The 110,437-nt window shown below is 38.6% G+C and overlaps 5 protein-coding genes across 9 annotated transcripts; 4 read left to right on the top strand and 1 right to left on the bottom strand.

The window, feature by feature from the left end:
• Positions 1 to 3,495: 3,495 nt before the first annotated feature.
• Positions 3,496 to 60,560, top strand: adcy6a (adenylate cyclase 6a). Of its 2 annotated transcripts, XM_084097943.1 has the most exons (24): positions 3,496 to 3,748; positions 9,182 to 9,395; positions 10,058 to 10,991; positions 42,449 to 42,598; positions 44,336 to 44,457; positions 45,432 to 45,543; positions 47,087 to 47,214; positions 48,613 to 48,771; positions 48,875 to 49,016; positions 49,860 to 49,988; positions 50,160 to 50,188; positions 50,285 to 50,432; positions 51,371 to 51,468; positions 52,791 to 52,878; positions 52,961 to 53,077; positions 53,406 to 53,567; positions 53,664 to 53,839; positions 54,996 to 55,019; positions 55,121 to 55,150; positions 55,313 to 55,445; positions 55,595 to 55,858; positions 56,307 to 56,511; positions 58,013 to 58,137; positions 58,222 to 60,560. In XM_084097943.1, exons 3-24 carry the CDS (start codon positions 10,059 to 10,061, stop codon positions 58,348 to 58,350), a joined length of 3,603 nt encoding a protein of 1,200 aa, XP_083954069.1. In that variant the 5' UTR covers positions 3,496 to 3,748; positions 9,182 to 9,395; position 10,058; the 3' UTR covers positions 58,351 to 60,560. The 2 variants fall into 2 exon arrangements, with proteins under 2 accessions (XP_083954069.1, XP_083954070.1); XM_084097944.1 differs by lacking the exons at positions 3,496 to 3,748; positions 9,182 to 9,395; positions 10,058 to 10,991 and adding an exon at positions 38,143 to 38,286.
• A 1,210-nt stretch (positions 60,561 to 61,770) lies between these two features.
• spmip11 (sperm microtubule inner protein 11) lies at positions 61,771 to 73,277 on the bottom strand. The gene is made up of 3 exons (XM_084099227.1): positions 73,111 to 73,277; positions 63,661 to 63,796; positions 61,771 to 63,560 (listed from the first exon to the last, which is right to left on the bottom strand). The coding sequence occupies exons 1-3, from the start codon at positions 73,199 to 73,201 to the stop codon at positions 63,512 to 63,514; spliced, it is 276 nt and encodes a 91-aa protein (XP_083955353.1). The 5' UTR covers positions 73,202 to 73,277; the 3' UTR covers positions 61,771 to 63,511.
• A 1,644-nt stretch (positions 73,278 to 74,921) lies between these two features.
• Positions 74,922 to 79,821, top strand: LOC311073161 (polypeptide N-acetylgalactosaminyltransferase 6-like; the record flags this gene model as incomplete). Its single annotated transcript, XM_084098643.1, has 10 exons — positions 74,922 to 75,127; positions 75,237 to 75,409; positions 76,356 to 76,505; positions 76,722 to 76,956; positions 77,406 to 77,523; positions 78,233 to 78,433; positions 78,534 to 78,665; positions 78,777 to 78,878; positions 79,040 to 79,210; positions 79,397 to 79,821. 10 exons carry the CDS (start codon positions 74,922 to 74,924, stop codon positions 79,508 to 79,510), a joined length of 1,602 nt encoding a protein of 533 aa, XP_083954769.1. The 3' UTR covers positions 79,511 to 79,821.
• Positions 79,822 to 80,535: 714 nt separating this feature from the next.
• Positions 80,536 to 97,793, top strand: g6pd (glucose-6-phosphate dehydrogenase). Of its 4 annotated transcripts, none has more exons than XM_084099348.1 (14): positions 80,546 to 80,592; positions 81,118 to 81,150; positions 82,964 to 83,094; positions 88,578 to 88,615; positions 89,159 to 89,267; positions 89,376 to 89,593; positions 92,730 to 92,888; positions 93,058 to 93,183; positions 93,511 to 93,604; positions 94,446 to 94,632; positions 95,101 to 95,336; positions 95,496 to 95,572; positions 96,517 to 96,609; positions 96,691 to 97,793. In XM_084099348.1, exons 1-14 carry the CDS (start codon positions 80,568 to 80,570, stop codon positions 96,779 to 96,781), a joined length of 1,617 nt encoding a protein of 538 aa, XP_083955474.1. In that variant the 5' UTR covers positions 80,546 to 80,567; the 3' UTR covers positions 96,782 to 97,793. The 4 variants fall into 4 exon arrangements, with proteins under 4 accessions (XP_083955475.1, XP_083955474.1, XP_083955476.1 ...); XM_084099351.1 differs by having other exon boundaries at positions 80,577 to 80,792; XM_084099349.1 differs by lacking the exon at positions 81,118 to 81,150 and having other exon boundaries at positions 80,536 to 80,592.
• Positions 97,794 to 98,596: 803 nt separating this feature from the next.
• naa10 (N-alpha-acetyltransferase 10, NatA catalytic subuni) lies at positions 98,597 to 107,541 on the top strand. Its single transcript, XM_084099352.1, has 8 exons — positions 98,597 to 98,783; positions 99,218 to 99,316; positions 99,483 to 99,541; positions 104,804 to 104,849; positions 104,959 to 105,074; positions 105,162 to 105,206; positions 106,421 to 106,505; positions 107,176 to 107,541. Exons 1-8 carry the CDS (start codon positions 98,763 to 98,765, stop codon positions 107,365 to 107,367), a joined length of 663 nt encoding a protein of 220 aa, XP_083955478.1. The 5' UTR covers positions 98,597 to 98,762; the 3' UTR covers positions 107,368 to 107,541.
• The last annotated feature ends 2,896 nt before the right edge of the window (positions 107,542 to 110,437 follow it).

Here is a 110,437-nt window from a genome sequence, read left to right as displayed (position 1 = left end):
AACTTCCTAATTTTTACAAACAGTATAAATTAGTTTTTGAAGATATGGCTGAAATAATAATATTATAGTACTCCACTTGTGATTGTTGTAACTTGTGATTCAAAGTGTCTTGTGTTGTGTGCATGTCCAAAGGCTCTTCCTCCCTGTTTACGCCGTCACGCTGAAGCAATCAGGCTGTCAATCACGTGGATGTAAACTCCTTTGGCAGCCACTAATCTTCAGACACTAAAATCATGCAGCCAATGAGTTGATGTGACAAGTGATGCACTGCTGACAGCTGGACCCTGATTTCACTATGAAACAGCAGGGTGCTGCCTCTGTGTAATTACAGGTGATAAAGAGCTGTATTTGTGTTTTTTTGTTTGTTTTGTTTGTTTTAATTGCAATGGTTTCTATTGCACTTAAATATAAATCTATCTATCTATCTATCTATCTATCTATCTATCTATCTATCTATCTATCTATCTATCTATCTATCTATCTATCTATCTATCTATCTATCTATCTATCTATCTATCTATCTATATAAAACAGTTTGCAATATGTGTTGTTTTGGGTCAGGCTTTTGTGGATAATATAGTATGATATAGTGAGAATATGGAGCTCTGATTCGAACCAATTTTATTTAGAGGCCCAAACTGAGCAAAAATATGCAGTTTGGTGCAGTTTCTGATATATATATATATATAATGGAAGTGAAATCTTCCATACTTATACTTTCATTGCAAATAAAAAGACTTACAGAATATATATATATATATATATATATATATATATATATATATATATATATATATATATATATATATATATATATACTGTAAGTCTTTTTACTTGCAATGAAAGTATAAGTATGGAAGGCATGTAGGTTATCAAATATGATACAGTAGGCTTTATGGGTTAATTAGTGCACGTTTATCCTCCCTAATAACAGAATTACTATTAAAGGTACATTATGTTAAAGTTTCACCATTACAGTACTAGAATACACAAGTTCCCCTCTGAGGTTGAATCAAACAAACGCCAGCGCTGGTTCAAATAGCAAAGAAAATAGCCCTACCTTAAGGCAATGAGGAACCTATGAAGGGCAAAGATCTGGCAGTCTATCCAAACCTATTTGTCAGCTGAGCATTAGACAAATAGTCTTGTATTTACTCTACCTTTTTCATGTCTACTACCATCACTACAGAACAGCAAAGCAACAACCAGTGTACAGCGGCACTGAATTACAATTGTGTGAACCCAACAGACAGAAATCATCCCAAGCTTTTGTTTAAATGAAAAGCATGCTGCTTATATTTGTGTCCTAATGTGTGTTTAGATGTTTAAATCATCATAATTGAATGCTCGCAAGACATATATCCTCCTGCACTTCAAGTGGTGGGTGTGCTGTGTTTAAATGAAACAGGTTTGTCTTCACTGGTAGTCTTTATAGCTGCATTTGTCTTGGCTTGTTCTCTGTATTCAAATGTGCATGGAATAGTGTGCATGGAATCAAACATTTACACAATAACCATTCATAGTTTCATATTTGGCTCTTTTTTTAATTTTTTTATAACTACACAGGGCCCTTCCACAGGTCCGTTAGCGAAGGAAACATGCAATATTCACTTTAAGGAAGTAATTTAATGATTTATGGTCATGTTCTGCCGTTGGGATTGAGTAGGGCATAGTGCATTGTGTTTCATTTCTTCTCCTTCATCCTGTTCTTCGGCAATCCAGAGTGGCAGCACAGCTAAAGGGTTTGTTGGAGCTGCACCCTCTACTGTACAGGTGAATTTGCATTTAAATTTGCCAAAATATAACTGTTATTAAACAAGCAAGCCCAGCCCAGGTGTGAAAAAAGAATGCAAAAGTAACGAAACTCATTACTTTCCATAAAAAGTAACCAATGCAATTAGTTACTTTTTTAGGGAGTGGTGCAATACTGTAAAGCATTACTTTTAAAATGAACTTTCCCCAACACTGTATTTTGAAGTGAGTGCTCCATTAGAGTTTATTTGTATTTTATAAACTGGGAATTCCCACTTGAAATGTCTTTATTCACTGAGACAAACACTAACCACACATTTGCAAGTTATCATGTGAATGACATCTGATAACTCACAAAACATACCCGTACTGCCGCAGTTGCCTCATGTTTCATTTCATGGAAAGCACCATCAATCTGGGTACAGCGGACAATAGTGAGTTTTTAGTTTTTATCTTTGTAATCTGAGATGTTATAAGAACTCTGGCTAATATGTTATAAAAGATGTCACCACTGTTAGACAGGAAATCTTACAGTTTTGTTGACGATTTATATTAATGTATTAAATAAAGGAGACATTTTGTTTTTAGACTTAAGATGATAGAAATTATGTACAAATCAATTACTTTTTCAATATGCCTGAGTGGGCATGTCATGAGTATTATGTAAGACAGAAAATATTATAAGACCGAAGCTTATTATCACACTGTACAGTATACTAACCAGAGTCTGTGAGATGTTTTTGAACTAAAAATAAGTTAAAATATAGAAAGAGGGATTTCACCAAATTTAAATTACAAAATGTTTTTATGCAGTAAAAGTGTCACAATCCCCAGTCACCTCGCACTACATTTCCCATAATCCCGCCTGGCTCACACTCATCTAATCTTCACACCTGTTCATATTCATTTCATTATCTCTGTGTATTTCGTTCCTCTGTTTTGTTGTTCATACGTGTTAGTGTTATGTTTATGCTTTTGTGCGCTCTGTTACTCCTGCCTGCCTTCTAGTTAATAAAACCTTGTTGATATATATTTTATGATCTTGCCTTCTGTCCATCTCCATTATCTTCAGTCCTGTGGCAAAAAGTGACAACGTGAAAATTATAATTTTATTACATTAACTATTATTATTATTATTCTTTCTGTCAGGAAATATTTATTTAAAATAAACATATTTATATTATTTATATTTATATTTATCGAAACTTTGATAGAGTATATTTTTAGAAAATACTGTAGGCTAATAGACGTTATGGTCTTGAGGACTTCACCCAAAAATTAAAAATATGTCATCATTTATTCACCCTAATGTCGTTCCAAACCTGTATAACTTTTTTATTCAGCAGAAAATAAAAGAAGATATTTTGAAAGTTGGGAACCAAATAACATTTTGAGAACATTGGCTTTCGTTGTATGCAAAAACACTTCTCAAATATCTGTGTCATTTAATATTTGTTTTTAAATATTTTGCTTGAAATGAGAGCTTGTGGCATGTGGCTTTCAAATGTCAGCGGTTTGACATTTTGTTATGCAATATAATGGCGGTGGGTTAAGTGTACAAATATGATAGATAGATAGATAGATAGATAGATAGATAGATAGATAGATAGATAGATAGATAGATAGATAGATAGATAGATAGATAGATGAGTCTGATGGGGTTTCCTCACATCAGAGGAGGAGAGGAGGAGGAGGACAGGTGATATCAGCTGGCAGTGAGGAGCTGCTTGTTCGCAGGCCTTTAGGGGGAGTGTTGAGACGCGTGGAGACTGAGACTGGCACCGCGTCTGTGTGAAGGGGGAGAGGCTGGGAAACGACGGGAGCACGAGCGAGGCAGAGCTCCACAGTCTGTGGCCCTCTGTCCTCGATGCCTGCAAAAAACACATCGCCCTGCCGACAACACGGACACTGAGCGAGCGACCGACCGACCGACTGCCCGCGCGCGCGCTCGAGACGCCACCGCCGCTGCTGCGCCCGAGACCGAGAGATGTGCACGGTGAGTCAGAGCTTTTTCCAGGGTGATCAGTCATGTTTTATGCAGGGCTGCTTTCTAGCATGGTTTCAGATGGACACGCGTTAAACAAGCGTTTGCCTTTTATAGAGGACATTTGGAAGAGTCAGATGCGCGCGTGTAGAAGGCTTTAATGCAGCATTAGCCCTGAGTTTTGACATGACGAATATGCAATAGCCAAATGCAACACCCCTCTTCATTCACACCAGCGATATATTCAGGATTAAACGTCCCGATGTAATGCCTGTCTTAGCTCGCACTGCTGATGTTGCCCTAAAGGTCGAACGGTCCCGCAAAAAAAGAAAGAAAAAAAGAAAAAAAGAAAAGTGAAATAAAGAGCAAAACAGCAGCTGCCGGTCTAAATAGATGTCATGCGCGAGGCTTAAGGCATAAGGCTTGATGTCCAAATGATGGTTGAGTTGTGCGTGTTTGCCTCTGTGAAACAAGGCGATGATGACTGATGCGTTGGAATGTTTCGCACGCTATGATCCACCGCAGATATGGAGCGAGTGGACGCGCGTTCACGGCCTGTAGCGCGCTATAATTCAGCTCGTTTAGGTGAAGGACGGGTCTGTATAGAGTAGACCACACTTGGCGGTCGGGTGTGACATGCTGTGTTGCACAAGTATCCGCACACTGTTACTGTAACAGCCTCTTCGGTCGCTGCTGCGAATATGGTACACCAAACACACACATACACACTGAACACACACTCGGTGTTATGTAACGAAACATCTCCAAACGGCCTATGCTATGGGAGAAATGCTGCATAGTTCTTCTGGCAACATGAGCCATCGATGAAGCGCTGAAATTATGCAGCATGCTTATGTTATGGCGATGGCGAACAGTCGTTTATGTTTATGTACACACGTCGATGCTCGCGTAAATATGTTTTTTTTTCTTCTTTTCTTCTTTTTTAAAGGAGATTATATTTTATATATTGAGCTCCTTTCCTTAAGATGAAACGGAGATTAAGATTAATAGCAATTAGTGTTGTGACTGATGCGACATTGCGATCTCTACAATTTTGCATTATGTAACACCAGCGCGCGGCTGTTGAAATGTCGTGCAAATGTCCCGGAGGAATACAGCACGATTCGAGGGTGCACGTTACAGACACAAGCACATTTGTGCAGTACTCCTCGTTTGTATGGCCTCTAATAAAATAATGACTCAGAATATATTGGCTGTGGGTGTTAATACGTACTGTACTGTGTCATTAGTGCGTTCTAATGAGCGATGTTCGGTTCGTGAACGAATCCCTCTTTGATTTGGATCTTGTTCACAGAACCGATTTGAATGACTCATATGATGATGATTGATGATGATTCTTGAGTATACTTAACATGCTGAAGCACTACTTTCTCTTTTTATTACATATTCTTATCTAGTCCACAACTGATATGGCCAAAAGTAAGTTACGTTAATAGGCACAAATGCTCCTATAAAAAGTTTTAAAGCCCCCATGAAATCTAAATTGAAGTTTATTGGCTTTAATATAAATATGTTAGCTTTACTGTTATCTCTAAGCTAGTGTTCTCCAAAACAATGACAAAATTCGCATTTAGAAGATATAAGTGTTCAAAACTTAGTGTCTCACTTCCGCCGATATGGGTCAATGATTTTGATGACATCACTCTGCACTTCCGCTTCTCATCAGATTTTCTGTCCAATCAAATGCTCTATAGAATCTGAAGTGTCCCACCCCCTACATTATAATGGCCCTTTCAGACAGGACGCGGAATGTGCTGCGCTGGTCGCTGAGTTCAGCGTAGCCCTTCAGATACAGAGCGATTTGCGCTACGCTGGCCAGAGCAAAAGTAGGCGGAGTTTTCATTCTGATTTCCACGCTTGTTTGGATGCCCCGTTTCTACAGAGCGCAGCTGCAAAAGTTTAACTATTTTGAACTTGAGCTCGCCAATGCTGCGCTCCACTTTGGTCGACGCAGCAACAAAACGTCCTTGCGCAGTGCAAGCCATTGAAATAAATGGGCATTCCACGTCCTGTCTGAAAGGGTCCTGTCTGATCGGACCCATTTAAATTCTGCACAGAATTCTATATTTTAAAGTGATATGGAGGAGATCAGGAGTAGAAACGGTTAGAGATTAGGAGGAAACTGCAGCTTTACCGAGCTCAACGGCTGTGATGTAAACTAAGCGTTTAAACTAAACGCTATTGGCTATTTTAAAAAGGGGAGGAGCTGTTCGATATGCCCCGCCCTGTCTTCCTGTTTCAGTGGAAATTACATCAACACATTGAAAATGCTTTGCGTTTCAAAGGACTTCAATGGGCCTTTAAGACTTGGTTGACAGTTTATTGCAAAACATTAAAATAGTTGATTTTATTAGGAATTATTATTACTACTAAAATGTGTAAAATTAGTAATTAGTTAATATTTAGCATGTTTAATGTTAATTTAGTGACTGATTAATCAGTTGCCTGAATCATAGCTGAAACAAACTGAACTAGCACACATGACATTATAATAAACACACTTATTAATGAAACTCAAAATGAAAACCATAATAAACCTCAATATGTGCCTATATGTCTTTACTGAAATGTTTTAGACTAAATAATTTGGCACGTTGGGATGTCAGGGACCACGTCATTACGCAAAGAACCACTGAATCCTTTTTTGAAATGAACTTTTAAATGAACTTTTAAATGTTTTAAAAAAAACCGTTTGGAAGAACCGATTCACTGAGTGAGACTTCCCAAGTTTCCCTTCACTAGTCAAAATGCCCTATACAAGTGAATATGTGCCAGTAAAATGCTGAAGACAGACAGTAACAAATTCCTTTTTGTCCATTAATACCTTTAAACATCACCAGCTGGTCCATATCCAGATATGTGAGACAGATATGTGCTATGTGTTCATTTGTATAAGAATATTGTTAAGTTATACGTTCATTCTGCTGGTTTAAGCCTGCTAGGACTGAGTGATTGAGAGCCGGAGGATCCGTTTAAGTTGATCACGTCTTACCTCTGATTATCTGTCATTTTCTGATTAGGCAGGATATACCAGGACTGTTACTCTCAGATTAAAGAAACAATTATCATTGATAGGAAGTGCCATGTGATGCTACATTATATGATTGTCTTCTAAAATATAATGCACTATACTATAGAAATGTAAGATAGAATAGTTAGGCAATGAGAATTAATGCGAAGTTATAAATTAATGATGAGCAGTCAGTTATACACCGTTGCCCAGGGAACTGTCATTATTCAGATATATTTGACTGGATGCCACAACTGGCCAATGCAAATCAAGTATTCTAGAGAACAGTGTAATATATCTTCTTCTTATCCAGTGATACTTTTCATATGCAGTTTTGCAGTCACCAAAGCTTTATTTGCATGATTGTTAACATAATTCAATATGGCTAAACTGTATAAAATGTGCATAGTACATAAAAATACAAAGAATGGACTCTAGAATCTTCAATGAACCTGTGTTATGAAAATGTACAGTGCTGCATAATGTATATGGTGATTTAGGATTAAAGGGGTCATGACATGATAAATCAAATTTGCCTTGATCTTTTGACATGAGGTCTTTGCACCATTAAAACATCCTGTAAGTTTCAGAGCTTAAAATGTCATCCTCATTGAAAACAAAACATTTATTTAATCAAGCTCCAAAAACAGATTGTTTTGATATTAAAGGCACACTATGCAAGATTTGTACCTTAATATAACAGCTTCGAAAACATTTCGATTGTAAACGAACTTGTAGTAGGGCGAATCATCCCGATAGCAAAGCAGTGCAAAACCAGAAATGCTGGTTTGAGAGGTGGCGCTCCGCCAAATCTCGCGAGAATCATGACTTGCTTTACAGCACGACGTCACATTCATCAACAACATATGAAGCAGCCTCTATGGAAGACACTAGCACGCATTTCAGACGTGAATGATGGCAGAGTCGACGAAGAAAACGAAGAAAGCGCGGTCGGAAGAGTGCAGAGACGGCTCTGTGAGAGTGGTATTTACGACAGTAATGTTAAATACAAGTACTCCACAGCGACTCTAGGGGTCGCTGTTTGAGAAAAACGTAAAACTGCATAGTGTGCCTTTAAAGGATTTGTGTTGTTATACAGGCAAAATATATTTGCATATGACCGCCTCCAGAGCAAGACATCGATGAATAGTTTTACATTATCGCACAATAGGCTCCGCCCACTTGTATTTAGTCGCTTAACGGCTGATATTTGCTTACACTGGATGTGGACGTCATGTCGTGACAAAAGCATATTAGAGCCCATTATAATCACTGACGCTGTCTACACTGGATACAGTATACAGATGCGCATTCAGTTTCTGACATACTTCACGTGCTTTAGTTTGTCGACAACAGTTCGAACTTTTCGCTTTGACTCGTCCAGTATAAACAGCTTGCTTGTGTCTCTGTACAGACTTCAGAAGGATCCCAGTGTCAGAAAGAAGTGGATGGTTTATTTTAATGGCCTCATGGATCATGTCGATGGATTTTGTTTTTTTGAGAATTTGACTGCTGATTGTTTTGCAAACTAGGCTCAGTGTAATGGAGAGTTTGCAAAGAAACTTTTGTTGATAGTTGAAGCAGTCAGCGGTATTGGATCTGACAGCAGTTACATCACAAACCTTAAGTAAGTGTTTTCAAACACTTACTCGCGTCCAGTGGGCATTGATACTGTTGTCAATGCAATGACGTTAGCCAATCATAACAGTGGGCGTTTACTGACAAGTCTTAAAGGAGCCGCCCCTTAAAAACTGATCATTTCAGACAGAGGGTCAGAATGAAGGTTGAAAATAATCATTTTCCCACATATATTTGTTTGTTTGTGTGCAAAAAACTTTATTAACATTACAAGCGAACCTAAAGGAAAATCCATGTCATGATCCCTTTAAAAAATATGTTCTTTTAGCATAATTCCTCATCCTTCCTCACAGCCATGCTAGAATAACATTTAAAGCTCAAAATATCTTAAATGTGAAACTTACATCTAATGTTACAGTTTCTGAGCCTTCTTAACTGGTTTACTTAGGCAAATTGTTGTTAATCATTGGTGATAAGGAAGTGAAGTGTATATAGATTTATATATAGATATATAGAGCTGCCAGTCATTGATTAGAAGAACAGTGACAGTTTAGGGAAATGAACCTGGTGCTTTCCATATTTGTTGCGATTGTTTTATTGCTTAGTTTAGGTGCAGTGTAATTTCAACCTGTTAAATAGTGTTCCTGTCAGAGAAAGGGAATTTTAGACAATGTGAAAGCATGTGTTGTGATAACCATCTAATAGTAATTAAACATTTGCATCCTTAAGTAAGAAAATGCATTTGGATGTCTTAATTCAACAGTGAAATTGTCCAGATTCTGTAAATGTATTTTATTGATCTCACATTGTTTCTATTGATGGTTTATCCTCAACAGATCTAGATGTTATGAAGATACAGTTGAACAGAGTATCAGTAAAAGATCTCCAGATCCATCAGGCCAGTCTACAGTAACTAAACGCTACTGGATTCCCTGATAGCCATCACTCCCTTGTCTGAACTCCACATTTTTGCTTTCACTCATCCACTGCTCTCAATGAGTGTCTCGGACAGCAAGATCAGGGCTGGGTCGCACACCAGAACCCACACAGGTAAAGAGATCCACAAAACCTCAATAAAAACACACAAATTCTAATTCTTCTCTGAGCATGTTTTTAATAACTCGATTAAAATTCATTTTGATATTTTTTCCTGAAATCATGATAAAGAAGAAAAGCCTCATTACAATATAGAAATTCAGGAAAAGATTTGGTAGTTTGACATAATATTTTAATGGTAACACTTTACAATAAGGTCTCATTTGTTAACATTAATTAATGCATTAACTAACATGAATTAACAATGAGTAAATATATATATAAAAATGTATTAGTAAATGATATTAACATTATCTAAGATTAATAATGTGCTGTAGAAGTATTGCACATTGTTAGTCTGTGTTAAGCTAATGTTAACAAATGAAACCTTATTGTAAAGTGTTACCTGTTTTATTATTTTTATATAATAATATTGAAAACATTATAAGCTTATTTTGAAAACAATGATCAAGATTCATTGTAAAGGATGGGAAGTATATTATTTATTTTTACTTATTGGCTAAGCCACTTGACATTTCTCGTAAATTGTAAAAACGCTTTGGCGCATGTCTTTTAAAAGTTTTTATTTTTTTTGTCTGACCCACATAAGCACGGTACAAAGCCATCATACTCTGTCTCTGACTTCTGACTCTGATTTTCCTCATGCCTCCCTACAGAATGTCCTGGATCAACGGCTTCCTAGTGGCCAGAGTGGATGACCGTAAGACCGTGTGGGGCGAGCGCAATGGCAAGAAGTCCAAGCGCAAGGTTGGCTCCTCTCTCTGCAACCCACGCTACATGAGCTGCCTGCGGGACGTGGAAGCCATGGAGCCTCCTCCCCAGCCGCCCCACTCTCAGGCCACCCGCTCTGGAGGAGGAGGAGGAGTAGGGACGGGCGGGGGCAACTTCGGCATGCGCTGTGGATGGCAGGAAGACCACTACGGGAAAGTTGGGGGTGGGGGGGAGGGGATGGGGCTGAAATCTGTGGACCTGGGTTTCGAGGACGGCGAGGTCAAGGGGCGGAAAGGTGGCGGCTTGGGTTGCGACGGCTCCAGCGACGACACGGCCAGCGGGACGGGGTCAGTGACGGCGGCCGACTGCTGGCAGCGGGTGGTGCGCGTGTTCCAATCCAAGAAGTTCCAGTCGCGCAAACTGGAGCGTCTCTACCAGCGCTACTTCTTTAGGCTTAATCAGAGCTCCCTCACAATGCTGATGGGCGTCCTGGTGATCGTCTGTGGGGTCATGCTCACCTTCCACTGCATCCACGGGCCGCCCGACGTGGTCTACGCCTCCGTGCTCTCCGTGGCGATGGCCCTCTTCTTGGCGCTGATGGTGGTGTGCAACCGAAACGGGTTCCACCAGGACTACATGTGGATGGTCAGCTACCTTGTGATTGGAGTGTTAATTGTGGTGCAGGTGTTCGGGGTGCTGATGGTCGCCCCCCGCAGCGCCTCGGAGGGGATCTGGTGGTCCGTCTTCTTCATCTACATCATCTACACACTGCTGCCCGTGCGGATGAGGGCGGCAGTGCTCAGCGGAGGAGTGCTGTCTTCCATACACCTCCTCACCACGTGGAGGATCAATCAGGAGGATGAGTTCCTCTGGAAACAGGTGGGTCCTGCGCTGTAGTCATCCATTTCAATTCCAACTAAGCTTCAGATTTGATTTTGATCTATTCCTTCGTTATATTTGAGTATATTTGACTAGAGTTACGAATTGAGAATGGTCCCATTTAAAAAAAAATACCACCTTTAAATTAATCCCATTTAAAACCAATGCTAGAGCTATAAAAATTCAGATGCTTTTTTGAGCTCCCCATCGATGTGCCTTTTCAGGTGAAAAATATTTTAAAGATGCTGCATTCTGTTCCATTTTTTTGCTTTCTAGAAAACATAATATGAAAAAGCCCCATAAGAAATGTTAATTGTTTAGGGCTTGCAGTTAAGGGGTCAATGACATAATCTTTTTTGTAATTTATTTAAAAATGCATGAAAATGCAATTCATAGATGGAGTGAATTTCTGAAATTTCTGAATTATCTGATATCAGGAAGAAGCTTCGTTAAAAGAATGAAAGGAAAAGGTTCAAAGTCATGTGCAACATGCAGAATCTTGCAGACAAAAAACAAAACAGGAAATTATATCATAGAGACCCCTGTAGACCGTCGTGACCCTGTGTATCAAGTTCAGCAAGTCTCAAATCAGATAAATGGAGGATGATCTTTATGTGACAAGGCTCAGGTTTAGAAAAAATGCAGTGCAGTGCACATCCCCAAAACCCTAATGATATTTATGAATGATTCATTCTTGATAGTTGTGGAAAAAAATACATTTTGAACTAGAATAATATTTAAAGTAAATATATTTGATATATATATATATATATATATATATATATATAATAATGGTATATAAAAAAAAAAAATCTTGACAATTGTATAAAAACAAAAAGAACTTGGATTTGGCATGTGTGTTTTAATCTAGATTTTTTTCTCTTTTCTTAATCATGGAAATTCTTACTTGTCATTGACCCTAAGACTGATTAGTTGACAACTAGTTCAGGCAGCTAGTAGCTTTTGAAAATATGTAGTTATGCAATATGTAGGGATATGCATATCCTTAATCAGAATCAGAACTATTACGTTTTGGCTGCGTCTGAAATCGCATACTCTCTTGAGTAGGTACTTATTTTGAATAAGTAATTACTACATGACCACTAAAAAAATACGTTCTATAAAGTATGAATATGTAGTATGAATGTAATATTGACGTACTACATTCACCATGTTGTCATTATCATGTGAACTACCAGCGTCAGTTACCAGGCAGCAACATAGTGTCGGCCCACATCTGGGACGCGTTGAATCCAGATGTGGCCCGGATCTGGGCCGACACTATGTTGCTGTCTGGATTGCGTCGCTTCACCTCCATTCACAAATCCTCTCCCGTGGCCTCATCCCTAATGATGCCTGTACTAATCCCCAGAGGAAAATAGTTTTGCGGCAGTGTGTTGTTAATTTGAGAGATTTTGATGCAGGCCAAATATACAGTATATTTCATTATAAACAATATATGTTTACACACACACACAGCACTTCCACTTTATCTATGTTTAATGAGGTTTGACTACTTCCACCTGTCCATAATTATACTTGTTCTCATATCTGCATTTACTGCCCTTGTCCTGGAAGTGTTTAACATTAAAGCCATGCTATATTGTACAGTGTAAATAATGCAAACACTCAGAATTGAATTCCACCATGGTAATCACTCAGTCACCTGATCATATGTGCACTTCCACCCACAGCGCTGACATTAGCATGATTGCAGGCACCTCTAGTATGGACATTTCTCTTCCTTTAGAGTTGGTGGCACTGAATCCCAGAATCTGTTAGTCACAGTTACTATTTGGGTTTTCATGCATGCATATTACATGCAATCTACAACAGAAAATAAAAGTTGCAGACAGTGCTGTTTTGAATACCCTATTGTTTTTGTCTGTTAATAATGATTTCTTGTCAGTGTGTTGTGATAATTATGTTAATAGGTAACCTGTTGGTGAGGTAGCCATTCTTTTAGAGAATCGATTCTGTCAAACGTCATGTTAACACACTTTCCTAGTAAATGTTTTCTGCTTTCACAGTATTTACCCAACTTAGTTAATCTGTGTATGATTGATGTATGTACAGACCAGGGATGTTTCCCAAAAGCATTGTAAGCCTAAGTAGATCATAGAGACTTTTGGTGCCAATGGTTTCTACAATCTATTTGGCTTTTGATGCTTCTGGGAAACGTAGCCCAGTATGGCTGATGACCCATATAACGTGGGTGATAGCACATGAGATGTACGTAAAATTGCTGAAATTAAACTCTATCTCCCTACAATCTGTACTCATAATGTACTAAAATATTAATATTTGGCAAAAACACATGCTTATCAACAGATTCTGGTCTCAAAATTGATCATCTTGGCCATTATATTAGCCTGTCATTTGATTAAACCATTAATGTATTCACATTTTTTTCCTAATAAAAAAAAACAATTCTTTTTTTTCCACATTCTCACGGTGTAGCAAATGTTCCTATAGCTCAGAAATTGTGCTCTGCAAACACCAAGCTCATGGGTTACAGTAGTTTACATAATGGAAAAGTAGCATGGTGGAAATGTTAGCATTTTACCCCTTGAAGTACCTTTTTAGGGTCTCCTACTGTATTAAACAGTCAGAAAAGCTCTTTGCTTATGATTCATGTTGCATGAATCACATTTTTTGAATTGCTGGCATCTGGTTGGCTGAGGTCTCTTTGGAGGTGGGCTTTTAGAGAGAGGGCGTGTTGTTGAAATAAGCAAAATGGTGGAAATTAGCAAACCGGTTCACAGCTAAACTTATAATAAATTTGATCTGAATAGGCATTTGGTGCTTTTGTGTGTGATGTATTTGTTGATATTAGCATGTTAGCATCATCTGTATCGCGTGTGTGTTGGTAGCATGTTTGAAAGCGCTGTTCCAGCCTTTGGCTGTGCTATCTGTGGCCGCAGTGTGTTGTTGTGAGTCAAGCCAAGGACCTCTGGGGTAGGATGAAGGTCAGGCAGTGTGGTTGAACGAGCCGCCCCGGCAGAGCAGATCCTTTTCTCTCCTCGCGCTCCTCCCATGAAAATATCAGCATCATGTTAAGCACTGTCACCCAGGCCTCTGTGCTCCTACACAAGGGACGCTTTGTACTTTTCTCCTGGGTGTTTCGGTGTCTGTGTGTGTGTGTGTGTGTGTGTGTGTGAGGAGTTTCTGGGGACATGAGGAGGTCGTGGGTGTGTATAAAAGGAGAGAGCGTGAGGTCTTGACCTTAGGGTCACTGTACGACCATAGCGCACTGTGAAACTGTTTACTTCTACTGTACAAAGTAGTGGGAGAGAATGCGAACAGGAGGTCATTTCATTATAAACAATCAGGAAGACAAAGCAGAATGCTTGGCCCCATTAATGCAGGAAGGAACGCTTGCTTAGAAACACATTTCCATCCTTTAATTAAAGGACTGTTTTGCCAGTTAGCAGATCTCTGTGAGGATTCCTTTGCATAGTGGAAGACTGTATACTTTATCTAGCTGGATTATTTGCGTTAGTCCCCAATGTTTGCAGTACACCTGTGCTTTTTATCGTAAGCCTTAACATTTGATTAAGTCAACACATTAAAATGACTCTCCTTCCTTTTCCAGAGATAAAACTATGTATATCTGGTCAAGCTGGCCTTGGGATATTAGTATTGAGACATTGAGCAGAGACCTCTGTTGTTAAGAGAGAATCATTGAATGTTAAAAGAATATTCTTGGTTCACTCAATTGATTTACACAGAAAATAACTTAAACTCGTCCCTGCATTTCTAAAAACAAACGAACCGTGTTGACAGTCAAGAAATTACAATATAAGTCTATGGGGTGGTAATAATGGAGTGAGTCATTCCTGTACACAAGCTCTTTTGTTTGTTTTTCTGAGTCTGAATTATTTTCTGTGCTAGTCGATAGAGCTTAAATTTGTTTTGACCTACTACATTCCTTCAAGGTTTTGATATGCATTGCCCTTATCAAAGTCGCTGTTGGTTATGTTCTTTTTTTTTTTTTAAGCCATCAAGATTTTGATTAGTTGTCCGTGCAATGTTTAGACAATCAAAAGAATGATTTTATTTTTATTTTTCACAGAGGACAAACACATGAAAATACAAGCTGAACTTTGGTAGGGAGATTAGTTGAGGAGTTTCTCTCTCTTATCATTTTCAAAGACATAGTTCGCCCAATGAAAATTCTGTCATCATTTATTCCCATTGATATTGTTCGTTCTGTGGAACACAAATTGAGATATTTTACTGAAAGTCCAGGATGCTCTTTTTCATTTAACAAAAATATGGCTGTCAAGCTTTAAAAAAGCACAAATATAGGTCCATAAAATTGTAGTTAATCTTCCGAGCCTTACTAGATTTCCAAAGCTATATACAATAGTTTTGTGCGATGAACAAGCCAAAACTGTTATTATGAGGATTATGCTTAGTGGTGCATGTAAATTCTTAGATGTTTTATTATTATTGCAAATCGTATATTTTCCTACACACCATCGTACAAATTCATACGAAATTGCAACTTTTGTGAAATGCTTGCGTTTTCTTGGGTTGGATCGGGTTGGATGTTTAGCTGATTTATATTTGCATATTATGATGAATAAAGAGGTTCTTGTGAAACTGGCCTATAAAATAATAGTCAGATAATTGTTTGAGTTTATGGAACATTGTATCATATCAGGCTTTTATGGCTCATATTGAATAATTTAGAGAGAACATGAAGCTCACACTCAATGACGAAAAATGCCTAATGTGTATTCAGAGGCCCAAACTGAGAAGAATTTGCTATTTGGTGCAGTTGTTGTTATTTATAGGGTCAAAAAGTAAGCTTTTATAACAGTATAATACTTTCATAAAATCCATACAAATATCAGTTGTTACTCAAAATCTCCCAATAATATGTCTTCGTAAGATGATATTTAAATGCTTAGTTTTGTGATCTCTGTAGTTTTTATTGTGGTTGGCAAAACATGATTGAGAGATGAACAATAAACATTCCTTAAAACCTGATGGATCATATTTAATACTCACATTTTAACATGATTTTCATGATTTCATGCTTCAGTCCGGTAAGTGTTCATCTTGAAATAATAAAAATATAAAAGATATTCTTACATTTACTCTATAAAAACCAGTAAAGATTAACCATCAAAAAGACACATGCATCACGACCTGAAGGGGGATGTTTTTACATTTATACTAAAATGCCCTTTACATGCTAAAAAGTATGAACTATTAATCAGTAGTAGAAAAGTAGATTCTGTAAAAGTTTTTTTTTTAGCAAAGTTTTGATCATGTTGATCATTTAGAGCCCTTAGAAACTCATAAATGAAATGTGATACAGTAGGCTTTATAGGGTTAATAAAAATGAAATTTCTATTTGTTAAAGGCACAATATGTAACTTTTTTGCTTAAAAAATAGCTAAAATCACTATATCTATGTTATATATATTTTTTTAGTTGTGTACTTACATTATCCCGACTGTTTCCAACAACTTTCAAACCAGGAGAAATTTGTAATTTAATTCGAGAAACGTCCCGTTTCTTTATTTCCGTTTTGTCGCCGCCAATGCCGTCATATCCGCGTTGTCCCTGGTTTCCGCTCGTGCTGCCATGGCAACCAGAGCTATGAACCAGAGCCGTCTGATAGTAACCAAAGCGACTGACGCGGACAACTTTGTAGTTCGCAATGTCTATTTGCACGCTGTTGTTGTTTCGTTCAAACATTATGGACCATGGCAAGCAGACTTTGGATAAAAAAAAGGAGAACTAAAACAAGAGTCAATATCAGCGCGGTGTTTTCGAGATGCCGAGAGCTCCCATAGACAGTATATTAACGAGAGTTCCACGTCCGAGACTTCGACCGCTCCTACATGTACTTTATTAAACAGGTGAGCACATTTACATAAAACTAATCAATGTTTTATAGTTCAACAATGATAAAATGTCAGAATATGATCTGTATGTTATTCTAATGTTGATCTAGTTTACTGCTAGTCTCATACAAACTAACACATAAATTTCAACACATTTAAATGCAGTTTAGTGTGCTAGTGTAATGTTAGACCAGGTGAAACAGCGCTGCGTTACCTTACAAGTTTAATTTGTCTAATAAACTGACCTGTGAGTAGTAATTCTGTGTGTAGTTCGGTAACGTTAGAATGAAATGTCCATATTCCTTTTATATCCGCGGGACTCGCGTCGCGTGTGGAGCTGATAGCTGTCTCTTAGCAATCCCGAACTGCTTCATATCACAGTCATGATAAAAACATTGATGTATTCACTCATCCATAAACATTATTAGATCGGTCGGCTTGACGTTGACGACAAGATCCATAATTCTTAGCAAATGTTGCGTCATCAAACTACGCCTTTGTTATTGTAAATAGGTTAGCTACCCCTAGTGGCGAAAAATGCCATACTGTACCTTTAAATAGACAAAACAGCAATATTTCCAATTATAACAATACAGTGAAAATCAATCAAAATGACTTGTGTGTGATAAGTCCTAATGCTAAATTAGGAAAGAAAATGACCCACTTAGATCTCAAAATTCTTTATTTAAAAACCTGTAAATGGTTTTACCTTCTTTTAATTTTTTTTCATTTTTTTTTTTTACCAGAATGGCTACAAGGAAGTATTAAAATAGACAATGATAACTTCCCAATAAAAAAATCTGTCATTTACATCTGAAACTACCACCTTGTTTTTTCATAAATCTTTTCAACGTGACCTTTGTTGTCAGTCAATTGATGACACGTGCACTTATCTCTAATAGGCTGAGGCGGATCTGAGTGTAGATTTCTCAGAAAGCTGCAGTGTTATACAGGCCAATTTATCCTGCAGTGTGGACACTGCATCCAGGCATTTCCCCTTTCCTCTGTGACTCATTAAACCAGCACACCATCCCTGCTGGTTCTGCTGCTGGAGCATTTGTGTGTTTCTGCCTTCAATAATCTGTGTGATTGAGACATACCGTCTGTTTGCAGCTGTCCCAGCGGTTAAAACTGACCACAAGAATTACAACTGTGTGTTGTTAATACCATACCATAGATAGGTCTTATTTATAGAACAATTCATACAGTCGTAAATCTATTTTTAAGCTGTGCACGTGCATGCACTCTTTCTCTCTCTTACAGATCAATTGTAGTACATTGATGTGGAAGGGGTGTTTGGACTCTCTTGGCTGATGAAGTCTTATATTAGCGTCTATGTTTCAGACAATCACACACAATTTTCATGCCTTGTTTTTTCTTTTGTTTTGTCTATACGTATTTGTGTATTTGCATGCATGCATGTTGATGCCAGCAACACAATGCTTTGGAGGGTGTGTGTATGAGCTTGAGTGCATTAGCTTTATTGTTTAAAGGGATAGTTCACCCCAAAATAAAAATCCTGTCATTATTTATGCATTCATAAGTAAAAGTTCATGAGAAAAGTCACATGATTCATGAACAAATCATTCTTTTCAATTAATCATTTGATCTGGTTCACGTTTCAATTTGCATGATTCACTGATGAATTGGACTGATCCAGTTTTTCAGTTCTGCAACATGAATGACACGAGAATGAGTAAATAATGACAGAACTCATTTTTTTCAGTTAAGTCATGACTCATGGGTGAGTCTGAGTCATGACTTTCTAAATATTGGTCCAGTGCCGATTTTATTATTAGCCTGTTTTATCCTGAGATATCATCTACCCAACTAACAGGGAACTTTGGCTAAAAATGCCTTCCCGGGAACTGAGAGGAGATACATCACTAGTTTGGGATCTTGGGATCTTGACTATCGCTCCTCTTCACCAGTCTTCTGCGGCTTCTCCGTCTTGCCAGCACTCGCTGAATAGCATTGACAGAGTTTCTGCTATTATTTGGCCACCGTGTTTAAGGATCTCTGCTGGTTTGTCGTCCAATCCTGCCGTCTTGTTGTTCTTAAGACTTTTGATCGTGATTTTTACCTCTTCTATGGTGATCTCGCCAGTGTTCACTGGAAGCTCCTCTTGAGCCATGTCTGCATCAAAGTCATAGGTGGTAGTCGGGTTTGGTTGATTGAGTGTGTCCCGGAAGTGCTCGATCCATTTTGTGTTCTGTTCTTCTTGTACTGTTAGAAGTCTCCCAGTTTTATCTTTAATTGGAACGTTGGTGTTTATCCTTGTTCCAGTCAACTCAATGACAATGCGATAGAGGGTCTTCGTGTCATTTCGGTGTCACTTCATCGCCTTTCAGTTCGAACCATTCTTTCTTATCCATCCGGCATCTTATTCCAGAGCTCTTCCACATTTTTTGCCTCTTCTAGTATGCAGAAAATGGTCACGTATTTCCAAACTAAAATTGCTTGTGATGGTTGGGTGCTTGAGTTTCTCCATGAAGAAGCAGTCAAGCAACAGTAGTCGTGTTTGTTCACAATGGTAAACAGTTTCAGTAGTGAGTACTAAGCCAGCTCGCGCTATATATACAGTGTGTTTTGTAGCATTTATTAGAGAGAAGCAGTCAAGCAACAAGAGGTGACAGTAACTGTAAGTGTTTTTGTATCTTTTTCTCATTTGATTTTAAGGCAGTTGTAGTCACTAGGAAACATTGTTTGTTTACTGTGCTCACATGCTAGAATTGCGTTAGTAAAATCTTGTTTGTTCAGGTTGGTAAACAGTTTCGGTAATGAGGCGTGGCCTAAGCCAGCTCGCGCTATATATACAGTGTGTTTTGTAGCATTCATTAGAAAGAAACAGTCAAGCAACAGGAGGTGAAAGTAACTGTATCAAAACTGTATCAACTGCACTCGATTTTAAAGCTGTAATCCACTGATCCGGTGCAATTAAAAAAGTCACAGCGCAAAATTTTGCACACTAAAGAAAAAGGTTTAGCAGCAGATATAGCCTGTTGAGGCATCTGTGCCTTTGTTCATACGGACATCTGAATGCTAAGTAGGGTTTGTGCTTTTCAGCAATAGTGTGCATCCTTACTTTACTGAGAAAAGAAGGACAGGGAAAAATCTGTAAATTGAAAAAGGTTTAATCTATGAAAAGATCAAAGAAAAACATTTGCAAGTGTGTATTTTTCTACTTGTTACTTTGCACAAATAATTTACTATTATTTATTTCTATGATCTTGAATGAAAGTGTGTAGGCCTACTTGCATTATTATGCTGTTATATATTATGATTATATATTCAGTGGCATAAAATGGTTTTAAAATGACAATAATATTGTTCATTGCAATTATTTCTGGGACAATATGTTGTACAACAAAACACGGTTATCGTGCCAGGCCTAGATCTCGTTGAAATATAATACAAATTCTGCCATTTGTCCTGGTTCCATCAACTTCAGCCAGAAGAATTCCCTTTTAATTTGAGCTGGTGTACTTGGGGAACTTCCTTTCTCTTCCTGTCTAGTATTTCATTGTGACAGAGTTTCCTTTAGGACTATGTCATGAATACACTCTGGCTGGAGACTAGTGAGATGGATCTTAAATCTAAATCTGATCAGTGTGACATTATGATATAGGGCACATTTTCAGCAATAAAATGGGTGAAAATTTCCCATACTTACATTGGAAGCGTGATGCAAGCCAAATCTTTAGACCAGAATATCATCTTTCTTTAGAAAATGTTAAGAATAATCTTCTATTTCCGATTGAAGTTGAGCGGTTGACTTTTGTCAAATGTGTTGTTGTAAAGAACAGTGGCATTACTGCAGTGCCACAGTGGTCATGATCCTGTTAGATCTGAATTTTATTATATTTTAATATATTTTTTAGAGATTGTGCTTACTGTATTTGTTTATTTTATTTTTTCGGTTTGTTATCTGGGGTGTATTCCAGAGCTAAATCATGTACTGTACATGGTGTGCGCAAAAGAACATTCGGCTTGTCTGAGGAGGTCCTACATTTGGATTTACTTTGCGACCGTTAAAAATTATGTTCTACTGTATAAAGTATGAAAATGGGTAATAAGAATGAAATTCAGATGTACTACATTCGGCATGTTGTTAGTGTCATGTGACCTCCCAGCATAAATTCTGTTGCTTCACCTCCATTCATAAATCCTCTCCCGTGCCCTCCTGGGATAGTAAAGTGTCCATCGAATGCATTTTATATTTATATTTTATAATTTATATATACAGAAAAGGTAAAGTAACAAAAAAGACAACCTTTTAATTGCATATCAGTGTTGTGTGACATTGATTTTAAGATTTGTGAGGTAAAATAAAAGAAACATTGGTTTATGTTATATAGACCTTATTCATAGCAGCGTCATGATGACGGGTATGAAAGCGAGGCTGTGAGGGATAGACTCACCGTGTTTTTAATGGCATCCGCTATAAAAAGCTGTATAAAGCTCCTAGATCACGTATCATTTTCCACAGCTCATGTTGTCTGGAGTTTTTCCTCTACTGACATTTCTTGGAAAGATATTTTGCAGTGTTTCGTCAGCAGAACAATCCATAAACACATTAAGTAACAGTACAACCCACTGAAGAGATGTAAGTCTATCCCTCACAGCCTCGCTTTCATTCCCGCTAAAAATCAAGATGGCGCTGCTTTGAATTAGGCCTATTAATGCTTTATAATATAAATTAAATACATTTATAAAGTAATATTATGCATGATCTGTGCCATCACGCCCACAGGAGCGCCTCATCAAAAGGATATGTGGCCGGTGGTGAATATCTCTCACACTTAGAGGGGCGTATCTACAGTAAACTATCCCAGGAACATGAGCTCCGGAGCAGGTTATGTTCAGAGAGGAAGTTGCTATGGCTACTTACATACCCTGAAAGTTACTTCCGTTTTTGGAAGGGAAAGCTGAGGTTATCCGTTTACTTATCCATAAACTTACCTGGGTATGTTGCATAACCTGCTTTCAGGAATAACCCCTGGGTATAAATCATATTTGCATACTTTGCACAGGCTCTGTACTATGTAGTGCAGAAATTGTTGTATTGCAGTAGCTATGCAGTACTAGTGTTTTCCAGAGAAGGGGATGCTGGAAGATGTTTTAATTTTGATTTAATTTAATTTTTTTATTATTAATTTATATATATATTTTTAAAGACAAGTTAGAACAAGGAAACGGCGAAAATGGAAATAGAGGATATAAAAAAACAAAGAAAGACCAAACTGAAGAGTGAGTGAGATTATGCTAGATCACCTGCCACTATTTTACTTCCTGTGGGAATACAGTCATACTTCTCTTTCTCGCTCTCACTTTCATTGTCTTTCATTATTTTTGCTCTTTCCATCCATCTTCTGAACCTATGAGCTGGTGTCTTCTCTCTGAAAGCAATTAGCATACACAAGGCCCAAACAAACATGCTCACACTTACACAATAGAATCTCCTGTTTCCTCCAGCCAACACCCTCCCTGAGGGCTCTTCGAAACACAACAGGCATCAGCTGTTGCGTGTGAGCTTGTGTGTGTGTGTGTGTGTGTGTGTGTGAGTTTGTGTGTGTGTGTGTGTGTGCGGGCTAGCGAGTCAGCGAGCTGGCAAAACTGAATTACATTTCTCAGTTCAGACCTTTTATTAATTACAATCATGTTAGAAGTTTAAATGAATTATGTGGAAATGTTTTCCACAATGCACTGACCACAGCGCTCAAAAATGCCTTCTTGTATTCTCTGGGGAACAATTGCTAGTTTGTTGCCTTTTCTCAGTCTTTCTGTTTTCAATTTGCTTTTTTTGAGTTCATATTTGCTAGATGGTGTCATGTTTGGTTGGTGTGGATTATATATAAAAAGTAAAAATGTTGTTTTTATTAACTAAAACTATTTAAAAAAAGAAAATTTGTTAATTGAAATGAAGATAATTTTATATATATATATATATATATATATATATATATATATATATATATATATATATATAAAATTAAATGTATAAAATAAACTATAAAACTAAATAAACTATAACATATATATATATATATATATATATATATATATGTATATATGTATATATATAAAATTAAATGTATAAAATAAACTTAAAAAATATTATAACATTATAAATGTTTTTAATTAGAAATAACTGAAATAAGTTTATGTTGAAGTAACTAAAACTAAAGTTAAGTAAAAATATTATTAAAAGATAACTAACAAAATGACAAAAGCTCAAAACAATATTACTGAAACTTAAAATAAATTGGAAATAAATGTAAAAATAAAAGCTAATTCAAACTATCAATACTATAATATCACTAAAAACATTATTTATATTATTTACATAATTATTTATATGTATACAAGTAATACAAACTAAATAACACTGCAAAATACATGCTGTTTTTTGCTTTTGTTTGGTCACCTGATTTATTGTTTTGATGTGCTATAGAATATTTGATTCTATGATAAATTACTGCTTAATATTTCTAAATACTCCAGAGTGTAATGTTTACTATTTAAAAAAGAAAATCTATTATGAGAAACAACACCGTAATAAATGATAACCATTTCAAACAGTAGTACGCAACATCTGGTCATGTGACCTAATCAAATGATCAACTGCACCAAATGTAGCTGGTCATCTAGGCTTCATAATTCATACAGTATTTGCATACTCTGCACAGTCTCCATACTATAGCGTAGAAATAGTAGTATTGCAGTAAGTATGCAGCACTAGAAGGGGATGCTGGGAAGTGTAGTCTGCACTAGCGTGCTTTCAGTCTGAGGTGAACGTGATACTCTCTTCAGTGTTTCTGTAATGAATAATTGCTGTCTCCAGCACCACTGCATGCTAACAGAATCCACTGCGGATATGAGGAATGTCTCAGCTGTTGATCTAGATGATTTACATCTAGTTTCATCCAAAAGTTGTTGTGTTTTTAGACACTCTTATTTTCCTTTGTATAGACAGAGTCAGAGGGGGATTATGGGATGGGTGTGGTGCCATGGCAACTGTACACATTTTGACACACTTAATTTTGAGACCGTAAGGAAATACTTCAGATGTGAACAAACAAACTTAACTGATAAGAAATCACTTATGAATTGTCTATTGTGTTTTTTAAAAGCATTACAATCGACCTATGGCAGAACATGAAGAAATAAACTCAACTTCTGAGTAAAATTACTGTGATGGTGTCAAGGTGAAACTCTCCCTCTGTCCTCTTTTAGTTGTTTTGATCAACATTTTCACCACACAGGCTTATCTGTTGACCAGCAGGCCGGGGTTTCTCTGACTGTGCACTTTGCTATCATGGAAGTTGTTTTATTTTGTGCCATATGCAGGATAAGAGATTCCAGAGATCCTGCTGGACAGACCATAGCTTGTATTAAGTAAAGTTAAAAAGACTTTTTAACTACAATTTTTAACTACAACACAGCACTTAGTTTGGCTGTAAGCTCTACATAAACTAATGTATGTCATGTTTATTCTAAAGTTATTTCTAATTTCAGAATATTTGATTGTGTTTTATCCTAATTATTTTAGACTAAGTAGTATAGATTTTAATATAAGCCAATTATCATATATTGGTCATAACATGAAAATAATTATTGGCTTATCAGGACCTTCATTTTTTTTTTTTGACCAATATTTTTTTTGGGTTGGTTATTGGCCGTAACATTAAAATCATTAGCAGCTTATTGAATATTTATGCGGATACTTGCATATAAAAAAAATATCAGCTGCAGTGTTTGAGGGTTCAAGTTTTCCCTGGTGTCTGCGCGGGCAATATGCTAATGTTTCATCTTGACATCACAACGAAACGGCTTATGACTCGTTTGAAAAACGATTCATTTAATTTACTCAGAGCCGACTCTTACTTTTGAAAGACAATAACATTTTCATTCACTTAGAGCTATGTTACACACCTCATTAAAGGTCATTTTCAAAAATCCATAATGGGGTACTTTAAGTTACGATAGTCTTTTCTTCCCTGTTGTGGCGTATATCCAAGTCAATCGGCTTCTCGAACAAGAAAAAAATATTTTGTCCATGTTGATTGGATGGATGGTTGTGGTTTGCTATTGGTGGATCTCATGTGAGTGACAGGTTGCCCCGCCCTCACATCATCAGAGAAGAGAAGAGATGCCGCTACAAGAGGGAGGGGGAAGTTATTTTGATTAAAGATTATTCATTTTTAAAAAATAATGATGTGCACGGATAAATCACTTATAATTTAAATGTAAACTATGCTTTGTTTCGTCCCTTGTGAAAGAAAGCCTCAAACAGTAATAAGTATAATGCTGGCTTTAGTGTGTCTGTTTAATTGTGTACAAAGGTTTAATCATTGTGGCCGAGCTCGTTAGGCTGAAATATGAAATATGAGGGTGGCACAGTGGGAATCGTTCTCTCACACGCTCTCGCAGAAGAAGAAAGAATATGAATGGTGCACATTGTTGTTGTTGCTCATGTTTTTGAGGGGGTGGAGGTTTGGGTGAGTGAGTTGGGAATTTAGTTTGAATGAAGACAAAGCATGTGGTTCACTGAAACTGCATTATCCATGAGGGATTAAAGATGGCATCCTGAATCCATCTGACCATCATTTATATGTGTTAGTCTCAGAAGAAGATGGCAGTAACAGTAGATACCAAAGGTGGACAAAGGAAAAATATTACTGAACTTAAAGCAATGTTCTGGTTGCAATGAAATTAAATCCCTATCAATAAAATGTCAACTCATTCACATTGCTCTTTTCCATATGTAAGCAGTATGAGTCCAATTCGATTTCAGATTCCGAAACTTAATACAATTCTTAATACAAATACAATTCACATATTCGTGTACATGTGTTTCAAGCAAAACTTCTTTCACTTCATTTTTTGTACTTCGATAACATCAGAAGAGCTTTTTAGCAAATATTTAGTAAATATTCAGTATTCTGCAATGAACAGTTTGTAATATGAAAGACAAAAATAAAACGGGAAAATTCGTAAGACGTAAAACGTATGCAAATATATGCATCACGACAATGTGCATGACCATAGAAGTACCATAAAAGCCCCCAAAGTTTTAGAAAAATAGTCCATATGACCATAAGGCTTATAAAGGCATGATAGCATTGTCAGTAAGGCTGCAACCATGTTTTGAACAAAGGGCAATTTTTGGTATTAGAAAATAAATAAGAACAGTAAAAGAACTATAATGTATTGTAAAGTAATCAATTTGAGCTATTTGCAAATAAAATTGTAATTTTAAAATATATAGACAGCTTAATCACATGCCTAAAGTGTTGAGAATGTTTCTTGTCTAGTCACTTATTGTTATGAATTACATGAATTACGTAAATTATAGCCTAATATTGTGCCAAAATTTGACAAAAGCAAAGTTTGCATCACTAGATCTTATTGTCATTTAACATTTCTATCAGAAAACAGTTGTCAGATATTAAATATTTTTCTCAACCTGCTCTTTCACTGTTAAAAAAGAAGTGTCGCTCTGAAATTCATGATCGTCTTCTGTGAACAGTAAAGCCTTTTCCTTGATTTGATAGGTCATCTCAATCATTTTGACAGGCAGATCAGCCTAAAAATGTAACTTTAAAAACTTCAGTGGAGTGCATCAAAACAGCATCGAAAATATCAAAAACCTGAGGGACAATTTGGCTATTTCTAATTATTGACCTGTCTGTCCCTCTCAGGGCCCTATCATACAGTCGGTGCAATGCAGCGCCAGGCGCGACGCAAATGTTCTTTCCTAGTTTCAGCCTGACGCAACTATCATTTTCACATCCTGTGCCACGTTGTTTAAATAGCAAATGCATTTGCGCCAATCTGTTCGCCCATGGGCGTGCTGGTCTGAAAAGCGGAAAAACTGAATGCTTCTCTAGCGAGGAAACGGATCTGCTCGTGCCCAGAGCGCAACTGGCTTTTAAAGGGAATGGGAAATTACACTCTGATTGGTTTATTGCATGTTATGCCCAAAACACACCCATTTGTCCTGTTCACCTCTAGTCCCTTTTTAATGCTAGTAGTGAGTGTATTTTCTGTTGAAGTTACAACCTGAAAGGCCTTTTTTTAGTTAACTTGGTTAGCTAAAGGCTATCATACAATGTTTTTTTGTGTATCAATGTACATGTCTAATATGTACACTTATTGTTACCTCCCATAAGAGTGTGTGCTGGATGTGTTTACCCCATGAAGACTTGACTTGGATGTGAGTGTCAGTTATTTGCCTAATCTTGCTCAACATTTAGATGATAAGAGACTAGTTGTGGTGGAGTGTCATTGCTTACTTCTGTATGACTCTGACAGATAAGATGAAATACAGGGACATGCCTTACTCTCATACTGCAACAAAGCTCCGGCCCAGGGTACGACAATAGACACAAGTTCATACATTAAACTTCCAGATGCTTCTTCAGAGTCATTGCCCGAAACAGGAAGCAGCTCAGACACAGTGTCCTCAGTCATTGCCCTAAGAGGAAATTACTTAAAAATGTATTTGCAACTTTCCCATCTTCCATGTTTCTTTTTTTTTTTTTAATGGTACAATTACATTTTCTTTGAGAATGTTTTTATATGCACTACCGTTCAAAGCTTTGGGGTCAGTGAGAATTTTTGAAATTAATGTTTAATGGTTTTGAAAGAAGTATCTTTTGCTCACCAAGTCTGCATTGATTTTATCAAAAAGTAAAATTATATAATATAGGCGCCTTTCAAGGACACCTTACAAGCAAATGAACAGATAAAACATAAAATAACAGAAGGCCGTCGGTTTGGCCTAAAAACACAAGCTTAAAAACATAACAAACAAAAAATTACATTGACACAGTCACCGGAAGGCCTGTCTAAAATATGCTATTTGACACAAGACTTAAAAAAAAGAAAGAGTGTCACAATTTTGGAAATCCTGCAGAAGATGAGGGGCAACATAGCTGAAAGCTTGAGATCACATAGTGCCAACATACTGTCGGCCTAGATCCGGGCCACATCTGGTACATGTGGATTCAACGCATACCAGATGTGGCCCGGATCTGTCATACGCATGCGTGGAAGAACTTAAGTGAATGCAGAAGATGATCTAAGAGTGTGGGTGGGAGTGGTAAGAAGGTAAGACAAATAAAAAGGAGCCAAGTTGTGAAGTGCCTTCTAAGTATAAAGCAAAATCTTAAATTCAATATGTTGTTTAACAGGAGCCAGTGCATGTGTTCTATGGAAGGAGTTCTGGAATAACTGAAGTTTATGTAAAAGCTTGAGAGAAAGACCATAAAGAAGAGCATTACAGTAAGCAATGCGTAATGTGACTGGGCTGGACAAAGACGGTTAATGCTACGTAAATGGCCTTGAATTTCGGTGTAGGATTGCGCAAGTTTTGTGATCACACCCAAAGCCGTCTCTAAATACTAAATTGAGTTCTTTTTCACTACTTATTGCGCTTTAACAGTCAAATACACACAAAATAATGTAAAAATGCCGTTCTTGGTGAGGATTCATCTAAACACAGTCAGTCGTTTTAAGTTAAAGTGATAGTTCACCCAAAGATTTAAATTAGCCCATGATTTACTCACCCTCAAGTCATCCTAGGTGTATATGACATTCTTCTTTCAGACGAATACAATCGGAGTTATTTAAAAAAATGTCCCGGCTCTTCCAAGCTTTATAATGGCAGTGAATGGCTGTTTCTGATTTGAAGTCCATCAAAGCGCATCCACCCATGATAAAAGTGCTCCACACAGCTCTGGGGGGTTAATAAAGGCCTTCTGAAGCGATGCGTTGGAAAAATATCCATATTTAAAACTTTATAAAGTAAAATGACTAGCTTACAACAGAATGAATTTACAGTATTAGGCAGTGTGTTGGTTTATGGGTCAATGAAAAATAACATTCTGCAATAAAGGAAATGAAAATTTAGTTTAAAGTGGCACGTTTTTAGAAATGTGTTTTTTTTTTTATTCATGTTAGTTTTGAAAAACTTTTATACCATTTTCAATAAATGTCACAATGTCATGTGGTGTAAAGCAGAAAGTATACATCTTTTTTTACTTTTTGGTACTTTCTAACCTCTTCGCAGAATCTCTCGTCTATGTAGGCCTCCATTGTTGCTGTAGCTTGCATGCGTTCACGTAAGGGTTAATGCCCGACGAGGTGTCCATTATCAGGTTTTAATGGACGACGGCGAGGCGTGAACCGTCCGACGCGCAGCGGAGTCCGCCGAAGTCCATTAATACCTGACAATGGACACCTCGAAGGGCATTAACCCGCTTATACCATGGTCACTTACGAAAGAAAGAAATATTTAATCAATTAATAATACTTTAATGTGTTTTAGAGTAAAAATCGTGAGGGTTTTTATTTATTAAGTCGAGCGCACTATTTAATATCTCCCGTATACAGGCGTTGCCAAGCAACGTGGCCACAGCGACCCGACCGCAGCAGTTGATCAGTGAGTTTGAGCCAGCGCAATCATTTAGAACTGTCATCAGGCAAATTGACGGGACGTCTTTCCTAGGTGTACATTATCACTTTTTAATGGACACCCTGCAGCCAATCAGAATCGAGTATTCACCCAGACCATGGTATAATATGATATAATTAACTGTTTTATGGATTTCATGCATGCATCGCTTGACTTAGATTCTGCGAACAAATATATTTTAATTTAGAAATAAAAAATGTATGTACTAATCGCATTTTTTAATAATTCAATAGATCCAGACACAACCTGAGCATCATGTCACTGGCCTTTATGGTCTCAGATCATGGCCTCATGCACTCCAGCAAATAAAATTTCAGATGAATTCATGAAGCATGTATTTTGTATCATGACAGAATAGCAGTAGACTTGGTTAAGACTGTTGGTTTGAACACGTCTCTCGATTGAGAAGAAATTATTATGTTATTATCTGTGACACTGATACTCTGATGAAAACAGCGAGCCGTTGCCAGTTAGCAAACTGCATTTCCATTCAATGCTTGTTCCATAACAATATTCTCAGCATTGCACATGTGCTTCATTTTACAGCTTTTTTCTGTCCAAGAACTGCCCACTTAAACAGGAAGAGACCATCTGACCAGCATGTACAGTGACCAGCCACAATTTGTTTTCTCTTTTATGTGCAATTTAGTGGCAGGTAAATCTGAAATGGATGAATCCACAATACTATCCCTTTAAAAGTGCAGGTACAAACCTGCCAATCAGATCGGAGCTTGATATTTTGGCAAGTGCTTGATATTTTTGTTTGCAATAATCATCAGTTGGTCACTGAATAGACTGTGGGCTGCTACTAGTTCATATCCAACTTGACAATGGGCTCTTATGACGCGAGTCTTTGGAAGGACGTTGTGGAATTTGGGCTAGAGTCGCTGAAGGAAAGTCAAAGTCGTGACGGCTCGTGGACAGCTTGCCATCCTCACGCCCTTATTAGAAGATCAGTTTAGCAGTTTTTAGGAAAAGTTGGGTTTCTCAGTATCCCTCAGCCAGCTTTGAAGGTTGAATTACTGCAGCAGAAGGTCTCGAAGGCATTAGCTCAGTGTTAAATATTCTCGCTGCTCGACTGCTAATGCCACAGAGGTAGCACATAGTCACTAACCTCTCATGTGTGTAGAAGATCACATTGACAATAGCTTGGTTAAAACCCAGTCTGTTGCCTTACATCAGTACACTGTTAAAGAGACATTGTTGAGAAAACCTTACAAATTTGTAAGTACCAAACCTGATGTATTCAGATTAACATCACTACTATTATCTTATGAATTGACCTATATTTTGTTTGGTCAGTTTGAATTTGTTCATTTACTAAATGCTTCGTTCAGCAAATAAATCCATCAAGGCAACTACAGATTTTCTTGTTCAACACATTTTCATTTAGTAACACAATAAATTGATCTAACATTTTGGTAGCCGGAATTTTTTATAGAACACTTAATATGTGATGTGAACTATGCTTTATGAAGGCACAATCACCTTACAAAGCAAAGAATCTTGTACATATACGTCAACACTATCAATGTTAGGGGTAAAGCATTACAAGTAACTTGGGTTATGTAATCAGATTACTTTTTTCAAGGAACTAGTGTAAGGTAACATGTTACTTTTAATTTACAACAAAATATCTGAGTTACTTTTTCAAATAAGTAACAAAAGTTTTCCCATTCATTGACTGACAGCTCTCCTGTCCTCATCACAATCATAAGTGCAGAGGCATTGTGTGTGAACATGACGTTATTGTAGTTCTAGACTAAATGTGAGCATTCACTTCTCACTTGCTCAAAAAGAGATTCAGTATTCCTCGAAATGAATAAAAAAATTCTAACTCAGAATAGTACACAAACCTGCAACCATTAAATGTTAACTCTTTCCCTGCCAGCGTTTTTGAAAAAAGGTGCCAGCCAGCGCCAGCACTTTTGATCATTTTTAAAAAAGTTTCAGAATATATTGTTGTATGATATAACATGCAAAAATAACTTTTTGAAAGACTACGTCTGGATCAGATTTAGAGCGATGATCAAAACACAGGTGGAGTAGATCGAGTGAGTCCATCAACACCCCCAAAGCTTCACAGTCCTATAGCTCGTCCTGGGTCTACATTTTTTTATTCAGTAACATTAGGCAGTTTTGATGTATATGCTTTTTAATATTGATGATCGTGTTATTTTATATATCTGCTATCGCTTGTTTCTGCTTCTTCTTCACCTGTCTTTTGATCAGGAGATTCAGTACTCTTTCAGAAGATGTGTCATATAGCGCCCCCTACCGTATAACAATGAAAACACAGAAAATCGCCATCAGTGGCGGGGAAAGAGTTAAATAACACAAATATACTTTATGTATTAATCTCACTTTATTAACCAATGTCTTTGCTGCTCTCCTTCAATGATCCAATTCATCCATACTAATAAGCTAAAATGACTAGATAAACATCACATTTGCTTCATTTTGTTGTTTTTATTGCTAAAGTAAGTGTTGCACTTTCTTCTCCGTGTTCTTCTGTGATCGAGAATGTTCAGCTGAAAGGTTTGTTAGAAATGCGCCCTCTACTATACATGAATTTGCACTTGTGGTGTGAAAGGGCCTTTGCATTTGCCAAAAATAGAAATTTTGTTTTGTTTTGTTTTTAAAAAAACAAAACCGCAAGCTCAGCCCAGGTGAGGAAAAAAAGTAATGGAAAAGACACATAACAATGAACTAAGTAATTTGTTTCTTTTTAGGGACTAACATATTAGTTTTAAAAGTAACTTTCCTAAACTGAACACTCATCTCACTCAACTCATCTTAAAGCAATATATACTATATATATCAAACATTGGCTACCTGATTGTTTATATTGTAACTGTTTTATTGCACAGCTCAACAGTATATTTATTATATCCAACTTTATTTGCATACATACAGTACATTCACATTTATTTATAACAAATCTCTACTGCCTGATTTTATATTTTGTCGCAAAATGTAGTAATATTGCCCTATTCTTAATCTAAAGTTGGATATAAATGTATGTAGTGTTTTATGTAGTGTCAAGTAATTCACTTTAAATGTAGATGCTTTTTTTACTCATTATAGCAAGTATTAGTAAGCAGATGTCGACCAATTTATCTTTTTTGATAATGCTGTATGTAAATTGATCTAACGCTTGTTCAAAGTCATACATCATCAACGGTACAGTTATGTTCCTTTTTTAGATGCCATCTGTCTTTTAAGGTTGTCATCATGGAACATGTTTCCATCACTTTCCCATCATTCTCTCGCTATCTATTTCCATCCCTCTCACTTCATTCTCATAAGTCCCATCCAGATATTCAAGGCTACCGTTTTCTGCACGAGGGAACATACTGATTGTCTAAGTCCAGTAGTTTCATGTTTCCACAGGTTTCATGGCAGAAGCGAGGCGTATAGTCCCACCCCACCCCCTTTAGTGGCATCACAGAGACTGGACATAATCTCCAATGATCATAATGGCTTTATATAATATCTGGAGCAGCCACAGGTACATAAACACAGACCAGCACAAAAGAGGATGAATGGGCCTACAAACATAAATGATCCGAAAAAATCACAAATACCTGGAAGTGGTGAATTGACAAATGAACAGAAGTAAAAAAAAAAAAAAAAAAAGACACACACTAAACAAAATCATACTTTTATACACCTTATTTGTATGGGATCTGCCTGGTTTGTGTCTTGAAATTGCCAAGCAGAAAAAATACAACCCTCAGGTTGTATGATACAAGTTATGATAATCTTTTTTTCCCTATTGTGATGTGCATCCGCATGAAACTGCTTCTTGAACAAGGAAAAATGTAGGGTGAGACTTGATTTTGTCCATGGAAAAATGTATTGGATGGTTGTGGTTTGCTGTTGGTGGATCTCATGTGAGTGACAGGTTGTCCCGCCCTCACACCACTAAACACGTCATCAGAGAAGAGAAGTTATTTTGAGGAAAGAGGGCACGTGAATTTAACAAAACAAATTGTGCACAGATAAATTAGTTATAATAAACTGCAATATTCCATAAAAAAAATAAGAATAGTCCATTTGATTTGCATGCTGACTTTAAAGGTGTCCTATTATGCTTTTTCACTTTTTCAACTGTAGTTAGTGTGTAATGTTGCTGTTTGAGCATAAATAAAGATCTGCAAGGTTACAAAGCTCAAAGTATTTTATTTCACAGAATCCACTTTCCAAGAACTACAACAAACGACTTGTTTGGACTACAACACGATTTTTCTGGATCTTATGAAGTCACAATGTTACTCATTTAAATAATCCCCGCCCACAGAATACACACAAAAAAAAGGGAATGAGGCCTTGCTAAGCTGCATTAGAGAAGACAGTGTTGTCGCTATGTCAAGAGACACTGTTTTTCTCACAACATTTCCAAAACTTATTTGTTTGACCTTCCTAAAGCTGACGAGAGTGATTTTAAACACTGTTTCTGAACAGTATTACCCTAACGTTTTTCTGTGCGCTGCACATTTTATGGAGAACAGCTTCCAAACCAGAACCACAATGCAGAAGCACAAAAGCTTTTCCTGAAATGGAGCAGTTCCCACTTTGTCGGGACAATCTGTTGTCTATAGATCACAACTTGCAAGTATGTATTATTATTTGTAGTTGTGTTTTCTATGAACAGTTCCAATTATAAGCTTTATGTAGTTGCCATGATATAAACAAAGGTCAAAGCTTTACCTCCGCTCGTCTGCTAACTAACATTACAGTGTTGATGTAGTGTTTACTGTAGCTTTTGTAAGCTCTTGCTTTTGTACGACTGTTCACCGCCCCTTAGGAAAATTAGCCATGGTTTTGTGATGGATTACTGTTTGTATTACCATAGTTTTTTATTAAATGGTGTAAAACATCGTATCTAAAATGTATAAAAAAATAAAAAAACATACCACTCTGAAACATCCTGTGAAATCCATGCTTGCAAAGTCTGATCAAAGTGCAAATCACGACACGCTGAGCCAGCTAACCAATCACAGCACATTTCGTATTTCAGAAAGAGGCGCTTTATCGAAACAGGAACTAACGACATGTTCAAGCCAGGTAGGGGAAAGAGCTGCTGTAATAATGTAAAATATGTGAAAAATAATGCGTTTTCTGAAGCATGCATGCATGAAAGCATATTCTATTACACCCCAAAAAACCAAATCAAGACTTCATAAAAGAGCATAATAGGACCCCTTTAAAGGAACATTCTGGGATAAATACAATTTAAAGCAATAGTTCTGCCATTTTCATCTCTGAAATTGATTTGGGATAGGAACTGTCAAACTCCAAAAAAGAAGAAAAAGCACCTTAAAATTGACAGCTCAAATAAGAAACCTTGTACTAAACAATATAGGCTGCACATTTTTGCTTTTGTTGCGTTGGCCCATATACTTCCATTGTAAGAGCTCAACTGTAAACTGTTTTTTTAAAGCTCTTATATTACGTTCCTTGGTAACCGTCATCATGCCGCAGATTAGAGGGTGACACGGGAGTGGATTTTCAAACCTCTCCCGTCCCACTCCCACAAAAAAAATCCTGTCCCGTCCCAATCCCACGAAAAAACATCCAATCCCGTCCCAATCCCAGAAGAATGACTCCTATTCCCTCCCACTCCCGTGTTGTGTTTTTTTGACCGGAATCTGTCAGTTACAGTAAAAAAAATTGCATCACAATAAGTGTATTGTGATTGTCACTAACATTTTAGTAACTAAACTGATTTTTATTAGGTTTAGTGACAACATGTTACAATGTTTACATGGTACAATTTCTGGTAAGCTACGCTTTTTTATTATTTCAATTCAATTAAATTATTGTGATTTGATATAATATTGACTCATTTGGATAAATATTAGGTAGGCTACACAAGATAGGCGTTATTTTTTCTCAAGAAAAAAACAACAACTCACCTAATGCTGTAAACATACAGAGAGCCCTATCAGCTGGTAGTATTATTTAAGGTTAAAAATAACTCAAATTAAATATAATGCGTTTTTTTATTATTATAATAACAACTTTATTTAATGATACAAGTAAAAATATAATAAATATGTAATATAGAACACATATTTAGCAAAATACTCTCTATAGCTATTTTTTTTTCTTGCCAACTACGTGCTATAGCCTATATTATGTTCATTAAATGGCTTTCCTGAGGTAAATGTGACATAATTGTTCTCCAGCTATGTTATTGACCTCTTCACGCTGATGAAAAACACTGATTGATCGATATTATGTATGAGGAATATACATTTCGGTAAGTTGTACTGTATCTTTCAACAGTGTTCATTCGTCTTTATTAACTATTAGCTAGTAGAGATGATCGGTTCACGTGCGCTATATGGAATTCCAAAGCTGCCAATATTAAAAATAAATAAATCCATAAATAAATATACAAATAAATGTAAAAAATAAAAAATGAAAAAAATAAATATATAAATAAATATACATAGAAAAGCAAAAAAACGAAAATAAATAATTATTTATACATTTATTTCCTTATTTATGTATATATTTATTTTTTTCCATATTTATTTATTTATTCTTTTATTTATTTCTACATTTATTAATTTCTACATTTATTTATTTCTACATTTATTTATTTTAATGAGGAGGGCGTGGTTTACCTCAGACATAGCAATCGAGCTCAGAGTAAGCGAAGGCGAAGGGTTGAGGCCACAGTGACACCCTGTGCGAAATACAATAAGTGTAGCTCACTAACTTTGATACGGTCTGTGACTGCGAGGTATATGGTCAAAATCCTAAATCTTACTGTGTGACATGGATAGGCTTACTCTTTATTCCGGACATGGCCGTAGAACATCGTTTGGTCTGAATTTTCCATTTTTGGTCAGAACTCACGGAAAGGAAGCAGGGCACATACAGTATAGGCTACAGTGAAGTCGAAGCAAGCATATTGACCAATGCTTTTGAAACGAGACCATTGCATTTTAATGTAGCCTAATTTCCAAAAATAATACTGACAGCAACAGAAACATTTTTTTTATTCTATTAAGCGGTGGTAGTCTTTAGCCTACCTCCATAAACTCATGTCCAGGGGCAACCTTATTAAATGTATGAACGTCACGTTAATCCACATCGATAAATTCAGTTAGAGGATAAGACTGTAGAGCAGTTAGCCTACCACTAAAATCCAACCAGAGCTTCATCAGAGCCATCAATACAGAAGAGATCTTAATGCATTTACACAGCAATTAGCCTACAAGTGCATAAAAATATTATGAAGTGTTTTACATTTTGAAGACAAATATGACATGATGGAATCAATGAAGTGATAGGCCTACGTTTAATATGAAACTAAAACAGACACCAGGTGGCAGAAAGTCACTGTCTTAATGAGTGAGTTCAATCCACTCGTTTGATTCCTTAAAATACACTGAATCAAAAACAACTCGACGTTGAAGCGGTTCAGCTGTGGATTTGTTTCTGATCATTTCTATTTAGGCCTATGTGTTATTTAAATAATAATTTAATAATTTAAATTATAATAATTCATATTAAACGTAGGCCTATCACTTCATTGATTTCATCATGTCATATTTATGTCTTCAAAATGTAAAACACTTCATAATTCATAACAACACTTCACTGTAGCCTATATGTGCCCTGCTTCCTTTCCCTGAGTTCTGACCGAAAAAATGGAAAATATCAAGCGCTTCCGTTTCAGAGTCCCTGTTTCATGTTTGTTAGCCCAGGACATTTTACAAATTCAGACCAAACGATTTTCTACAGCCATGTCCGGAATAAAGAGAAGCCTATCCATGTCACACAGTAAGATTTAGGATTTTGACCATATACCTCGCAGTCACAGACCGTATCAACGTCGGTGAGCTATACTTATTGTATTTCGCCACAGGGTGTCACTGTGGCCTCAACCCTTCGCCTTCGCTTACTCTGAGCTCGATTGCTATGTCTGAGGTAAACCACGCCCTCCTCATTACCCTACTCAGGAAGAAATGTAGGAAGAAATAAATGAAGAAATAAATAAATGTAGAAATACATAAATGTAGAAATAAATAAATCTAAAAATAAATAAATGTAGAAATAAATAAATGTAGAAATGAATAAATGTAGAAATAAATAAAAGAATAAATAAATAAATATGGAAAAAATAAATATATACATAAATAAGGAAATAAATGTATAAATAATTATTTATTTTCGTTTTTTTGCTTTTCTATGTATATTTATTTATATATTTTTTTTTTTTTTTTTTTTTTTTTTACATTTATTTGTATATTTATTTATGTATTTATTTATTTTTAATATTGGCAGCTTTGGAATTCCATAGTGCGCTAGGGATCTGTCACGTAACATTTACAAGCGCCAAAACGGTATTTATTGTTTGAATTTCGTAATAAAATTGACAGAATCTGAGAGCTGAGATTTTTTTATATCATAAAGTAACCTGCTCTGTCTAGTCTGTCGGTCTCCGTGTCCTCTTTGCTTTGCGATTTTTCTGTGCGTGAGAAAATGGATGTAACGTTAATGTGTGGCGTGAGAGCGTGTGAAAAGCGTGTGTCTCATGTGTGTGTGGAGCACGTCATTCACTTTACCAGCCACACCAAAGCAAACAGGAGAGCATAAAGAGAAAGGGCAAATATAATTTAGTTCAAAATTTAAATATAGAGTTTATTTATAGAAACTGTATATTTGTGTATAAAGTTGGGTATCATAGTTTTATTACGATTCCCGGTCCCGCCCACTCCCGCTGATATTTTTTCCTGTCCCGTCCCAATCCCGTGATTAATAGTGATTTTGTTTCCCATCCCGCGAGATTCCCGAAAAAATGTCAGCCTCTACCGCAGATGCTGTTCATATTACGCCCGGATTCCTTAAATGTTTTTTGTCTTGAGTAATATAAAGACTGCAGTGGACATTCGGACTTCGCTGGAAACATATTTTGATTTTTATGAAGGTTTGTTGACTTTTACTAGAAAAATTTGGCAGACACATGAAGGATCTCTAGACATTGGCTTTTAAGGAAAGAGATGTTCTCAGTGTCAGCGAATATGTCACTTTGAAGCCAGTGTGTGAGAACATGCTGCGAGGGAGTCAGGAAAATGTATTCATCTGATGATTTGTGAGTGAAAGGCAAAGAAAAAGAGACGAAGGAGAAGATTGACAGAGCGTAAAGGGGTGAAGGTGTCTCTCTCTCTCTGTGTTTCAGCGCTTGTGATGGTTATTGCGTGTAAATCTTTAGCGTGAAGGAGAGAGGTGTCAAGTTGCGCAAACAGAACGGCCAAATGTGTGTGTGTGTGTGTGTGTGTGTAAACCCACTGACCTCGCCCTCTGGTGAAGAGTGAGCAATTAGGACCTGCTTGTGATACACACACACACACACACACACACCGATCATAACCATTTCTTGAGTGCTAGCAAATGAGAATGTTTTGCATGTTATGTCATTTTTCATGTCAAACAAACATATGATTAGATTAGAGCCGCTAATCGGTTTTAAAATGTAATCAAATTAAATATAATCTGCTGATTATAAAGATAATAGAATCATTACTAATTATAATTGTTATATTTTGTATAATTTATTATTATTCAGATAATAATTGTGGTGACAAGTATTTTTTATTATATTTAAAAGTCAATATAGAGATGCACTAGTATTTAAATTCTTTAATAAAATAATAATATTTAAAAATAAAGTAATTATTTTGCTGTTCTGATTGATCAAATATAAATAGACAATATTAAAATACTGTACTATTTTACAGAATAAATAAAAAATGGAACACTAAAAACTGAAATTGAATTTTGGTAATGAACGTGAATTTATTATAATATTATAATGTACAGTATGAGAAATGGATGTTCATTTGAGACTTGCTAAAGATTACATTTAGCAGTGTTATTAAATTATTAGTGTTTTTAAAGATCAACAGTGAGTGCTTGATGACAGCAAAGGAATATATATATATATATATATATATATATATATATATATATATATATATATATATATATATATATTAGTTTTTTATATCAATAAACATGTCTACAATTCACAATTGAGTCTGTCTGAGGTAGACTTTGAGGTGAATGTGTTGTGTCTTGAAATACATATACACTGATGAGCCAAATCATTATGACCAGTCACAGGAATATTGTTGATCATCTCCTAACACAGCCACATACTAAGGTCTGGGTAGATTAGATGGTAAGCAAACAATTAGTTCTCATAATCAACGGGTGCAGGAGAATTGGGCAGGAATAAAGATCTGAGCGACATTGACAAAGAGCCAAATTGTTATGGCAAGCCGACCGTGTCAGTGTGTCTCTGAAATGGCAAGTCTTGTGTGTTTCTCCTGGTCAGCATTGGTGAGAATTTACCAACAGTGATCCTGAGGAGAGACAAACCAGCGGCAGGGTGTTGGGAACCCAAGGCTCATCGATGCACGAGGGACACGAAGGCTATCCCGTCTGGTGGTTATGGGAGGAATGTGTCACAACACTCAGTTTGTCGCACTCTGCTGCGTAACCGCAGACCTATCAGAGTGCCAATCATGACCCCTGTCCACCGCCGAAAAGCCTACAATGGGCACGCAGGCGTCAGAACTGGACCTCGGAGCAGTGGAAGAAGCTCCCCTGGTCCGATCAGTCCCATTTTCTTTTACATCTCGTGGACGGCCATGTATGTGTGTGCCGTTTACCTGGGGAAGTGATGGCGCCAGGATGGGAGAGTGTGATGCTCTGGACAATGTTCTGCTGGGAAACCCTGGGTTCAGCCATTCATGTGGATGTCAGTTTGACACATGCCACCTACCTACACATTGTTGCAGGCCAGGTACACTCCTTCACTACAATGGTGTTCCCTGGTGGAAGTGGCCTCTTTCGGCAGGATAACGCGTCCTGACACACTGCACACATTGTTCAGTGAGGAACATATGAAGAGTTCTTGAAGAGTCTTGCTGTTCTTGGCAAATTGCACCTATTTTAAGATCCCTTATCAAATTAAAAGTAGTTCAAATGCTTTAAAATTTGTGTCCCAATTTATTTAAGTACAATAATATATTTTATGTGGACGGCAAAAATATTCTTTACCTTTAGGTGTTATTTCAAGGTTGAATTGCTATGTACGGGTCAGAGGGCATGATTAATGCGTTTTTAAACATTTTTTTCTGTCATGAATTCTACTAATTGAACACCTCAAACTGACAGCTTTAACTTGGATATAACACTATTGTTGATGTCTATTGTTGAAGCGTCCATTTGCACGTGCACACTGACTCACACATGCAGACACACAAACCAGGCCTGGTTTTGCTTGAACAGAAACTCTAATGTAAACAGAGCTCACAGCCATCTGCCTAATGTCAGTGTGGCACACACACACACACACACACTGCTCTACAGCATTGCCTCTTGCCTGTCCTTTTGGTTTTCTCATTTTGTATGCTGTGTGCCGGAGCAAACCATTGTTCGTCAAATCTATTGTTTTATCCTATGTAGAGCAGCATATAGTACAACATGTTCTCTGCTATCACTTCAGATAAATCCTCTGTAGTTTTCAAAACAGCACAGATATAAACAATCCAGTCAGTTATAAGAGGTTATTAGATTAAAATGGCTGCTATAAACCTGCCTGTTTGACACAGTAAAGTGGCACTGAGAAATTATTTCAGTTTATGGCTTACTCTTGTATCAAATGGTCACGCTTGGTCAGTGTATTGATTAGTGGATTATAGTGGAAGAAGTGTTATCGACTGATTGCTGTTCCACCATTAACAACGCTTAATTTAGTGTCGACTGACCTCTGACTGTGTTCATGCTCCAAAAATACAGAGAGAAGGCTCGTTCACACCAAGAGCGATAACTATAAAGAAAACTACAATGATAAAATGTCCTTCTCAGTGAATTGGTTCAAAACACTGATTCACTCAATTTTCAATTGAGGTCCTTGTATTTGCTTTTATTTTTATGAAATCTCTTGTATTTTTTAATTCTTATATTTTAGTTCTTAAAAAATATATACAGTGCTAAATATTGCTTTTTATTAGTGTTTTTTTTTTGGTGGTGCAATTAAAGTTCGGGGTCAGTAAGATTTTTTTTTAGAAATAGAAATGAATAGCCTAGTTATATTCAGCACGGATACATTCAATTGTGCAATTTTACATTGTTACACAAGATTAAAGTCAAATCTATTAATAAAAGAATAAATGTCTAAATTTCAACAACAAAATATGAAGCAGCACAACTGTTTTCAACATTGATAATAATAAGAAATGTTTCTTGAACATCAAATCAGCATAGATATTATATATGTACAGTATATGTGTTTTGTTGTTGTTGTTGATTCTTGTTAAACATTTTAACAGTTAAACATAAAATCTACTCACCAACAATGGTGGTTAAGTCAAAATAATTGTTCCTCCAACAAAAAAAAAAAAAAAAAACTTTCAGAGAAGTATTTATATATTCAGATTTTTTAAAAGTAAAATATTGTTACATTGCTTAAGAAATAACAAGATAACTTTTTATATATATATATATATATATATTGGCCAGCATTACCTACAATAAAATATCTGAATTGTATGGAATCTGCTGTGGCAACATCAGTGTTACTTATTCACTAGTTTAGTTATAAGTATTTTCTCAATGAAATGTTTTAATGACTCGTTTTCCCACAGCCACGTAATGTGTCCACTGGTGTGACACGGAAGTAATTATTTAGCATATATTGATAGTCCGACAAGTGGTTCATAGTGATTCTGCAGTGCTTTCAGCAGAGTGTAATGGTGTGAACCATGTGACCTGGAGTAACCCCCATAATTCTCCCATTACCCTCTCCCTTCATTTACCCAAAGGAAGTAACAGTGTTGGCTCTGCTTCAGGCCCCATTTTTAGCTCCGTTCTGGCTCCCTTAGTGTAAACTTCTCTACAGGAAGAAGCCTCTGGGTCAGAGGTTGGCTTTTTTTCCCATGCTACAGTTGAGTAAAGCCTCCAAGGACGACAGATGTCCCGGGATTCCAGAGTGCTGAGCTAAAGCTGGTTTGGTTGAAAGGTTCAACTGATCACTAGAGAGACATTGAATGTCTTTTTTTTTTCTCTTTTTCTCCCCTCAGCTGAGTGCAAACGTGCTGATCTTCCTGTGCACCAACATCATTGGGATCTGCACCCACTACCCAGCAGAGGTCTCTCAGAGACAAGCCTTTCAGGAGACGCGAGGCTACATCCAGGCCCGACTGCACCTGCAAAGAGAAAACCAGCAGCAGGTCAGTTCTCACAACAGGCTCTTAGTGCCTAACAATCAACCAGTTCAACTTCAGTGTGGAGGTCATGACCACTGGCTGGCACAGTTCAAAAGCATTCACTACCGTTTAAAAGAAGTTTTTGGGGTTTTTTTTGCAAAAGATGACGTATATCTGAGTGAAATGGCTTCTGGAATAGGGATGTTCAGTTCTTGAACGAATCGTTCTTGTGAGCCGGTTCACTGATCGAACTGAATCTAACTGTAGTTCCGGGTTGATTACGCAAGACACACATCCGAATGAGCTGGTTCAACCAGCTGTCGGAGTTTGCCGAGGATTACCGAGGACTCTGATGAGTGGGTTGACGATACAAGTCGGGAAATATGCTTATTATGAGTACTTTTATTAAATAACATTTTATTAAAACCTGCAAGAACCTTTCCGTCGAGAGTAAATTTTACTGTAGTTTATTGTGCTGGCAGATTATATTTTAAGTTGTTAAATGAAATCAGGACGTTTCAAGAAGTTTAATTCTTTCTATATACTTTAGAGATGTAGAACATATCCGCGTTTGTGCATCAATGTCTGTAGATGCGGAAACCTTTAGCAGTCTTATCCAAGGCTACTCAATATTTGTCAGTCATATCCGACATAAAGGATCCGTGAATGAAACTGTGAGTAAATCACCATTAACTTGAGTAAATGAAAGGCGATAACCATTTGCGTTCACACAAATAACTTTTTATTTGAATGTTTCAATATGCATGGACACAAATGACTTTATTTGAATGCTTCATTGATATTAAATGAGTTGTAAGAAAAGAAATGTGGACTGACATCATTGCGTGATGATGTAAGGAACCGATGTATCGTTTTTTTATTTATTAAAAAAATAATAATGTGCATGGATAAAACCTTAATAAGCACGGCAACATTCTGTAAAAAAGAAAAAGAAAAAAAAGAAGAATTGTCCATTTTGATTTCATAGGGGCTTTACAATTTCTAGGCTCTTTCCTCAAGCCTATCTGTCTTAATATGGATATTTTTTATGCAAGTCTCCCTTTTTAAAAATATACTTTAATCAAAAATACAGTAAAAACAGTAATAGTATAAAATATTATTACAATTTAAATGAACTGTTTTCTATTGTTATATAGTTTAAAATGTAATTTATTCCTGTGATCAAAGCTGAATTTTCAACATCATTGATCCTTCAGAAATCATTCTAATATGATGATTTGATAATCAAGAAACATTTATTATAGAAGGCTGTTACCGTTATCGTCTCTGTGTAAACTACAAAAAGGCAAATTTATGAAAATGATGACGTCATTCGAATGCCGTCATCATTAACTACTGGCCTGGCATTAATACTGCGTTTTCACTCGTTTCACGGATCCATGTGAACGGGGATCATTTTACAATGTTGTCGTCAGTACGCGAAAAATGCAAAGGAAAAACTTTTTCGTTTTTTGTATCGTTGTCGTGTAAATGTACCCTGAATCTGTTGAAAGTTCTACTCATTTATTACTTCTACCCTGTTAATTGCCCTTATATTCTACTTCTAACAGAGATACAATAATAAAAGTCTAAACACTGTAGTCAGTGGACAAGCCACCAGTATATATGCACTGGGATGCAAATGTTTGACATGTAAAGATCAACTTCATAAAGAAAGGATGGTTGAACTGCACAGTAATCTTTCATTCTCTTTCACACACACACACATTCCCTCTCTTCTCTCCTCTCTACAATTTTCAGGAACGCCTGTTGCTGTCTGTTTTGCCAAGGCATGTCGCCATGGAAATGAAGGCTGACATCAATGCAAAAAAAGAAGACATGATGTTTCACAAGATCTACATCCAGAAACACGACAATGTCAGGTGAGCATTTCTGTCATGTGTCAAACTGTGCCACATTAACTATCAATGGATTTGATCTGAATGTGAACAGCAAAGCATGCTAGTATATAACGTGCAAATAATTTTTCCCGTCCTTATGGCCTTAATTACATCAGCACAAAAGAAAAGCTATTTCAGAGGTGGAGAAACTCAGTTTCATTTGGAATTATGTAAAGGCTAACATTAATTCAATTCTTAAGTGAATGTTATTTTATTTAGAAAGAAATAGGCTCAGTTTTGTTTTCTGTAAACATGCAGATCCTTTGACTATTAGCGTTAGCATTTAGCTAAGGTAGTTCATATGTTGTTTATCATCTCCTGTTAGCCATTTGTCCCTTTCTTTGTTTATCGTCACTCAATTCCATTCATCTCTCCTATCTTTTACTCTTTTCTCCTTTCCTTCAGCTCTGGGAGCTGGTAATAGGGAGCACTGGGGCTTTTATTTTGAAAGGTGGTCAGCTAATTACGGTGAAAGAGAGAATAGTTAATTACCAGTCACTAAGCTAGCGCTAACCCCAGAAGATACTGAAATGAAGCCGCGATTCAATTAAAGAGCTCCACAGCGTCTGCCACTACACAGAGCTCAAGGGATTCACACACACATGTACTTCTCTACCTAGTTGTTTAAAAAGATGATGTTATCGACCCATGTACATTCAAACATTAAAATTAAAGCTTTTTTTAATCTCTATCTTAATTCATTGTTTGATTGGCATGACTGTTTGCCGATCAATATTACCAAAGCATTTAATCAATACAGGAACATTGTTATGAATGTTGTGTTATGAAAAAAGAAACAATGCATAGTTTAAATATCTCTCTCTCTCTCTCTCTCTCTCTCTCTCTCTCTCTCTCTCTCTCTCTCTCTCTCTCTCTCTCTCTCTCTCTCTCTCTTTCTCTTTCTCTTTCTCTCTCTCTCTCTCTCTCTCTCTCTCTCTTTTTTCTGTGTCTGTCAGTATTCTGTTTGCAGACATTGAGGGTTTCACTAGTCTGGCGTCGCAGTGCACGGCTCAGGAGCTGGTCATGACTTTAAACGAGCTGTTTGCCCGCTTTGACAAGCTGGCCTCGGTGAGCACGACTACTAACACATGATCTAAAGATGTTTTTAACTGGATCATTAATTGTTGCAGAATTATATGTTTATAATGGTGACAAGATGAAGTCTACAGTATATTTAATAAAATGTTGAGACTGCAAGATATTAGTATCATTTGAATGTTAATCTATGTTTAAATTGTAAAAAAATATAAAATACACTACCGTTCAAAAGTTTGGGGTCAGTAAGATTTCTTTTAGACGTTTATATAAAACACTTCTGTTTCAAAGATTTCTGTTTTTGGAACTATCTATCCGTCAAAGAATCCTGAAATGATAATGTGTCTCAGTTTTCTAAAAAATATGAATCAGCAAAACTGTTTTCAACATTTATAATAATCAGAACTGTTTCTTGAGCAGCAAAACCTCATATTAGATTGATTTCTGATTAAGGATAATGTGACACTGAAGACTAGAGTAATGATGCTGAAAATGATCACATCACAGAAATAAATTACATTTTATACTATATTACAATAGTTAGTTGAATTTTAACAATATATCACAATATTACTACAGTATATTACTGCTTTTACTGCATTTTTGATCAAATGAATGGAGCCTTGGTGAGCATAAGAGACTTCTTACAAAAAAAAACACATTCATTTTTAAACGGTAGTGTGTATGTCTAACTATAAAGGCAAAAAAAGACAAAAACTACAGTATGACTAAAGCAAAATAATTAAAACGCTGTTTAATTATAAAGGTCAGTAAGCGGATGATGCATGAAATGTCTATGCATGAAAAACTTGTTTCTGTTTTTGGTGAAAAAGCCTGACTAACATCATAAGTGGTAAAAATGTGTAATGTTGCAGTCAGTGGTGTTTTTTTGTGGATCTGCCAGGGGTGCACCAATGTTTGAACAAATGTGGGCGAACCACTGGTGAATGTGGCACATGGTCCCTCAGGGTTGGGAGTCTGAGCTCCAGGCTGTGGGAATGAGGCTTCCCAGTGGGCATTCTCAGCACGGGCTCCACCACAGCGCACAGGGGTTTTTAAAAGCCCAGCGTGGTGCATAAAAACAGACTCCGTGTCCTTCAGTTGAGCTGAGGTTGGAGCCCTGGTGGGTGCTAGACAAAATGTTAGAAGGACAGCAGCATTTCTAATGTAGTGTTCCTCCAGCCCGAGTCACTTGAGCAGCCTGGCCTCGCTCCTTTTTCTTTATGAGGGAGTCATTGAATTGTTCACTCAAATGATTTGTTCAAAAACTCTTATTCATTCCGGAGCAACAAACACTACTGTGTTGCTCTGCTTGAACTTCACTTATTTATTACCTGTTTCTCGCTGTAACACTTGTGACGCATTTGGCCTTCGAATGCAGCTTTTGAAGGATGCAGTGTATGAATTGGGACGCAGCTAATATGTCACAAGCACACACAAAAATCACACACACTCTCTGTATCACACACTAAGCAGAATGACTACCCACTTTTTACACCTCAGCGTGAAGCTGCCATCTTCCCAGCTTGAACTTTCTAATTAACTTCTGTTCCGTCTTGTGTGTGTGTGTGTGCAGGAGAACCATTGCTTACGGATTAAGATCCTGGGGGATTGTTACTACTGCGTGTCAGGCTTACCCGAGCCCAGAGCGGACCACGCTCACTGCTGTGTGGAAATGGGGGTGGACATGATCGAAGCCATTTCGTAAGTCTCACTAAGCTGTCAGACCATAACGTTCATCTGACCTTTTTGAAATTTATTTCAGTTGTGAGGTATAATTTTTATATTTTTAAAAAAATGTTGAATATTAAATGTAAAATATTCAAAATTTTTGAACAAAAAAACATTTTTATAAATTAATATAAATTAAAGGGGCTATATGTAGAATTCATTAACCATTTTTACTAGCGACACCGGTGGCCGTTAAGTGAACTGCAGCCAGCAACTTATTTCACGTAACGTATAAGAGACTGAATCTTATTAAATGGCCTGATATACTCACCGTGAAGTATAAAGAAGTTGGAAATACCTTTGCTGCGATTTTACTGTTACTGAACATCCTGACGCCGACTATGCTGCTGTTTAGATGAATACATATATATGTGCTACATGCTTTTCTCTCAATAACAAAATACACACAACAAAAATGACGGCAGAGAGAAAACAGCAGTTAAGAAAGATCATAGCGATGTGGATATGTTTGAACCAATTCACCAGCATCATGTCGACCGATGAGGTCATTAAAATCACACTGTTAAGATTGATTATAAAGTATATTTGAGACTATAGACTGTATAGATCTGGCTTTGTGAGACTATAGTTTAAAATAATCCCTTTTCTTTGCATGACACATTGGCATTACAGTACAGAATAGCTCTTTTGGTATTATCCTGAACATTGTATAAGCATTAGTTTCATGTGTCATTGAACAGAAGAGAGGTTCTCGGGAGCCCGTCACATCCTTTAGATTTTCCCGGGAAAAAGTCCTGAGTCTACAGACTTTAATATAGTCAACTTTGGAAGTCAGAGAAGGTCTTGTTTTTTTAAGTTTCTTTACAAGCTGTTCACACATTGGCAATAAAAAAAAGATTAATACATGAAAATTCTTTAAGTTTAAAGTGAGACCCCCGGGGTAAGATGCCGGCCTGATGGTTGGGGCAAATGGCCAGCGTTTTATTCAATATAATGATTAGTTATATTATTTGATAATAGTTATTTTTTAATTATTAAAAATTATTAGATGTAAATTTATGGAATTATATATTGCAGCCACTGTTATTATTGTTAATTAAAAGTATTAAAATAATTATTGCTCATTTAAACAAAGCTTAAATAAAATAAAATATTAATATTAGATGAAAAACTTTGTTTTAGCAACTAACTGAAATAATTAAGTTGAAGTACTAAATTTACTAGAACTAAAACTGAAATAAAAAGAAATGAAATAAAAGAAATAAAAACAAAATGACTAAAACTTATACAAATAAATGCTAAAATAAATTAAACATATGAATAAATACTATAATAGTATATAAATAATACTAAAACAACACTAATTTCAGCGTGTAGTTTATTGAAAACATGTTTATGCTTGTGTCACAGATTGGTGCGAGAGGTCACGGGGGTCAACGTAAACATGCGGGTCGGTATCCACAGTGGTCGCGTGCACTGTGGAGTTCTTGGATTGAGAAAGTGGCAATTCGACGTGTGGTCCAATGACGTCACGCTGGCCAACCACATGGAGGCTGGAGGAAAAGCCGGGTGAGAGTCAAAGACAGAACACAGATACACACCTCATACATGTATAGCTGTGTACATAACACTGGACAGACTGTTTAGTAACTGCAAAATGAATGTTCCTCAGGAGGATCCACATCACTAAAGCTACTCTGCAGTACCTGAATGGAGACTATGAGGTGGAACCAGGTTTTGGAGGGGAGAGAAATGCCTATTTAAAAGAGAACAGCATTGAGACCTTCCTAGTGTTGGGCTGCAGTCAGAAGCGGGTTAGACACGTCATATTACAACAATTTAACTCCCTCCCAGCCAGTGTTTAAAAAAAAAGTTGCCAGTCACCGCCAGCGTTTTTGATCATTTTCACAAAAATGTCATGGCTTCCAGAATATTTTGTTGAATGAATATCTGAACATCCACAGAATGGAGATTCTGTACTCTTTCAGAAGATGTGTCATAGAAAGCTGGAAAATTCTATAAATGGCGGGGAAAGAGTTAAAGATTCTTGTTAGATGCTTTTATCATCTTCAAATGCCACCATCCACATATATATATATATATATTTAAAACAAGATCAATGAAATTATTTTTATACTGTACATTATAATGTTGTGATTATAAATTATGGATTTCTTTTAAATTTTTCATGTACAGACGAAAACATTGTCAAAACAATCCCCGTTCACACGAATCAGCAAAAACGACTAAAACGCAGTATTATGCTGCCAGGCCAGTAGATGGCGCATGTGCATGACGTCACCGTTTCCACAAATTCTTGTTTTTGTAGTTTACACGGAGACGATAACGGTATCATATTTAAAAACTTGCACTTTGAAACCCATTTTCTTTGCCCAAGTTTGCATTTTCAGGACCCCAAAATGCCATTGCCATGTAAATGAACAGCCAAAAACGCATACGTTTTGTTTTTAGTTGACAGTTTGGACAAACAAATGACAGAATTTTAATATTGTTTAAGATTTAGCGGTTACCTGCCGTTTTGGTTATCTGTCAAAACACAAAAATCATTTTAATATTGGTGCATCCCTAATTTTCATTCATCATTATATTCAAGAATCTTGACCACAGTACTTTCCCTTTGCCCTTGACTGTTTCAGAAAGATGAGAAGGCCATGATGGCTAAGATGCAGCGCACGCGGACGAACTCCAACGAGGGTCTGGTACCGCGATGGGTGCCTGACAGATCCTTCTCCAGGACTAAAGACTCCAAAGTCTTCAGACAGATGGTGAGACCCCACTTGACCTGTCGCTCAATCTGTCACCCACTCCCTATGGCACTCGCCTGATCGCTCTCTCGTGTTTCTTTAGCCGTCTTCCACTTCCTATATGTCCTCCTATATTACTCGCAGATCTTTCTGATCTTCTTTGACTTACATTTGTTCCTTCTCTTCACTCAGGGCATTGATGAAACAACCAGCAAAGACAAGTGAGTGTTTTGTCTTGTCTTTTTGAGAATAAATGCAGTTTGGAAAAAAGAACGCAAAAGGCACAATTGTAACTGTTCTTCTGCTCACGAACACAGCCGTGGTGCTCAGGAGGCGCTGAACCCGGAGGACGAGGTGGATGAGTTTTTGGGACGTGCCATTGATGCTCGCAGTATTGACCAGCTCCGCAAAGACCACGTGAAGAAGTTCCTGCTCACCTTCCAGACCTCCAGCCTGGAGAAAAAGGTCAGACTCAAAGTCAATGGCTGAGTTCCAGCTTCCCGTCCAGATCTCCCCACCCGTTCAAGTTTAATTTAGCAGTGCCGATCGTCTAGCAGACTAACAGGATGGATGAGATCATGTGAGATCAAATGTCCTCCAATTTCCTGTTTGGTATTTAAGAAGGGGAAACTAGGAGACTGAATTCTTTGGATTTGTTCAGAGTAGTTTTTAGCATTTCATGTGGTTAACAGGGTCATCTGGGTGGCTACTCACCCTCAAGTTGTTTCAAACCTGTTTGAGTTTATTTCTTCTGCTGAACGCGATATTATAAGGAAGATATTTTGAAGAATGTCAGTAACCGAATAGTTGTTGGTCCCCATTGACTTCCATAGGAGGGAAAAAAAAATATATACTATGGAAGTCAATGGGGACCAACAACTATTCGGTTACTGACATTCTTCAAAATATATTCCTTTGTGTTCAGCAGAAGAAAGAAATTCATACAGGTTTGAAACAACTTGAGGGTTAGTAAATGATGACAGAATTTTCATTTTTAAGTGAACATTTCCTTTAAGGCCCGTTCACAACAAGGACGATAACTGTAACAATAACGATAAAGATATAGATCTAAAAATGATTCTGAATATATAAGAGAATAGCAAAGTCCTGCTATAACAATCATGACACAGAGGAACGATATTGTTGGAATCACTTCCAGCTGATGAATGATTAAAAACATTGACAGCCAATCAGAATCCATTCTGCTTTAAAGAGCTCGAGCATTTAAAGCGGCAGACGACAGAACTGTAGCGCGCTTATAATAAACAGATCGATATCATATGCTGGTGTGGATGCTAATATAGTTATCATTGTAGTTCGTGGTGTACACAGCCTTCATATTTGGCACAGATTAGTAAGTCAACATGTTTTCATGATGTTTTATTTCCTTGTCTTGTTTCTAGTATTCTAAGAAGGTAGATGATCGTTTCGGCGGTTATGTGGCCTGTACGCTGCTGGTCTTCTGTTTCATTTCCTTTATCCAGATCGTCATATTCCCTCAGTGAGTGATCAACCCACACACACACACACACACATTTACTTAGCTATCTAAATGAGGACATTCCATACACTTCTATTGTTTTTATGTTATAGCTAGTTATAAATACTATAACCAGGGCTTGACATAAACACCCGCCAAATGCGGGTGTATTTCAGCAGTGGCGAGTAACGAGCAGCGAGTAGCGAGTAGCGAGCACTCCTACTAACCACTTCCACGGGTTGAATTGTGTATATATATATAATATATTTACATTTTTCAATTGTCTTTTAAAAAGGCATCTGAAATAATAAACTAAGTGCAATGTAGTGTTGTCAAAAATATTGTTTTTATGATACATATCAACACTGAAATATCTGAAACGCTTCCAATACTAAAACATCCACAGAATAGATAGACGATATTTATCTATAGATGTGCTCTGGCTCCCGCCTCCCCTCACTCACTCGGAAATAAAACGCATGAGTAACAGTATAATGGATCCGTGTGTCAGGTCTTAAAGTGACAGCAGCCTAATATACCTTCTGCCAAATTAAGAAAATATTAAAAAATATCTATATGGCAGTTTTCCCCATGGTATCGATGTCAAAAGTGTTCCCAGTGAAAATGCCACAGTGGCTGGTGAGCAAAAAAGTTAATGTCAAGTTAATGTAACCCTAACCCACACCCTACATGTGCAGTCACATTTACCATTGCTCAGCGAAAAAGTCGCAGGCAAAATCCATTCGTTCCAAAAGGAATCCGTGCGATCAGAAGTTTCACATGAGGAGGAAACATTTCCCAATGCAGATTCCGTTCATGTTCCCGTTGGTCACGCTATTACACCAAATCAGATGCCAAAAGCAAGCAAAAGACAGTCTCACCGTGTGCTTTAAAACTACAGAAAAATCATAATTGTGAATCTAACCTTTATATCAAAATCCCAAGTGGCCAGACAGTGATTTATCTTTTATGAATCTTTAAAACATTGGTGTCCGGGACGCCGTGAGCCCAGAGACTGTAGTAAATACACCAATCCGTGAGTAAAATGAATAAATAGTGCTCATAAATGGACGTCGAGACTGTATTCTCACTTGAAACAAGTGGAGGTTTGGATCCGCAAATGGTATTCCTTGCTTCACGATTCACTGAAATGCCGCAAATGTTGACCGCATATAAACCCTACGATTTTTACAATTAAAAAACTTGATTTACTTTATACTGTTTTTACAAATGAGGACGTCCCCAAACTGACAGGTTTAGCTTACTTCTGGCAACGTATTTGTCCCCAAATTATGGTTAACTAGTCTGAAACACGAGTCTGAAACCTCCTTTGTGTTCTACAGTACTCTGGTCATGCTGGGAATTTACATCAGTATCTTCATCATTCTTGCCAACATCCTCTTCATCTGTGCCATTTACTCCTGCGTGAAGGTAAGCAGTCTACATGCGCCGCTTTTCATTCGCTTGCGTTTTGCAAATGTGTACGACTGGCCTGTATCTCTCTGTCTCGCAGCTCTTCCCCGCCGCCATGCAGACCGTGTCCAAGAAGATTGTTCAGTCTCGCACCAACAGCACACTGGTGGGAGTCTTCACCCTCATCCTCGTCTTCATCTCTGCCTTTGTCAACATGGTACGCAGAGCTGCCAAATCACTTCGCACACAATAGTAGTGTTTCTAACACTTCAGCTAACAATCTTATTTCTTCCAAAGAGACCGTATGATCACAAATGTTGCTTTAAAAGAACAATTCTGTCATCATTTACTCATCCTCATGTTGTTCCAAAACACGTACTTTCTTTGGCCTACGACAATTAAATGAATGATGACCAGAGTCGTCAAGCTCCAAAAATGGCAAAGCATTAGAAAATGAGTGCAGTGAGCTCATCCTTTAACTGCTTGTAGCTGTATAACGATTGTATATTTTTGGAGCCTGAGTGTGTGTTTTGTGTTTCCTGCAGTTTTCCTGTGACACACGGAAGCTGGTGGACTGTGTAGCAGAGCGGTTTAACTGGTCGTCGTCAGAGATGGTGACTCCCTGTGTCATTCACAACTTGTCTCGCTCTGTAGCCAACGGCCTGGATATCTGTGTCAGCGACACTCCCTCCTGCCCCTTCCCCGAGGTAAAAAGAGTGTGTAGTCACACCAAGATCGGAAAACTGACACATTACAGGTTTCATGCTGACTCGTCCTGGTGTTTACCTGATGTTCTGCTTTAGTATTTCAGCTACAGTGTGCTGCTGACCCTGCTGGCCTGCTCCGTGTTCCTGCAGATCAGTAGTATAGGGAAGCTGGCTTTAATGCTGCTCATCCAGCTCACTTTCCTGCTGCTTGTGGAGTGGCCAGAGGTGGCGCTGTTTGACAACGCAGACCTCTTCGTGACGGCCAATGCCCTGTAAGTACCACTGCCGGCCACTAGAGGGCGTCAGTACTGCTCAATCTCAACAGCGAGAAGTAGCTTTGAAGTGGCTTTATGTTCTCATGAGAATAGAGGGCTGCAGGGATGACGTATTTTTGTAGGCCAAAACCCAGAAACGAGAAGTCAATGTTTTTTTTTTTTTTAAATGGGATTGTGGTTAAATGGTTTTATTCTACGACATAAAACACACCAGTAATACCCCACTCGTGATTTTTATTTTTTTTAAAGCCAGTGTCTTGAAAAAGGCGGTTTCTAACAACTTGCTAAATGGTAATACAGGGAATGCAGTCGAGCAACCGTGGTGTAGTTCGTGTTATTTAAATAACACTTGCCTGATGACTTAAGTGACCTCGACATCCAGGTTAGCGGTAGCATGAGCCATCAGGCAAGTGTTATTTAAATAAACTCCTGATGTACTTACAAACTTTCCAATGCCTCATTTTATGAGTACAGAACCTATTTGTACTACTGTCCAAGTTTGGTACCCTTCTGAGCATTATTAGTGGGGTAATTTACAAGATACATCCTTGGATCAATTAGCACCTGCACTAAGCCATCCGGCTGATATCTCTAAATAAGCTCTAACTTTAATAATGTTCGACCAAGGAAAAAAAAGCTTCTGGGGGGAGGTGTTTGGCTCGAGGTCATGGTGCAAAGGACCCTAGGTTGAAATTACTCCGAACCATCCCTTTAACTAAGATTAATAAATGCTGTAGAAGTATTGTTCATTCTTAGTTTATGTTAACTAAGGTAGTTAACTAATGTTAACTATGAAGCTTATTGTAAAGTGTTACTGTAATTTCTGCTTTATTATTATTATTGTAATTATTAGTTTTTGTTTAATAATTATCTTTATTTTATTTCATCTTTATTTCAGTTAATGAAAATTATTTGAATAGTTTTAGTTAACAATAACTAGAGTGGTTTGCAATAATAGTGATAAAATAAATACTTTTTGTTCCCCCAATACTGAAAATGTGGTTCTATCTCTGATTTGAATATTCAGCATGTGTATTTGTATTAAAAAATGAATGCTGTAAGGTTTAAGAATTATTGCGAATACAATGTGTACTTTTGCATATGTTTGTTCGTTAAAACAAGTGTTCTTGCTGTTCTTTTTTTTTTTTTTTAGAGTTTTCAATGAAACTCTGCAATGGTGAGACCTATATTCATCTCTTATGCTTCCTATTAATCATATATGATAATTTATTGTTTTTACAAGCTCAGAAATGATTAATCTTTATGGTTTTCCCACAGGTCCAATCTCAATACAACTACTGAACAGTGGTATGCTTTAAGACTTTTTGAGTTTTGAATGATTTGAGTTGCTTTGAATGTTTACCTGTAGACACTAAATCTTTCTTGTGGTTGTGTGTGCTGTATTCCGTTACATCCATGCTGTGATGTGAATAATTGATCCTGTGGCTGACCCGATCTCTCTTGTTGCAGTACTTTCAGGGTGACTAAAGTGTCCCTAAAGGTCATGACCCCAGTGATCCTCACTGTATTTGTACTAGCACTGTACCTACACGCCCAGCAAGTGGAGTCAACAGCTCGTCTAGACTTCCTTTGGAAACTTCAGGTCAGGATTTGAATCTATTAGTTGAACCACTTTTTTGCTTTTTTTTTTTGCGGCATACTTGATTCACTAAGATATACAATAGTGTGTGTGTGACCAAAAATAATTTGTTCATACAATACCTTCAGAATTTGATATATGTGCTGTAATAGGCCACAGAAGAGAAGGAGGAGATGGAGGAACTTCAAGCCTACAACCGTCGGCTTCTCCACAACATCTTGCCCAAAGATGTGGCCGCCCACTTTCTAGCTAGAGAGAGGAGGAACGACGAGCTGTACTACCAGTCGTGTGAGTGCGTGGCTGTCATGTTCGCCTCCATCAGCAACTTTTCCGAGTTCTACGTGGAGCTGGAGGCCAACAATGAGGGAGTGGAGTGTCTGAGGCTCCTCAATGAGATCATCGCTGACTTTGATGAGGTTAGAAGGCTGGAGATGTTTGAAGAGAATGAGGGAATCTTAAATTATTAAACCAATCTGTGTGACGAATATGAAAACATCTTGGCTTGGCTTTTTTTAAACTTGAATACACTACCATTTAGTTTGAGGTTGGTTATATATTTTGAATGCTTTTGAAAGAAGTCTCTTACGCTCACCAAGGCCAGAAACACAGTAAAAACAGTAATACTGTGAAATAATATTACAATTCAAAATTACATAGTTTACTGCAATATATTTTAAAATTTAATTTTTTCCTGTGTTGGCAAAGCTGAATTTGTTACATTATAAATGCCTTTACTGTCACTTTTGATTAGTTTAATTCATCCTTGCTGAATAAAAGTGTTCATTTCTTTCAAAACAAAATCTCACTGACCGTACATTTTTGGAAGGTAGTGTACATCGATGAAACCCTTTCTCACTATTACAGATCATCAGTGAGGAGAAATACAGGCAGCTGGAGAAAATAAAGACCATTGGCAGCACCTACATGGCAGCATCTGGCCTCAACGACTCCACCTACGACAAGGAAGGCCGCTCGCATATAACCGCTCTGGCCGACTACGCCATGCACCTCCGCGAACAGATGAAATACATCAATGAGCATTCCTTCAACAACTTCCAGATGAAGATCGGTAAGCGTCAAAACCTACAGGCTCACATAGGAGTCCAGTGTTCACTGATTATTTATTAGAAACATTTGAAAATGTTTGGTTTGCCAAATCAAAGTCATGTGGTGCAACCAAGTCTCTTAAAATATCAAATAATTTGATGCTGTTGATGTAAAATGTAATGTGACTCCCCACAAATAAAATGGTATTTTTAAATTAATTATTCATGAGATTTGTAACAAAACAAAAAAATCTCTTGATTAAGATGTGTATGCATGTTTTTAAGGTGTAAAAAAAATCTTTTAAATTGTTTACACCCAGTGTTATTGTTAACTAAAACTATTAAAAATGTTTTTGTTAATTGAAATAAAGCCGAAATAAAGAAAAATATTTGATGGAAGAATATAAACTTTAAAAACAAATGTTAGAAATTACAAATGTTGCTTTGGCAACTAACTGAAATCAAATATAATGACTGCATGTATAATATATGCATCTATAATGACTTACAACTAAAACTGAATAAATTAAATTAAATATTTAAAATAAAAACTAATACAAGCACATAACAAAGTTACTAAACCTTAAACTGAAATAAAAAAAAAAAGAATAAAAAAAAAAAGCTAATTCAAAATATTAATAAATACTATAATATTATTATATAAATAATACTAAAAGAACACTGGTTACACTACATGATGTCACATGACATTCATTTAAAATGAAAGTTTTTCAAAACCATTTGAAACCAGCATGAATACTAAGGGCACTTTCACACTGGCAGTTTAGTTTGAAACGGGGCACGGATTGCAGGAAAAATGCTGTCATGTGGACCCGGGAGTGCACCGGGAGGAGGTGGTCTGAGTTCGGTTGCACTCGAACTGTGCCGCGATTCGCGTGAATGTGAAACTCGGGCTATTTCCCTACTATATAGTATGTGAAAAACAGTATGTGACAAAAGAAGTAAGTCTGACATCATAGGACTCATAAAAAAGTAGGCAAAACTATATACTATACAATAAACTGCATACTATGGACACTTTACTATCCCATGAGGCCAAGGGAGAGGATTTATGAATAGCAGTGATGCTGGTAGTTCCCATGATAGCATGGTGAATGTAGTACGTTCGGTTTACATTCATACTACACACATTTTTATGAATGGATTTGTGAATGGCAGTGAAGCGACGTAACCATAGAACATATAAAACAATGGACGTAGTGTCCGTGACGTCACCCGTAGGTTTCTGAAGAGCATTTTTGAAGCCCAAAGTGGGCGGAGCCGGCCATCGCCATCTTGGCAGCGCGTCACTCCCGGATAACCGAAAATGGGCAAAGAGACAGGATTAGCTGAGGTGACGTGACGCTAGCAGACAAACGACTAGTATAGCCACTCAGTGGCCACAAACTTTAAGGCTTAATATAATTTAAACGGATGAAATCTCTCTCCGTCCCGGACCTCGGCAAACGTGCACAGTGTGAAAGAGTACATTTCTAAGAAGTTGGCATATGCATGTGTGTGCAGGGCTGAACATTGGGCCAGTGGTTGCAGGAGTTATTGGAGCCAGGAAGCCCCAGTATGATATCTGGGGAAACACAGTAAACGTGGCCAGTCGGATGGACAGTACAGGGGTCCCGGACCAGATTCAGGTAAACCTTCAATCCCGTAGAGGCTCACAGTATCGTCGTCATCCTGAGTAAGTCACGTAGAAGTGATTTTCTGGTATTTTACAGGTGACCACAGACCTGCACCAGGTGTTGGCCAGTAAAGGTTACCAGCTGGAGTGTCGAGGGGTCGTAAAGGTGAAAGGCAAGGGTGAGATGACCACTTACTTCTTGAACAACGGACCTCCCAACAGTTAGCAGTGCACTAGAATTTCTTTGGATTCCCACAATTCCCCAGAGAGGAGGATTTCTCCAGGCAAACTGAAGACAAACAAGTAGCCATCGCCATCACTTGAAGAAAGAAAACAAACAAAAAAAGGAAGATTATTGAAAAAACAAAGCAGACTCCACACTGGAGAGTCGTGGCGGCCGTGGATATGCCTGTGCACCTTGAAGGACGATTGTTTTTAAGCCTCTCCCTCAGGCTGCTTGAAAGATGCAAAGTCTGTTTATTTAATAAAGGCCTTTATTTGCCGAAGAAAAACGCTGTACATAAGGCATTTTCTCCAGTTTTATTTTTGTGACTTTTTTTCCCCCCTGTTATTTTTATTTCAGGAGAATATAAATACAGGTACTCATGTTTCGTTCGGAATTCCTTATTTATTTTGATCTTGATGTTTTGTGCAAAAAGTCCTTTATGGAAAAAAGTTGGAAAACACATACACATTTATACCGTACATAAACATGTACGCTCGTATATTTGTGCGTGTACGAATACAGTATCTGTATAAATTATAAAGAGAACTATTGACCAAAGACCAAAGTATTTAATAGAAAAGAAGTTTGCGAAAGTTTTGAATCTTATGTAATGCCCTGACGCCCTCGATTTCCCTGTTTTTATGGCGTTTTATCATTTAAAGTAAATCACACTGATTGACCAGCGATCTCTGTCACTGGCAGAGCGTCGTGCTCTGGATCATATGAAGGATTGAATGATTTAATTTAAAGTCTTTTCCTTAAGAATGACAAATTCTAGATGGAAAAGTGTGTGGAAAGCTGTGGAACAGTAGGGTTTTTTTTTTTTTTTTTTTTGGGAAGTACGACCAGGTCTGGGCCTTTAACGTCCTCAAGGAAGACTTCAGTTTAGTTTTGTGTGTTCCGTCAACCATTTCTTCTTTTTTCAAAGAAGTATTTTTGGTACAAAATGAAATAAAAGGAAAAAAAGAGTTTTTCGGAGGCATCTGGGGAAAAGCCACGGCATTGGATACCACGGTACAAGACAGTTTATCGAGATCCAATTCATTCTAGAAGGACTTTTTTTAAAAATGAAAGAAATATATCTATAAATTATGACTGAATACTGTGCTTTGTAATCTCGAAGGGGCATAACTCTTTTCACTGTGAGGTTTCTATGATACGACTAGCTGCTTTCTTGCCAAACTAAACAGCTCAAAAGCATGTCTGATTGTGGTATCTTCTCTACGATTTTTGTTTGTTTGATTCCCTTAAGTTTTAATGTTTGGGTATTTTGTATCACCTCTGTATCCGTTTTTATTCCTATTCTGGTTGTTCTTATCTGTTTGATTATGATTCCATTCCAGCTGAGGAGAGGGAACAAAGACTTGAGAATTGAGACGTTCTAGCAAGTTGGTACTAACTGATCAACTGCAGTCAGTGACGTATGAACAATATTCCCTCCACTCCATCTCTTTAAGGAAAAAGCCACATGGGGAAATACATAATCAAAACATACACTTCAAATTCATTTAGATGTACTATAATACTTAACAGTTGCTAGCCTGCTAATTGCTAACATAGAACCAATAGAGACTTACCGTACACTGCATGCCTGCAGTGCGAATTGCAGTGCATTTGCCTTAATTGAACAAACTTCAGTATATGATAACAGTGCCTCTTTAAATCACACGCTAAAACCGCGCAATTCACCTGTTTGATGCAACCCATTACAGCAACGTTTGTTAACTCGGTCACCTCTTTCAGCGAATTGACTTGCATGATGGCCAAAGCACTGTCTTTCTCCTGCTGTGTGTTCTTCACTTATTGAAAACTTGCTGTGATAGTAGCTTGGTCATTGCATGTCAGTTGGTCACGTTCGTACCAAAGGCAGGGCGCCCCGTTGTTCCGTCCAGTATGTGCAATAAAAGCGTGCACGAAAGGAGATTCAGCGTGAGGGAAGGAAACATACTATCTGATGTACTGTGAGCAAGCAGGAGTGTATTTTAGTACTACTGACTCTCACACTGGGGCCTCTGTCTAGATCAGGGCTGAACGACTCCTGATCGTTTCTTTATTTTCATTTACCTTTTTGTTCGTTTGTTTGTTTCATTTTTTACTTTAGTCGAAGGATTAGAAAAGGGACACGCTTTTCAACTTTGCAAAGGAAAGTTGAGAAAAGACTCTTGAATATAGACAAACTTTTCCCCTCAAAATAAAAAATATCTGTTTTATTTGTTTTTTGTGATTGCTTTGTATTGTGTTTTTTGTTTAAAGGGATAGTTCACCCAAAAATGAATATTCTGTCATTTATTCACTTTCATGTCGTTCCAAACCCGTTAAGACTTTCGTTCATCTTTGGAACACAAATGAAGATATTTGTAATGACATTTCTGTTCCTCCATTGACAGTCTATGCAACTACAGCTTTGACGCTTCAAAAATTTCATAAAGAGATTGTTATTCACCTATAAACATTGATCACTGAACATAAACAGAAGCTCAACCTAACCTGCTTGACGCGTGAGAAAAAACCTCATTGGTTCTTGCTGAAGCTCAGACGTGCTGCGTAACACGAGAATGAACCTCATTGGTTCTCGCCGAAGCTCAAACGTGCTGCGTAACACGAGAATGAACCTCATTGGTTCTTGCAGAAGCTCAAACGTGCTGCGTAACACGAGAATGAACCTCATTGGTTCTTGAGGAAGCTCAAACGTGCTGCGTAACACGAGAATGAACCTCATTGGTTCTTGAGGAAGCTCAAACGTGCTGCGTAACACGAGAATGAACCTCATTGGTTCTTACAGAAGCTCAGACGTGCTGCGTAACACGAGAATGAACCTCATTGGTTCTTGAGGAAGCTCAGCAGTAACACGAGAATGAACCTCATTGGTTCTTGCTGAAGCTCAGCAGTAACACGAGAATGAACCTCATTGGTTCTTGCTGAAGCTCAAACGTGCTGCGTAACACGAGAATGAACCTCATTGGTTCTTGAGGAAGCTCAAACGTGCTGCGTAACACGAGAATGAACCTCATTGGTTCTTGAGGAAGCTCAAACGTGCTGCGTAACACGAGAATGAACCTCATTGGTTCTTACAGAAGCTCAGACGTGCTGCGTAACATGAGAATGAACCTCATTGGTTCTTGAGGAAGCTCAAACGTGCCGCGTAACACGAGAATGAACCTCACTGGTTCTTGCTGAAGCTCAAACGTGCCGCGTAACACGAGAATGAACCTCACTGGTTCTTGCTGAAGCTCAAACGTGCCGCGTAACACGAGAATGAACCTCACTGGTTCTTGCTGAAGCTCAAACGTGCTGCGTAACACGAGAATGAACCTCACTGGTTCTTGAGGAAGCTCAAACGTGCCGCGTAACACGAGAATGAACCTCACTGGTTCTTGCTGAAGCTCAAACGTGCCGCGTAACACGAGAATGAACCTCACTGGTTCTTGCTGAAGCTCAAACGTGCTGCGTAACACGAGAATGAACCTCATTGGTTCTTGAGGAAGCTCAAACGTGCTGCGTAACACGAGAATGAACCTCACTGGTTCTTGCTGAAACTCAAACGTGCTGCGTAACACGAGAATGAACCTCATTGGTTCTTGAGGAAGCTCAAACGTGCTGCGTAACACGAGAATGAACCTCATTGGTTCTTGAGGAAGCTCAAACGTGCTGCGTAACACGAGAATGAACCTCATTGGTTCTTGAGGAAGCTCAAACGTGCTGCGTAACACGAGAATGAACCTCACTGGTTCTTGAGGAAGCTCAAACGTGCTGCGTAACACGAGAATGAACCTCATTGGTTCTTGAGGAAGCTCAAACGTGCTGCGTAACACGAGAATGAACCTCATTGGTTCTTGAGGAAGTTCAAACGTGCTGCGTAACACGAGAATGAACCTCACTGGTTCTTGAGGAAGCTCAAACGTGCTGCGTAACACGAGAATGAACCTCATTGGTTCTTGCTGAAGCTCAAACGTGCTGCGTAACACGAGAATGAACCTCATTGGTTCTTGAGGAAGCTCAAACGTGCTGCGTAACACGAGAATGAACCTCATTGGTTCTTGAGGAAGCTCAAATGTGTTCTTGCACATCAAGTGAAAATGCTTGAGCTGATGTGTGAGTTGAATGTTTATATGTGAATAAAAGCCTAAATTATATCCGTTTAGTGTATAAAGTGATCGTGTTTCTTTGGACTAAACTGCTCAATTCATATGGATTAGTTTTACGATCTCTTTATCAACTTTTTATGTGTCAAAGTGGAAGTTGCGTAGCTGTATATGGAGGAACAGAAATCTCTCAGATTTCATCAAAAAGATCATTTGAGTTCCGAAGATGAACAAAAGTCTTACAGGTTTGGAATGGCATGAAAGTAATAAATTATAACAGAATTTTCTTTGACAGAATAGTTTTTTGGGTGAACTTTAAATCCCTTTGTTTTGGTATATTTTAATCATTATATTTGAGTGACCATAAATGATGCATCATTTGAAGGGTTTTAGTCACCTCAAATTATTTATAGGCACATTGTACATTTCACCAATTTGATCACCATTATTGTGTGTTATATATATATAATTTGTTTTCAATGAATGATAGTGACTTTAATAATCAACCTAATATCACTTTAGTAGCTTCAATAACTTCAATTATGAACTTCAATGACTTCAATAATCAAACTGATTAATTTAATGTTGAAACTTTACCTGTAAATAGAGATGCCTTGCAAATAGTAAATATTTTATGCATTTGGTGAGTTGAACCATTTTGTAATTAAAACACCAGTGCTAAGGTAACTTAACATTTAATCCTAGATCAGTTATTTCAATGTTTTAGTCCATTTCTGATAAAAAAAACATTATTTTTACTTTAACTTAAAAATAAATTTTAGAAAAATTGCTTCAGGTAAATTGTAAAGTTTAGTCACAAATAGTTCACTGTTTTATTAATACTAGATTTTGCCGCCATTATTCAGGTATATGCAAAGAATAACATTTAGCACATACAGTATGGGACTAAATTTATTACACTAAATTCTCAAAACAATATGGCACAGTCATAAATGTGTGTAGTGGATACACGTTACATTTGCGTATCCTCTGCACCTCTTGTTCTGCAAGGTGACATGACACAGTAGTGTTGAAGCATTATGGGACAGTGATCATTTCATAGTTTCATGGATCAGGGATCAAAACAAGCTGAAGTCTGGGTAGGTCATTGACATCTCATTCACAAACCTGAGAAAATAAATGAAATATATGTATTAAAGCATTACACAATTATTTGTTGACACATTTGGCCTACACAGTTTGGCTCATAGCTTAAGATTCATCATACTTTGTCATTTCGCTGTTTTTGCGTGGGAAGTGACGGGTTCGAGTCCAAGGCTCCTGGTTCTTCAGGCCTCCAGTGGGAACCCACCAACCATACTGCTGGTTGTCCGTCACAGGTACACGATACAGTTCTTTAGGAGCTGAAAGGGAAACAAGATCTCATCAGTGACCACCAAGAATGTTGCGAATTAATGAAGATCTAAAGCAGGGCTGCTAACTTTTGAGTTCAACTTGGAGTGAGAATTAAAGTATTGTTTTAGATTTTGATTCAATTCATAAGCTTGCGATTTGATTCCCATCTTGATTTCAATTAGATCCAATGTTGATTCATTTCAATATACTGTGTTATTTCAGGTACAGTACATGTTATTTTTTTTCTCCAGGAAAAAAGTCTCTGAACTGCTGTACACTACAGCCTACAGGGAACCAAGTCAGCTGTACATTATTATTAAAAGTTAAAATTAACAACTGATTTGTAAACAATTGCATATAAGGCAGTTTTGTAATAATAACTTTTTAGTGATATAAGTGAATGTAATATAATGCAAGTTTTTTTTCTCTCAAAATGCTCATTTTTCTATCAAATTTTTCCCATACTATGGCCACTGAGTGGAATGCAAGGTTGTTTCGCCATGGAATAGCCTAAAACAATTTAAAAGATAATTGTGACTTTTTCTCTCACAAATGTGAGAGATAAACTCTCAATTGTGAGTTATCATGTCAGAATTGCTAGTTGTTTATAACTCGCAATTCTGACATTATAACTCACAATTGAGAGTTTATATCTTGCAATTCTGACTTTTTCTCGCAATTGCGAGTTTATATCTTGCAAATCTGACTTTTTTTTTGCACGTTTATATCTCGCAATTTTGAACTTTTATGGCACTGGCGAGTTTATATCTCACAATTTTGAATTTTTTCAGAATTGTGAGATATAAACTAGCAATTGTGAGCTATAACGTCTAATTCTGAGGTAAACAATCATTTAAAAAAAAAAACACAAGTCAGAATTGCGAGATGTAAATTCGCAATTGCAAGATTTCTTTTATTCAGTGGCGGAAACAAGCTTCCATAGACTGACTTTCCTGAGGTAAACAAAGTTACGTGACATTGTGTACAAGCTTTTTTATTGGCGTCTGGCCGAGCGATTACATGACATGATACATTTCAATATGTTGTTTCTTTCAACATACCTTCGGATGTTCATTCTGTGCTATAACTATAGTAAAGAGGAAGAGACGGCGATTGAACTTGGAGCTACAGCGATCTCTCATGCTCATTAAAGAGCCACAAAACCACTTTTTTCTTTGTTTGTTTAAATTTCGTAATAAAATTGATAGAAACTAGTGCAAAATGCCCGTGCAAAATCAGTTTTTAAGTGTGTTTTTAGTAATTGTTGGTTTGGTGTGTTTGAGTGCACATTGTTACAATTACACAGCAAAAGTTCAGTGACATTTTTATTTGTGCATGGTAGAAAGCACAACGTGAACTCCGAGAAAACGCTATGCTTGAGCAAACATTTTGTGAATAGGCAACTACAAATGATGCCCGTGAAAGAGAATGTGAACGCATTGAAAAGGATATGTTTAGTTGGTGAATAGCATTTACACAGTAGCGATAACGTTAAGTGCACCAGAATGAAATATAATATTCAGAAGTAAACAGCATAGCTGACTTATAGATTCAGTTTACATCCACAAATGAATAAGCGCGTTGATTCAGAGAGCAGTGCAAAGTGCAAAATCAGTTTTTGTGAGCTGATCGCTGAACAAAAAAGTTCAGGAGATATTTCTTTGCAATGGCTGATTTCAACAGTTTCAATATGATAAAAAATAACTTTTATATTGATTTAATGGATTAATTGCATTTTGGAAAAAAAAGTGTCATGAATTTATTGCATTTTTGGGAAAAAATAATCCGTTTTTATAATAAGTCTTTGAAACTCAAAATCTGGATTTGAATTTTTTATGTTATTATAACCTAAAGATGCTATGTGAAAGTTTGAAACAGAAAATAGTGGTTCTCTTACGAGAGGTTCTCTCGTATTGCGTAAGCTCTGCTTACGCAGCGGGAAAAGCCTTCTTTTCTCGAGATACTGAAACCAAAAATTATCCTTAATTTCATATATTGTCAACGCAGTGCGGCTGCAGGCAGCTGAGCTAGAGCGGCATACTGCGCGCTCATTGGCTGCCGCGCGGCAACTGCTTAAGCCTACCAGTGAGCCTGGCGTGACGTCACGCCCAATGAGGGCGCGCGCGACCTCGCGCGTCACAGCCCGCCAGAATGGGCGGCGTCAGAGCGTATATAAGGAAGGCTCGTAGGCTATATTCTCTGATTTCTGTCTTTTCAGCGAAGCACTCGCATCGCTGGTCTCTGAGAGGAAACCGTCGCCGTGGCCTTCTTGGATCAAGCTAACGAGCCAGCTTAGGACAGCCTGAGGAAGCCGGACGATCTCTTCGCCGCCTTCAGCCTGCCGTGCCAGCTCAGCTATCCGGCGATACATATCCTTCCGTGTTAAGCTCTTGTGTGTATTGCTTTTCTCCGCAGCACTCTAAAAGAGCACGAGGCGTTGTTTCAAATGCCTCGCACCACGTGCGGCTCATGCCGCTCACCGCTCAGCGACGGAGACCGCCATCTTCTCTGCGCTCTCTGCCTGGGACGGGATCATGCAGTCGTCGCGTTTTCCTCGGGCGGCTGCGAATGCTGTGAAGAGCTGCAGATGTCGACCCTGCGGGCTCGACTCGCCCTCTTTTCAGACGCCGCTCCTGCCGTTGCTGGGCCGCGAAAGAAAAAACGCCGCTCACAACGCCCACCGGAGCCTGAGACACGAGCCAAGGCCTCGCCGGAGCCTCTCCCGCGAGCCTCGCTCTCTCCCTCTCCGCCCCCGCTCCCCGACGCGCAGCCGACGGCTCTCGCCCTCGATGCCGTCGACACAGCGGATGAAGCGGACGACAACGATCGGCTGGACACATGCTCATTGTTAGCGTCGGACAGCGAGGCGTGGTCCGGCTCCGCCCGATCCGCCTCCTCCACTAGAGCTTCCAGCAGGGCTCCCGCCGGAGTGGAGGCCGAGCTTCTCCACCTCCTCACTATGGCGGTCGAGCGTTTGGGCCTCGAGTGGTCTGCGCCGGAGGTACCCCCGCCTAACAGACTTGATGGATGCTTCCTGACCACCAGTCGCCAGGCTCCAGCGTCTAGACCGGCGCCGTTTCTGCCTGAGCTCCACGACGAGCTTTCTAAATCCTGGAACGCTCCAGTTTCGGCCAGACTCCGCTCTCCGGCCTCATCGACTCTCTCCCGCGTGGACGGAGCCACGGAGAAGGGGTATGACCGGATTCCACCGGTCGAACAGGCGGTTGCAGCGCATCTTTGCCCCCCATCCGCGAGATGGCGCTCAAAGGTTGCCCTCCCGTCCAAAGCCTGCAGGACTACTTCGGCGTTCGCCAGCCGCGCTTTCTCCGCCGCTGGGCAAGCCGCCTCAGCTCTGCACACAATGGCGGTCCTTCAAGTTCTCCAGGCGGACCTCCTCCGCCAGCTTGACGAGGGAGAACTGGACAGATCGGCCCTAACCAACCTGCGCAGTGCGACGGACCTTTCCCTTCGCACGACTAAAACAGCAGCCCAAGCGATCGGACGATCCATGGCTTCGCTGACCGTCATCGAGCGCCACCTTTGGTTAACTCTCGCCGATATGGGGGAACAAGAGCGATCCGTCTTCCTGAACGCCCCGCTCTCGCCTACTGGTCTCTTCGGCCCGGCAGTGAGCGGCCTCGTGGACCGTTTTTCTGAGGTACAGAAAGCGTCACAGGCCATGAACCTCTTCCTGCCCCGCCGCTCGAGCTCCGCTGCAGGCCGCTCTAGCCAGCCTCCTGCACGCAGCTCCGCACAGCGGCCGTCTCGACCCCCAGACTCTAAGCAGCGCCAGCGCGGCCGCCCCAGGTCCCGCTCCACCAGCCAGCACAGGCCGCCGCCCCCGCGTGGGCCTCGGCCTAAGGTAACGCTGAAGCCCGAGCCTGCTAAGTCCTCCTAGCACCCGTCGGGAGGAAAAGACGGGCGGCTCCCGCCGCGGCCGGACCACCGTCAAAACTAAGATGTATCCCTCTGCCAGTCCCCTTGTCAAAGGCTACTGCAGTAGTGCCCACAGCAGCCAACGAGCCAGTTTCGCAACTCTCTCGCCTGCACACAAACGCCGTTTTTACGGCGACCCAGATAAATCGAATAAAGAGTGTAATGTCTGGTCAGACGGCTCACGCCGTCAGTGTTATGAGTGTAGTAAACATGCCCACTTCCCAGTGCTCATCACTACACACAAGCACAAATTCCCCTGTGTACCCCACAGAGTGCACTCACATAAAGCGCGCTACGGCCGCTCGAGTGATAACTGTAGGTCACGTGCCCACACTTCAGTGCTCACACCTACACAGTGCTCGCTCTGTCTCACACGCTTGGGTAACGGAACATTCTGCCACTGGCCGCGTGTTAATACAGAGCCCTGTGCCCGCTACACAGCACGCACACTCTCAGTTAAACATGTACGAGCCAGCCACCGGCTGTGTGTTAATAAAGAGCCCTGTGCCCGCTACACAGCACGCACACTCTCAGCTAAACATGCACGAGCCAGCCACCGGCGGTGTGTTAATAAAGAGCCCTGTGCCCGCTACACAGCGCGCGCACCCTCATGTACACACGCACAAGTCAGCCACCGGCTGTGTGATAATAAAGAGCTCTGTGCCCGCTTTACAGCACGCACACTCTCCGATAAACATGCACGAGCCCGCCCCGCTTCTGCGCCGCGAGCCGTCTCACAAAACGCTCTCTCACAGCGCTGTTCAGCCGGCTGCCGCCATCTGCGAACCCCCCGTTCCCCCTCACTGCCACTGCGCGATGCGCGCTTACACCGCCACAGATTCCCCGTCCCGCGCTGTGCGACGGGCGAGAGTCAGAGGCGATTCGACCCCTAGCTATGAGTGCGAATGCATGGAAAGCTATCCAGGGTGTGTCGAAGTGGGTACTGAACACAGTGATAAAGGGCTATTCGCTTCAATTCGCTCGCCGCCCTCCGCGCTATCGCGCTCGGGCCGAGACTACAGTGAAAGCGGATGCAGCGCATCTGCTTCACACAGAAATAGCGAATTTGCTGCGCAAAGGGGCGATAGAACGGGTTCTCCCTCCGGGTTCCGAGGCAGGCGTATACAGCCGCTATTTCCTCGTACCCAAGAAGGGCGGAGCACTCAGACCTATATTGGATCTGAGATATTTGAACAAAACGCTTATGAAACGGCCGTTCAAAATGCTCACAACCAGTCAAATCCTCGCGCAGATTCGCCCGGGGGACTGGTTCATATCTCTCGACCTGAAAGACGCGTACTTTCAGATTCAGATTATACCCCGTCACAGGCCATTCTTGAGATTCGCCTTCGACGGCCAGGTATATCAGTACACCGTCCTGCCGTTCGGCCTATCCCTGGCACCCCGTACATTTACGAAGTGCATGGATGCGGCTCTCGCACCCCTGAGATCGAGGGGAATGCGAATCCTGAACTATCTGGACGATTGGCTCATTATAGCGCACTCGGCGGAGGAACTAGTTTCCCACAGAGAAGCGCTTCTCGGTCACCTGCAAAGCTTGGGTCTTTCCGTGAACTGGGACAAGAGCTCTTTAGCCCCCAGCCAGTCTATCACTTTTCTGGGTATAGATCTGGACTCGGCGGCAATGACAGCCAGACTGTCCGCACAGCGCGCGCGCTGTGTTCGACACCTCGCCGCCTCCTTTCAGGAGGGAAAAGTTTTTCCATTGAAAACTTTTCAGAGGTTGCTGGGCCACATGGCATCAGCAGCAGCTGTCCTGCAGCTGGGTTTACTCCGAATGCGTCCGCTTCAACGCTGGCTAAAAACGGAGACGCCCCGCAAAGCATGGATTTCAGGCCGTACTCCAATCAGAGTGACTCAGCGCTGTGTTACAGCCCTGCAGCCCTGGCTGACGGCCGAATGGTATCAGCGGGGAGTGTCGATGGGAACCATCGCACACCGCAAAGTGATCTCGACAGACGCGTCCAACATGGGTTGGGGAGCGACTCACGAAGGCAGTCCGATTTGCGGCCCGTGGTCGAATACGGAGAAAGACCTTCACATAAACTGTCTAGAGATGCTGGCGGTCGAGAAAGCGTTGAAGCACTTTCTACCGCTTATACGGGGACACCATGTGCTAGTTCGCTCGGACAACATGTCAGTGGTGTCGTACGTGAACCGCCAGGGTGGAATCAAATCCAGAACCCTGTGCGCGCTCGCAGAGCGCCTCCTATCCTGGGCTCAAGGCCCGTTGCGCTCCCTAAGGGCAGCTCATGTACCCGGTCGTTTGAACGACGGCCCGGACAGACTGTCCAGGGACAACGTTCCCCCAGGGGAATGGTCTCTACACCGCCAGACGATACAGACGCTTTGGCGTCGTTTCGGCGAAGCGAAGATCGACCTCTTCGCCACGAGCGAGAATGCTCAGTGCCAGAGGTTCTTCTCGAAAAGGGAAGACGCGCTGGCCCAGACCTGGCCCAGCGCCCCGCTGTACGCGTTCCCACCGATCTCGATGCTACCTCAAGTGCTAGCGAGGATCAGGAGTTTGAACTGCGCAGTGCTCCTCATAGCCCCGCGTTGGGAAAACCAACCATGGTTCCCCGAGCTAATGAGACTGGCAGACACAGCCCCATGGCCGATTCCGGTGAGGAGAGATCTCCTCTCTCAAGCCCGAGGCTCGATTCTGCATCCCCATCCAGAGCACTGGTCTCTGCATGCGTGGATAATCAACGATTACTCGTTGGCTTGCCAGAAGGGGTAATTAACACGATCACGCAGTCCAGAGCCCCCTCGACGAGGCGGCTCTATGCGTCTAAATGGTCAGTGTTTAACAAGTGGTGTGTGAATACGGGTTCTAATGCTCGAACCTGTGGAGTTCCACAGGTACTGAAATTTCTCCAAGAGATGTTGGACGCGGGCAGGTCCCCCTCCACGCTCAAGGTTTATGTCGCGGCCATAGCAGCGTTCGCTGAGTCGGCGCGCGGCCGTGCACTGGGCAGAAATGAACTCATTACCCGCTTTCTACGCGGGGCCAGGAGAATGAACCCTCCACGGCCCCCGACGGTTCCTATTTGGGACCTGTCCCTGGTCCTGGAGTCCTTAAAAGCGCATCCCTTTGAGCCTTTGGACTCAGTGGAGTTGAAATACTTGACGCTTAAGACCGTTTTTCTGCTAGCTCTGGCTTCAGTTAAACGTGTGGGAGATTTACACGCGCTGTCCATCAGCGCGTCGTGCCTCGAGTTTGGACCTAACGACTCGTTAGCCATTCTCAAACCGAAGCACGGCTATGTCCCCAAAGTGTTAGGCACTCCCTTCAGGACTCAGGTCGTTACCCTATCGGCTCTGCCGTCCTCCAGCAGTGAGGAAGGGGTTAACTGCCTTTGCCCGGTCAGGGCGTTAAGGTGTTATGTGACGCGCTCTGCAGCCTTCAGGTTCTCAGAGCAGCTTTTCGTTTCGTTTGGCGGGCGCACCAAGGGTCGCGCCGCTTCGAAACAGACACTGTCCAGATGGATAGTAGACGCTATTGCAGCAGCTTATGCGTCAAAAGACCTGCAATGTCCGTTAGGCATACGGGCTCATTCCACCAGAGGCATGGCCTCATCGTGGGCATGGTCCAGTGGGATTTCCATTGATGACATTTGTAAGGCGGCGGGCTGGGCGTCCCCCTCCACATTTGTTAGGTTTTATAACCTGGAAGTTCCCGCTATGCAGGCTAAACTTCTGTCAGTCTAGTCGTGATTCGTGTCCTGCCCAAGGGTCAGGCTGTATTTCCGATTAGCTTGTCTGTTGAGCTGCACGCTCAGGGTATCAGTTAACATGAACCGGCAGTGCCGTTCTGTGTTTTTTCCCTATGTGTGCTTATGAACATGTGTTGGCCCGCACCGCTGGCCACCTGTTTAATCACCTCTATGTTTTTCTATGAGTCATATGTGATTGTTAGGCTCGCACGGCGTGGACAAAGGGTTCCCGCTGCGTAAGCAGAGCTTACGCAATACGAGAGAACCTCTCGTAAGAGAACGATACTTGGTTACTCACGTAACCTCGGTTCTCTCTAGAGAGGGAACGAGTATTGCGTTCCCTGACCGTGCTGAGCCTATCGCTCGCGTCGCTTCAGTCGACAGAAAACAGAGAATATAGCCTACGAGCCTTCCTTATATACGCTCTGACGCCGCCCATTCTGGCGGGCTGTGACGCGCGAGGTCGCGCGCGCCCTCATTGGGCGTGACGTCACGCCAGGCTCACTGGTAGGCTTAAGCAGTTGCCGCGCGGCAGCCAATGAGCGCGCAGTATGCCGCTCTAGCTCAGCTGCCTGCAGCCGCACTGCGTTGACAATATATGAAATTAAGGATAATTTTTGGTTTCAGTATCTCGAGAAAAGAAGGCTTTTCCCGCTGCGTAAGCAGAGCTTACGCAATACTCGTTCCCTCTCTAGAGAGAACCGAGGTTACGTGAGTAACCAAGTATCGTTTTCATCTTGCCACTTTCTTGGTAAAGAAAACACATTTTTACTCAAATTAATCAAAATGGATTTATCACGTTCTGGAACCAAACTATAATATTCAGAAGTAAACAGTGTAGCTGACAGAGTGTTTATGTCAGAATGTTTATTTTTAAACCACAACCTTCTAAAAATGATATATTTAACGATATCTTTAGCATTTCTCATCCAAACAACGTCAAACTTGGCACTGCACTTACTCGTGCCCGTAGCGAGACACCTGTCGAATTTGAAATCCATCGGACTAACGGTTCGAGAGATATGTGGACACACACACATGCATACAGACAGACAGACGTTTCTGTAATTTATAGATAGATGGAAAGCTGAGACTTTGTTTTATATCAAAAGTAAACTGCTCTGTCTTTTGTGTTTTTGTCTTTGCTCCTCAATGTTTTATTTTTTTCATTGAGGGCAGGATTCTTTAGATTCTAGAGAGCATTTGATTGGACAGTAAATCTGATCAGAAGCTGAAGTGATGTCATCAAAATCATTGACCCATGAAGGAAGTGATGTTTGATTTCATGGGGACTTTAAGACTAATTTTAAAAATTGCATAATGTACATGAACAGATCTGAACATGATGTATACTGGATATCAGTTATTAATTTCTCTATTTTGAGAAAGCATAATTGCATGAACTAGCCTATACAAAACCTCTCTTTGGTTAGTACATGTAGTATGTGGGTGTTTGATGTATTTAGTATGAAATTACACCCCCGAACGCGTCTGATCATATCCTGATATCTGCTCTGGCTGCCAAGATGCAGGTCTGATGAGTCAGAAGGGAAAAACCAAACATACTGGACCTCACTACTAAGTTAAACGTAAACAGATGTGCTAAAGACGCGCAGCGCCTGCATAAAGTCGAACCAAAGCAGCCATACCTCGCGTATCTAGTTTGTTTTGGGCAGATGGTAACATCCTGTCCCCAATAGGGTTCTGATAGCCCAGATATGTGATTCCGAAGAAAGCCATAATCAAAGAAGTATAATTAGTAATAACGTTAACGTTACCCCAAGAGCTGAACGAGCACCGAAAAGAGTCGCAAGCACGAGCTTCACGCGCTAATGTTTAATGTGTTGTCATGGATACTTGCACTGCCCCTCATTTCCTGTTCATTCATCAGCACGTTTGCAAAAAACAATGCTCAAAGCAGAGTTAAATTTGATTACAGTCAAATTCAAAGCCATAAACACATTTCATGCTTCCTAAATATCACCTCCGTCCACTTATTATTTTCTTTAGTTGACAACTTGTTTGTATAGAAAATAAACCGGTTCAATTATTCAATGAGATGCACCTGGCATGACGGAATGATCTTAGCAGCTACTGCTAGAGAAAATGTCAATACGAGCCATTTTCACAATATCTTCTGTGTAGGCTACGTTTTCAACTGTGGTTACAACGCGTCCACTTTAGTGCAGGACTGCAGGTAACGTAGGCTACTTGAGCTGAAGCACCATTCTTTGAACCACCTCACTCCTTTTCGAGATATTTATCTTACAAATTACAGAAATGCTTGAGATCTCATTAATAGATGTGTTTATGGCTTCTTTGAACGCACCTGCTACAAAGCTGATGCATTCTCAAAATTCTCATATTTAGGTAGGCTTCTTCTCGATTTGGCTGTGGTTCTTTTGGAGATATAAATGTTAGACTTCCGCATTTGCTCGTCTTTTCTTATATCTAAGAAAATATTTTTTCTTTTTCTTTTTTAGTAAGATAACAAAATGTTATTAATGGGAGAGTTCCGTCTTTCAAACCACTTTACTCAGATATAGAGGCTACTTTGATAAACCTATAATTATTATTTATAATTTAGTGGTGACGGATTTTGTGGGAAATTGCGATATCATATGTCATTCGCCCGTGTGTGTAATGTATACTCACGCACACACACAAAAAAGTAGCTCTGGACTCGGTGGACTGTGGTGCTTTTATGGTTTGGAAGTTGCATGCTGCGTGAAGCTGAAAATTTGATGACGAATGAGAACAATTGATCATGGGCAGTCACCGGTTGTAAAAACAATTGTTTTTGCTTTTTATGTGTCCATCTGCTTTAACAAGATATCCATTATCCAAGTGTACACCTGTGTTTCAAAAGCAGTGCCAAAAAAAAAAAAAAAAAAAAAAAAAAAAAATAGTAGTAAAATCTAGTAGGCCAAAAGTTATATGTATCCTTAAATAGTCCTCCTAGGTGACAAATTAATTGAAATATTCCATGTTTTCTTCATAAAAAAAGAAGGGAAATGTTAAATGTTGTATAACATGTCACACTGAGGGACACTGTTGTCAATCTTCTAAAATTGAAAACAAAGTAATTTATTTTGCAGAAATGTTCTGGTACTACAACAAATGGATGAAGTTACATAAAGTTCTCATTGAACCAGAATTTGTGATCCAGTTTGGTTTGTTTTCATACAGGATGCGTTTACGAAGTCCTCAATGTGCATTAAATCTGAGCTGCTTGGGACTGACCCTTTTAATCACCATTCTATGGGTAATACAGCTGGATCTAGGGGGGTGGAGGTCTGCCAGCGGGTTTCAAGGCCTTTCCCTAAAGCCAAGATACAGAGGCAGTGTGGGTTTGAATTCCAGCAGCACTTGGCATTTTCAAAAGGATGCCTCTGCACCACTATTTGAATTGACTTCAGCATCATCTGGAGATGCCAGCTGTCCCTCTGGGTTCTATAGCATGAAGGACCTCAGGCCTCACATACAGAGACCTCAGGAGGATCCTGAAGGACCTGGAGCGGATGGAAACCCCTTCATAACTGGCATCATGACTCCTGTGGAGTTGAGGGAGAAGCAGGAGGGTCTTTCTAGAAACGGCTTTAACCAGTTTGCCAGTGACCGCATCTCCTTCCACCGTAGTCTTGGTGTTGACACGCGGCCCCCTGAGTGAGTATCATAAGAGGCAGTCTGAGCAAAATTGTTCGAGAGAACTTTTGACCATGTAGTTCTTGATTACTTCCAAATATCTAATCCAATTCTCTGTTACTCTTTTAAGATGCATTGAGAAAAAGTTCAGCAGATGTCCACGGTTCCCCACTACCAGTGTGATAATTGTGTTCCACAATGAGGCTTGGTCCACTCTCCTCCGCACCATCTTCAGTGTCTTGCATACTTCACCTGCTGTTTTACTTAAAGAAATCATACTGGTGGATGATGCAAGTACTCAAGGTAAGTTAAGGCAAAGATACATTGCATTTTTAGGTCCTTGGTGTGAATAAGGTTGACAATAAAACGAGCAAACAAATTCCATGGACTTACATTGAAGAAGAGGCCCAAGCCATATCTTGAGACTCCTTTGACTTGAGCTAGTAAGCAACCGCCCAAAACACCCTTGTAGCAATGCCAAAGCAGTCACCTAGGACACCTTAGCAATGCCTTAGCAACCATTCAGGACACACTAGTAACACCTTATCAACCACCTAAAACACCCTATCAACACCTTAACAGCCACCCAAGAAAATGGCAATGCCTTAGCAACCACCCAAGACACACTAGTGACATCTTGACAGCTACCCAAAACACCTTAGCAACACCTTAGCTACCACCCAAGACACTAGCAACACCTTAGCAACCACCCAGAACACAATGGCAACATCTTAGCAATTCAATTCACATTTATTTGTATAGCGCTTTTCACAATACATATTTCAAAGCAGCTTTACAGCAACAGCTTAACAGCCACCCAGAAAACTATGGCAATGCCTTAGCAACTACCCAAAGCACACTAGTAACACATTGATAACCACCCAAAACACCTACCAACATCTTCGCAACCACCCAGAACAACATGGAAAGACCTTAGCAATCACCCAAGAAACACTAGCAATGGCCTAGCAACACCTTAGTGACCATTCAGAACATCCTAGCAATCACCCAGGACACCCTAGCAACACTTTATCAACCACCTAGAACAGACACACTAGTAACACCTTAACAACCACCCAGAAAACCCTAGCAAAAGCTTAGCAACCACTTAGGACACCCTAGCAACACCTTGTCAACCACTCAGCATACTATGTGTTAAAACGCTATGTCTTATTCAAATGTGGAAATCTTGTTAAAACGGTATATCTTTCATTTGAAATCTTGTAGATTAAGGCAGTTTTCATTTCAGAACATCTAACTGCCCCGCTAGAACAGTATGTCAAGTCTTTTGAGATTGTGCGTGTCCTGAGGCAGCGTGAGAGGAAAGGTTTAATTGCTGCCAGACTCTTGGGTGCACGTGAGGCTGAAGGAGAAGTGCTTGCCTTCCTGGACTCCCACTGTGAGTACATACTATCGGGGACTTTAAAGAGTGCAGTGCACCACAACCTTTGGCTTTCACAGAAACTGAATTGACTGGAGGTATCAAATCTTAGTCCTTTAAAAGGTGAACATAATATATTCAGACAGTCATGAGGATCGAGTCCAACCAAAGTTGATTTGTTAAAGTAGGCACATTAGTCAAATTCATAATCTGATTTAGTGTGTGTTTTCCCAGGTGAGTGTTTCTATGGTTGGTTGGAGCCCCTGTTGGACCGGTTAATTCAGGAACCTACCACAGTTGTGAGCCCAAGAATTGCTGTCATCAACAAGGACAATCTACAGTTTATAAAGCCAGTGCCGTCAGCCCTCACACATACCCGAGGGAAATTTGACTGGATCCTAAATTTTGGCTGGGAGACTATACCTGAAGAAGAGAGGGTGAAACACAAAGATGAAACCTATCCAGTCAGGCAAATGACACACACACACACACACACACACACACACACACACACACACACACACACACACACACACACACACACACACACACACACACACACACACACACACACACACACACACACACACACACACACGTTGAGTTTCCAATCCATGTTATATTGGGACGTTCCATAGACATAATTATTTTTTTTCTGCACAAACTGTATACCCCAAAACTACCCATCATGAAAAACGTTATAAATTTTCACATTTTTGAAAAACATCATGGTATAATTTACAAGCTGTTTTCCTCACATTTGGGGACATTTGGTCCCCATAATGTAGGGTTTAACAGGACCACACACATATGCACGCATACAAAAGCACATTTTTCTCAGTAACGCACATCAGTTTAAATTGTGTTTATATCGCTGCTGCATGAGACACCAATTTTCATGTAGTTAATTTTTTTCAGGACACCTGCTATTGCCGGAGGACTTTTTGCCATTTACAAGCAGTTCTTTGAACACATTGGGACCTATGATGACAAGATGGAGTTTTGGGGAGGAGAGAACATAGAAATTTCATTTAGGGTAAGACCGTCTTGCAAGTTTTTATCTTTCGCATCCTTTAACAGCGTCATTACTCCAGTCTTCAGTGTCACATGATCCTTCAGAAATCATTCAAGTGAACTTTTGTTAACATGTATCATAAAATTAGACAATCTTGACATTTATCATTTTAACTAAATTAACTAAACTATAAAAAATAATTTTTAAAAATGATTGTTTATAATATACACTGTGTAATAAAATAACATAGAAAACAAAATATACTAAAATATATAATTAATAGTATATAACAAATATAGCAACTAACTGAAATAAAATAAAATTGTTGAAGTTCTAAAATTACTAAATCTAAAGCTAATAAAAAGCTAAATTTAAATTTGAAATAAAGTAAAATATTACACAAGCACATAACTGTTATGATTCCAGCATGTTCCCCTGGTCCTGCTTGTATTTTTGTTACTTCCTGTTCTACTCCATTGTAGTTTTTTGTTGTTGATTTGTTCTGTGATTATGTGTCACAGTAATTCTTATGTTCCTTGTCGAGTCTTGTCCTACATGGATGGATGTATGTTTGGTGCTGCTCATTCTGTTACCTCGTTTTTTTAATCCACCCGGCCTTACAACACCTAGTGCACTCACTAGTATGCACTCACAATTTCAAAAACTAAAATGAAATTGAATTTAAAATGACACTGCTCTGGTATCATACATTATGCATTGGCTCTTTCAGGTATGGCTGTGTGGAGGTCGTCTAGAGATCATTCCCTGTTCTGTGGTCGGCCACATCTTCCGCACCAAAAGTCCGCACACCTTCCCAAAAGGCACCGATGTGATCATAATCAACCAGGTTCGCCTCGCAGAAGTCTGGATGGGTGATTACAAGAAGATTTTCTACAACAGAAATAAAAAAGCTGCTGCCTTTGAAGCAAAGGTGAGAGAAGTGGATAATGTGTGTAATATGTTTAATTGATTGCAAAATAAGTCTTATTTGTAAAGCTCACATATTTCTCTTTTACTTTTGAGGAGCACAGAAATCATACGGGGACATAAGGGAACGCCTGAAGCTCAAGGAGAAGCTACATTGCAAAAATTTCTCCTGGTATCTAGAAAACATCTACCCAGAGTTCTTTGTGCCTGATTTGAACCCTGTGCTGTTTGGATCGGTAATGCAGTGTTATAATTTGATAATTTATTGCAGTAATAATTTGATAATTTACAGCAATATGCATGTGTGTGCATGCGTGTGTGTGTGCACGTGCTTATTGTGTCTGTAGCTGAAGAACATTGCCACAAAAACTTGTCTTGATATTGGTAAGAAGAATCCTGGAGGGAAGTCAGTGATTTTATTCATTTGCCACAACATGGGAATAAATCAGGTATTCTAATGACCACTGCTGTCATCCTCACATTAATATTATTATCATTATTTTTTGGCTATTTACTTAATTGCTTCCATACTTTTTCACACTGAATTTGACCACTTCTAAATATGAAAACGTAGCCACTCTGCTTTTTCTGTGTTATTTTATCTTTGTAGTATTTTGAGTACACGTCGCATCAGGAGCTGAGGCATAATATTGATAAGCAGCTGTGTCTGCATGCAACGATTGAGCCTGAACCTGTGCGAGTGGAGCTGTGCAACTTTCAGGGTGATGGAACCGTCCCAGCTCCACAACAGGTGTGGAGTTTCATTCTTGTTTCCCAACAGGTATAGTAGCCTACATATCAATATCACAACAACCCTTTTGCCCTGTGACATTGCAAAAAAAAATGAATGTACTATCATGGCACAAACTTATATAATCTCAAACTTTTGTGCACTTCATCATTTTAGAGATTTTAATTTGGTCTTTGTTTGTGTTATCTTACCTTATACATTTGCGATTGTTTGCAGATATATCTTCTCCACAGTGCTCTGTTTAATAAGTGTTTAATGGTGGAGTATGGCAACATCATCATGAAAAGCTGTGACCCTGCCAACAGTTATCAGCATTGGTCTTTCATCTGATCTGTGTCCGCCATCAGATTACCCGACTCTCTTTTGGAATATTGCACAAAATAGAAGTGCAATGAATAGTTGCACAAATGTTGCATCATGTTGTGCACTAATGTAAGTTTGTGCAATGCATCAGGAGTTCTTATTTGATTTAGTAAATTCAGTCAAATGAAATTAAACGTGACCTGATTAACACTAAAATCATTATTTTTCGAATAATGCACACTTTCAGTGCACACGTTTGTTTTGTTTATCACTGTTCAGTTGCTAACCAATGTATTTATTATTACATGCAAGCTGATGAATTAAAGATATAAAGACTTTTTGTAAGCGAGGTGTGCAATGATTTGTGTTGTGAACTGGATTTATGCTCTTTTTAATGGTTTATCTCTGAGCAAGGCCACTTAAAGGGATAGTTTACCCAAAAAGGAAAACTCATCATCATTTACTCACCCTCAAGTTGTTCCAAACCTGTATGAGTTTCTTTCTTCTGCTGAACACAAACGATGATATTTTAAAGAATGTAAGTAATCAAACAGTTGACGGTAGCCATTGACTTCCATATTATGCTTTTCTTTTGTGTTCAACAGAAGAAAGAAACTCGAAGAACAACTTGAGGGTGAGAAAATGACAATTTTCATTTTTCAGGGCACTATCCCTTCGAAGATGTACATCAACGCAAGGTGGCGCTAATGCAATAGACTAGAATAGAGTTTCTAGTGACGCAATCATGGACGCAATGCTGTTCTGCAGTTGTTAACGTAATAAATTCATTTTAACGTTATACGATATATGCCTAGTAGACGCTTTTTTTTAATTATTGTTTTGTTTTTTTAATCTGCAATGTCAGGCTGACATTCTTTTTAGAACGGTACATGACTTTTTTTTCTAGCTCTTATCATCAGGACTGATTAGAAATTCCGTAAGCACGCTCGCCATTGCAGCGTTTAGCTGTCAATCACCGCCGTGATTGGTTCGTCGTCCATAAGCCCCTCCCCCTGCAGTCTGGCTCCGCCCACCTTCCTTTATACTCGCGCGCAGTGTGCGGGTGACGTGATGTGCTCGAGCAATGATGGGCAGTCGAGCGAGCGCTGGTGAGTTCCTCTCTACACCAATAAGATCACTGAGATCCGCCGTGTCGTTTTAACAGGGAAGGAGGAAGCTGTCTTTAAAAATGTCACTGTAGTCGCTAATGTTTCATATCTGCGCTCATACACAACGAGCCTGGTACAACTCTATAAGTTTAGCTTTTAAATCCTGGTATTTTTATTTTGTTTAGTAAAGAGCACTAAATGTAAGTACCACGTTGTTATGCAGTGTGTGTGTGTTTGGTTCTGCTGTTTTCTAACGTCAGCAGCTCTAACCACAACTAACCAACTTTGCCTTATAGCAGTTGATTTTAAATGAATTCTAGATAACTGTATGTTTAAAGCATTTGTTGTGAATGTGATGCTTTGCTTGAAATCATTAGCAAGCTGTTATTTCAGTCAGTGTCAGGCTGAGCCCTGTTAAATAAGGGATTGTGCTAATAACATTATGGTAAGTTGAGAGAGAGAGAGGGTTGTGAGAGCTTGTGTTTTTGTGTCAGTTTATACCTTTATCTTTCCTTTATGCCACAGAGAGAGCACACACTACAGTCCCTGAACGCAGTGGTATGATTATGTGTTTGTCATCCCAATGCAAATTGCTATGTGATGTGACTTGTCAAATTACTAGACTAGTCTATTGTTAGAACCGCTATAGTCAGTGTTTGTAACGTTACGTCTGTTCCTCAAAGTGACTTGGCAAAATTATTGCATGTGAAATACCTTAGCAAATGCAAACCATTTGAGTATATTCTTCCAGGTGGCATTTACTGTAGATCCAGTTTTCATATTCAGGCCGTTTAGTAAAGCTTGCTCTGGTGTATTATTTGTTGATATTGTGTTGCTTGTTTAATATTTCACACTGTACTTGTGTGTTTGGCAGCTTTAGTCAAAGTGCTTTGGAGAACACCTTTAGAGTGTGAATCTGTGTGCCTGTAGTAATGTACCAATTAATTTATTAATTTAACAATTTAGAGGTTGGTGATTAACGGACATGTTACTTCCTTATTTGTCCAAACAATCTACCAAGTGCCTAAAACCTTTTCTATACCACTAAAAAAAAATGGGGATTGAGAAAATAATGTATAAAAATGTTCTTTTGGAAATTTTGCTGTCAATTTGTTGTCATTGAATTGCTTTAATGTACTGTATTTATCAGCATTATATCTTCCATCTTGATCTCCATCTCTCAAACAAGTAAATAATTGCCCTGACAACATTTCACCACAAAATATTTATATAATATGTAAAACCTTTATTTTTAGAAACATGTTTTTGTTATTTGTCATGTAACATTAGGGGCCCTATCATACACCCGACGCAATGCAGCGCCAAGTGTTTTTTGCTAGTTTCAGCCCGACGCAGTTATCATTTTTACGTCCTGCGTTGTTTAAAAATGCACGTCCTGAAAAATTGGCTGCAGCATCTTTGTTCTTTCTTTTAAGTTCTACAAAAATACCGTAGGCGTGAATTTATATGCATTGATAAGCGAGCGCAAGTTGCCGCAGCCGTGAGGATAGTGAATGTGCGGGCAGCCAGTCGTAAAGGAGTGATTGATTGGTCGCGGCTCTGTGCGCAAAAAAAATACTTCGGCCTAATGTCTGATGTCGGGTTACACAAAGCAAATCATCTACACAATTATTTAGTTTTCTTATTTAATGACCGACAATTTAGTTGTGATTAATAATTTTGGCATAAGGCTTATTAACGTTAGGCTATAGCCTGAAAGGTCAGATTTACGCACTGTTACAACAGTCATTGTTTTTTTTTTCACAATGACATTTGAGTTCATGATTTTAATGTTGTTTTTTTGTGGCAGACTGAAGACTAATGACAGACTGTTGATCTTTGAATAAAAATATGTTTGGTTCAGGTTTGAAATTCATTTTCTTTTATTATAGGCTATGTAGTCTAATACCATAGTAGGCTTGTTCTGTAGACTGCTGTCCACTTTAAGATAACCACAAACAGCGCAAAAAAAATAAAAGAATTCCTTCTAAAGCCCAGAATAAAGAAAAAAACGAATTCTCATGCTCCTCTTCATGCAACTGCTTGCCCCTCAATCAGCTCCGTCTCAAACAGTATAAATAAACCAAATATTCAGTGAAAAGAAATGCTCATTCAAATATAAATCTTCCCTTAAATACGATCTCTTGTAAATTGGTTGGCAGATGCTACATAATCGGCCCCCACGCCTGTCCAACAATTGCTTTTAAGCAAAACTGTTTTTTAATTTGCAATATAACTGGAAATTATATATCTGTAATATAACTCCAGAAAGCTATAAATTCATAAACACTTTTTTATCTGACTGTATGAACATAAGGACAACATGAGATTTGATCTTCTGCTCTTTAATCTTTTCCTGACCTCTTGGCAGACAACATGAGCACCAGCAGCACCGTTCCCCTCTCACGCTCAGAAGTGTTTGGGGAACTGAGGAAAGAGCTACACGATGATGTGGAGTTTCACCAGTCTGATGCGCATATCTTCATCATCATGGGTGCTTCGGTGAGTCCCAGTGTGTGTGTGTGTGTGGAATATTTTAAAATCTGTCTCTACTAATGAGGAATTGACACGGTCTCATCTGCAGCCTTGAATTGTCACTCATTTTGAACACGTTACATCTATTGACCAACCAAAAATTAGTGTGAATTCATGTATTTGGAACACTTTTTAATCTTTTTTTACAGTGACTACATTTGCATGCACCACAGTGTTCTGATAGTAATCAGAATTTGGCAGTATTCTCTTTCTTGATGTAATTATGTAAATTGCGCACTCCAATCGCCCGATTTAAGACAATATTCTGATTCCACAAATTCCAATTCCCTAGAACAGGGATGGGCAACTTCGGTCCTGGAGGGCCACTGTCCTACAGAGTTTAGCTTCAACCCTAATCAAACACACCTGAACAAGCTAATCAAGGTCCTCAGGATTACTAGAAAATTACAGGCAGGTGATTTTTTCAGGGTTGGAGCTAAACTCTGTAGGACAGTGGCCCTCCAGGACCGAAGTTGCCCATCCCTGCCCTAGAATATCCCTATAATCAGAAAACTTATTCAGAAAATTTGTTGAAAGAAGATATATGTGCGCACTCCACACAATTTTCACATTTCTAGTAGGATGCATTACAACTACTGCAGGTGTTCATACAGTTTCATCACACTTTATTGCACAGAGTTTGTGGAATGAGTGTTTCTTAATCCAATTTCTTAATCTCTGTCTCCATTCTGTAAACTCTTTAACTTCACCAATATCTCCTACCAGTCCTTTCTTCATTCTTTCATCCGCTCTCTTTTCTTCTATTGCCGAGTTACATATTACTACAAGCGTTTATTAACGATTGCTCACCGCTATCCATTTCATGCTGATGTTTTTAGGCTTGTTTGAATGTGAGAAGTAATTAGAGTCAGTCCTAATTAAATTATTGTGAAAAATATACAGGAATATTCCGCTGTATGCATATAAATTGGGAATATGACTGCACCCCGAATATAGACCTTTAACAGAATGTGATGTGCATGTAGACATTCATTGAAATGATTATCAAAAAGTTGGCAATTTGCCCTAAATCTTACTAATTTATTGATCTAGTTCCTATTTCAAATTATTCCTACTAGTACATGGTAGTTTCTTTTGTATTGCACACCTTATGGTTTTACAGCAGAGTCTGTTTACTGCTAGTCCAATAAAGGAAGAAAGTCTCTGATTCCTCTGAATTGGTACAATGGCCTTGTTTTTTTTTTTTTTTTTTTTTTTTTTTTGTAGAAGGAAGTACAACTGAAATTAAGCAACCATGAAGGGACGTTGCCAACATAAGGCTTCTATTTATCATTCAGACAGAACAGGGTGGTTGAGTAATTCAGCAGTTCAGTTCACAGCTTATGGCCTTGAAAGGTGATCGGTCAGGTGTGGAGACAGAAGGTCTGTGATTGGACTAAAGCCTTATCTAGACAGCCTTGATTAGGTTTGGTATGCATATAAATACAAAACCTCAAGAATAAAAAGTGAAGTTTGCATTACAGTTGGTCAAGCTTTTGCACTTCTCACAAGTGTTTTCCCCTTTTCATCTTTTAGTGATGAAATTGAAACCCTCTTCCTCCTTTTTCCGGCTTGCTTTTCCTTGTTCCTCCTTTTGTTAAAGTTTTCAGTAGTCTGATATTACACAACTGCTCTGTGAAAGATCTTTGTTACTGTTGGCTTTTCCTGTTCTTATTGTTTAGGTTTTTAAATAGGTGTTAGTGAGCTGGATTACGCAAAATCACTCTCTGTCAGCACTTTTCTTTCAGTTAGTGTGGAGAGAGAGGTGAAAGAGCAGGCTTGTGTGTTTGGGATGAGGGTGGGGTTAGAAAGATGGTTGTTTGACATGGTGTTGCAAAGGTTTGTGGCATAATGATAAACATTGCAATCCATTCAGTAACCATGTCAAAATCCAGATGCAACATCACCTGATTTGTCAGGCCTGATTTGCTAGACGGGCTAATCTGAGTATTTCAGAAACTGTTGATCTACTGGGATTTTCACACACAACCATCTCTAGGGTTTACAGAGAATGGTCAAAAAAGAGAAACTATCCAGTGGGTGAAAATGCCTTGTTGATGCCAGATATCAGAGGAGAATGACCAGACTGGTTCAGCTGATGGAAAGACAACAGTAACTCAGATAACCACTCGATACAACCGAGATCCGCAGAAGAGCATCTCTGAACACGTCAAAGCTTGAAGCAGAAGAGCTACAGCAGCAGAACACACACCGGTGACACTCCTGTCAGATGAGAACAGCAAACTGAGGCTACAATTCACACAGGCTCACCAAAACTAGAAGATTGGAAAAACGTTGCCTGGTCTGTTGAGTGTCAATTTCTGTTGCCACATTCAGATGTTAAGAGTCAGAATTTGTCGTAAACAACATGAAAGCAGGCCTTGTATCAGTGGTTCAGGCTGCTGCTGCTGGTGTATGGTGTATTTTCTTTGGGCTTCTTAGTACCAATTCAGCATCATATAAACACAGCTGACTTGAGTATTGTTGCTGACTGTGTCCATCCCTGTATGACCACAATATCATCTTCTGATGAATACTTTTAGCAGGATAACACGCATGTCACAAAGCTCAAATCACCTCAAACTGGTTTCTTGAACTTGTCAGTGTGTTCATTAAACTCAAATGGCCTCCACAGTCACCAGATCTCAATAGAGCAGCTTTGGGATGTGCTGGAATGGGAGATTTAACATCATAGATGAGCAGCCGACAAATCTGCAGTAAAACTGCTTGATGCTTTTATGATAATGTAGACCACAATCTCTGAGGAATGTTTCCAGCACCTTGTTGAATCTATCAAGACCCAGACCCACAGCCTCTGGCTTTCTACTGGCATGCTCTGCTGTTTACACTCCAGGATCACCGAGATACACATTCATCGGTTTACACAAACACGCAGATTTTTTTGTGTGTGTGTGGAAACACTGTAGTCACTATCAGAGCAAATACATGCTGTAAGATCTGGTTGCTAAGTTTTTGCATGTTTGTTTTAGTATGATTATGCTTCATTGTTCATGATAAAAGTTACAAAATCGACGTGGATGGATTTTTGTCAAGTCACCATTACAGAGTGCTTTTCACCACAGCAGCTGGAATGATTAATTGTTTAGATAGCGAACCGTTTATCGGCTGATATCTGCCCATAATGAATACTGGAGAGATGGGACTCTCCCACAATGCTGTAATTCAGCCAAGACAAACAGAATAGTGCTGTCTCACTATGCACAGTGTGTTTCTCATGTGTCTGAATGGGTGTGGAGCAGATCTGCTCAGGTCAATGATGTTTGCATTGAGATGATTGAGTCACATTGAGCTGGGATGGGTTGACCGTTGTATTTGTTTTTTTAAAACTTCATTTTATCTGTTCTTGTATGTTTTGTATCTATTATATAATAGTCATCTTTATATTCAGCTGTATTCATGACATGAGTCACTGTAGTTCTGCACAAATTATGGCTGCATTTCAAAATCTGCCAACCTCTGTGGCAATTTGGTGCTTCATAGGCATGTTCGGACAAGACCGTTATTATGGCCCAAACGGCTTTTTAGGCAGGCAGTTCATTTTGATTTGATTCCTTTTAAATGGGTTTTTATTTAAATGTTCCTTGACGTTCACTTGTAAGGTTAATAAAGTTTTCTTTCCACAATAAAAACAAATATATGTGGAAAAATGGCTATTTACAACCTTCATTCTGACCCTCTGTCAAAAGATTTTGAATGAAGTAAGACCAGGTCTAGTTTTTGAAATTTTAATCTATGATAAAAAAATATTTTTTTAGCTCTTTCTCGACATGAATATAGCCGAGGTAGCTGACGTGTCGTTAACCTATAAACAAACAAACAATCTGACCCAGGGCTGCCAACTCTCACAATCTCATCTCAGAATGGTATAAATCCCTTAGAGAACCATTGAGTCCCCTATGTTACTTGCCACCTTCAATTGGATATTAAAAGGTGGGGTGGTCCGTCCCTCATAGAGGAAAGCAATTATTTGGGTTATACCGAAGGAAGGTAAAGATTGTGGAAATTACAGACCTATCAGTGTCTTAAATGTGGATTACAAACTATTTGCATCCATTCTGGCTAGGAGATTAGACAAAATGATTCCAGAATTTATTCATCCAGATCAGACTGGGTTTGTCAGGCTGAGCCAACTCAAGATAATATCAGGCGTTCTTTACATATTATGAGCCATATAACTAAACACAATGTTGAAGCTTGATTAGTAGGATTGGATGCTGAAAAGGCATTCGACTCTGTTAGGTGGAAGTATCTCTTTATGATTGAAACGATTTGGGTTTCATGAATCTTTTACGTATTAATGCTATTCAAGCAGTATATGATAAACCTCTAGCGAGAATTAAGGTGAATGGTGATCTTTCTAACCAATTACTCTAGAACGAGGAACACGTCAGGGCTGCCCAATTAGCCCTATTTTATTTGCCCTATTGAGCCCCTTAACCAGTGGATTAGGCAAAATGACAAAATTATAGGTATAGAAGTTGGGACTGGAGTGCAGAAGGTATCTGTCTTTGCAGATGACATTTTAGTTACTTAAACAGCCAACCCAGTCTTTTCCAGAATTGATGTCACTTCTTGAGACGTATGGATCATTTTCAGGTTATAAGGTGAACATAAGAAAACCCAGGTTCTCACTTTTAATTATAGGCCACCTGGTTTCATTACTGGAATTTTTTGTCTCAACTGGGAATCAGTTTCAATGAAATCTGGGAGTAATTTTATCAAAAGATATATCACAATTATTTCAAGCTAATTATGCTGTCCTCTAATTACAAAAATTAAAGCTGAGATATCAAGATGGAATCAAATCCCCTTTTTAAGCATGAGCTCAAGGGTCGAATCAGTCAAGATGAACATTCTACCGAGACTATTATATTTATTTCAGTCTCTGCCAGTGAATATACCAATGCAGCAGTTCGTGGAATGGGATAAATCATTTTCAGGATTTATTTGGAAAGGGAGGAAACCCAGAATTGCTATTTAGAGCATATGATCTATTCTTCAAGTATATATATTAATTGGTTCCAAGTGATTCAATACTTTAATGTAATTAATATCTTTTTTGTGATTATCTTAGTATTTTACATTGATAAGGTTTGTACTTCTCTATAGTGATTATTTGTTTTTGTTCTGTTTTTTGGAAACATTATATAATTATAAAAATGTATTATTATTATTTATTATTATTATTATTTATTATTATTATTATTATTATTATAAATGTATAAAAAAAAATGTAGAATGGGATCATCATTTAGCCTTTTAGATCAATTAACACTGATCTCAGACCAGCTTTTCTCTTTGAGACTCTGGTGTGATGATCTAGTTTTGAAAATATTGCACAATGAAACTCTGTATATTGAAGTGTGGCGGTTTGTGTAATTGAGCCATAACTAGATTGTGCCGTGATGTAACAAATGTGTTTTTTGTAGGGAGATCTGGCCAAAAAGAAAATCTACCCAACTTTGTGGTGAGTCCTCTAACTTATTATATACTACAGTTCATAATTTTAGGGTCGATACGTTTTTAAAGTGATCTTGTAAAGTCTCTTATGCTCAACAAGGCTGCATTTATTTGACCAAAAATACAGTGAAATATTATTACATTTCAAAGTAACTTTTCTGTTTGAATATTATAATATAATTTATTCCTGTGATCAAAGCTGAATTTCCAGCATCATTACTCCAGTCTTCAGTGTCACACGATCCTTCAGAAATCATTCTGATATGATGTAATGCTCAAGAAACATTTATTATTATCAATGTTGAAAACAGTTGTGCTGCTTCATATTTTAATGGAAACTGTTACACATTTTTTCAGGATTCTTTGATGAATAGAAAGTTAAAAAGAACTGCATTTATTTGAAATGGATATCTTTTGTAACATTATAGAAGTTTTTACTGTCACTTCTGATCAATTTAATGTGTCCTTGCTGAATAAAAGTAACAATATCTTTAAAAAAAATCTTACTTAACAATAGTGTATGTCTCTTTATTTCTGTTTCCCTCTATAGGTGGTTGTTCAGAGACGGTCTTCTCCCCGAACAGATACATTTTGTGGGCTTTGCTCGTTCCGATCTGACCGTGGATGCCATCCGCGCGGCCTGCATGCCCTACATGAAGGTCAGCGCTCAGTTTTCTCCATGTGCACTGTTGTCTGCTTACCGTATCTCTGTGTGTATGTGTGTGTGTTCGTGTTCATACGCCCTCTGTTTTTTTTCCTCCCTTCAGGCGGTCGACTCTGAGGCAGAGCGCCTCGCTGCGTTCTTCAGTCGAAACTCTTACATCAGCGGGAAGTACGCGGATGAATCGTCTTTCGCTAACCTGAACACTCACCTGCTGTCCCTGCCTGGAGGAGCCGGGGCCAACCGGCTCTTCTACCTGGCCCTGCCGCCCAGCGTCTACCACGATGTCACCAAGAACATCAAACATCAATGCATGAGCACCAAGTGAGGAGCGAACACATGCAGTTGCTTTTGTTTCATTTTTGCTTAATTATGTGTTTTATGTTCTTAATACAAGGCAAGATGTGTCCAAAAGTAGGTTAGAGGTTATGCGACGGACTTGAATAAAACTTTTCTAGACAGTCAAACTTACAATTTTGACCTGACTGTCCAAAAATCCCCATATACTTTCTTTGAAGGGAGGCACTTGAGCCATTTGTAGGGACCAAGGGTCAGATTCCCAAAAAATTCTTAAGAATAAAAATCTTCTTAAGGCGAGACACAGCAGGCAAAAACATCGTTTTTTTTTTTTTTTTTTTTACTGGTCAATTTTGAGATATTTGTCTTCAATAACATGTCTTCTTTCATACTTGTGGTGAAAAAAAAGTCTGAAATACACATTTAGGTCTTTATTTTATTACACTTTGTCTGTTTGCGTCTGTAGATTTCTCATAAATTCAACAAAAGTTGGCGTTCTTAACATGCTGCCCCGCGATCTCTGTCTGCTCTCTGTCATCACATACACCGCTGGAAAGCTCTCTCTCTCCTGTACAATGCTGTCAGATCCAAATATGGTCATTTCCTTTTTATCAGCAACCAATCATGAAAGTAAAAGGGCTGAATGCGCAATCTCATTGGCTGATGATAAATCTTTAAAGCCCGTTTTCTCAAAATGACTTTTCTCTCATACTCCAAGTCCGAAATCTCCACTTCAGTAGCACCTATATACACCAAACTCTCCAGTCTTGTACCTAGTTATATTATGAAGACATTTACAGAGGGATTTGTAAATATATTATTCCTAGCCTGATTTATATAACATTTTATTCCAAAAAACATGGCGAAAATCATTTTTTTTAAGGCTATTGACAGTATATTCTGATTTACAGGATAACAAAAGTAGATCTCCATAAATCCCTCTGTAATTTTTTTCCCATCTAATATGTGAACACAATGAATTTTTTTTTTTTTTTAACCTGGCTTTATCCAATACTCAGATTTTGTTTTTTAAAAAATATGCAAATAAGTGCATATTTAATTAGATATTGCCTAATTTGCATATTTAAACATTAAATTACAGAAAACTTTTTTTTTCTCATCTTCATGTAGGTAATCAACTGGGAAAGTTTCATGGTGATATCTGCTAGTTAAAAATTGTACCCTATTCACCTGTAGTGTCTCGCCTTAACTGCTTTTTTTCTTATTTTCTAATTTAAGAAAAAATATAAGAATATTTTGTACTGTAAAGGTAAAATGTGAAATTCATTTATTGGGTTGTTTCAAAGATTAAGCATTACAAAGTAACACAAGCTACATATAATACATATAGTATTGACACAATGACACAGATTGATCATTAAAACAGTGAACACTAGAGTGAATGCATGTACATGATGCATTCTCTGTAGCAAAACAGTATAGAAAATAGTCTGAGCGTTTATTATAGCTACAGTCTGCAGGCAGCTCAAAAAGATGGGCTTTGAGGTGTTTTTCATTGAGCGAGTCTTTAGCATGTGTGATGTGTGGACTTGCATGGATCATGCTCTTGGGCAAAATAAACAAGCCGACATTCAGTACATTCTATATCCTTCATTCCAAATATATACAAATTCCATTGATTTAAAGTGCAGTTTTTGAAGAGTGCACATGTGCGTTCGTTCTTTATTACGCCGGGGGAACGTAAAAGCAAAGCAATGGAGAACAAAATAATGAAATAGTCTTCAGATACTATGGTTGTTATTTACAGCAATAATCTGACTAATCCATTCTAGAATAGATTAATTAGTAGATGCTATTACTAGACCACCTTGACATCATCAAATATATTGTGGTTTGAATGACATGTGCGACAGTTTTCAGGAATAGGTCGTGACTGGCTAGTTAGTTTCACCAACGATGCATCGTACTATGGAGGTTATGTCGCTGTTCGGGAAACGCCCTAGCAACCACTCACACTTAATTGTTAAAAATTGTAAATGCATTTTAGTTGTAATTTTATTAGTTGTCCTCTCTAACATCATAATGACAAGATTTGTACAGGCAAGTACCACTCACATCAAATCTAGCTAGACAGTGTTGAACGGTGTTTATGGACTAAAACTAAAACCATTAAAAATCGTTTCCATTAATTGAAACAAAGCTGAAATCAGTGCTGGGGAAAGTTACTTATAGAAGTAATGCGTTACAATAATAGGTTACTCCCTAAAAAGCAACTAAACATTACTTGGTTACTTTTTATGAAAAGTATGAATTTCTGAATGAAATGTAAATTCATGCATGTACAGTAGAGGGCGCATCTCTAACAAACCTCTCAGCTGTGCTGCCGTTCTGGATCACAGAAGAAGAAAGTTCAACACTTTTACTTTAGCAATAAAAACTACTAAATGAAACACACATGTGATGTTCATCTAGAGTCATTTTAGCTTATTCGTATGGTTGAACGGAGTCATTGAAGGTCAGCAGCAAAGACGTTAGTTAATAAAGTGAGATTAAATGCATAAAGTACATTTGTATTTTTTAACATTTAATTATTGCAGGTTTGTGTAATATTCTGAGTTTGCATTTAACCGTTTTTATTCATTTTGAGGAATACTGAATCTAAATATTGAAAACATTGAAATGATGAATACTGAACTCCTGATTTCTCTCAACATGAGGACAGGAGAGCCTTCGGTCAATGGGAAAACGCAGTAACTTGCGTTACTTATTTGAAAAAGTAACTCTGATTTTTTTGTTGTAGATTTAGAAATAATGTTACTTTACTAGTTGAAAAAGTAATCTGATTGTGTAACTTATGTTACTTTAAATGCTTTAGCCCCAACTGAAATGACGCCTGAAATGAATAAAAATTTGATGAAAATTTTAAAAACATGAAAATTAGAAGTGTTGCATTGGTAACTATTGAAATAAAATAAAGTGCTAAAATTACTAAAACTAAAACTGAAATTGTTAAATAGAAATATTTAAACCAAAAACCAATAAAAATGACAAAAAGCACATAAAAAATACCATAATAGAAACTACATCTCATATCTAGCCAGTGATATTTTAGTACTGTGTAATTTTCTAAGTGTATAGGGATTTGCCTTAGCAAAGGCCTTTTTAAAGTGCAGGATAATTCTTGTGTTTGTATGTTTGGTAGAGGCTGGAACAGGATCATCGTGGAGAAGCCGTTCGGCCATGACTTGCAGAGCTCAGAGGAGTTATCCAGTCATCTCTCTTCTCTCTTCACCGAGGAACAGATTTACCGGATAGACCATTACCTAGGCAAAGAGATGGTCCAGAACCTCATGGTCCTCAGGTCTGTCTGCTTATTATTCTCTTCTTCATCCCTCTTTGCCTTCTGCTTTTCACTGACTGTCACACACAGTTGTCATTTATGAATAATTAAGGGTTAAACTCCATTGGGAAGCTCTTCCTCTGTATCTGTCTTTTGTTTAGTCATAGGTTTCTCTCCTGTTTCCTTAAAGGTTTGGAAACCGGATATTTGGCCCCATATGGAACCGGGACAGTGTGGCATGTGTGGTTCTGACCTTCAAAGAGCCGTTTGGTACCCAGGGCCGGGGAGGATATTTTGACGATTTTGGTATCATTCGGTTAGTTAAGTTTCCTTGCTTTGAGATTTCCTTGCTATTTCATAGATGTTAAAACTTATAAAAGGATAGTCTACCAAAGATGAATTCCGCCATAATTTTTAACCTGATTTTTTTTTTTTTCCTATGGAACACAAAAGGAGAATTTTTTTTTTTTTTTTTGTATGTGAAGCACCATAAAAGTAGTCAGAAAGATAAAATGCACATTATTTCAAAGACAAATATAAAAAAGGTGTTTAAAAATCCCTTGCACTTTCTGTGCATGAGGATTCCCTTCAAAGGCTGAGTGGATATTGATATTCTAATGTATTCCTCTCTTTCTGTCTCCAGTGATGTGATGCAGAACCACCTGCTGCAGATGCTCTCTCTGGTTGCCATGGAGAAGCCCGCATCCACCAGCTCTGATGATGTTAGGGATGAGAAGGTAACGAGCCGGTCAGCCAATCAGCTGTGTGTGTGTGCGCATCACTCTTATGCCACTTATCTGAATTATCCTGAATTTAGCCTTGAGGATCAAATAAATCGTATTCATCCATCCATCACCACTGTCTTGTAGTTAACCATTAGCATACAAGGTTGGCGGACTGAAGCAAGCATACATTAAGGTCTTGGCTCCAAGATTGTTTCTGGATAATGTTTATTTTTGGTTTATAATTTTAATAGATTTTTTTTACAGATGTGCATTTCTGCTAATTATGTGTAATACCAAATCTTTTTTTTGCTCTTCAATGCTTTTTGTTTTGTTTCGTTTCATTTTTGTTTCATTTTATTATTATTTTTGTGGTTTTGTTTGCTTTGTTTTGCTGTTTTGTTTTGTTTCATTTTTTTGTTTTGCTTTGCAATGCTTTTTTGTTTTGGTTTATTTTTTACTTTGTAATGCTTTGTGTTGCTGTTTTTTTGTTGTTGTTTTTTTTTCATTTTTGGTTTGTTGTTGTTTTTTAGGGGGGGCTTTGTTTTGCTTTGCAATGCTTTGTTTTGCAATGCTTTGTTTTGTTTTACTTTTTCCTTTGTTTTTTTCTTTGCAATGCCTTTTTGTTTTGTTTGAGGACTTTTAACAGTGTGACTTATTTTTCTCTGTCTGCTGCAGAGAGTTGTAATTTATAGTTTGTGTGTTCAGTCACATGGCATGAAGAAATTAGTGTTCATGAAGCATCCAACTGAACTGCTATTGCTAAGATAAATGGGAATGATCTCTGATGTCTCTTTCTCTAATATGTATTGTAGATTTCTACCTGTTCTCTAATGCTCTGTGTGTCCCCCTACAGGTGAAGGTGTTGAAGTGCATTGAAGCGGTCTCTCTGTCAGACGTGGTCTTGGGTCAGTACGTGGGAGATCCAGATGGAGAAGGAGAGGCTAAACTGGGTTATCTAGATGACGCCACTGTCCCTAAAGGCTCCACTCAAGCCACATTTGCCACTGCAGTGCTTTATGTGAAGAATGAACGCTGGGATGGTAAGTTAGCTTTACCAACACACATGTAATGATTAGATACACACAGTGTGCATCAGAGTAACTAGCAAATATTTACAATCTGGCCAAAGACCTAAAATCTTTCTGAGACTATTAATTTTGACATCTTTCTGGAAGTAAGAGCAGCATTTCACCAAGGCTGCATTTATTTAATCAAAACTACAGTAAAAACAGTAATGTTGTGAAATATTATTACAATTTAAAATAACTGTTTTCTAGTTTAATATATTTTAAAATGTAAATATATTCCTGTGATCAAAGCTGAATTTTCAGCATCATTACTCCAGTCTTCAGTGTCACATGATGATTTGCTTCAGGATTTCCCGCTGGATTTTTCAGGATTTTTTTGATGAATACAAAGTTCAAGAGAACAGCATTTATTTGAACTAGATTTTTTTTTATTGATTTTCTTCCTGAATGTGTTTATTTCATCAAGCTCTCTCTCTCCAGGGGTTCCCTTCATCCTCAGATGTGGAAAGGCTCTGAATGAGAGGAAGGCAGAGGTGAGGCTGCAGTTCACCGACGTTCCTGGAGACATCTTTGACTCTCAGTGCAGGCGGAACGAGTTGGTGGTCCGCGTGCAGCCCAACGAGGCCATCTATGCCAAGATGATGAGCAAGAAACCTGGAGTCCACTGCAGTCCGGAGGAGACAGAGCTGGACCTCACCTACCACAGCAGATACAGGGTAAAACAGACACCTGTGATACATCCACACTGTATGTTTTTATCCTATTAGACAACTTTGGCCATCAAATGTTTAAAACCAAAAACAAACAGTCTTTAAGTTACATTTATTTAAGTTTTAGTTTATAAATGTACATTTCTCTATTCTCTCTTTACAAAGGATGTCAAGCTGCCTGATGCTTATGAACGTCTGATTTTGGATGTCTTTTGTGGCAGTCAGATGCATTTTGTACGCAGGTGAGTTTCTTACAAGCTACTGTATTGTACACACACAAATAAAAGGTTAGCAGTTGGATTGATGACTCAGCCGGCCTGAAAAGCCTTCATGTAAACCTCACTCGATCCGAATGAATGTGCAGAATTTTACCCGTGTATACGACGCAGCTGCGTTTATTAGAACGCCAATGAGTTTGCAGGAATTAAACACTATGAAGTAAATATTGTCATAATTCATCAACAGAATATCAATAAGCTATAAATGTGTGGTATTCATTGATCGTGAACTGCTTAAACCACAAGCCTGGAGAACGTTTTTACTTTGAAACATGCAGCGCTCGCAATTAAATCATCACCTTTTGAAGTTTAATAATCACATTAGGCCATATTGTGATTTCTGTTTTTCTGTCCCCAAATTTAAGACCCAGAAATGATAATTAAGACTTTTCTTGTACATCATATCACAGTGGGCTCCACAAATATTGGCACCCTTGATAAATATGAGCAAAACTGACTGTGGAAATTTGTTTTTGCTCTTCTCTAAGTCTTTCATTCACAAAATTATACACAATATTTCATTCAGCCAGTGGATCAAAAACAAGTTAATATGCATTCTAAAAACATAAACAGTCAGGACAATTTTCACTCATTTATTTCTTAAAAATGGGTCAAAGGCTGAAATGTGAGGTTTATCATTTTATATATTTTTTGTTTTTTGTCCAAACTTGTATTATATGAACTGTAAAGTTTTAAATTGTTATTTTATGGTTTGACTGTTACCATAGATCTTGCTCTTTCCTGCTTATATGGTATTAATTTTATTTGGTCAGATCTTTTCGTGAAAAAAGAAAAGAAAAAATAGGTTAAACTTAACTTGATACACTGTTTGTTTGGAATACACAATAATGTAAATTTGATTAAAGAATGTAAAGAACCGTCTCTGAATTTGACTTATTTTATTAAAGTGACGAGTTGAGGGAAGCCTGGAGAATCTTCACTCCTCTTCTTCATCAGATCGAGACAGAGAAGAAGCCACCCATCAAATACAAATACGGGAGGTAAGACACGCTTATTTTTCTGAAAGTGATTGACAAAGTGACATGACGTGTAATGCGTCTCATATTCTCCCTCTGGTATAGCCGTGGTCCTGCAGAAGCTGATGATCTGGTGCAGAAGGTGGGCTTCCGCTATGAGGGTACATACAGATGGGTGAACCCACACAAACTGTGAAAGAGGACGACGACAGAGATGAGAGGAGCTGAAGCCCGTTTAAGCCCAAGATGAGTGCCTGAAATAAAAGGCACTTAGTTATTTGAAGATGCACTCTAAGAACTCATTTAAAGAAGGACCAACAAACAAGATTACAAACACAATTTTCTTTGGATGTTATGAATTAAAACCTGCTCATTATGTTATATAATGCTTTATAGGACATTCCTTATATTATTTCTTTCTATATTCCAGTGGACCCGATTCCATACTGTCTGTGTTCAGATGCTTTATTCCTTAAGAAAAACAAAGCTTCTGTTATGCATTCCTCTTTCACAAGCAAGTCTTAGCATTAAATGCTGCTCACATTTTTTTAAATGTTTATAGGCAGATGCATGGTGTAAAAGTACAGTCTACTCCTGCACTGATAGTTGTCTTCATACATTTTGTCGTGACTTTGGTTGCAATCTTATATTTAAATGGTATAATTGGACCACACAAAAGAAAAGTTGCAGAAACGTACAGGGATTAGGAATGTATGGGTAATGTTGTCTTTGTTACTACTTAACAACATGAATGTATGTGACATTTCACCACGTCTTAAGGCTCCCACTGATTGGCTTAAAGAGCCATTATTATGTTTAGTCTTATTAAAGCAAATGTATTGGTAAAATGGTATTACATGCCACATCCCTCTGTTAATACTTTAATAGATGAGCTTTGATGTTCATTGTTACATCGCTCTCAAAATGCATGGACACTGTCTCTCTGCCTGATATCATTTTTGGTTTCAGCACTAGTTAGACATTGAACCAGTGTCAAAAAACAACTTTGTTAGCCTGCATATGTATTGACAGCACTGCATTTCAACATCATGTTAGGGTGCCTAAAAAAAACTTTAGAAAACTCTTTGTTTGGTGATGCTTGAACATCTGTGAGCTATTTAACTTTTCTGTAAAAGTTATGCCCTATGTTTTCTATTTTATTATAATAGACAGCTACTTTTACAATAAAGCATAGCTAAGATGCCTCACATGTGTCTCATTGCTGCTTCTTTTTCCATCTAGTCTTTTAAGTTCATATTCTCTTTGTTTTGGTCAGTTTTGGAAAAGACATTGAGTGAGTAGCCTATCTGTTTTCCATGGTCATAACATTGGAATGTTACGACATTTTACAATTGTGGAGTCCAGGCCTGGAAAAGTAATGGGGATTTTAGTAATGAATGCAAATTTTTCTGGTTATGAGGAGAATGGAGTTTTGTACACAAATAAGTACATTTGTTTTTATGTTATGTCATACACAAATCCTCCACAGCAAACATGAATGACTGGATATGTAGTGGAAATTCATTTATCAAAAAAGTGTATGGGCTTTGAAATCCATCAGGATGTAATACATGGACTTTTGCTCAGATAGTGCTGTACTCTGATTTTTATTCATAAATAGGATTATAAATATAAAGAATTGTTTGAAGAAAAAAAAAAACAGAATAATTCTTCGGTTAGACTTTATTTTAATGTGTCATTGTTACAGTGTAATTATATGTTTAAGTACTGAGTAAAATTAAGCAACTACAACTACATGTATTTACTATAGGGTTAGGGTAGGATTAGGATTTGGTCGAGGGTTAGTTGCATGTAATTATGCATAATTTACTGTTATTACTATAGTAAGTACATGTAACATATGTAACAAGGACACTGTAAAATAAAGTGTTACCATATCTTCTATAAATGCGTTCTTTCTTTATAAACTTTGGTTTCGTGTAACTTCATTTCCACTTGGTTCGAACTTTTTTTTTTTTTTTTAAAGGACTTTTATCATAGAATCACCGGAAGGACTTTACTCCGAACGTCCGTCTTCCGGTCATGGGCAACATGGTTGTAGAGGTGTAGCTGTCTCCATCTGCCTGCTTATTCGCTTCTGTTGAAGAGCGTTTGTGTCCATTTGACACCTGTAATTTTATCAAGTAATATATTTATCAAGCAGCCCAGCGGTCAAAATGAATATACGCAACGCACGGGTGAGTAAATGAAAGGAGAAGCAGACATTAGTTCAGTCATCAGACACTGGCTGTGTCTCAAAATCCGTTTTGGGCGACATAACGTTAACGTTAGTACAACGAGGCATCGAGTGCAGATATTCAGTGTTAGTTGCTTGTCTTTTTATTTTATCCATCTTTTGTGTTTTATTCGTTTTTATTGTGATGCACATTGCACACTCTTTGCTACTTTTAAAGGGGCCGCGTTCTGTAATTTCATTTAATTTCTATTCCATGAGCTCCTGCACCAAAAACAGTCATCATTTAGTTATGTATGACTTCTTTCCATCCTCTCTCTGAATATTACAATTAATTGTGCCGTTTTTTGCTAATGTACTTTGTGTAAATGATTCAGCACTATAGCAGGTGACAGGTAGTGAATAGCTTGATTGATTTTCTCTTTTACATGTTTCCAGCCTGAGGATTTGATGAACATGCAGCACTGCAACCTGCTGTGTCTTCCAGAGAACTATCAGATGAAGTACTACTTCTACCACGGCCTGTCCTGGCCACAGGTCTGAGACAAACTCTGATGAGATTTTCACCTCTGGCTTCTGGATTGTAATCTTTGAAACATGCCTTTCTGTCAAGCAAGCTTCTTAGATATGTTTTGTTAAACACACTAAACAAATAAATGTGAGTTGAATCATCTTATGGTGAACTGCTGTGCTTGTTTTCCAGTTGTCATACATCGCAGAGGATGAGAACGGGAAGATAGTTGGATATGTTTTGGCAAAAATGTAAGTGTTGTTTTTCTTTTTTTCTTTAATATAGTGAAATATATAAGATGTTTGTTGTTAAATGTTTAAAGGGATACTCCACTTTTTTTGGAAATAGGCTCTTTTTACAACTCCCCCAGAGTTAAACAGTTTTACCGTTTTCGAATCCATTCAGCCGAACTCCGGGTCTGCCGGTACCACTTTTAGCATAGCTTAGCATAGATCATTGAATCGGACAGGACCATTAGCATCTCTCTCAAAAAAATGACCGTAATGATATGACGCAGCGCCTGAAAATAGTCCCCAGCTCGGTAACTTCCAACGTGACCGGGACTAAGTTTGTCTAACCTATTAGACCTATTTTCAGCCGCTGCGTCATATCATTACACCTGCTGGACTCATGGTACGGCAGCAAAGTTTCTTGATTATTACGCAGGAATGAGAGTATAGTTCCTAGCCATATCAGCCTAGAAAATCGCAACTTTTCATTTTCCGTCAGTCTTAGTACACGATGTAACTACAGAAGAGTCAAGTTTTAAATAGGAAAAATATCGAAACTCTTTGGTCATTTTTTTGAGAGAGATGCTAATGGTCCTGTCCGATTCAATGATCTATGCTAAGCTATGCTAAAAGTGGTACCGGCAGACCCGGAGATCGGCTGAATGGATTCGAAAGCTGAACATAATCAGAGTTATATTAAAAAAATATCCTGGCTCTTCCAAGCTTTATAATGGGAGTGAATAGTAACTGAGATTTTCAAGCCCAAAAAAGCACATCCCTCCATCATAAAAGTAATCCATATGACTGCAGTGGGTTAATAAAGGCCTTCTGAAGAGAAGCGATGGGTTTTTATAAGAAAAATATCCATGTTTATAACTTTATAAGCTATAATCACTGTCTTCTGGTTACGGCCGTACGTGAGTCTAGTTCCGGTGGAAGAGTGACCTCTGCTTAGACACCTCTCATGATTCAAATTGACCTATTTAGTGTTTGCAAACAGCGATGATGGTTTTTTTGTGGGCGGAGCCTACCTGGTGGCAGAAAATGACAGTTCTGCAGTAGCAATCTCTGAAAGCCAGGGAATAAAAGGATAAAGTTAATTTCGAGTTTATATCTCACAGTTCTGTCTTTTTTCCTCAGAATTGTGAGTTTATATCCTCCAATTTTGACCTTTTTTCCCCTCTGAATTGTGATATAAACTCACAATTGCGAGTTATAAAGTCCGAACCGGGAGCTATAAACACGCAAATGCAAGAAAAAGAGTCAAGAATTGAGAGATAATAATGTTTTATGTTTAAAAGTTATGTAAAATGTAATAGGTTTAAATATTATTTCATGCTGTAACTGCTATGCATGCATGTCCCCTATTAACTGCATATGTGAATTAGGGGTGGGCGATATGACCTAAAATTAATATCACGGTATTTTTCATCTTTTGAACGGTGACGGTATAATATCACGGTATAACTCTTTTTTTTTCACCAATAAAGAAATTTTCATTGATTTACTCCTTGATATTTATTCCTTTATAAGCAGTTATATATTACTGTATTCTAAATATAATTAGCCTATGTTTTATCCACAACTTTAAATGCTTTAATTTAGGCTATTTTGTAACAGCGCCACAGTTTACCGCACCACGTAGAACACTCGGGAACCGCACCTGTGGCTGGCTGCACTGCTGCTTCGCGCTCAGTAAGGAATATAGGTAGTAATCTCTATGTGTCTGTCTGTCCGTTTGCATTTTGATTATTTCGAGAACCATTCATCCAATCGACTTCACAAGGGAGTGCAGTGTCGCATTTGGTGCAATATAGACAGACACGCGAGACGCGACACGTTCAGAATTAATAGTAAACTACAGAACAGCGCGAGCGGGAAGCGGCGCACCTCACGAGCAGGGCGGCTATATTCTCCGAGAACGGACACTGCACTAGTGATATAAAACGCACACAGTCTGTTAATTAAGCAATACTTTTAAGGTAGTCTAATATTTTTCTGACTAACAAATTACTGACACAGTAAAGGGTAGATTTAAATAAAGAAAAACGAAATTTAAATAAAGAAAAACGAAATTTAAATAAAGAAAAAAACGAAATTTAAATACAGAAAAAATGAAATTTAAATAAAGAAAAACGAAATTTAAATAGGCCTAAAGAAAAACTAAATTTAAATAAAGAAAAACGAAATTTAAATAAAGAAAAAAACGAAATTTAAATACAGAAAAAAATGAAATTTAAATAAAGAAAAACGGAATTTAAATAAAGAAAAACAAAATTTAAATAAAGAAAAAACAAAATTTAAATAAAGAAAAACGAAATTTAAATAAAGAAAAAACGAAATTAAGTTTGCCTAAATTAAAAACGAGATTAATTTAGATTGATAATAACGGGTAAAAAGTCTAATACATTTTGTTTATTCTATTTTCCACAATGTCAAAGCAACAGCAGCAATACAAGCTCAGGCATGCACTTCGGTTCATACAAACTCCGCTGTTCTGCGCTCTAGCCAGAGAACACTCTTGTTGCAGGAACACTCAGGCGTCTGTTCTATTTCTAGCATGCACGCGTTTTCCGCGTGGCTCGAGCCGCGCCTGAGACGCGTGTCTCACGCAGGCAGTGTGCAAACTCCAACCTTTTAACATGGGAGCCGAAATAAAAACAGACACCCCAACGCAGCTGAGACTCTCACGCCAGCAGCCAGTGTGTCGCCGGCCTTATTCAAGCGCGAATGAGAACCGTTTCGCGGGGGATCCCAGGTGTCAATAAAACAAAAACAAAAACGTTTTTTCGTTGTTGTTTTATAAATGCTCTGACAATTGTTTAATAAATGTTCAATCAAAATGCAAAACATCGCGTCTTTTTTTTATTTTTATTTTTTATTTTTATTTTTTTTAGTCGACTAATCGTTGTGCAGGACAGGACTTTGGTCGACTAAGCATTTCTTTGGTTGACTACAGCCCTAATGTAAATGCAGCCGTTCAAGGAACATAATTGATTTATTACGGTATTGACGGTATTAGAAAATCCATGTCGTGGCGCAATGTCACACCGGTGATGACTATGACACCGGTGTACCGCCCACCCCTAATGTGAATATTACATAGACTTACTGTTTACATTAAATTTTTGTTTTAATAGTAGACTAATCATTGCAGGTTTCATCAGTCCAGTCTGTGACTTGCAACATAAACGTCTGCGTTTAGCTTCAAAGGGTTTCTTCAACGACGGAATTCTATAAAAATGAAGACTGTATTTCTTGCATTCCGATTCTGATTCCGATTTTTCTCTTATTCTGTAGATTTTGCCCATTTTCCTCCACTTGTTACCGCTACATTTCTGCCAGCACTATGCGCACGCAGCTGCAAGACGTCTACTTCAAATTGGTCTATAGGGCTGGGAAACAAACTTACGCTCCTCCCACATTTCTCTTTAAAAATTCTCGTTTTAGACTTCTTGACTTAGACTTTTATAGTTATAAATATGGATTTTTTAGGCATTTATTAACCCACTGGAGCCGTATGGATTACTTTTATGATGGAGGGGATGTGCTTTTTTGGGTTTCAAAATTGAAGGTACAATTTACTGCCATTATAAAGCTTGGAAGAGCCTGGATATTATTTAATATAACTCTTTTGAAAGAGTCATATACACCTAGGATGGCTTGAGGGTGAGTAAATTATGGGATAATTTTTATTTTGGGGTGAATTAACCCTTTAACTACTATGGTCACATATTTAAATTGATCATTTGATACAATGCACTTATTGTGTACACACGCTTTTAACCTGCATGTAATTACATATGTAATTAATTTCTGTAATTACACAGGGCTCGCAAAATTTCAAAATCGTTGGTAGCCTTTCGAGCAGGCACTCTTCAGATTTTGGTAGCCCGAAATTAATTTTACTAGCCCAGATAAAAAGACAATTTTTAATGTAGAAAATTGGTTAGGAGTCAAAACAAATCTGAGCTTTGACTGATATAGGCTTTTCATTTTTGTCTGTCAGTGAAGAAAGTAAACATAGGGTCAACTGATAGGTTGATTTATGAATCATTTTCTCAGACGCGTTCATTTACTGGAAGCTACTAGGAAAGCTAGGTAGCCTAACTAAGTTTATTAAATTCATTCACAGTATGTACACATTCATTATTGATCTGATTCCTAATACAGGGCCGTAGACCGGGCTTTATAATCAAAGAGGTCCTAAATTTAAGGTTGTTAGGGGGTTCAAATTTTTTATTTCTGATATGTGCATTTCAAGACGTTTGAAGGCCAAAAAAAGGATAAGAAATAGCTTTAAAACCATGTCAGCGGGCAGTAGATTATGTGTCAATACTTGCTCTCACTTCTTATCCATCACTCTTTATCTCTCAGTCTCCTCATCTTGCCCTGTCTCTTCCCCTCCTAAAGCTGAACTTGAAGGCTACAAATTGTACTATATTAATTCTCAACATGTACATATTCGTTATTAATCTTGTGCCTAACATGATGAAAACGGCTTTGTTAATGTTTCTTGTCTCCTCACAATGACAGTAAACTAATTATTACATTACACGAGTCACGTTACATAGGCCTATTTTCAGATCAAAATGGCGAAATTAGACAAAAATATTCGTTTGCCTGATTATTTTTGTCATTCGTTTAACATTTATGACCTAAAAAAACTGTCAAATATGAAATGTTTAGTTTAGCTACTTGCGTCTTATCTCGCACTTGACCGTAAACTGAAGCGTCAGTCGCTCTGCTCAAATTCATGCTCAGCTTCTGTGAACATAAATCCTGCCTATTTTGATTTGATTGGTCATCTCAAATATTCTGACACTGACGAGCAGTGACAGACCAATGAGGCTCAGATGAACATGCACACACTTACACACACACAGTGTCCTCTGTTTCTGATGTGCGCGCTGTTCGGCGCCGCTGCGGATTGAAGATGAAGAACACTATTTCAGGCCGGTTATGCATTTTGGTAGCCCGACTGGAAAACACAATAGCCCCGGGACGTCAGGCTAGCGATTTTGCGAGCCCTGTTACATCTATAATGACACTGTTGGGCCTTTCCCACCCTTAAAACTACGCATATCACCAAACCTGTCCTAACCTCACCTGTATCCCACCTCAATAGCAGCACAAGCGTTTTGCAATAGATCAACACAATAAGTACATTGTACCTTGTAAGTACATAGTAGTTAAAGACATCTAATATAAATTGTGACCAAACATTCTAATGAAATAAGATAAGTATTATTTTATGTTAACTGTGTGTCTTAAATTCCAAAGGGAGGAGGATCCTGATGATGTGCCTCATGGACACATTACATCACTGGTTAGTGTTTGAAAACATTGGCTGTTATTTCGGATCATCTGTACTGAGACTGTCTTTCATTCTGTCTGCATGTGTATAAATAAATGCACTGCTGTGTGTGTTAATACAGGCCGTTAAACGCTCTCACAGGCGTCTTGGACTGGCTCAAAAACTGATGGATCAAGCCAGCAGAGCCATGATTGAGAACTTTAATGCCAAATATGTCTCTTTACATGTCAGGAAGAGGTAGGATCTACCAGCGCCTTCACTCTCTGTCATCTGAGATTCGCAGGAGGGATTTTCCTAACCTTGTTGCATTTGTTTGTATTTCAGTAACCGGGCCGCTCTTCACTTGTACTCAAACACACTTAAGTTTCAGTGAGTATCACTTCTTTTTTTTCCCCATTTTATTATTTTTGTATTATGAATAAATTCTGACTCTGTTTATTAAAACTAAATGAATTAATTACAAATTTTACTTCATAAATGGCTAGATGGAGTGTAATAGCATGGAATAATTGCAGAGGGATGCAAGAATGCATTCTGTGTTAATGAAGTAATTCAACTTCAAAAACATGTCTTGAGACCAGCTTAATTAACTGATAGATTAAATATAATAATTAATTAGTGTGTTAAGTAGACGGCACTAGAATAAAGATATTTCCAAGGCAGCCTGAGAAACCAGCTCCGTTTCTGTCATAACACCAGTTATTGTATGAAAATGAACTAAATTGCAGGCACATCAAAGGTGCAAAGTCACATTGAAAGTGGATCGGACTGAGCAGCACAACACGCCTGTAGCCAATCAGCAGTAGGGGGCGTGTCCACTCATGATGGGGGAGGAGAGAGAGTGAGCCAATCAGCAGTAGGGGGCGTGTCCACTCATGATGGGGAGGAGAGAGAGTGAGCCAATCAGCAGTAGGGGGGGCATGTCCACTCATATGATGTTGGGGGAGGAGAGAGTGTGAGCAAGAGGGAGATTTGGAGAAAGACTGTAGAAAGAGAAATGGCTGAGAGACATTGCAAAAGAGAAAAGCTCAGAGGAATACCACTGGAAAAAGAAGGGTTATGATCAGGAAAGAGCTTCAGGACCTGCTTTAATATTAGAATAGCTTTCCAGTGCAAGAGAGACCAAAGCGGGAAGGCCTGAAAACAGATGTTTCTGCTCCATAGGCGAGTAACATTGGTTTTGAGTGTGTTCAACAGAACCAATATGCTGTTGTTGTAATGTTAGCTCTAGTAACAGGAGCTGCTGGCGATTAACAACAAACTCTTACTTATATTTACTCTTGTGTACTGTATGGTTATTTTTTTTGTCCGTCCTTGTCGTTTGTTCGTCATATTCACTTTATTTTTCATGAAGCATTATTTTGCTTCGCTTCAGCTGATAAAGAGACATCCACTCTTGCATTGTGTTCATGCATTTTGGGGGTGGAGCAAAAAAGGAGGGTGTGTTTGTATCAAATATAAACAGTGTTTCTCTGCAATCATTTACTGCACCTTTAAGTGCATTTTTTTCAGTCTATGTACTGATACTGCGATGTATCATAGTCATGCAAAATGTTTTCATCACTGTTCATACTGTGTTGCAGGATTAGTGAAGTTGAGCCCAAATATTATGCAGATGGAGAAGATGCTTATGCCATGAAGAGGAATCTCACACAGATGGCAGATGAGGTATGTGGCGGTGCAGTTATACATAATTATGTGATGCCAAATACAGCTTCAAAATGTTTTTTCCCCTGAATTTAAATTTCCCAAATTCTAACCTGACCCTCTACACCCACTGAACATATGTGGAAGAATAACACGGGCACATTTGTTTTATATATCTTCTGGAAACAGCAGGAATCCAGCCTCTACCTGGATTTTCCCAACTGTTTGATTGGACTGTAACGTTAGTCATGGCTGCTGTATCTTTGCTGTACTCAGAAGGGGGCTCATTTCTACTCAGACATTTGAAGTGGTTTTTGAATGCCTATCCAAAAACATATATTTTCATATATCTCTCATAGCTAATTATTGTAAGTTGCTCAATTATTGTAGGTGGGAAAGTGACTAAAACGCAGTCAAAGAAATTACACGCCTACATTTGGTCATTGCGATTGAGTCGCACCTTCCACAGATTTTAAATTGAAAATTATGCAGGGTTAAATTGGGTTCACCTTCAAAAGGTAAAAAGCTAATGGTAGTTTCACTCTCTTAAAAACACATTTAACACATTACATTTACCAGTATGCCTTCCTATAGTCAGTGGCTGACCCTGGTAGAGACATGTTTACTTGTATAAAAAAAGTTTTTGACTTGGCCCCCACTATGCTAAACACTAACTTGTCCTGTTGTGTAGTTGCAGAAACCAGGTGTTCGCCTGTGGGGCTCAGAGGCTCCGGCATCTCAGGACACATCTGTGACTGGCCTGGTGGAGAAGCTGACGGTGCAGGATGGAGATGGAGACAGCGGAGGAGAGAGTAAAGAAATGAGCGAGGTCAGCGAGGCCACGGAGAGCACAGACGTCAAAGACTCCTCATCAGACTCTTAACTCACATCTGTCTGTTCACACCCATCTTATAGGTTTCAAATCGGTTTACAGTGTTTATATGCTCTGATGGTCATAATTTTATTTTCAGAAAACAGGAAAGTGACCTTGTAAAAGTGGTTCACAATGTTGAAATTACTTGAGATTTGTCAATAAAATTGGAGAGTAAACATCCTATGTGGTGGTGTCATCCTGGCAAAACTTTATTTATGAAGAAGTAGTTATATGGCTTCTAAGAACAGTTCATTAGTTCATTCAAAGCAAGAAAAAGGCCCTTTTTACCTCTGTAATCTACGGAGCAAGTAAAAACAGGATATTATCCCAGCCATGAACCATGAGTTGCTGCTTGTTGGTTGGTTGTAAATGATAGGACAACAAAATCAATTCACAGGACACCGTCTTCAACTAAAAACGGTAATCTTTTAATGCGTTTTGGCCATTCATTTACACGATAACGGTGTTTTGGGGGCCTGAAAACGCAAACTGAAAACAGGATTCAAAGTGCAAGTTTTTGAAATACTCAGACACTATTGTCTCTGTGTAAACTACAAAAATGTAAATTTGTGAAAACGGTGATGCCATGCGCATGTGTAATCATGTAGTCAGTCAATAGGCAAGTAGTGTTTCTTTACAGTGACATCGACAACTACTGGTCTGCTGTTAATAATACAGTAGTGATTTTTTTTTTCCGTTTTCGTTGACAACGTTGACGTCTGTATGAAAGAAGAAAAAAAAAAACGCAAAGGAAAACTATTTTGTTTTGTTCAACGTTGTCCTGTAAACACCCCTGAGTCAAATGTTTTTTTTTACACTTTTTCAAAAAAACTACACTTTTTCAAACTTTAGGACTATGCTAACTTACAAGGTGACCTTAAATGGAAACACACGGACTAAAAGCAAATGAATAAGGGATAATGTAGAGCGAGGCGGAGGGATCTTGAATCAGGCTGAAGGGGTTGTATTCGCTATAACAACCGCCTCGCTCTACATTATCCCATACTTATTACATGGCTACCTACCAAATAAATCAATAATTTGACACAAAATACTGATTTATAAAGGGGTTTATTGATTTAAAAACGATTGAAGAGTTTGCTCACTATGCCGCGCTAGTTTTGATGAACTTCTGGTTTGCCGTCAACTACAATATAGTTTCACTGCTCCATTCTTCAATAACAGCCTCTTTGCAAAGCTCATTACATTGCGACATATTTATTAAAACAATCCTCAATCAAATGTGTCGCGCAAACTGTTAAAATCATACTGACATAACCAGGGTCCTTGTTAAAAACAAGCGGCCTAGTTTTCGGGATCCTCCAGAAGGATGTACAGAGCGACAGACGAGAGGCTTTTCCCCACAGCCGGAGACGGCACAAGGTTTGGCATACTTTTTTCCTCATTTTACGCATTGTGGTGTTTGTGAATATTGGCATCTACCCCACGTCATCCTGTGACTGGGGCCGCCCATGTTATTGAATACTAAATACAGGCCATGATGTAAAACCGTGGGATCACTATGTGGTCTAGTGGGTGGTTGAATAATTTACTGACAGATAAACTTTTCAATCAAGCTAGCATCTTGTTCATGTCTAATATACCTATATATATTTAAATAGGATGAGATTTGAACTGTGTGGTCCACCAGAGGGCAGCAATGTAATAATTTTGCCTATTCCACTTTCAGAATTAGAATCAGAAAGAGCTTTAAAGCTTTAAAGCAATGATTATTGCCAAATGTTCACATACACGCACAATGAATTTGTCTTGGTGACACAAGGTTACAGTGCTGAAGGAAAGCACAGACATAGTGCAGATATACATAGTTACACAATAAAAATGAAACATAACACAATATTATAAAGACAACAAAATGTAAATAATGTAATATAGTACAGAAATAGAAACAAAGAATATAGCCCATTTGTTTTATACAAATGGACAGTTATGATAGACGATGTGTAGTTATGAGAGTTTTAACTGTTCAGACTGACTATAGCCTGATGGGAAAAACTGTTCTTGTGTTTCTGCTCTGTAGCGCCGGCCAGAGGACAAAAGCTCAAAGAGAGCGTGGGCTGGGTGTGTGGGGTCCAAAGTGATTTTATTAGCCCTTTTCCTCACTCTGGAAGAGTACAGGTCCTGGAGGGTGGGCAGGGGGGCACCAATAATCCTCTCAACCGTCCTGACTGTCCGTTGTAGTCTCCTGATGTCTGATTTGGTGTCTGAACCACAACAGACAGTTATAGATGAACACAGGACAGACTCAATGACGGCCGAGTAGAACTGTGTCCGCAGCTCCGGTGGCTCAGCTGGTGAAGGGAGTTCAGTCTCTGATGGGCCTTTTTCACAATGGAGTCAATGTGAGTGTCCCACTTCAGGTCCTGAGAGATGGTGTTGGCCAGGAACCTGAATGACTCCACTGCTCCTCAGTGCTGCTCATGATGGTGAGTGGGGGAGTGCTGGGGGGTTTCTCCTGAAGTCCAGGAACGCAGCGGGGGACATCACACTGCTCCAGTGATCTGTTGAAGATCTGTGTGAATATTGGGGCCAGTGTCAGCAGTGCAGACTTCTATACAGGCAGGTGAAACACGTCTGCGCCAGGTCTTCTGTTTTTTTGAAAACTCTGCTCACGTCCTCCACACAGACCTTAAGCGCGGGGTTGCAGGAGGTGTTGGTGTATGTGTGAAGTGCAGATCAGAGCGGGTGTGAGGTATGAGACGGGGCTTTTCAAATCGGCAGTAAAGCACATTCAGATCCTCAGCCAGTGGTTGTTTCTCCACAGATTCACTGTAAAAAGTGAACAGTTGGATCAACTTAAAAAAATTTATCGTGAAAAACGTGATAATTTAAGTTGAGAAAACTTAATTTCTTTAGGTGTTACCAATTGAAGTAATTTTTTTAAGTTGATCCAACTGTTCACTTTTTACAGTGTTGTGGGGTGGTGTCTTGTACATGGTGATGTTCCTCAGACCTGTCCAGACTGACTCCGGGTCGTTGGCTGAGAACTGGTTTGCTAAATCATGTTAATGCAGATGATTTCAATCTTTCTCAGGTTAAGAACCCTTTGGTGGATAAA

This window comes from Abramis brama (assembly GCF_963993115.1).
Source record: "Abramis brama genome assembly, chromosome: 22".
NCBI classification, from domain to species: Eukaryota; Metazoa; Chordata; class Actinopteri; order Cypriniformes; family Leuciscidae; genus Abramis; species Abramis brama.
The sequence above is the reverse complement of the archived record's forward strand: the minus strand, read 5'-3'. Positions and strand labels throughout refer to the sequence as shown.

Excerpts from the sequence above, each read along its gene's own strand:
- naa10 (XM_084099352.1), top strand. The coding sequence starts at position 98,763 with ATGAATATACGCAACGCACGG. Across the intron at positions 105,075-105,161 it reads TCTTTACATGTCAGGAAGAG|TAACCGGGCCGCTCTTCACT; the intron begins GTAGGATCTACC and ends TTTGTATTTCAG. Across the intron at positions 105,207-106,420 it reads TCAAACACACTTAAGTTTCA|GATTAGTGAAGTTGAGCCCA; the intron begins GTGAGTATCACT and ends ACTGTGTTGCAG.
- adcy6a (XM_084097943.1), top strand. The coding sequence starts at position 10,059 with ATGTCCTGGATCAACGGCTTCCTAGTGGCCAGAGTGGATGACCGTAAG. Across the intron at positions 53,078-53,405 it reads TCTCTGCCTTTGTCAACATG|TTTTCCTGTGACACACGGAA; the intron begins GTACGCAGAGCT and ends TGTTTCCTGCAG. Across the intron at positions 55,446-55,594 it reads ACTTCCTTTGGAAACTTCAG|GCCACAGAAGAGAAGGAGGA; the intron begins GTCAGGATTTGA and ends GTGCTGTAATAG.
- g6pd (XM_084099348.1), top strand. The coding sequence starts at position 80,568 with ATGATGGGCAGTCGAGCGAGCGCTG. Across the intron at positions 88,616-89,158 it reads AAAATCTACCCAACTTTGTG|GTGGTTGTTCAGAGACGGTC; the intron begins GTGAGTCCTCTA and ends TTCCCTCTATAG. Across the intron at positions 96,610-96,690 it reads ATCAAATACAAATACGGGAG|CCGTGGTCCTGCAGAAGCTG; the intron begins GTAAGACACGCT and ends CCTCTGGTATAG.
- spmip11 (XM_084099227.1), bottom strand. The coding sequence starts at position 73,201 with ATGGCTTTCTTCGGAATCACATATCTGGGCTATCAGAACCCTATTGGG. Across the intron at positions 63,797-73,110 it reads AAACAAACTAGATACGCGAG|CTCCTAAAGAACTGTATCGT; the intron begins GTATGGCTGCTT and ends TTTCCCTTTCAG. Across the intron at positions 63,561-63,660 it reads AAAAACAGCGAAATGACAAA|GTTTGTGAATGAGATGTCAA; the intron begins GTATGATGAATC and ends TTATTTTCTCAG.